This window comes from Delphinus delphis, chromosome 15 (genome assembly GCF_949987515.2).
Source record: "Delphinus delphis chromosome 15, mDelDel1.2, whole genome shotgun sequence".
In the NCBI taxonomy this organism is placed as follows: domain Eukaryota; kingdom Metazoa; phylum Chordata; class Mammalia; order Artiodactyla; family Delphinidae; genus Delphinus; species Delphinus delphis.
Genome location: NC_082697.1, coordinates 23820575 through 23942470, shown reverse-complemented (window position 1 = coordinate 23942470; position 121896 = coordinate 23820575). Strand labels below are relative to the sequence as shown.

General features: G+C 44.3%; 3 protein-coding genes across 11 annotated transcripts; 1 reads left to right on the top strand and 2 right to left on the bottom strand.

The window, feature by feature from the left end:
• Positions 1–4924: 4924 nt before the first annotated feature.
• On the bottom strand, positions 4925–27569 carry GGT7 (gamma-glutamyltransferase 7). Of its 4 annotated transcripts, none has more exons than XM_060032740.1 (15): positions 27401–27569; positions 21032–21267; positions 20503–20654; positions 19123–19252; positions 18066–18133; positions 17777–17850; positions 17245–17441; positions 15248–15335; positions 13187–13314; positions 12928–13016; positions 11133–11282; positions 10898–11015; positions 9988–10125; positions 8723–8822; positions 4925–5595 (listed from the first exon to the last, which is right to left on the bottom strand). In XM_060032740.1, the coding sequence occupies exons 1-15, from the start codon at positions 27567–27569 to the stop codon at positions 5432–5434; spliced, it is 2001 nt and encodes a 666-aa protein (XP_059888723.1). In that variant the 3' UTR covers positions 4925–5431. The 4 variants fall into 4 exon arrangements, with proteins under 4 accessions (XP_059888723.1, XP_059888725.1, XP_059888724.1 ...); XM_060032742.1 differs by having other exon boundaries at positions 8730–8822; XM_060032741.1 differs by having other exon boundaries at positions 19135–19252.
• Positions 27570–30716: 3147 nt separating this feature from the next.
• Positions 30717–78414, top strand: ACSS2 (acyl-CoA synthetase short chain family member 2). 2 transcript variants are annotated; one of them, XM_060030925.1, is made up of 19 exons: positions 30717–30957; positions 36956–37151; positions 64050–64141; positions 64360–64463; positions 64711–64783; positions 65065–65140; positions 65302–65416; positions 66209–66247; positions 70629–70766; positions 72100–72270; positions 72579–72712; positions 72910–73042; positions 73124–73180; positions 73376–73456; positions 74589–74697; positions 76147–76215; positions 76546–76722; positions 77306–77380; positions 77521–78414. In XM_060030925.1, the coding sequence occupies exons 1-19, from the start codon at positions 30780–30782 to the stop codon at positions 77646–77648; spliced, it is 2145 nt and encodes a 714-aa protein (XP_059886908.1). In that variant the 5' UTR covers positions 30717–30779; the 3' UTR covers positions 77649–78414. The 2 variants fall into 2 exon arrangements, with proteins under 2 accessions (XP_059886908.1, XP_059886909.1); XM_060030926.1 differs by lacking the exon at positions 66209–66247.
• Positions 75595–111904, bottom strand: GSS (glutathione synthetase). Of its 5 annotated transcripts, none has more exons than XM_060030927.1 (13): positions 111850–111904; positions 109008–109142; positions 94202–94347; positions 91820–91895; positions 91380–91519; positions 90563–90679; positions 87132–87212; positions 86957–87034; positions 85386–85452; positions 82538–82732; positions 81970–82051; positions 80303–80492; positions 78854–79413 (listed from the first exon to the last, which is right to left on the bottom strand). In XM_060030927.1, the coding sequence occupies exons 2-13, from the start codon at positions 109134–109136 to the stop codon at positions 79290–79292; spliced, it is 1425 nt and encodes a 474-aa protein (XP_059886910.1). In that variant the 5' UTR covers positions 109137–109142; positions 111850–111904; the 3' UTR covers positions 78854–79289. The 5 variants fall into 5 exon arrangements, with proteins under 5 accessions (XP_059886915.1, XP_059886910.1, XP_059886911.1 ...); XM_060030928.2 differs by lacking the exon at positions 111850–111904 and adding an exon at positions 111613–111713; XM_060030929.1 differs by lacking the exon at positions 111850–111904 and adding an exon at positions 110034–110052.
• Between the last annotated feature and the right edge of the window lie 9992 nt (positions 111905–121896).

Genomic DNA, 121896 nt, shown 5'->3' with positions numbered 1-121896 from the left:
GAAGACATTATGCTTAGTGAAATAAGCCAGTCACAAAAGGACAACTACAATATTATATGAGTCCTCTTACATGAGGTTCCTAGAGTAGTCAACTTCATAGGGACAGAGTGGAATACTGATTGCCAACAGCTGGAGAGAGGGGGTAATGGAGAGTTACTCTTTAATGGGTACAGAGTTTCAGTAGGGAAAGATAAAAAACGTTCTGGAAATGGATGGTGGTGATGATTGCACAGAGCTATACACTGAAAAAATAGTTAAATGGCAAAATTTGTGTTATATATTTTTTAATCACAATTTTAAAAAATATGCCAGGGCCTAAGCCAATATCCTCATTTTTTTTGCCTTATTATTCATGTCCTTAAACCAAAGGAGGTTTTCCTGATATTAGCAAGGATGTAGGGAGCTAGCAGCCAGGGGCCCAGTCGGGCACCTAAACATCCCATAGGTGAAAATAGGAGGAGCATAGGTAACATAGATATTTGTTGCCACATGAAGGCAGCAAAGGAACAGAAACAGGCCACTAGGTAGAAACAGAAATGGCACTAGGTAGAGCACAGTGATTACAAGATTGGGCTCTGAAGTCAAAATCCTCAAGTTCTGAGACCTTGAGCAAATCCAAAGTTCTCGTCATACAAATGAGGGAACTTGGACCAAAAGGAAGAAAAATGACTCATCCTATAGTGTCCAAAGTATTTTTTCCTTTATTTTGTTTGTTTGTAAATCCTTACATGGTTTTTATTTTGTTTTGTGTTCCCAACAGACTATAAGCTCCCCAAAGAAAGTATTTTAGTAATATCATCACCTGTAATATAACTTAACTTTTTTGTGCTGCAGTTGCCTCATCTGCAAGGTGTGGATAAGGGTACCTTACAGATGAGGATTAGAAGATTAAATGAATTAGTAGTGGATTAAATGAATTAGTAGTGGATTAAATGAATTAGTAGATATAAAATGTTTAGAAGAGTGCCTAGCACTTATGATAGCCTCAACAAGCAGCAGGCTAATAGAGGCCTCTGAAGAGGTTACCAGGCTATTTCACAAAATGTTTTGAGCAAGAGAAGCAGTCCTAAGACATCAAGGACTATTCTGGATTCAGATATAGATAAAGAAAAAGCAAATCAATTATTCTTTGATGTGAACAATTTGATTGGCATTTATTGAACTTCTATCTTTATATGTTTGTCCAATGGGCTTAAGCTTTGCAGTGATAAGATTGATAGTGAATACTTAAAACCATGTTTTTAAGAACAACATCAAACAGGAAAAAAATGAAGAAAGAATAAAATCACTTAGAGAGCATAACATTCTACTGTCTGTGGGATTCATCACAACAGTGCCAAATGACAAGGCTATCACATTTGGTTAGGCGAATGGTGTCTTGCAGGAGGACATCACTTGTAAATGGGTGCCACTCACTGGTAGACATTGTAATGTGTAACTTTATTATGGTAATTTACCAGTAGATGGCAGTAAAGTGCCTTGTTGTTACAAAATCAGCTCAACAATTTTCAGACAATAGGAAAAAGATTGCTCTTAGGAAGAAAAGATGGAAAAATAGAAATAGAGTGGTAACTACACAATTGAAAAAAATGGAATAGTATCAAGAAATGACCACAAAAAAAGGAGAAGTATTCTTAGGACTTAAAAACCTGATCTCAGGGCTTCCCTGGTGGTGCAGTGGTTAAGAATCCACCTGCCAATTCAGGGGACATGGGTTCAAGCCCTGGCCCAGGAAGATCCCTCATGCTGCGGAGCAACTAAGCCCGTGCACCACAACTACTGAGCCTGTGCTCTAGAGCCCGCGTGCCACAACTACTGAAGCCCACGTGCCTAGAGCCCGTTCTCCGCAATAAGAGAAGCCACTGCAATGAGAAGCCCGCACAATGCAACGAAGAGTAGCCCCCATTCGCCGCAACCAGAGAAAGCCCGTGCACAGCAACGAAGACCCAACGCAGCCAAAAATAAAAAACAAACAAACAAAAAAACCTGATTTCAAAAATATTCTGAAATTTTAAAACTTTTTATTAGAGTATAACATAACGACGTGAAAATACACAATTCATAAGTGTAAATCCTGAAGAATTTTCACAAAATGAACACACATGTCCAAACATCCAAATCAAGAAATAGAACATTACCAGCCCCACAAAACCCCTTTGTTCTCCCTTTCCAGTTATTACCCACACCCCTGAAAGTAAATAATATTCTGACGTCTAACTTCATAGATTAGGCTCATTGGGTGTTAAACTTTATATAAACGGAAGCATACAAAATGTGCTCTTTTGAGTCTGGCTTCTTTTGCTCAATTTTGTGTTTTTGAGATTCATCTATATTGTTGCATGTAGTTGTAGTTTGTTCCTTTTCATTGCTTCATATGGTTCATTATCTGAATTTGTCACAATTTATCCATTCTACTGATGATGAGCATTTCAGTTTCCACTTTAGGTCTTTTTAAAAAATTTTGGCTGTGCTGGGTCTTCATTGCCTGGGCTCTTTGTTTCAGGCTTCTCTCTAGTTGTGGCACGTGGGCTTCTCCAGTTGTGGTGCACAGGAACCAGAGCACATGGAGTTCAGTAGTTGCAGTGCATGGGCTTCTCTCTAGTTGCCACGTGTGGGTTTAGTTGCCCTATGGCACGCGGGATCTTAGTTCCCTGACCAGGGATTGAACCCACGTCCCCTGCATTGGAAGATGGATTCTTAACAATTGGACCACCAGGGAAGTCCCTAGTTCTATTTTTTTTTTTTTTTTTTTTTGTGGTACACGGGCCTCTCACTGTTGTGGCCTCTCCCGTTGTGGAGCACAGGCTCCAGATGCGCAGGCCCAGTGGCTGTGGCTCACGGGCCTAGCCGCTCTGCGGCATGTGGGATCTTCCCGGACTGGGGCACGAACCCGTGTCCCCTGCATCGGCAGGCGGACTCTCAACCACTGCGCCACCAGGGAAGCCCTATTTATATATTTAAAAAGTAAAATGACCCCCAAGATACCCATGTAACCCCCAAAAGCCTGCTGCGTGGAAGGTCCTATAACATCACTTGAAAGACAGCATAGGAGAGTTGGTATGACCACAGGTGTTACTCAAGCACCTAAAGATATCAGGCAAGGATATTCAAAGTTACATTGGAAACCACCCAAATATCCATCAATAGGAAACTGGTTAAACTGTTTAATGACCTATGGATGCATTGTTATAAATAATTAGGTAAATCCATGTATCTTGATATTGACATGGAAAAATGTCCATGTTATACTGGTAAGTAAAAAAAAAAAAGGATGTTGTAGACACTGTGACCAATATAATCCCATTTTTACTTTTAAATAGAATGATAATATATATCTACAGAAAAAAGTAGTTGGAGGAATACATACTAAATTATTGTCCATGAGATTTTTTGAAAAGTTGAGATTTTGAAGGCATGGATCATCTCTATTATATACTTATGAAATGTCTGATATTTGAATGATGGTTACATCTGTAATCAGGTAAAGTAATAGTTTTTTTTTCAAAGAAGAAAGGGACATGATCTTTGGAGTCAAACAGAGTGCTTTTATATCATGGATCTACCAACTATCAGCTGGGTGACCTTGGACAAGTTACTTCATGTCTCTGAACCACAATTTCCACATCCATAAAATGGAGAAATTAATATCAGCCTCATAAGAATGTTGTACCTACCTCATCAGTTTCATCACATACCATCATTCTCTTAGTATGCTCTAGAATAGGGGTTGGCAAACTAGTGCCCTTAAGCCAAATTGGACCCTGTTTTTGTAAAATAAAGTTTTATGGGAATACAGCCACAGCCATCTGGTTACATGTCTATGCCTGCTTTTGCACTACAACAGCAAAGTTGAGTAGTTACTACAAGGACCATATGGCTTGAAAGACTGAAATATTCATATCTGGCCCTTTGCAGAAAAAGTCTGTTGACTGACCCCTGCTCTAGGAAGAATACACTGGCATTCTTTCTCCTCTTCACCATGGGACCTTTACACACACTGTTCCCTTTGCCTAAAATGACACTCCCACACCCCACATCTAATCCTTTTCTGTCAGTATTACTCATCTCTTCATTACCTTGGGGAAACCTTTGCTGATCCCACCCCACAACTGAACTAGATTACCTTTCCTGTTATACATTCTCATAGCATTCCTCATAGAGTTTATCATGATGGCAATTACCCTAATTATCTGTGCCCTTATTTATTTAATGTTTGACTCCCTATAGACTGCAAATCCATAAAAAAAAAACTGTCTGTCTTTTTCAATCCTGAATCTCCAGTGCCTAACAAAGTACCTGTAATATAATGGATAGGTACATTCATGCATGAACGATATAATTTGTAAAAGGTAGTTATTGTCTGATATATACTGTATAAAGTATACTTTATAACAAATATTTTACCTAGTAGATGTGCAAATGGTTAAGAGCATAGATTAGGGGTTCAACATCCTGAGATTGAATCCCAATTCTTCCACTTAATACATGAGGAACATTAGACAAGCTCCTTAATCTTTTTTGCCAGTGTCCCATCTGTAAAATGGGAATAATATTAGTACCAACCTCATAAAGTGTGTAATGAAGATTTATAATGTAATTAATATTATCTACATAAAGCATTTAGCATAGAGCCTGGTACACATTAAGTGTTCAATAGATTCTATCTATAATTATAATTATTTTTATTAGTGCAAGTCTTTGATGGATAGCAGATATTGTTACAACCCCCACAAAGTTGACTCCAGCTTGCCCTGGAGTCAGGGCTACTGCGACAAGGTGAGCCAAGGTCTCCTCTCTCACTCCCACTCCCAACACAGCCAAACATAAATCAGGTCAGAGCCATGGTTAAGCAATATTCTTTCTTTAATTCCCCTTTGCAAATGGAAGCCCCTGAGCTGGTCCCCACCCCCACCCCTACCCCACACCTTGGGCCCACCCCAGATGAAAGGCCCCCAAATCAACCTGATGGGAGGAGGAGAGGAGCGCCCCCTCCGTAGGATGGTCCATTAAAAAAAATCCTAGTCATTTAAGAAATGAGGCTGGGGACAGGAGAAGGGAGCTGGAAAACAAGCCCAGGTCAGGCCCAACTGGAGATGCTGGGGTGGCGAGGACCCTTGAGAAGGGTTTGCAAGCACAGCCCTAAGCTCAGAGCCTGCATGGCTAAGGGAAAGGAGACAGACAGACAGATAGTCTGACTCCTCAAGGTCCTGCCTGCCTGGTCGTGGACACTGACACTCACCACCACTGCCACCACCACAGGCCTCCAGATGGAGAATTTTCCAGTTACTCTGAGATAGGGTTTGCTAAGCATCCCCTCTGGCCCCTGATCTGGGGCATCCCTGGGGTCCCTCTGAGACCAAACCTGGGAGAAGGAGGGACTCTAGGAACATGCAAAGGCGGGGAGAAGAGACCCCCGCCCCACCCTGCTGCTCTACAGGATGGTAGCTCCGGCTGCATCTGGGCTCCGAGGGTCCTTCACACCGATGATGAAGTTATTGGTTCTCCGGCTGCCATGGACCCAGGACAAGACATCTACCTTCTCCACGTGGTGACCCCTGGCTTCCAGGAACTCAATCTCTTCCTCTGTGAACTCACCTGAAAACCATTCCCCAACATATACACATTCAGAGAGTTTAGAACACTGGCTCAGGAGTCTGACGGTCAGACCTGAGTCCTGGTCCTGGATGCCCTCCTAAGGAGCTGTATGACCTTGGGCAAATTGCTTTACTACTCTGAGCCTCAGTCTCATCATGTATAATAAAATGGGTATTATCTGAGAACCTACCACATAAAGTTGTTGCAGGGATTAAAGAAGACAAGGCACACAATGCACAAAGCTCAGAGCCTTGCATATAGTAAGTGATTGATAAGGTATAGTCATTCTTAATATTGGAAAAAGGGCTTGGCTTTGGGGGTCTTCATTCCACCTGCCTAGACCAAGCTGCCATCATTACTTGCCAGGATTACCACATAGCCCACTAACGGGTCTTTCTGCTTCCAGTCCTGCTTCCTTACAGCCTATTCACACAGCAGCCATTAGTCAGCCCATGTCACTTGCCCTGCTCAAAACCTTCCAACAACTTTGATAACTCTTAGAATAAAATCCAAAGTCCTTACCAAGGCCTCTAATGCCCAAAATCATCTGGAAACTTGTAACTCTCTAAACTCCTCTCCTCATTTCCTTCTACTTTCTCCCTTGCTTAACTCTGCTCTAGCCTCCTTGCTGTCCCTCAAACAGGCCAAACATGCTCCTACCTCAGGGCCTTTGCACTTGCTGTTCTCTCTGCCTAGAATGCTCTCCTACTAGATAATCACAAAACTGCCTCCCTTACTTCATTCCAGTCTTCAAGAACTTCCTTGGCCACTATCTAAAATAGCAGCCCCTGTCATCTTTACCTTGCTTTATTTTCTTTCAAAGTACTTACTGCTACCTGCATCTTGTTTATTTATTTACTGTGTCTTTCTCCACTAGAATGTAAGTTTTTTGAAGGCAAAAATGCTGTCTTGTTCACTATTGAGTCCCAGTGCCTAGAACAGGGTGAGGACACAGTAAATGTTAAACAAGTATTTTCTAGATAAATGAACAAATCCCCACTCTCGCATAAGTTCAGGTCTTCATCATCTCTTGCCTGGACCATTATCCCAGTTTCTTCTTGTGTTTCTCTGACTTAAGTTCTCCTCCCTTCAATCCACCTCCCCTACATAAAACAAATCATGTCATATCCCTCCCATGCTCAACTAGATGAAGTCCATACTTCTTAACATGAACCTCCATGGTAAGCCCTGTAACCTCACCTCCCAATGCTCCTCAGCAAAAATCTGATCTTCTTACTTCCCCAAATGAGATGATTTGGGGTAGTTCTTGAGATAAAGACACACATTAAATAGCATTACATCACCAAGTTGGAAATATATTCCCTTTGTGGTTCACTTTCAATCCTTTTGATAATAGAAAGGACTACGTTCCAGTCTGGTCTCCAACATTTCTAATCTCCTTTAAAAGAGAGAGCAGACCTCAGAACATTCTATGGGCAAAAATGTCTAACTAAAACCTAGAAACATTTGATTTTTTTGTAGCTGTTTATCATCTATTTGAGGCAAATGATGCCATTTTTCCATTTGTGATTATGATATAAGGTTTAGTTTTAAAATACATTCAGGTTAAAAAGGAAATCCACTTGTAGACACACATTATGTAAATAATGCTTTAGATGGTGTGCAAATCCGTCAAAAGTCATGAAGGTACTGGATAAATTCTGAAGTTTGGGGAACAATGTCTCTAGTCCAGCTGGCCCCCTGGCTGTTCTCTGAGCCATTTTTTCTGGCTTTGCCCAAGCTGTTCCCCACAACAACCCGACCCCGTCCAGAGTGTTCTTTACCTCCACATGCCAAATTCCTGCTCATACATCAAGGTCCAGCCAGTTGTCACCTCTTCCATTAAGCCTCCCGGAGCCCTCAGGTGGGTGAACTTTCCCTTCACCAAGCCTCCGCTCGTCATAGCCTGTCTTAGACTGTGTGCCCTTCAAGGGAGGGCTGGGATAAGCACCCTCACCCCCACGGTAACTGAGCACAGAGCCTTACATTCTACAGAGACCTGAAGATGTTAGTTCAGCAATATTCATTTTCAAGGACTTGGCCTCATCACCCATCAGCCGGGATCCAAGCGTCACTAAGCAACCACAGGGTATGACTACTGAGGAATTAGGTCTGTGGCTTCTACCATGCTTCAGTCCAGGAGGTATCAAGAGTCATGCGGGAAAGAACTGAGTCTTTGGTATCAACCAGGTATGTATCTGATATCAATTCTGCCATTTATTGGTTTGTCTTTGACTAGTTTATAACCTCTGTGAACATCAGTTTCTTTATCTGTAAAATGGGGAGACTGAATAAGCAAGGACCATGTCTCATGCAATTTTGTATCCCCTTTGGACTAGCATAATACATTGTTCTAATAAAAACTCCTCAAAGGTGCACACACTTTCCCAGTTATGAAATTAAGCTGTGTCCAAAATTAAGCACCCGTCCTTTTTAGAAGAAAGTCTATCTCCTCACCATAATCTGTAAGGTCTATGACCTGACCCCTGCCTGCTTTCTGATCTGATCTTACCCTCACTCACCCTGGTTTCCTTTCTACTCCTAAACCACCAAGCCCATTCCTGCAGTGAGTTCTTTGCATTTGTTCCCTTGGCCTACAAAGCCTGCCACAGTTCTCTGCTTGGTGGGCTCTTTCTCACTCTCCAGATCTCAGCTTAAATGTCACTAAAGTGAACGCTTCCCCAGTCATCGAGTTAGTCATATACATCATCCTGCTTTAATGCTCTGCAGAGCATTTGTTTTGCTTTTTTATATTTCTTTATTTCTTTTCCTGTCTGCCTGTAAATGCAGTATCCCTAGCACCTAGGATAATGCCTGGCACACGGTAGGTATTCAATACACACTGTTGAATGAATGGTTTGCAAAATGAACAACTATATCTTATTTTACAAGTGAGAAAACCGAGGCTCAGAGTGGAGGCGTGAATTTCCCAAGGCCACAGCCAGGAAATGGCAGGACAGGTTCCAATCCGCAGATCTTCCACTGTTCCAGTAGGAGTTGGTTAAAAGAAACCAAACTTTCACTGGCACGGAGTTGGTGCTGGGAGAGGCAGGGGCACCCTTGGGAGGAGCCCCTTTCTCCACCCTGCCCTGTGCCCACCCCATGGGGACCTTTGCTCTTCACTCACTGTCCACCTGCAGGAGGTTGGTCTGCAGGTCGGGGTGCAGGCGGCCACGGGCCAGGCTGTCACTCAGGTTCCGGTTCAAAGTCAGGACATTCAGCAGGACCTGTAGGCAGCCAAGGGGCAGAAGTCAGGGCTGTCCCAGAGGTGTGGGTTCAGGAATCCACAGCCTTCGTCCCTGGTCCAGACTCCTTAGTCTTTTGAACACTTACACCAGGGATGTCATCTGAGTTTCTCAACAGCCCCAGAAAACAGGCAGGCCTGTGATGACTGTCTCCATTTTACAGAGGGGAAACCACGGGCCAGAGAAGAAAAGCCATTCATTCCAGAGTTTGGAGAGAGCTAGGGAAGAGGCATCACTAGCACCCAGTCTCCTTTAATACAACCCAAGGCTCTCCTCCCTTCTTCTTGGCCAGGAGAGGGCTAATAGCTGGGGCTGGTCTAGGGCACAATGTGGGTACTTTCAGCTTAGTGGCTGGAAGTATGGGTAGGCTCTGTAACCAAACTGTCTGCCCATTCTTACTAAACTGAACCTAACTTCTTAACTTCTCTGGGTCTCAGTTTCCTCATCTATGAAATAGAAGTAAGGATTCCTCCCAAAGTTGGGAAGCTTAAAAGGGTTACCACATGTAACACTGTGCCTGGCACTTAGTAAAATCTCCATAAATGTTATCTATTTGTTATTATCTTCATTTTACAGATGAGGACACTGAGGTTCAGAGAGGTTAAGTGAATTCCCCAACACCACACAGCTGGAAATTGGCAGCACTTAGGCTGGGACCCAGAGGTGTCTGATTCCAAAGCTCAGGTTTGTTAACTCACCACCTGCCAAAGTACGGGCCTGACACATATATCAGATGCTCAAGACATTCGTGGAACTGTTGTGAGGTGTTTTAGAAGGTAGCAGGCCCTTCCTTTCAAAAGCAGACCCTAAAGAAGGCTGCTTGTTATTCAGATGTTGACTAGAGGCATGATGGGACTAGAGATTGACAGAACCCAGGCAGCCCAGATGTCCTATCACCTCTCAATTCTACTGGTCCTGCAATTTCCCTGCAACCTGAGAAGACATGGCGATTCAGGGCTCCATTTTTGCTAAGAACAATGTAGTTCATGTCCCCAGTGCTCAGGATGGGCCTGGCACAAAGCAGCCTCAGCCCACGTTTGCTGCGTGAGTAGGAGATGAGGACAAGTCAGAGACATGAGGGGCATCTGCAGCCCAGGTCACAGCTTGCCTCCTGGCCACAAAAGGCCCATCATGGGGGAAAACTCACCTGGGTCAGGCCGCTGAGGCCCCGGGCAGCTCCATTGGCCCCCAGAGCAAGGTAGGTCCCACAGAGTCCTTCTGCTGGCCGGACCACAGTGGGCAGCAGGAAAGACAGTGGCCGCTTCCCTGGCTGCACTGAGTTCTCCTGTCGTCAGAGGACCAAGACCACAGGGGGATAAGAGGCGGGACAAGACAGGGAAGGGCTACTCCACCACTCTTCCAACATCTCTCTCTCCTGAATCTTCCACAGGCGCAGTCTTCATGGGGACTGGCCCATCCCCAGGCCACAGTCTGCTGTTTGTGAAATGGGCAGGGTCCCTGGATAACTGAGGTAGATAATGGGCCCACTGAACTAAGGGGCTGCTATGGGGCTACCATGGGTGGCAGGAGAGGGATCAAGCCAAGAAAGATGACTATGAGAAAGAACAGAATAATCCCCACCCTGGTCATCTCTACCTGTCTTTGTCTTGCTGGGGTCCCAGCCTGCAGGGAGTTAAGAATGCTGCTCTCACAATAGACAATAATTCACATCTCCTTTCTTTTTGGGTCCCTCTTCAGTGCCCCTATAGTGCTCAGCATCACACAGTCATAAACTACTAATGCTGAAAAGTACCCAAAGCATCAAAAGGGGGCCAGTATCCTCACTGTAAAGTAGGTGAAGAAACTGAGGACCAGAGAGGGGGGAAGACTTTCCCTGTGTCACACAGTGAGACGGTAGCAGAATGGGACGAGGTTTCTTTGCACCCAACAGGCTCCAAGCCCTGGACTTGGGCTGGGGATGAAGTGGACACCTTGTTTAGGCTGTTTTTCTTTATAATATAATTTCCTAGAAGAAGTGGGGAGGGAGGAGCAGTTATACTACTGCATCTTCTACCTAGCCTCAGGGTCCCCAGGGGAGGAGGAAAGCAAGGCCTTACCAGGCTGGGCGCAGGGTGGTTAGCAGTCCTGTTAGGCCAAGAGAAGTCCAGCATCTGGCTGTTGAGCAGGATCCCCGAGGGGGTGATGAGGCCGCTGCCAAAGGGCCGGTTCAGGGAGCTGGGGGCCGAGGTTAGGGCCAGGTGAGCCCTGCGCCCGCCCTCACTCACCCCCCGCACACCTCCTTCCTGGTCCAGATGATCTCTTGTGCCAGGTTCTGAGTCTGAGCTGGCATACCTGACCATGGCTACAATGAAGTCGTCAGGGCCCATGATCAGCACCTGGGCAGCCGTGGGAGCCCCATTTAGCTCATAGATGGGCAGGAGTGGGACAGGGGCTGTCTGGGAGTCATTGATCTGGCCCCGGAAGTAGGCAGCCTCCACTTTGCTGAAAAGACAAGAGGTAGGAGATGAACACACAATAGGCTCTCATTACACCCCACCTACCACACTTTGTGCTGTCTGTTTGTGCAATTATTTGATTAATATCTGCCTCCCCGCACTGAACTGTTAGGTCTATGAGAGCAGAGGCTCATTTATTCCTAGCATATAGGGAATAAACAGGAAATAGTTGTTGAACTGAATGAATTTACTTAGGTGTTTTTCAGGTTTTCTTCTAGAGGCAATGTAGAATTTATTTCATGTTTAAATCAAGTCTTTTAGTTACTTGACTATATTTATTTAATCCTTTCTATGAAAGTACCTGGAACACAGGGGATGCTCAGAAAATATTTGTTTTGAATGAACAAACTGAATTCATTTAACCTAGCGTTTGTAGTCCAGAACTAAAGTTTTATTAAGAGTTTAGCTAGAGGAGGGTTTTGTATACAGGGACCTTTACTTGCTATTAGAAGTTTTTCTTCAAGGCACAGGAGGACTTGGCACAGCAATAACTATTTATTGGATAAATTAGTTAAATGAATTTAACATAAGTGTTCATGTTTTAGAGCTAAATATGCATTGATATTGAAAACATGAAATTTTCTATTTTTAAAGTTCAGCTGAGGGTTTCTTACCTAATAATGGTTAGTTAGTTATTCTAACTGACTAGAGAATGACAAGTCACCAAGGATTACTGAGGACATCCATTCAGTTTTCAACCACGAGGGCTAGTGGCCACACAGAGAGGGCACAGAGGGTTTTGTTTCAAGTGGTTTGGGGGCAGGCAGCGGGGAGGCTTGGTTTTTAGGTTTTATCCTTGTGACCTTGAGCTGGTTTTCGTTTTTGGTTGCTGCTGTTTCTGCTTTTTAATTATTAGCTGTTCATTTAGTCTCATCATTTGCAACTTAATTCATAGAGGGTTGTTTGAGTATCAGTATAAATTTATATGAACTATATTTTTGGCTTCTGAGTTTTCCTTTAGCTAGCCTTTAAGTCAGTTATAGTAGCAGCTACATAGTAATCAATCTTACCTCTACTGCCAATTGAGAATAACAATGATATTTGTTGAATACTTATTATGTGCCAGACAACTTGCTAAGTGCTTTGCATGTATGATCTTGTTTAGTCCGCACCACAACCTCATGAGGCTGGCACTGTTAATGGCAGGCCCTTGTAGAAACTGAGACTTAGAGAGTTTAAATGACTTGCCCAAGGCTGCACAGCTAGTGGATGGTGAGGCTGGGATTTGAACTGAGACAGTCCGACTAGAGCCCACAATCTTACTATGTTATGCTGCTGATGTAAGTACATTTGAATCAAAATCCCCACCACCTCTAGTATTTGCTTGGGGGCTCTTTTCATTGTTATTAGGCTTTCTTTTTCTACTCAAAAGGGGGGACAGATGGGTCCATATAGGTGCCTGCTAGGGTCAAAAAAATTTGAGAGCTATATAAAGTAGACCACCTTGTTGTACAGATGCGGAAACTAAGGCGCGAGGTGAGGCAACTAGTGTCACACTGTGAGTTGGGGTTGAGCTGAAATTGACTTGGGCCTTCAGGCCTTATTGCTCCACCAGCTGCTTTTCACCTGATTCTTTCCCCACACCTGCCACCGCCTCTGCAGCACCCAGGGTCCTGCCCCTCGGGACCCACCTGAGCATGTCATCCATGCTCTCAGTGATGGTAGAATCGTAGACGGGATCTCCCAGTCTGCTGGCCAGAGCTAATGCGATCTTCAGGGTCTGAAAACAGAGCAGGAGTGTGGAAGAGGTTGCCAAGCCCCTCCCAGCACCCACACCAGGTGCTGTGTGAGAAAACTTGGAGGTGATTTAGTCAGGCCTTCTGGCACTACCCCATCCCCCCACTCTTAGTGTCCCCAGGCCCAGGATGGAGTGGAGGGGGTCAGCCTTACCTCTGCCACCCAGTGAAGAGCCTGTTCCCGGGATACCAGGCTGGTGAGGTTGAAGCCCTCGAGGATGTTGAGAGCACTGATGAGGGCAGGGCCTGTGTGTGGGGGTCGGGGACTGAGAACCAGGTGGCCTGAAAGGACAGGAAATTACCGACGGCAGGGGAGAGGTCAAGGCATCTCCACATCCCTCCATCACACAGACTGAAACCACTGCACTGAACCCCCTCATCAGGTAGGGAAACTACACTGGGAGGCAAAGGGACCCACCCAAGTTCACACGGCAAGTCAAGGGCAGGGCCAGGACTCCAACCCAGAACACTTGTCTTTAGTTTCCTCGTCCATATGAGGAAACTAAGGCTCAAGAAAACTGTGATTTGCCCAGAGTCACACTGCAGTCCATTGGCAGAGCAGGGACAGGTGTCCAGATGTCCAGTGTCCTGGTCCACCATGTGTCTCCTTTCAGCTCCTCCCTTAGGCCAGGATATTATTCAGGGCTCCTGCTGGTCCCACCCCTGAAACTTCCTGGAAACAGCAAACTTCTCTTTCTATTTGAGGCCCCTGTTATTGGATGTTTGGACATCAAAGGAACAATAATAATACTTGACACATGACAGTTACGTTAACTAATTAACTCATTTAATCCTCATAACGGGTACTGTTATCATTCCCATTTTATAGGTAAGGAAACTGAGGTACAAAGAGGCAAGCTGGTCCAAAGTTACAAGAGGTAAGGGGAGCCCAGAGTACTCAAGGTACTGACATTGCCAAGAGAACCCAGGCTGCGGAGGGCAAATGGAAATCAATACTACACATTCAGTACCCATTCTGATCAGGATAACTTCCAACATCATCTCATCACCTCCTCATGGGCACCTTGAGCAGTAGGCACTATTATTATCTCCATTTTAAGGAGGGAAACAAGGCTCTGAGTGGGAAGTGGCTTGTTCAAGGTGAATGGCACAGCTGGTACTCAAACCCAGGTCTTCCTGGCTCCAAAGCTATGCTCTTCCTCTGCTCAGTATAACACCACTTCTGGTAGAAGAATCAGGCTTAAGAGATTTAGGCCTGGAAACCTGAATGCAGAGGCAGCCTCTCCTGGAGCTTGAGGTTATCTGGGCCTCCTCGAGGGGAGAAAGCCTGAGAACCTTCTGAGGGACTCAGGAACCTACCACTTTGGGTTTGCAAACATGGAGTTTACCCATGTCATAATGCTTGGCTTTCTGGGTTCTTCACTGGTTTTGAGTTTGGCAGGTTAAGTTCCATTCCGCCCCTGGGCCTCAGTTTCCTTTTGGCACAATGAGGGGGCAGGTCTCTGACTGTCTTGAAGGGTTTGTTCTAACCTGAAGCTAAGATGGATTTTGGTCTTATGGACTCTTCTTAGGAAGCATAGGGCAGTGAGTGTGGGGCTGGGGAGCGGGCTGAGGCAACACAGACCCTGAATCAAGAACACCTATGGGGCTTCCCTGGTGGTACAGTGGTTGAGAGTCTGCCTGCCAATGCAGGGGACATGGGTTCGAGCCCTGGTCCGGGAGGATCCCACATGCCGCGGAGCAACTAGGCCCGTGCGCCACAGCTACTAAGCCTGCGCTCTGGAGCCCGCGAGCCACAACTGCTGAAGGGTGCATGCCTGGAGCCTGTGCTCCGCAACAAGAGAAGCCACCACAATGAGAGGCCCTTGCACCGCAACGAAGAGTAGCCTCCGCTCGCTGCAACTAGAGAAAGCCCATGCACAGCAATGGAAGACCGAATGCAGCCAATAAATAAATACATAAATAAATCTATTAAAAAAAAAAAAAGAAAACCTATGGCCAGAACCCCAAATTCCAGGCCTTAGCCTTTGACCAGACCTCCCTCCCCATATCCTAAATATTTGGGGTAACTGACTCCACAACTACTTTAGAAGTAGGCTGACTCTGGCTTGCTTCAACGGTTGGCTGTTTAGGCAGCTCATTGCTTCGGTTTCTCTCTTGTGAAATGGGAATGAGCCACCAGGCCAAAAGGATGTGGCCCTGGACTGGGAGGCCTCTCCTGAGTGGGGACCCTGGGAGCTGGGGGAGAGGTCACCTCTGTACACGCCACACACAGGCTTCTCCAAGAGGGCACTGTAGTTGCTGAAGTCCTCCTCAGTTATGACACCCCCTGCATGCTGAGCCTGGAGGGGAGAGAATGACCCCCACCGCTGTGAGTCACACAGCACACTGTGAGCATGCGGTTTAGCCTAAGGTATATGTTTGGATCATACACAGATCAAATGGTTACAAATATTGTGCCTTCTGCAGTTCCCATCATGGCCTTTAGGGACCCCATCAGCTGTGGGTACCCCAGGAAAAAGGAAGGGGAAAAGCACTAACAATAAGCACCCACTATGTGCCAGACATTGTACTGGATACAATCTATGAATGACCTCCTTAGCTTGGCATTCAAGGCCCTTTGTGATCTGGCCCCTGCCTACCTCTCCCACTTCACGTCCTGCTATTCCCCAATGAGCTCTGTACAGCGACCCAGAGTGACCTGCAGGTCCTGAACTCATGACTACATGTCTTTGCACATACTGCCCTCTGCCTATGTAGAAGGAAGATTTTCCACTTACAGCAGCACTTGCCTAGGAGATATCAAAACTGAATTCTGCATTTCACTATAACCAACTAAAACCACTCCAAAACCATGAGCTCTGGTTGACCCTCGTAGGACAACCCTTACGGGACATAACTGAGCACTTTACTGACCAATGATCTAATCTTGTACAAACTGAAGGGCTCATTCTATCCAGCATGCTAATTTTTAATTCTAAATTAGCATAACCACTAGGAATCCTCTCCTTTTTTTAGTACTTTTAAGTACCTGAAGCCTGTGATGTCTAATCTACCCTCAGTGACCTACACATTGAATTTCTTGGCTTTGTCTGGTAAGTTAAAGTTAAAGCTCTCTTAAAGCTCTGATGGTCTTTGTTAGAGTTTCCTTCATCCCCTTCTCCACCACCAGGAGAGGATATGCAACCCAGCCCTGGCTAATCAGATCATTCCTTTTCTGTGCTACCGTGACTGGTTTGGGAATAGTCATGAGACCTATGATGGGCTGATGAGACATAACCTTGAGGCTTTGCTGGAACTATTTGAATGAGAAAGTCTCTTTCTCTGGGATGGCTTGCCGGAAGGATGGCTGCTGGAGAGCAGGTGTGGAAAGGATCTGACAGAGTGATTTCAAACAGAGGAAAGTAGAGTTGTGAGACCGAAAGAAAGAGATACAGAACAAGTCCTTACAATGTGGAAGGAGTCCCTGACCCAGTAGATCTAAAACCAGTACGCTGCTGGACTTTCCAGGGATGTCTGTTTGAGACAGGCATCTATCACCACATCCATAACTCCAATGCCCAGCACAGAAGCTGGCACAGAGCAGGTTCTCCATGAAAGCAGAATGAATGATGGACCTGTTTAATTCCCACAACTGTATGGCAGAGATAGACATAACCACCCACATTGTACAGATGAGACAATCACTGAGTTGGTCTGTGTATCTTTATCTTGAACATAATTTTCCGTTAGTGGTTTCGAACTATCAACAATAGTTCTCAGAACCCATTACTGCCTCAGACTGAGACTCTTTGGGGTTGGGTGATAAAGCCCTTGTGTCGATCCTCCCCAGTTCTGAGTCACCAGTGAAGATGGTGTCTCCCTCGGTCCCTAGAAAATCCAGGGAGCAGGGTGGGATTGTGGGCTCAGGGAAGCTGAGGCTGATCCTGAGTCTCCACCAGGCCTGGGAGGGCCAGGACAGGCCACTATACAGGTTGGTACCAGCCCTGGGGAGCTCAAAGGTACCTCTCACAATCAAGACAAAATATTCTCATCACCCTAGGAGGTTCTTTGTGCCTCATCCCAGTCAACCCCTCCAATTCCCCAAACTACTGATCTGATTCTGAGGTTAGTTTTGTCTATTCTAGAATTTCAAGTAAATGGAATCCGCAGTAAATATATGCAGAAAGAAAGACAGGGAAGTGAGGGGGAAGAGGACTTCTCTGCAGTAGGGTCCTCCGCCGCAGGGCCGGGGGTGCCCCACACGCTCACCTCTGCCACCATCTCCAGTGTGAGGTTGCCACCGGCATAGAAGGCAGCGGGGCCATAGGTGCCAAGCACATCCAGCACCGCCGCCAGGTCAGGCCGTCGCAGCAGTGAGCCAGGTAGTGGCGGGTGACCCAAGGGCAGGAACGTCTCACGGAAGCGCTCAGACGCATTAGGTGGCGGCTGTTCAGCCAGGGCTTGGGCTGCGGGCAGGGACACGAGGCTGGGATGGGGGTGTCGGGACTGTACACGCAACAGGTGGGGTGGATGAGGGCTGAGAGGCCGGCCCTAAGTCCTCCGGCCCCCCAGGAGCCTGTTACAGAGGTGGGGGGGGTAGTGGTGGTGTATATGGGCCAATCCCAGATCCCCACCCCCCATTGGAGAATCCCTCCCAGTGAAGGTAGGGTGGTGTGGGGAGGGGGTCTGAGGAGCAAACTGGAAGAGAGGCACTTCCTGGCTTAGGACCTAAATTGCAGAGGTTCCCTCTCCCCTCTCCATCAAACTCATGCCTTTCCCTCCACCCCCAGGCCCCACTGACCTAGATCATGGGTCATGTTGAAGCCATCTTGGGCCACAGCTGCTGCGAAGGCGAGGACTTGGGACCATGGCAGCCTGGGGGAGCCGGAGAGCAGGGGGTGGAGGAGGTCCTGGGGGGAGGAAGAAGGGTCCTGGGGGGGGAGGGGGGTTCCTGGGAAGGATAGTCCTGGCAAGGGAAGGGGATATTAGGAGGGGGGAGTTGGGAAGGGAAGAATCCAGGAAGGTAGGAGAAGGCCACCCAAGGAGGAGTGCAGGCAGGGGCCCCTGGTCCCCAGGGGGAGAACCTTTACCTGCCATAGAGCTGGTGAGCTTCGTGTAGCCCCTTCACCATTCCGGGAACCCCCACCAAGAGCCCAGGCTGGGCAAGGCGGGCAGGTGAGGGAGAGAGGAGACCAGGTCACTGGAAGGGGGGGCGCTGGGCTGAATTCCTCAGAGCCCCAAGCCAGGGATGGGGGCTGGCACAGGGGAGAGACACAGGCCAAGTATCCCAGAGGAGGGACAAGCTGTCCCCAGCAGGCATCCCTCCCACCTCCCTGACTTCCTATCAGCAAATGCAGAAAGGCCTCCTTTATCTGTCATAGCTGAGGGATTTATAAATTAAGCAAACCCTTTTAAGAGCCAAGACATAACAATTTAGATGGAAACCTGTCTAGATTGGATTATACCTACTCTTGCCTTTTAAAACAGTGGACAAGTGACCTTCATTTAACCTTTTCATTAACACACCACCATTACTCTGAACTGTGATAATTCAGGGGTGTGTTTGGCTTTTGCCACTGCACTAAATATCTATTTTTCCAAGTAATTCTATTTCCTCCTTTGCTCTCAGTAGATAGTGGGTTTGCCTCCAGCAGTTCCTCTATAATCTTCCAATATGTCATGGGCTAGGAAAGTTACCAATAACAGCCTCAGAATGAGATGTGTGAGTGATAGTGCAGCTACTTTGTGACATTTCAGACTGCTCAGTGGCTCTTTTTCTTCCTTCTTATGTGCTAGATAGGCAAGGTCACCAGAGAAGTAATGTGGTGCTGCACTGCCTGTTATCAAACAATCAGATTTTCTGGTTCATTATTATTATTATTATTTTTGGCTGCACCTTGCAGCATGCGGGATCTTTCCCCTACCCGGGATCGAACCCGCATCCCCTGCAGTGGAAGCGTGGAGTCTTAACCACTGGACCGCCAGGGAAGTCCTGGTTCATTATTTTATTTTGGGGGCTGCCTATCTCCCTCAGAGCCTAAGAGCATCCTGCTTAACTCTTTCCCTCACCTCCATAGTAAATATTCAGCAAGGTAATGCTTGGGTTAGCAGAAGGGCAGTGAAGGGAGACACCCCCCACCTTCTCACCGGGGTCCCCACCTTGGTCTCCCAGGATCTCTGCAGGGCCTCTTCTCTGAGAGCCCCTGGGGCAGACTCTCGGAAATCAATTAGGTGGCTCTTATTCCGTCGGATGTCATGTACCAGCATCACACCCCCACTAGGAGAGACACGGAAGGGGGAGGGTGATGATAAGATGCCACTCCTCTGAACAATTAACCTGCTGTTCCTCAAGCCCCCCACGCTGATGGCTAAAGGCTCAGTCTGTCATCAGGAGTCAGGTGTCTGAGCTCCCTCCCCAGCAGAGATTCAGAGACTCAGCTACCCTATCAGGGTGGGGAGTGAAATCAAGGGGTTGGGGGACCCAGAGTCCATGGACCTCTTCCAGCCTGTTATTGGAGCCTTTAATCCCTGACAAGGGAAAACCCAGGGACTGGGAGAGCGGGATGTTCTGCTCCCCCTCCACCCCCACCTCCTACCACAGTTGGACCCCTGCCAGCTTCCTGCACCTGCCTCTGTGGTACGTCCCTCTCCCTCTCCCAGGACTGAATTATGTAAGGACAAACTGTACACAACCAAAAGTGGAATTTCTTTCATAGGGCCTGGAAGGCTGGTCTTTCAGGAGCCAAGATATGGACTTAGTCAGCTTGTCCCTTTTCTGTGGTTTGCTTCCATCTGAGATGGGGGTTACATCTGAGATAACTGGGCTGCCAGCTAACATAATAGGGAAAGCAGGACAGCTAAACAAAAGGGAGTGGTAGGAACTATGGCCAAGTGGACAGTACAAGCCCCATCATGGGAAACAGCTTCTATTCAGCTCCAGATAACTGCAGCCGGGTGAGAATGTAGGCCCAATGTTATTAGGTCTCCTGATTGTTCAAGAAATGTTAGAAATCTGGATTTTTATGAAAATTCTCAATTTTTTAACATCAGCAACCAAATTTTTAAAAATTTAAGTGTGCAAACTAAACCAGGCTGTGTGCCGGGTGTGGCCCGTGGGTGGCCGGTTTATAGTCTCTGTTTTAAGAGGTCTTACCCTGGGGTATATTTTTTGAGGATTGAGGATCCATTGCTTTCATCAGACTCACAGGGATGTGTTTTAAGGATCTGTAAACGCTAAAAGTTGAAGTATCACAGCCTTAATTAATGACAGTATACCCCCAACTGTGTACCTCACTTTATAGAGTTTATGAAATCCTTTTCCCAGTTAGAGAAAAATCTTCTGAAAACACCTCCTTGGACTCCATGTAAAGAGAAAGGGGTAAGATTGGGTGTAGAAAGAGAAAATGCAAGGAGATGGGGCCCAGTTGCCCTTCTGCTCAAACTTGGAGAAGCGCACATGAGGCCCACAGACCAAGAGAAAGAAGGAGGCCTGGGGCACCCCAACCTCCGCAGCTGGGAGCTTCTTACCCGCCCAGGCCAGAACTGTGAGGAGCCACGATCCCCAAACACAGGGCTGCTGCCACAGCTGCATCCACGGAAGATCCCTGTTTATTGAGCACCTCTATGCCCAGCGATGTGCAGTGGGCGGCATCAGTCACCACAGCGCCCTGGTGAAAGATCTGGAAGGGGGAGGGGACTAGGTGGGGGCAGAAGGGGCCCCCTGCCTCCCTAAGGCACCTCCACTAACCCCAGAACCTCCAACAGAGGGTGGGGATGGGAGCCCTGCCCTTTTATCCCCTTGACTCTCCCCTAAGAGTCTTCTTTCCTTACCTCAAGTGCCTCCTACCTGATCAGTTCCCTTCTTTGAGCTCTGTCCGCCTCACGCCCAGGAGGCCCTCCCTTGAGACCTTCCTCTCCCATGTCACCGCCCTCTCCCCTTTCCATTTGTTGGCCCCCTTTCACCACTCAGCCAGTCCTCAGTTCCCAAGGTCTCCTTAAGCGCTTCTTCACCCCTCCTCCCCAGGTTCTCTCCTCTCCCCCTCCGCTTCCTCCTCACCTGGGGGTCCCCGAAGTAGATCTGCATGATGAGCGCCACAGTGACACCGGTGGCAAAGGTGAGGCAGGCTGTGACGATGACCGTGAGCCCGTCCTGGCGGCAGGAGCACTCGGACGCTGCCGCGGAGAACGGGTCTTTGCGTGTCTCCCGCAACGGCGACCCGTCCTGGCTGCCCATCTCCGACGACGACGACGGCAGCCGCTGCAGCCGCGCTGACTTCAGGAAGGAGTCCGGGTCTGCGGGCGGCGGGGGTCGGTCTGGGCGCCTCTTACCCGGCCCTACCCGCCCTCTAGGCGGGGCTATTCCGCGTCCCCCCCTCTCTCGGCCCCCACCCCCCAAACTCCACTAGACAGCACTGCTCCCCTTTCAGCGTCTCCCCATGCACCCCAGGGAGGGCAGTGGGGGGTGGGGGGTGGTCCCCGCTTGGAAAAGACAGGGACCCCCAACTGGGCAGCAGGGCGGCTGGATTCCCATCCCTAGGCCACATCGCCCGGGACCCAGGACCCAGGGCTGAGAACACTTCCTGGAGAGGCAGGGGTTGGGTCCTCCCTGGAAACCAGATCTTGCCTCAGCTGGGGCCCAGCCTTCTGTGCAAGGAGGCAGCTCCATAAACTGAGCGGAGGGGCCCTGTCTTCCAACCTTGTTTTCGCGATCCATCCAACCATTCATTCATTCAACAAATATGGAGGGCCTGCTATTTGTCTGGTCCCATGCTAGATGCTAGGGGAAAGGAACAAACAGTTCCTGCCCTCATGGGTTTTGAAAACCAGTGGAGGAAGAAGATAATAAGTAAACAAAGGAGTATATCATTACAAGCTGTGGCAGGTACTATGAAGAAAGAGAAGGATGACAAGGTCCTACTGTATAGCACAGGGAACTATATTCAATATCCTGTGATAAGCCATAATGGAGGGACTTCCCTGGTGGTGCTGTGGTTAAGAATCTGCCTGCCAATGCAGGGGACACGGGTTCGAGCCTCATCCGGGAAGATCCCATGCCGGGATGCCACGGAGCAACTAAGCCCGTGCGCCACAACTACTGAGCCTGCGCTCTAGAGCCCGTGAGCCACAACTACTGAGCCTGTGGGCCACAACTACTGAAGCCCACGCGCCTAGAGCCCATGCTCCGCAACAAGAGAAGCCACCGCAGTGAGAAGCACGCGCACCACAACAAAGAGTAGCCCCCACTCACTGCAACTAGAGAAAGCTGGCGTGCAGCAACAAAGACCCAACGCAGCCAAAAATAAATAAATAAATAAATAAATATTTTTAAAAAGCCATAATGGAAAAGAATGTGAAGAAGAATGTATATATGTATAACTGAGTCACTTTGCTGTACAGCAGTAATTAACACAACATTGTAAATCAACTATACTTCAATTAAAAAAAGAATAGAATTATAACAACAACAAAAAAGGATGAAATGATAGAGAATAATGGTACATGTTGGAGGCAATTAGCTGGGGAAGTCAGGCAAGGACTCTCGCAGAGGTGACTTTTAAGCTGAGAACTAAGGGATGAGGAGCCAGCCATATGTAGAGCAAGGAGTGAGTATGTAGAGTGTTCCGCAAAGAAGGAACAGCAGGTGCAAAGGCCTTAATGTAGGAATAAGTTTGGTGCATTAGAAAACAAATAACCAAGGTTGGGGTGGCTCTGGTGTGGTGAGCAAGGGGAAAGGAAAGAGTAGTAGGTGGAGGCTAGGGCAGATGCGCTGGGCCTTGAGGGCTTAGTGAGAAGGTTGGATTTTACCCTGAGAGCCACAGGAGGCCACTGGAGAGTTTTAAGCAAGAATGTGAAGCCTTCTGTTTTGTGTTTTAAAAAGATCCCTCTGGCTGCTATCTGGAGAATGGATCTAAGGATAATAAAAGTAGAGGCAGGGGACATTTGAAAGCTACTTACTTGCTGGGTGACTATGGACAAGTCATTTCAAGTCATGAGCCTCACTTTCCTCATCCTAATAATGGAGCTGATCCCTAACTGGCTGGATGGGTACAAGGATTCAAAAAGGTGATGTATACCAGGCACTCTGTAGGTGCTCACTCAAAGTTATTTCCATTTCTTTTCCACCCTGGCCAGGGCTGAGACCCTCTTCCATCCCATAGTCTCCCTCCTCTGGGATATATTAGCCTTGAACCCAGGTCTCTAAATGGTCTAAAGGTCCTGGGTGTTTGTGAATAGTAAAGAAATAGCCTGATACCTTGACCTTAATATGTGATTGTACTCACAATGTGTTTTTAAAAGTTCATTCGTTCAAAATATTTTTGAACACTTGCTACTATGGCCTAGGAGTATAACCCCCTTTAAAAGTCTGTGGGATAATATTAAGAATTGACTGTTATATTTTCCTGTTTAAAATACTATCATGGTTCATCAATGCCAAAATGATAAAAATCCAAGCTCCTTAACCTGGTGTTCAAGGACCTCCATAATCCATACTCCCCTCTTTTGTATAAATAAGAAACCACATACATATATAGATAATTTTTAGAAATTCTTCATGGTGGTTACTTTTGGGGGAAGATACTGAAGATGGGAATGAGATGGAGTGGGAGAATTTTTTGTTTGAAATTTTTACCACTTACATATATTTCTTTTGTTTTTGAAAATCAATACATATATTTTTAAATAAATAGGAAAAACTGCAGGAGATAAGAATGGAGAAGAGGACTTTTACATTTTCTCACTGTTCTTTTTTTTCACCATGAACATATAATTTTTTTTTAATTTCTATTTAAAAAAAGAGACTTGTCTTCTGGAAGCCTCCCTCAGTTGATCATGCTTGCTTCTAACCCTCAGCACCAGCACCAGAGTCTGTAAATAAAACTGATTTACAGCTGATAAACTAATTCAAGTTGATATTTCCAGGCACTTGTCCTTAAATCTGTTTTCTCCAATCAGATATGAGGAGCCAGGAGGTGAAGATGCTATGGCTCCATCAGAGTTAGATATATTCAAGACTTCTTATTCTACCAATAATTTATTATGAATATATAATATAAATGAATATTGTTTTCCATTTATTCAATAAAAATATTTACTGAGTATCAACTGTGTAAGTGGTGGGGAAGCAATACCATTGATTTTGCTGATGTGTAAGGACAACAGCAGGACATTGGGAAAAGGCTAGTTTGGGACCAGAAGAAACAAGTCATTTGGGAGAAAAAGGATGAGTTTAATTTTGGCCGTTCTGAATTTGTGGGACAACAGCAGGAGTTGTCTGAAGGCAGTTGGCTTAGTAGGCATCTAATTTTTATCTGCTTAGTCACCATTCCCCACTCAATTTTCTTTTAGAGAACACCAAATCCCCTCTCTCCTTCCTCATTCCCTCATTCCTGGTCAGAGTGAGTATATGACCTAGGCCTAGCCAATCAGAACAGGCACCTCTGTACAGTGATTGGTTCACGTTCACGTGACCAGCACCAGCACCAATGATTTTCAAACTCTGTTTTGTTTTGTTTTTTGCTAAAATATTGGGAAAGAGAAAGACTTTCTTGTCTAGGTTGCTAAGGTGGTAAGATGTAAGCCTGTTGCTACTGGGGACATCTTGCTCCCACAAGATGGGAGGTTTTCTGAAGATGAAGCCCATAAAAATGAAGGCAAAGCAAAAGATGGAGAAAATCCAAATCTTTTTCAGGTACCTCAATGCAGCTATGCCTGAAGCCCTATATCCTGAACTTTTCAGTTATGCTACCCAATAAAATTCTCTTTTTAGATGTAGCTCAGTTTTAGTTGGGTTTATGACAAATGAACCCTGAACAGAGTTGACTTGGTCCCTGGCTTGCTTACTCCTCTGAGGGAAGAATCACTAAAGATTTTTGAAACAGGGAGTGACATGATCAGAAATGCAGGGTGCTGGATGGATTGGGTTGGGAGGGGGTGGGGGAGAGTCAGGAAGCAGGAAGAATAGCTAGAAGCCTATGGGTAATAGAGATAAGAGAGGATGGTGGCTTAGTCTACAGTGGTGATGACAGGGATGGTGAGATGGAATTTGGAAGATACTTAGGAGGAAGACAGACAGCATCTGACCACTATTTAGAAGTGAGCAGAAGGAAGAGAATCATGGGTGGCTCCTAGGCTTCTACCTTGGGGACTGGATGGATGGCAGTGTCATTAATTGAGAATGACATTGGGGGAAGAACAGGTGTCTGGGGAAGAGAGGATGAGTACAGCATGGAACATGTTGAAGGTGAGGGACTTTCAGGACATCTAGAGGCAGATGTCTGGGAGAGAGAAGGACACATGGGCTTGGAGCTCAGAAAAGAGCAAAGAAAGTTTTCGCCCGTCTTGGAGTGGTCACCATCTAGCTCTGTTTTCCACAAGGCCTGCTGTGGGGTGCCTGGCACTCGGTTCTGTGGAATGGCAGGCTAGAGGCCAGCTGGGCACAACCAAAGTCCTGCATAAGAGGATGGGGCAGTACCATCAGGTGGCACCAGCAGGTTGAGAACACAGGGGGTCATGTTAGCCAGCAGGCTGGTCCAGCTGGTCCAGAGGAGCCTTGGGGCTTGGAAGTAGTGCTGGGAGACATGGTATTGAAATGACTACACAGGTAGGATGGCAAGGTCCTTGGAACCTTAGTGCACAACTTGGCATAAGGTGCAGCTTCCTAGAAACTCAGGTGACCAGGGTCTCTCCTGGATTTTTATACAGTTGAGGGCAGAGCCTGTATTAACTCCTCAAGGAACTCCCTGAGGTTTGAGAACCCTTCCCTTGCCATTCTTTCATCCTGAGATCTTCTCTTTCATTCATTTATTTCTTCAACAGTTTTTATTGAAAGCTTAGCACTGTGCTCGATGGTGCAGAAAGGATGGTGAACAAGACAGTCATGATCCCATCCTCACAGGGCTTATAGACATGGAATAATCAAAGGTTGCACAAATAAATAATCACAGGTTTTGATAAATGCTAAGACATTCATAGGAAAGGAGGATAAAACATATCAGGGGTTTCCAATCTCTAGATTGGGAGAGATAGGCATTCCCAGTTGAGCTGGAAGAGGAAACTAAGACCTAGGTCAGGGTAGGTGTGCCCATGGTCACACAGTGAGTCAGGGCAGTGCTGGGACCATAAGTGGTATTCTTGGCTCCTGAACAAAGGACCTGGTTTCAGGCTGGTATCCACCAGGACACATCCTCCCACTTCTCTCCCGGCTACCTCCTGATTCCAGGGCTACTCCCTTCAGAAAAGAAGTTTTAATCTGCGGCTTTGACGTGTGATGACCATAAGCCTCCCCACCCTCCCCTCAAACCCCCTCCAAGAAGGGTACAAGATAGTCAGGTTGGCAGGGGCTGCTGGTCAGGGCCAGGTGACTGGAGAATTGTGGAGGGGGAAAGAATTTGGGGCTGTCAGGTTAGGAGTAGCCACAGAAGGGCCAGGCCAGAGAGGGCTGGGCAAGAGAAGCAGGATCTGCCAGGCTGGTGAGGGATAGGGCTCAAGTGCAGGCACTGAGAGGAAGAGAGAGTGAAGTAGAAGGAGGCTCTAATGCCAGGAAGTGACGTTGAGGGAATGGGGGATGGAGGATGGAGGATGAAGAATGGAGGGGAGGACAGAGAGCTGAGCCACATGGACAGGAGAAAGAGCATTAGGGAAGAAACGCTCAGAGAGCTCTCAGCCCCAGGTGTCCCCCAAGCCCCGTCTCCTCCCTCCCTACTCCCACCCTTGCAGTTCCTGCAGAGGGCTGAAGAGAATACAGTAAAATTCTGGAGCCTGCTTCCTAGGGGGCAGGGTACCTTACTAACATCCTGGCCTGGTCCACTGCTCTGGGAGGGGTGAGGTATCCACAGGGCAGTGAAGGTGCTCTGGTCCCCAAGGACTTTGAGAGGTCATGCAGTCCATCCCCCTGTCTCCCAGTACCCATCACTCGCAGATGGATGGGAATCATATTCTCTTTACCCCTCCCGGGACACGAAGAGATTCTCAGCTTCTTCTCATGGTCTCTCCTTCCCACAATCTCTGGCTGTGGGGAAGTTCTTCTCAAGACCTAGCTTCTATCCATCCTGCTGCAGTCTCTGACTTGGTTTCTCCTATCCTGTTCTCTGTGACTAGAGAAAATCCTCCTCTAGGTGATCACAGCTGTTCCTTAGGAACTCCTCGCCAACATTCATTCCTTCCTTATTAGTTGGTTCTTCCCAAGGGGGTAACCCCAACCCCTCCTACCGCAGTCCCTAGCATCGTTCTCCCTTGTCGCATCCTTAGCCTCCAAGGAAGAAATGCATCCCCAGCCCCACCAGATAATGAACAGAGACAAGGGAGAAGGGAGAGGTCCAGAAGGAAGGGAATGAATTAGGGAGATGGAGCTGGAGGTGATGCTTCGCGTAGATGAAGGAGGACCGGGGACGTCCCAGGGGGCAGGGACGGGGCCAGCGGGCCTCACCGGTATCTGGGTCTCCCAGGAAGGCGTCCTCGTCCTTGCGGCTCCTCAGAGGGGCCGCGGGCGCCGGCTCGTCCTCCGGTAGCCTCGGGAAGCTGGTGATGCTCATGTAGTCCACCGGCGAGTAGGCGCCCAGGGCGCTCTCCTGACTGGCCTCGTTCTCTGCCGCCATCCTCGCCCGCGCCCCCAGCAGCGCAGCGCCTGCCGGAAGTGGGGCGGCGGGGGCCGGGCTGGGGCTTGAGGCGGGGGAGACGGTGGGGAGGAGGGAGGAGGGCGGGGCCTGAGCTCCTGGACCGCCGGGAGGGGGCGCCTCAAACCCAGACCCTGGAGGGTGTCGGGGTTTGACTCGGCCCCGCCTGCTTAGCGCTGTCAGCCTGCATTGAGAGCGCAGGTTGGGGTGTGGGTGTGGATGCAGAGCCTGCAGGACGGGTCCGGGTCGCGCAGTCGGGGGTCAGGAGGGAAGAGCACGCGGTAAGCGCGACCTTAGTGGCTCGGGGCACCTTACGTAGGCCAGGGACCAAACCCCTTCCTCCTTCCAGTTTGAGCTAGGATCCTCCTCAGACTCCAGGCTCCTTCCTCGGCTCGCAGTCCCTTTCACTGACTGCAAACCTCCTGTCGACCCCAGATACTGTCTCTAATGCCAGACTCCTCGAACCTCAGACCCCTCCTTGGACTCCAAGATCCTTATCCTCCTATCTCAGACTCTTCCTCCGACCCCAGACCCCTCTTTCGACTTCAGACTCCGCCTTCACCCCCGACCCCCAGCCCCAGCCCCTACTTCATGTGCAACCTGCTTCATTTCGAGGCCCCTCCTTGGACATCTCTCCTCGGACGTCAGATCCTTCCCTGGACTCCCCACACTTCGTCGACTCCTCTTTCAATCACAACCGCTTCTAGAACCCCTGACCTATCAGCATAGGGCAGTGAGCCTAAACTTGAGCTTGTCTTAGGATCTTAAAAGCGGATCCCTAGATTCCACTCTAGCGATCATGATTTAATTGGCTGGAATAGGGTCTCTGGAACTTGCATATTTACCATTATTTAAAGAGCTTTTATTTTATGTGGTTCTGGAAAGGAAACTTTGAGGAAGAAATCATGGTGGTGGTGATATGGTAGGAGTGGGCTGGGTTGGGGGAGGATAAAAGGGTAGGGAATGGGTCTAAAGTCTAGGTATCTGGGTTCTATTCCCTCTGCTACAGCTTACAAACTGTGTGATCTTGGGCAAAACACTTAATGTCTTTGAGTATGGGTTTCTTCATTTGTAAAATGGAGAGAATGACTGTATCCATCTCTGGGTTGTGAGGACTAAATAACACACGGAAAGTTTTTAGTATATGGCTTGATACCTACTTAATACAGTAAATGCCATAATCATTATTAACATTTTTTTCTTAATCTCGTGGATTCTCATCTTGTCCAACCGGATCCATCCTCTTCTCACTGAGGAATTCCAACTACACCATAGTTTGCACTACTACCCCATTTCCAGGGATGGGGTGTTGGTTCCCTATATTATTAGGCCTCTTGTCCAGACTTCCATTTCACAGTCCACAGGCAGAGGGAGGGGACTGGTCAAGCCCCTGGCCACACATCCCCTCCTTCCCCAACCCCAGGCTCCAGGCTCAGAGATGACCTGAACTGCTTGTAAATCCATTATGGGCCCAGCATCTGCAGTGCCACCTGTAGACAGGAGAGGGCAGCAGTGTGTTGGGAACAGCTCTGGGGCCTGAAAGAAGGGCTGGGAAGAGAGGGGAGAAGGGAGAGGGCTGCCCAGAACTTTGTGTGTGGGATGGAAAGATGACCGTTTATACTAGGACTGTGTGCCGTTGCATGTGCCTTTCTCTTCACAGAGAGGTTCCTATCTCCTCAGTGAGGTCCATAGGGCTTATTATGCTTCAGTGAAGTCTGATCCCCTGAGTAGGGTCTGTCCCCACTAAATAAGGTCTGTGCCCCCTCAGTGGTGTGCATTCCCTCAGTGTAGTAAGAGGCCCTTCAGTGGGGTTGAGTCCTCTCAGTGGGGTTCATGTCTCTTTAGTAAAGTCTATATATTTTGTATCCCTTTGGAGGAAACCCATGTCCCCTCAGTAAGGTCAGTGATCTTCAATGCCATTCATGTCCTATTAGCAGGGTCCACAGCCCTTTCAGTGAGATCTGAGATGCCCCAGTAAGATCTGTGTTCCCTTAATGGAGTCCATGTACCTTCAGTGAAGTGTGTGTCCCTTTTGTGCAGTTAATGCCTCCTCGATGAAGTATCGTCTTCTCAGTGGGGTCCATGTCTATTCCATGAGGTCTGTATCCCTTCTGGGAGCCCTGAGACCCTTTCCTCAGGATTGAGTAGGCTCTGGATCAAGGTCTGACCATGGGGAGGTTTGTTTGTTTGTTTGTTTTTTCCAGTTTAGGGTGTGCTGGCCTTGCAGCTAGCTGGACAAAGAACAAGAGAGCAGGTGGGAAGGGAGGCTGGGCCAGGTGGGGTCCTGTGTAGGCTTCAGGAAGTGGGGGCTGCCTGCTTCCGGGCCTCAGAATCACTCTTGGAGTTGGATACTTAAGGATCTTTCCTGCCTTGACGGCCATTCTGTGAACCGATGGGCAGGAGTGGGCCCTTCTTGGTGGTAAGTGCAGGTGGGAGATGGAGGGTCCTGGCTGGTCTTTCCTTTCTGGAGTGGAAGAGACAGAGAGAAGCCAGAGGTATCTGAGCCCAGGTGTGGCAGGGGAGGGGTCTCTTGGTGAAGTAAGAGACCGGGAAGGAAAGAAGGGTATGATTCCTTCTACTTGCATAGACTTTGTCATTTCACAAGCCTTAGCGTCAGCCTGATGAGGCGGTAAAAACACCTGGAGTCAGGAGACCTAGGTTTGGCCCAAGTTACGGTCGTTGTTTTTTCTGTGATCTTGTACAAAGCCCTCCCTTTCCCTGAGTTTACCATTTATGCAATGAAATGGGTTTACTAGCAAAGACTGAAGGCGCCTCCCAGTCTTTACTTAATGAGTCTTTGCATTTTAGGTCTGGATGGAAATTCGTAGACCCTGTCACAGCCAGCCTCGCCACTCCCCGTCACTCCATGGGCCCACCCTCTCTCCCGTCATTCCTGGTCCCTCCCCTTCTGCTTTCACGCTGCGGTTCCACCCCTTCCGCAAGTCAGCTCCGCCCCATCCCCCAAGCATTGTTCGACTTTTCCCTATCGGTCTCTTTGCTAGCCCTGGTCCCACCTCCACCAGGCATGGCTCCGCCCCTCCGGGCCGCCTCCCCCGCCACATGCCTAAGCCACGCCTCTGCTGTCAGGCCCCGCCCTTCTCTGAAGGCCCCGCCCCTCGGTCGGCCTGTTTTCCCCCTCCTGGTCTTCCGCTGAGACCGCCAAGGCTGCTACGGTGTTCGGAACTTGAGGTGATGGGGCTTCCCGAGGAGCGGGGCCGGAGCGGCGGTGGGAGCGGGGTCCGGGAGGAGGCTGGAGCCCGGAGCCGGGGGCGAAGTTGGTCTCCGCCGCCCGAGGTCAGCCGTTCCGCGCACGTCCCCTCGCTGCAGCGCTACCGCGAGCTGCACAGGCGCTCCTTGGAGGAGCCGAGAGGTGAGGCCGGGCCCGGGCGGGCCTGAGAGACGTCAGGGAGGAGAGAAGTGGGGGGCTCACAGGAGAGTGAGGAGTTGGGGTTCCCTTGGGAAACTGAGGGGTCCGTGAGAAGATAGAGGTTTTGTGAGGGAAGAATTTCGGAAAAGGGGTTCCGGGAGGAGAGGGGGGTTCTCTGAGAAGGAGGGTTCTGTAGGAAATGAGGGTTCCCTAGGAATTGGGGGGGTTCCTTGGCGGCTTGGGGGTTTCGTGAGGAGATGCAGGTTTTGTGAGGAGAGTGAAAGTGTCCTAAGAAGAGAACAGTTCCTCAGGTGAAAAGGCGGGTTCTTAAGGGCGCAGAGCGCCTTGAGGAGAGGCGGGCCACAAAGAGAATTTTCTTAGCCGCTTTTCAGACCAGCCTACCCAGTGCCTCCTGACACCTTCAACCTGTGAGTTAGTCTCCACTGCTGAGGGGCAGTAGGGTCCCATCCCGGGGTCCCCAAATTAGTAATGGAGTCCCAGATCTATTTTTAGTATTTTAGAAATCCCAATGGAAACTACCATATAAGACTGAACAAGTCACTAAAATGTTGTCTTTTTAAAAAAAATTAGGGATGGGATTGTGATAACTCAGAAATTCCGATAGGTAGTTCCATGTCTTTAAGAACGTGTGGGGAAAATTCCCCATCTGTGCCCTCAAGCTGGGTTAGGGGTCACAACTGTAGCTGAGGTGGGAGGCAGCATGATGTTGGCAGTGGGACAAGCATGAGCCACCGAATCAAACTCAGAAAAATCTAGATTTAGATCCTGGCTCTACCACTCATATACTGTGTGGCCTTAGGCAGATTTTAAAACCTGTCTGGAATTCCTTTTCTTTATCTATAAGACAGAGGTAATAATACCTGCCTCACAGTTTCGTTTGAGGGCAAAAATGAGTAATAAGTGAAGTGTGCATTATAGACTGCCTGATGCACAGTAGCGTTCACTAAATAGCGGTTAGTCTGATAACAATAGGAACAAAGTGGATGAAGCAATTATTGAGTAATGCAAGATGAGACTGAATCAAGTGTAGAGTGGTTGATTGCTGCATGCAGTGTCCAAGTTTGAGTCCTCAGACCTCTTTTATTTTTTTAAGGTGTTCGTATAGATATTTATTGACTAAATTTGCCTACATAGAGAGTGTCTTACTGCTCATTAATGTATACCACACCTTAGACAAATATTACACTTAAAAGAGTCAACTGGTTGGTAATTCTCTCCTTGCCAAAAGTTTCTACGCTTTATAAAAGAATTCACAGTAGGCTTCCTTTAATAGGGAAATGAGCCAATATCTTTAAATAAAAACACAATCACATGGAACTTTCATAAAACACACTTATATCACACACCTGTATCCACCAGCCATTCCAGGATTCTGACTTCTTGGGATAACACCATGTTTTTGTTGGGATTCTCTAGGAATAAAATATAAAGACCAATTAATATACTGGTCCTATAATAATATCATATCTTCATTTTTCCAATGGAGACTGCCTGGTTGGCTCTCAGAGAGGTGATCTAATCTATAGTCTCACCCCCTAATCTAAGTTCACTTTCAGGTTAGATGTCCCCAGCTTGTTTCTTTTCTTTTCTTTCTTTCTTTTTTCTTTTTTATTGAAGTATAGTTGATTTACAATGTTGTGTTAGTTTTAAGTATACAGCAAAGTCATTCAGTTATTTATGTATATCCTTTTTCAGACTCTTTTCCCTTATAGGTTATTACAAAATATTGAGTATAGTTCCCTGTGCTACACAGTAGGTCCTTATTGGTTATCTATTTTACATATAGTAGTGTGTATACGTTAATTCTAAACTTCTAATTTATCCCTCCCCTCCTACCTCAGACCCCTTTTCACTTCTCTTCCCTCTCTATTTTCTCCTGTCATGAGTTCTGTTTCCCAGGGGTGAGCTATTTTTTTTTAATTGAGGTAACATTATTTAAGTTCCCTGTGTACAGTGTTATATTTCTACTTCTGTATACACTACAGTGTGATCACCACCAAAAATTTAGTTTCCATCCATTACCATATAGTTACCCTCTTTACTCATTTTCCCCTCCCCAACCTTCCTCTCTGGTAACCACTGATCTGTTCTCTGTATCTACGTGTTTGTTTTTGTTTAGTTTGGTTTGTTCATTTATTTTGTTTTGTTTGTTTTTTATATACCACATAGGAGGGAAAGCATATGGTATTTGTCTTTGTCTTACTGTCTGAAATGGTGAGATTTCATTCTTTTTATGGTTGAGTAATACTCATATATCCATATAATAAATATATATCTCTATATATCACATCTTCTTTATCATTCATCTATCAATAGACACTTAGGTTGCTTTCATATCTTGGCTATTTATTGTATATACTACCACAATGAACATAGGAGTACATATATCTTTTCAAAATAGTGTTTCTGTTTTCTTCAGAAAAATACTCAGAAGTGGAATAATGGATTGTATAATAGTTCTATTCTTAATTTTTTGAGGAATCGCCATATTCCAAAGTGGCTGCACCAATATACATTCCCACCAACAATGTATGAGGGTTTCGTCTCTCCATATCCTTTCCAAAACGTGTTATTTCTTGCCTTTTTGATAATAGCCATTCAAATGGGTGGAGGTGATATCTCATTGTGGTTTTGATTTGCATTTCCCTAATAATTAGTAATATTGAACATTTTTTCATGTGCCTGTTGCCCATCTGTATGTCTTCTTTGGAAAAATGTCTATTTAGCACCTATGCTCATTTTTTAATTGGGTTGTTTGTTTTTTTGTTGTTGAGTTGTATGAGTTCTTTATATATTTTGAATACTAACCCTTTATTGGATATATGATTTGCAAATATCTTCGCCCCAGGGGTGAGCTATTACTGTCACAAGAACTCCTTTTCTACATATTTAGCTCTGTATCCAGGATCTCACTTTTGCTCTAGTCTCAAATTTCATAGGTCTGTAGAGCATTTTATTCACACACCCTGTTGTTATACAATATTTAATATGACTGTGACTCAGATTTACCAATTTTCCCTTCCAAACCTGCTTTCCTCCCTAATTTTCTAATCCCTGTCAATGGCACCATCCCAGATCCTATCTATCTGTATATCTTATTTATTTATAGATTGCTTACTGCTTACTAAGCACAAATTCTGTTTGATTTGATGTAGAGACTATTATCCCCATTTTATGGAGAAGGAAACTGAAGCTTAGAGAGGTTAACTTAATTGCACAAGGTCACACAGGTACTTAGTGGTGGAGCTGTGATTTGAACCAAGGTAGTTTTGATTGCAGAACCTGTTCTCCCAATAGCTATGCTGTTCCTCTTCCCTGATCCACAGGCTGCCTTTCACCAAATTCTGTCAAATACTCTTTCAAAATCTCTCTCAGGTTACCTTTTCTTCCATTCCCATAGACCCTTTTAATTCAAGGGAGCAGACTCCTAATTGCTTCTCTCTCCACTAGTCTCACTCATTTCCAATATTTCTGGTAGATTTAGATTTAGATTTATCTAAACACTATTAGCCTGATATTATGGAAACACTGCTTTCATATGTCACTTCAAAAACTTGTAATAGTTCCCTATTTCCTACAGCTTCAAATTAAAATTCTGCCTTTCTTTCAGAGTCTCTGGATAACTAGCCCACCCCACCTTTCTATTCTTATCTTCCGCTACTCCCTATCATATACCCCTCATTCTACCACAGGTCATTCTTGTTGATATACTGGATACACAAAAGTCCCTTTCCCATCTCCTAGCCTTTGCCCATTCCCTTCTGTTCCTCTCTACCTAGTCGAACCCCAACAATTTCACAGAGCATTCCCTGATCATCCCAGACCATTTTCATCTTTTCCTCTTCTAAACTTCTTCAGTACTTAGAATGTGTGCCAAAGAAACATCCAGAGTTCAACAGCTCCACCAGAAATAAACAAAAACTAAAACTAAGTGATCATGGACTTCCCTGGCGGTCCAGTGTTTAAGACTCCGAGCTTCCACTGCAGGGCGCACGGGTTTGATCCCTGGTTGGGGAACTAAGATCCCATATGCAGCGTGGCGTGGCCAAAAAAACAAAACAAAGCAAAGCAAAGCAAAACAAAAAAAACTAAGTGATCATAAAACTCAGTTTTCTTCACTCCTTGTTGATGGACATAAATGTGGTTCATATATAGTTTTACATAGTTTATGCCTACTAATTATCACTTTAAAATATTTTTGAGTATACACACATACTCAGTGTAGTTGTAACAACATGGACTTTAGAGTTAGACCCATTTGTTCCCTCTTTAATGGCCATTTAGTATTCTATTGTTATCACTACCAGTATTGCTAGTTTTTATCAGTTTTTTCATTATTGGGCTTTAGGGTTGTTTCTAGTTTCACTATTATAAATAGTGTTAGTATAAACATCTCTTGAGTAATCTCTTTTTTTCTTTGGTATTATTTTCTTAGAGTGGGTTCCCCAAAGTTAAGGTAGCAGATGAAAGGGTATTAAAAATGTTATGATTCTTGTCAGGCATTGCCCTGCTGTTCAGTAAATTGTGCTAATTTCTTATAATGCTGTTATCATATAAGAGTATCTGTTTTCTAGGGCCGCTCAAGCATTGAGTTTAATCTTTCTTTTAGTCTTTGCTAGTTTTATTGGCATATAATGGCACCTTGGGGTTGATTTAATTTGGATTTCTTTAATTCATTGCAAATTGTACTCCATGTGATTTAGCTTTCAATTATATTCTGTCTTGTATATTCAAAAATATTTTATGTTAGTCTTATCTCTTTAATCAGATTATATAAGCTAAATCATCTAACCTTGAACAAGTCACTTTACCGCTATAAATTTGATTTCTTATCAGTAAAATGAGGGGGTGATAACCTCTAAAGTTCCTTCCATTATTACGGTTCTAAGTGTCTCTCTCCTCTAGCTCCTGATCCAGTACTGAGATTATCCTAGGTGTTCTGCAGTTGTATGTTTAACCTGTTGAGTACCTTTTCTCCAAAGTAGCCAGGCAAATATTTCAAGATTGTAAATCTGATCATGTCCTTCTCCTGATTAAACTCCTATGATGGCTCTCCATTGCTCTTAGGGTAAATAGCAAATTCTTCATGCTTCCTTAGAAGCATTCCTTAGAATCCTTAGAATCCTTAGCTTCCTTAGAATTCTTCCTTAGAAGGATTGCGTTATCTGCCCAGTTTATGCATCAATTCCTGCTGTTCTTTCTGTAATTCTCAGTGCTTCAGCCCAAGGGAGTTCCTCTTAACGCATACCCTTGGTTCTTTTCTGTCGCATAATAATGTCTTTCTTGGTGGGGGCGTGGAGAAAAACTCCTATTCATCTTTCAGATTTTAGCAACAATGTCTTCCTCAGGGCAGTTCAAATGGTGACTTAGTAAATGTATAACCTTGGGCAAATTATTTAACCTCTCTGAGCCTCGATTTTCAAATCAATAAAATAAGAATGAAAATAAGGCCTACCTCCTAGGGTTGTAGTAAGAACTAAATAAGATAATGCATTTAAGGAGCTTAAAGCAACATCTGGCACTTAGCAAGTAACACTTGGGCAAGTAGTAGTAGGAGAAAGAGATGCTCATTAAATAATTGCTGAGAGTGAATGAACAAATTAAGCCTCCTATGTCATGGAAGCCTCTGTGGGTAAAGGATTTCTTCCTTTCACTAATTAGTTCATTTAAAAAGTTACTGATTGACTACAACGTACTAGGCATTGTGGCTACAATTTAAATAGACGGTGAAAAATGGATTGGCAGTTTTGAGAAGGGAGGGAAGAAATTTGAGTCAAGATTCAGCCCATGGGAATAGAAGGTGGTTTAGGAGTGTGGTGGGTGTTAAGATTTGATAGATAGGTAGAGGAGGGACCCAGGTGGTAGGTCCTAGAGTACAGGGCGGAGTTGTGACTTGGTCCTGTGCATAGACTGGTAAGCCATCTGAGGATAAATATGTCTGAGAAGCTAAGTGATGTCTGGGCTTCCTTTTCTGTTGCAGAGTTTTGGGGAGACATTGCCAAGGAATTTTACTGGAAGACCCCATGTCCTGGTCCATTCCTCCAGTACAACTTTGATATGACTAAAGGGAAAATCTTTATTGAGTGGATGAAAGGAGCAACTACCAACGTCTGCTACAATGTACTGGATCGAATTGTCTACGAGAAAAAACTTGGCGATAAAGTTGCTTTTTACTGGTAAAAACATCTATTTTATAGCCTGTGGCAGATAAAAAGTCATCCTCACATTTATATAGTGTTTTATAGTTCACAAAGTACCTTAAAAATCCATGAATTCATTTGATGCTTACAACGACCCAGAAGAATAAGCAAAGTATCATTAACTTAATGTCTCAGGTGAGGAAAAATACCTCAAGTAAGTTAATGACTTCCCTAAAATCACATAACTAGAATGTGACAGAATTGACATTCAAAGCCAAGTGTCCTGACTTCTAGTCTAGTGTTCTCAACTTGGAGAGGAACAAGGTGAGAGGGTAAATGGAAGCAAACAGTACTGAGTAGCTTTCTTTCTCATTCTTGCTTTGGGAGAAAAATGGATATTGGATTTTTCACTACCACTACCACTGTTATTATCATTACCTTTGATTGAGATATATGCCAGACACTGTGCTCAAGTGCTTAGCAAATATTATCATATTTGATGCTCACAGCAACTAAGAATACATTATTTATTTTCCTCATTTTACATATGTGAAAACTGAAATTCTGAGATGTAGATAAATGACTTATCTGAAGTCATACAACTAGTAAGAAGCAGGGCTAAGATTCAAACCCCAGTAGCACAATTCCAGAGTTTATACTCTTAACCATGACACTATACTATCCTTTTAATTTCTTATACTAGCCTCCCAACTTAGCTTTGCAAAGTAGGTATTCTTTGCTCCATTTTGTAGCTGAAGAAATGAAGCACACATCTGTGCTTCATAGTGAATAAGGTCATAGCATGAGTAACTGGTAGAGCCAGGATTCAAACCCAAGTCTGTCTGATTCCTTGCTTTTAACACTAGGCCACACTGCCTCCCCAACTGAAACTGAGACCCCCCTCCTCCTAGCAACATAGCTTAGAGGAGATGTTACAAAAGTGAACCTGATATAGGATCTTGAAGTTCCAGTTATTGGAGTGTTGCTTCTGCCACCAACCATGAGCACTTTGGAATTGATCTATTTCTTTTTAAGTAAGCCAATTGGAGCACGTTGGTATTTCATGGAAGAATTAAATTGGTAGTCAGTAAAAATTTGCCCAGTTTGTGTGATATATTGAGAAAAGCCCTAACCTGAGAGATAGGAAACTCAGATTCTTATTCCAACTGTGCCATTCACTTGCTTTGTAACCCTAGGCAAGGCATTTAACTCTCTGAAAGTCAGTTTCCTCATTCATAAAATGGGGGTAATATTTCTACCCTTGTATTTATCTCTAGATTGTTATGAGTATCAAATATGATATTGTAAAAGCATTTATTTGTTCATTGGAAAACAACATATAGATGTGAGTGGTCTGTTATCACATTACCATTGTTCAGTTTGGGGTCACTTTGCCACTGAAAGTCATGGCCTATTATGCCTGTTGAGACTTTGTTTAGCTCCTGCCCTGGGATTTTATGCTTGAGCTCCAGCTGACACTTGGGCCCACCTCCTAGGTTCCTTAGGGATCAAAAAACCTTTAAAGATTTGCAGAGGAGATGCTTTTGTCTAAATTTGTTACCTGGTTTGAAATAATTCAGGTGCAAGATGAAAGACTGAAAAACACAGGCCAGAGTTGTCCAATCACTGGATATTGCTGCAGAATGCTGAGGCCCTTCTTTTAGTTCCCCTACCATCCATACCTGAACAGAGCCTGTCTCCACATTTGTAAAATGAAAGGAGTAGATTAGATCAGTGTTCTCCCAAGAATGCTCTAGGAACCACTCACTAACTACTAGACATATTAGCAGGGGCTTCTTGATTCATGAAACAAATGAGACTGAGAAGCACTACATAATAAATTACCTTTGTGGGATTCCCAATGTATATTAATATAGTAAAGACTCCAAGAAGTCCTACAGTAAAGACACCTGATTAATTTTAACATGGGATTTCTAAAGTTTATTTGAGCCCCAAACACATTTCATAGCATGCTATTAACATCAAAAGAAGCAGTATTCCATGGAACACCAATTTGGGAAGCACTTGATTATATAGTCTCTACATTTACTTCCAGTGCAAAATTCTGTAACTCTATAACAAGACATTTCACTCCATTTTTACATTGGTCACTCAACCAATAAGAATTTTTAAAGATATTGGGTACACAGCCCTATGTTAGGTGTTATGGTACAAGGGTAAGAAGAGTGGAGACAAGTACCACACTGGCCATTATTATTCAATTCTCAAGCTACAAATAAATCACATTTGTTAAAAGAAAGTAAAGTGCAAACATGCGAGATACTTGGTTACTTCCCTTTTCTACCTCCATATTTTAAAAATAATATGCTTACACTGCTATTTCTTCATCTTTTTTTTTAGAAAGTATTGACTTCCTTTTATGATAGATGAGAATTCAGTTCTTGTATACTCCTCCAGCTTCCTTCTCTTATCTCCTCAATATAATTATACCTCTGTTTTTTAGTTGATTTAAAAATCAATGTTTATGTTAGAATAATCTATCACAGTTGCAGTTCCTTTTATGTAAAGATTTTTTTTTCACAGAAGTTAAAAATCACCTGCCATTTTTCTTGCACTATTTGCCTTTCTCATATACTCAATATTTTTCAAACTCTGTATCATATAATTTATTCTTTGAAGTGCTGTTTTTCTCCTTTGTCCTTTGTCTTGGAGCCCACCTTCTTCCCGCTCTAATTTCTATTAATGCTTTTAAAGTGACATCTTTTCAGTGATTTGTTCCAGTTGATATACTTCTTATGGAGCCATAGTATGACTTTCTTTTCAACCTAGGCATTTAGATAGCTATAATGGCATTAGAAAACCACATTTGTAGGTCACTTCTTGTTTTAGGGCATATCTTATATACATACTGAAATAATCCACAAAGGAAATAGTGCTCTTAGGAAAGTACTCCAATAAGCCAAAATAGAACAATATTAAGGAAGAATTTAGCCTTTTACTTTTGGCTTGACACATTGTAAATACTCACGGAAGAACAGTATTTTTAGAATTTGAAGTGACTGTTTTAGAGTCCATCTAGGCCAGCTCTCTTTACAGATGGGTAGATTAAGGATCAGAGAAGCTAAGTGATTTGCTTAAGGGTGATAAACCTGCTTGGAGACAGAGCTGAGGCTAATCTCCAGATATCCTCACTCCTAGTCAACTTCTCTTTTTACCATATGATACTACAGTGGACCCTTGAACAACTCGAGGGTTAGAGGTGCCAACACTTGCACAATCCAATCTGCATGTAATTTATAGCTGGCCCTCCATAGCCTCTGTATCCGAGGTTCCACATTTGCGGATTCAGCCAACAGTGGATCATGTAGTACTGTAGTATTTACAATTGAAAAAAGTCTGCATATAAATGTATTCATGCATTTCAAACCCGTGTTGTTCAAGGGTCAACAGTACTTCGTTATTCTAGCTGTGCAGTACTTGGCTGTGACCAGTGAAAAGAGAAATTATAGTTAAATATTAGTTAAATTAACTTTAAATTAATTTGCTTAAAAATGTAAAATAAATGGTGTCACCAGGTTTAAATGGCCCAGACCCTTTAATGAATGTAAAATAGATTTACATTCTATTGGGGAAGACCAGACAGGCCTACATGAAACAGCCTGAAAGCAATTATGGGTCAAATTGCACAGAGCCACTTTTACTAATAGTTCACAGAAGGGAGAAAGCATTGCAGGGAGGCAGTATAACATAAAATTAGGAGAATGTGTTTTGGTGTCAAACTAACCTAATTTGAGTCCTGTTTCTGCCACTAACTAGCTTTACGATTTTGCACAAGTTACTTAACCTCTTTGAGCCTCAGTTTTCTCAACTGTGAAAGGTAGATAAAAATAGTTTTTATCTCATGCAGTTGTCAGCTGAACAGGATTGAAAAGGATAACAAACCCATGTGTCCAATTCCTGGCACATTGAAAGCACTCAAATATTAGCCGCCATTATTATTATTATCGGGACAGTGAGATGACCAAGTCTGTCTAGAGTAAAGGGTTTATGTAGGGAACAATTTATTCATTCAATACTTACTAAGAACTTACTATGTACCAGGAAGTATTTTGAACAAACAGACAAACTCTCTGCCCTCGTGGAGGTTATATTCCAGCTTAAGGAGACAGACAATAAACAAACCAACCAATAAATACGTGACAGGTAGTGATAAGTGCTATAGAAAAATACAGAGCAGTTTAAGGAAAAAGGAATGACGATAAAGAATGGGGATTGATAAGGGAAGCACTCTCTGATAAAGGTGACATTTGAGCAGAGATATGAAGGAAATGGAGAGTGTTATGCCCATAGCTGGGTTGGGAAAGGGAAATATTCCAGGTACATGGAGGAGCAAGTGCAAAGGCCCTGAGATGGGAGTGTTCTGCTACCTGGGGTATTTGAATACTAGCTAGGAAGTTAGTGTAGCTGAAGCAGTATTAGCTAGAAAAACAGAGTAGTAGGGAATGAGGTCAGCAGGACACTAGATTGTATAGAACCTTGAAAGACTTTCGGGTTTTATTCACAGTGAAATGGGGAACCACTGGACAATCTTGAGCATAGAAGTAAAAATGATTTGACTTATGTTTAGAATTATGTTTAGAATCTGTCTTTGTGTTGAGAATAGACTGTAGAAGGGCAAGAATAGAAGCACGGAGATCAATTATGAGGCTATTATAGAAATCCAGCTGAACAATGATGGTGATTTAGACTTTAGTAGTAGCTTGAAGGTGGTTAAAAGTGGTCAAAATCTGGATCTATTTTGAGTGAAGAGCCCATGGAATTTGCTGACTTGGATTGGATTTGAGGAGTGAGAGAGAGAGGAGTCAAGGTTATCTTCAGCAGTGGATGAGGTCCAGGAATGGGACATCTTGACTATTTTTGGAGACCTAGGAAAGATTTTATGCAGGGGAATGATGCAGTCACAGCTGGGTTTAAGAAGATTAATCTGGATTCATATGGAAGTGAGAGTGGAAAGTCAGAGAACTGAGAGTTTTGTTATTCAAGGTAGAGATGCCTGAACTGGGATATTGCTGGTGGGAATGGAATTGAACAATGAAATGTTAGAGTAATTTAGAGGAAAGAAACCAACATAGGTAACTGGGTGTGTAGATGGTGGGCGCACAGACAGAGAAAGTGAGAGAGAAGAGTCAAGGGTCCCCTTAGTCTATATAACACTTTACCTCTTTCAGAGGCACACAGTCATCTGATCCAGAGGCTAAATTTGCCCTTAAGACTTTGGTTTTAACCTCTCTTGCACTTTCTTCCCCCTAACATGGCAGGTTCGTGGGGATTTATGTGTGTACGTGTGAGAAGGAAATCAGTAACAAAGTTATTAGAAAAGTAATTCAGGGAGAGATAGTCGGTGAGGGATATTAGAGGTAGCTCAAGGAGTTAAAGGGATACTGGCAAACAGTGGGAGATTGGGGGATTAAGTAAGCAGTGGGAGATTATGGGGAGTGGGTGGAAAGAGTGGTTGATGGCTATTATTCTGGTGATTTATATGAGCTGCTCAGTCTCTAGGTTATTCCAGGAGAGGAACCCAATCTCCAAAGCCAAAATATTTGGTATAGTCCATTCCTTCTACTTTTTGCTTTGTGGTTGCCTATGGCTATCATTATCTCTATACCATCTCCCCCTTCAACCTCAGCTGAAATCACTGAAATATCTCTCCACAGGCTCTATTATTCAGTCCTTCCTTAGAAACTACTGAGAAGCAGGTGACTTTAGGACAGAAGCTCTGCTCTCAGGATCCCTGTATGTTCCTGAGTATGAGTTCCAAAATATGATATTTAGAACCGTCCAGATCCTGGTGGGGTATGTGTGAGTGTGTGTATTTGAGGAGGTGTGGGGATGGTTGGGAAGGTGAGATAAGCCCATGGTCTGACAAGGAGAAGATTGTCAAGGTGACATGGAAAACCAGAGCCCTAGAGTGTGTTATCTTAGCATTCATGTCCAACGACTCTGTTAATTATCTAGGTCCGTGTTCTGGAGTTCATTTCAGTGAACTAGATGATCACTAGTTGATCACTAGTTCAGTGAACTAGTTGATCACTATGGGAAGGGAGGGACTTTTTTGTCCTCCATCTATATCTCCACTGGTTTCACAATAGTGTATTTACTTATTCAAATATACCATTTGACCCTTGAACAATGTGGGTTTGAACTGCATGGGTCCACTTATACGCAGATATTTTTCAACAGTAAATACTACAGTACTGCATGATCTGTGGTTGGTTAAATCAGCAGATATGAAGGAATCAAGGATATGGAGAGGCAACTGTAAGTTATATGCAGATTAACCCCTATGTTGTTCTAGGGTCTACTGTACTTGCTAAGGAAAAACACTCATTTGAGAAAGAAGATGGCCTCAGACCATTCTCTTCCCCTCTCTGGGCCTTCCCTTTGTGGGAGTGGTGGGAGATGAACTACTGATACTCTGCAAGGTCCCTTCCAACACTGAGGTTTCAGGATTCTGTGATTGTTTCTGAAGAGGAGGTTGTTTTTAGAAGTTCTGTTGCAACCTATAATGACTCTATGGTGACTCAATAGGCAGGCTGGGCTTCTGTTGAGATGATGAAAGAAGAGGAGGATTTTAGAAGGGATGAAGAAGTTGAGGAAGAGAATCTGATCCCCTTGTCTGGTAATATGAACACTTTAGCATAAATGCTTTAATCTAACGGGAGATATGTGGGGAAATAACTATTGCTGGGAACAGTCTTTCTCCACTTGAATCAGGCGGGCAGATTGTGGAGGAGGACTGGAGGATTTCATGTTTAAGGTGGATCTCTAATTTTCTTCTCTCACTTCCCCTGAGTTTCAGACTCTTGATGCCTTAAAGAGCCACTCCCTAAAGTGATAAAAATGAAACAAGTAGACTGTGCTGTCCAAGTCACTAGTCACTTTTTGGAAGTAGGTGGGAAATGAATAATAAATGTAGTATAATAATAATAGTATATGTTATACATTAATATATTATATGTACTAACATATGTAATAATAAGTGTGTAATAAATGGAGACTGTCTTGAGGCCTGACTCAGTGTCCTGAGCCATGTCAGCTACCTGAGTTTGTGTCTGGGCTGACTTCTTATACCAGTAAAGTAGATATTTAATGAGGAGAATGGCTTTAGATAATGACCTTTTTCTGAGCCTTCTTTATCTCACTGGTAAACTGTCTGGGGTGAACAGGATACTTGCTAAAGTTACTTCTGTCACTGACCTTCAGAATTTCTATCACAAATGTAGGGAACTGCAGTGGCAAGGCAGCTAGGAGAGGTTGGGGGAAGGGGAGGAACCCAGTACTGGCCTCTTGTCCTTTGAAGAGAGCAGGTAGTCAGGTGGGAGCATGGGTTCTTGCCTTAGGGAAGCCTCACATTTACAACAGTAAATACAGAAGGCTTGGAGCTGAAGATGGGCCTTCTCCCTTTTCCTGGATTTGGTATGGGAGAGTTTGGTCACTGGTAATGATCCCTAGCGTCTGATACCTTGAACCTCTGTGAGAATTTGAGACTCTCACTCCCAGACCTTTGAGGTCCACTTCCTGTACAAAGCAGGAGTTGTAGCCCCAGTATCTCCATCCCCAACAATTCTCATAAGTGATCATTCTGATTCTGGAACACTACCAAGACCACAGAGTTCACACAATACCTATCCCATTGTTAGGCAGCTCTGTTACAAAGTTCTTAGATATATTACCTCCGTATAACTTTATTCCCATTCTCTCCTCTTCCCTTGGTCTTAGTTCTCTGCTCTGGGGCCACATAGAATAATCCCATTCTTTTCTCCACAAGACATCCCTTCAGGTATTTGAAGGCAGTATCCCTTTGCCAGGCTGAATGTAGAATTATAGATATCTAAATCTAGAAGATGCCTTGAAGATCATCTAGTTCAGTAATTTTCGATTTTCTAAAAACATTACAATCCTTTTATTCAAATATAATATTATATGTATAGTGATTGACAGGATCTGGTCTATGCTTGGGTTTCAGTAACTACTCCCACAAATTGAGCAAATTGCCTCACCTTTTTAAACCTAAGTTTTCCCATGTGTAAAATGGGAACAATAATAGTTCCTAGGGACTTCCCTGGTGGTGCAATGGTTAAGAATCTGCCTGCCAACGCAGGGGACACGAGTTTGATCCCTGGTCGGGGAAGATCCCACATGCTGCGGAGCAGCTAAGCCTGTGCACCACAACTACTGAGCCTGCGCTCTAGAGCCTGCGAGCCACAACTGCTGAAGCCTGTGCACTGCAAATACTGAGACCACCACCACAACTACTGAAGCCCGTGTGCTGCAACTACTGAAGCTTGCGTGCCTAGAGCCCATGCTCCTCAACAAGAGAAGCCACCGCATGAGAAGCCCGCGCACCCCAACAAAGAGTAGCCCCCTCTCGCCGCAACTAGAGAAAGCCTGCACACAGCAACAAAGACCCAACACAACCAAAAAAATAAAATAACGGTTCCTAGATTGGTGTGAGGAATAATTGGAATAATCTGTGTAAAGGGCTTAGTGCTTGGCAAAGAGTATGTTAGCTATTTTTACCATTATGCCAAAGCCTCATTCCTAAAACAGGAAAAAAGCAGAGCTGATCTGGTTGAAGCATAGATTGGAGGACCAGAGCTACATTCTGTTGGCTTCTTTACCTTGTCACTGTGGTCCCTGTGAGATATATGTGTGGAACCTCCATGGATTTGCAGAACTCAGTTTGAAAACCCCTGACCTAGTCAGTGCTCTTGTTTTATGGATGAGGTAGTCCTGAGTCCACATTCCCAGGTTCCTTGTATGATATAGTTTCTTGAACAACTCCTTCATCATGCATGTTGGTCTCCTGTATACATACTCTAGTTGGCCAATATCATTTATTAAGTACTCTACCTATGGTATGCCCTGGACAGGGAATTACTTACAATCTCCCATAATGCCTAAGAGTTTTCTATTTATTCTAATAATAAACTATGTCTCCTCTGTGTTGTACGTGTATAATTGTTCCCTTGTTTTTTTGAACCTAGGTATGGTTCACAAGAACACTTGGCAGATGAGGAGCTTGAGGCTCAGAGAGTAGAAGTGACTTTGCCAGGTCACATAGCAGTTGTAACTTGTTCTGGACAGAAGAACGCTTACATTCTTTGTTATAGACACTATGCTTCTACTTCACAGACTTAGCTTCTTTGACAATCTGTCACTTATCTAGCCAGTAGTTTACTTAGATGGTTTAGGGCTGGCTTTAGAAATGTTGACTACAATTTATAATGATAATTTATAAGGCTTAACACATTAAAGGGCAAACCTCAAAGAAATAACATCCTTTCCTTAGCTGAGATGTGTTCATTCATCCATTCATTAAACAGTTTTTTTAAACTGAATATCTACTATATATAGTCTGCATACTACCTTGAGAATAGTGGGTGGGAGGCACAGGGCAATAGCAAGGGGACCAGTAAGGGGGCACTGACAACAGTTCAGATAAGATATGATAATGGAGACAACAGTAGAAGCTGTGAAAAGTGGTCAGATTTTTTATTTCTATTTTTTTGGCCGCACTGTGTGACTCATGGGATCTTAGTTCCGTGAGACACCAGGGATTGAACCTGGGCCCTTGTAAGTGAGAGTGTGGAGTCCTAACCACTGGACCACCAGGGAATTCCCCAGATTTTGGAATATTTTGAAGGCAGAGCCAATAGGATTTGCTGATGAACTTGATATGGGCTATAAGAGAATGGAGTCAAGAAACAAAGGTTTTTTTGTCTGAGCACTGGAAAGATGGAATTTCCATTAGTTGAGTTGGAGAAGAAACTGGGAGGAGAAGTTTTGGGGGAGGATCAGAAATTTGTGTTTCATACACAGAGATGTAAAATTGCAATTGTGACAAGTGCTAGGTAGACAATGAAGAATTTCAAGTAGAGATGTGACATATCAGAGTTACATTTTGAAAAGATCACTCTCTTGATCACGTATATATTAGAAAAAACAAAAACCAAAACCCAGAAAGCCTACCTGAGGACCTGCAGGCAGAGGTCCCAACCATTGCTTTATGACCTTCAGCAAGTGATGACACCCTTCTGAGCCTCAGTTTTCTGACCTTTCAAATGGGGATAGCAAATCTTGTTTTGCCAATCTCAAAAAATTGCTACAAGGATTAGCTGAGATGAAAGACAAGAAAACACACTGAAAAGATCTATTACTATGAGGTGGTGCTAATACTCATACATATTACACATGTCTAAGGGCACTGTTAGGCAGAAGGATTCAAGACTGGCAGCCACATATGACTTTTCTATACTTTACAAAATGTCCTTCTTTCCTCTAATGAACTTAACTTCTTTTCTCAAACTTGGCTCCAAATCCACCATTTCTAGGAAGTGTTTCGTAATTGACCACACTTAAGTCATTTCTTTTGCATTCCTTTGGTGATTTCCTACTTCTGCATTTTCTTGTTCTTGATTGCTCTTTCCCAATATTGGCCTGATGTGGTGGGTGGTTTAGATCTCTCCAATTAAAGATTTTAAGTTTATGAGAGTAAGGACTAGCCTCTCATTCCCTTACTTTCCTAATTCGGCAAGCAGTAGGCACTGATCATTGGGTGGCCACTCTGGCAAAGATCGTCCATTTCCAGTCCTCTGTGGATTGGGAGTTTAATAGGTAAAATGTTTTGAGGTGGAGGAAGAGCCTTTAGTCTAGGAACCTCTCTGACTTTTCCTGACCTACAGAATAAAATTTAAACTAAGCATTTGCGGCCCTATATATATGAGCCCTCTCTAGTCTATATTTTGAATCTTTAAAGTTTTGAAACATTCTTAAATTTATAGAAAAGTTACAAGTATAGCTCTTCCTCAGGTACTGGGGTCTGTGCTTAGGTAGAGACAGGAGAGTGGAGCTGACATGCCAGTGGCCTGGTGCTGCGTCTGTAGCAAAGTGTGTGTGACCCCCCCTGAGACCTTTTAAATCCCACTTCAACCAAGAGCTGAAGCTAATCAGCGAATATGGGCTCTGAAGGAACATGAGGTCTGGAGGGTCAACTTTACTCTGGCCAAGAGCCGCTACTGAACGCCTCTATTTGAAAGCAACACCCTGCTGCAGTGACTCGCCTGCATCCAGGTGCTGTACGAGGGCAAGGTAAAGCTGGATTACCTGGGTCTGAAAATCAAGGATATTTTGGAGAGGTCTTCAAGTTTGCCTTGGCCAAGTGTATTCACCATGCCTGAGTGCTGATCTGCCAGCACCATATCAGGGTTTGTAAGCAGGTAGTGAACATGAGCCCTTCATTGTCTGCCAGGACTCCCAGAAGGACTTCTGTCTTTTCCCTCTTCTCGCCTTACCGTGAGGCCTCACAAAGAGGAAGAAATGCCAAGAAGGGCCAGGGTGGGGCTGGAGCTGGCAATAATGAGCAAGTTTAAGTTCCTCCATCCCCTCCGACTGGTGGATTGTCTAATTTTCTAGTCAGATAATAAAACAGGATCAACACTTAAAGAAAAAAAGGCAAGTTGCAAGTACAATACAAATAACTTTTTTCTTGAACCATTTGAGAGTAAGTTGCAGACCCTGAATAGTGTGTATTTCCAACAAGGACTTTCTCCTATATAACCATAATACAACTATCAAAATCAGGAAATCAACACTAATACACCACTATTATCTAATCCTCAGACTCCACTCCACTGAAGTTTTACCAGTTGTCCTAATAATGTCCTTAATGGCAGAAGGATCTAGTTCACAATTACACATGACATGTGGTTGTTATGTCTTTTTAGTCTTTTTTTTTTCTTTTTAGTCTTCTTCAATCTAGAATAGTCCCTTAGTCTTTTCTTGATTTTCATGGCCTTGACATTCTATCTTTTCAATCTTTTTTTAAAATAATTTTTTAATATAATTTTTTAAAAATTTATTTACTTTTATTTTTGTGTTGGGTCTTCGTTGCTGCGCGCGGGCTTTCTCTAGTTGCAGCGAGTGGGGGCTTCTCTTCGTTGCAGTTCGCGGGCTTCTCATTGCGATGGCTTCTCTTTGTTGTAGAGCAGGGGCTCTAGGCACACGGGCTTCAGTAGTTGTGGCACGTGGGCTCAGTAGTTGTGGCTTGCGGGCTCTAGAGCACAGGCTCAGCAGTTGTGGGGCACGGGCTTAGTTGCTCTGCGGCATGTGGGATCTTCCTGGGCCAGGGCTCAAACCCGTGTCCCCTGCATTGGCAGGTGGATACTTAACCACTGCGCCACTGGGGAAGTCTGAGATTTTTAAAAATTTAATGTATTTTTCAGCAGAGACCCCCAAAGAGTTGCCAATTTAAAATTTTATGAAGTAAGGATATTTTTCAAACCACAAATATCAACTTATGTCACTATCACTCAATTAAAAATAACTGCATGAGAATATACATAGCAAAAAGTATAGTCCTTTATATCAAATAAATTTAGCTTTATGAAAAAACACAACTGATAGATAAAAATTCTAGTATTTAGGATTGTTACTGGCCTGTAGACTGGCCTGTGTTTTCCCACTTCTGCATCTAAGCCACCCTTGTTCCTTTCTTCCTGAATTGGTCTGTTCCTTTTCTGGGCCAATCTAAACCTTGCTTATTCTTTAAGAACCATTTGAAATGCTATCTTCTTTGTGAAGCTTTTCCCCGATTCTCCCTTTCCGACTCTCTTTCTTGCTCTCAGGCAGAATGAATAATAAAATCCAGACTTGGAAAGCACATTTAATGAAATATTCCACTCATTTACAGTTGAGGCAACTGAGACCCAGAGAAGTGAAGTAATTTGCAAAAGCTCTCACACTGTGAAAGGTAGTGAAGCTTGACCTATAAATCTAGTTTTCCTGACTCCTAATCCAGAGCTCTTTCCCTGTCTATTTGTTTCCCTATTTGTTTCCCTGTCATTGTAGCATTCTTGCCCAGGAATGAGAGAGCTTTAGCTGGGATGTAAGGCTTTGAGAATAGCTCTCATCTAGGGTTCTAAGGTCTGATCTATTTATTAAAAGCCTTATGGTTTTACTGGAGAATCCTTATTTATTTATTTGCCCTGGAATACATAACATAGAGTTGTCCTTGCAGGAAACGTTTCTGTAGCATATCAACACATGCATTTCTGATTGATTTTTTAAATTGAATTGTATACTTTGTATTTTTAATTAATTAATTTTTACTTTTGGATGTTTTGGGTCTTTGTTGCTGCACGCGGGCTTTCTCTAGTTGCGGCGAGCAGGGGCTACTCTTCATTGTGGTGCGGGGACTTCTCATTGTGGTTGCTTCTCGTTGCGGAGCACGGGCTCTAGGCACACGGGCTTCAGTAGTTGTGGCACACAGGCTCAGTAGTTGTGGCTCATGGGCTTAGTTGCTCTGCGGCATGTGGGATCTTCCTGGACCAGGGCTTGAACCCATTTCCCCTGCATTGGCAGGCGGATTCTTAACCACTGCGCCACCAGGGAAGTCCTCTTACTGATTTTTGATGAAAGGCTTATTTTTGAAACCAGTGTTTGTTTCTTTTTTGACCATGTTTTTTTTTTTTTGTGGTACTCGGGCCTCTCACTGTTGTGGCCTCTCCCGTTGCGGAGCACAGGCTCCGGACGTGCAGGCTCAGCTGCCATGGCTCACGGGCCCAGCCGCTCTGCCGCACGTGGGATCTTCCTGGACCGGGGCACGAACCCATGTCCCCTGCATCGGCAGGCGGACTCTCAACCACTGCGCCACCAGGGAAGCCCGCCCTGACCATATTTTAATACATGGAAATCTATCCAAATGAGCAGTCAGACAGGCCTTTTGTTGAACTTTAGTTTCAGCTACTCTTGAGGATTACTATCTTATCTTTTTTATTCTTCTTATTATTATTGAGGCGTAGTTGACTTATATTAGTTTCAAGTGTTCAAACTACAATATTGTAGTTTGATATTTTTATGGATTATACTCCAAATAAAGTTATTAAAATATTGACTGTATTCCCTGTGCTGAACATTACATCCTTGTACCTTATTTATTTTATATCTAGTAGTTTGTACCTCTTAATCCCCTTCACATATTTTGCTCCTCTCCTCACCCCTTTCCCCCCAAGGTAACACTAGTTTGTTCTCTGCATGTGTGAGTCTGTTTCTGTTTTGTCTTATATGACATCCAAACTGACAGAAACCTAATTTTTTTGTATGGACAGCTGTGCTCCACAGACAATCCATTAGCTTCTAGCAGCAGAGTTGTTGTTGTTGTTGTTGTTAGATTCTTTTTTCCTTTGACTTTTATTATTTTAGGTCTTACATTTAGGTCCTTGATCCATTTTGAGTTAATTTTCATATATGCCAGGTAAATGCAACTTATGGTCAGGTAAGGGTTCAACTTATGGATAGTCATGCTCCATGGACAATCCATTAGCTTCTAACAGCAGGTTTAAAAAAAACTAATTTTGTAGATATTTATAGAAATTTGTCAGGCACTGTACAAAGTACAAAGAATGTAGCAATAAGCATGAGAAATCTGGTCCTTGTCCTCACGGAGCTCACAACCTGATGGGGGCAAGATTTTTACTTGTGAGCCAGAATTTTATTTAGGAAGGAAATGTTGGGGATAATGTGTTTTTCCTTATTTCCAGGGGGAGTGGGGACATGTCTCTAGGAGCAAATGGGTGTACAAGTGCTCCTGTGACACTTGAGCATTGATTGCCAAGGATTGTGAATATAGACATATGTGGGTTCCCTTGCCTGAGGTTTTGGATCTTTCAAAATCTTCAGAATACTGAAGAGGTTTTGGTGGGTATGGTCTTGACCACAGGCTAAAGCTCAAAGTGGATGGGAGTCTTCTCAGCTTCTTTACAGTACTCCTGGAGATTCTTAGGAGAGAGGCTTCTCCATGTTCAGTTAGGTATAATCCAAATTGGTATAGTGGAACAAACACTAGCCTGGAAGTCAGAAACCTGGAACCTAGTTACAGATTTCTCCTGAATTCTCCTTGTGTGGCCTTGGCAATCCGTGTCCTCTGGATTTCTTGTATCTTTAAAACAGGGATAATAATACATGTTCTACCTACTGCAAAAGTAGCTGTGAAGATCAGGTGAGGGAACTGTACTCGTGTAATGAATTAGCTGGATTCTTATTTGATGTACACAAAAACCAGCGAGGCAGGCATACAGGTTTCATTATTTTAATTTATTTGTTATCTACCTCAGCTAAGTTTGTTCTTTTTTTTTTTCCCAAGTATAATCTCATTTCTCTGAAACTGATTTTTAAGACCCATTCTCCTGCCTCTGAAAGGAAGAAATGATAATCAAGGAGTCTAAGATACATTAGTGATTATCCCCCTCTTCTTGACTCCTTCCTCCCATCTCATACTTTACAGAGAAGAAAACAGAGGCTCAGAAAAGAGGGGAAATTTTGTGCAAATTCATACATTGAATTAGGGGTAAACAATAATCTAGGTCTGGTGACTCCAAATAATTACCTGAGGATCTTGTTAATAATCGAGATCCCTGGACCCCACCCAGCCTATTGAATCAGAATTTTCAGAGGGTAAGACTTCTGACTTGTATTTTTAAAACCTCCTCAGATGTTTCTGATGTGGTGGGCAGTGGCAGGGTGTCTTTGAAAAATAATTAGTTAGATTAGTAATCTAATGCCTAAAAGAATTTTGAAAAATTATGTAGCTCTTCACACATTTTAAAGTTCACATTTAAACATTTTATTGTAATATTAAATAATTGCAAAGAATTTAATTTCCAATGTGTTTTTTATTGTATACATGTATATATTTTATATATCTTTTTCAAAATCTTGAAACTGCAAATTTAGCTCATATAATTTACAGAAAATGTTTATCATATTACCTAATTTGAACAGCCAGTTCTCACTGTCAACATAGCCAAATCAGATTTACTTTGTTAGAAAATGCCTAACTTCTTTTTCAGTTAAAGCAGTTATGCTAATATATGACCTGTGATAACTATTTAACTTCTGAATTATAATTCTAGGAGAAATAAGGCAAGTAGACTTGCCATGAGTTTGTCAATTAAGATGTTACTCCTTTCAATATTGATTTCTTATGGAAGCTCTCTGATTTGCTTTCTTGGGGCTCTCCCTCTGAAGTTATGCATTTTCAAACTGCCCCTTTGTTTGGCACTCTGGAGGGTTTTTTTTAACCTCAGCATTGTATTGGCATAATAAGGTTTGGGATAAGAGAGAGAGATGGCATTGTTTTATAAAGTGGGAGAAAGAAAGTGGGAAAGGAGAGCCAACTTAGATCAATGTTAGGAAAGAGTACATATGAAAATTGAGTCTCTGGACACTTATTCTCTTAAAACTTTTCCTGCTCAGGTACATACAGGAATAGAGTACTCTAGCTTGAAAACTACTGATTTAAACTATGATATCTACCTAAATAACAAAGAACCATTGAAGTGAATATTTTTGCATGTGTCTGTTATACTTGAGAGACTTGATGTACATGTAGTATGTTGTTCCTGGCTGTTCTTCCCACTTTCTTTTTCTAACCCAGGCATATTCCTGTTTAAGGCAGCATTCCAAATGCTGTGATAATAAAGGAACTAAGAGAGCTGCCCTCATTCACTTGTTTTGAGGAAGGCTAGCATAGTTGTTCCATCCAGGAACAACTGGATGGTAGGAATGAATGTGTATGATTTCCCTCCTGTAAGCAGGCATGTAGGCAGTGGGAAAAGGGTTAACTTCTATACTGGCCCAGGTCTGCCTTCTCAACAGAGAAGACATGTGGAATCCAACTGTCACCAAAGCCACTTTGGGCAGGGGGAACAGGCACAAGGTCTCTGGAGCAAAGCCTGAAAATAGCTGGCAGGAGAACAGGGTGTAATTATAGCTCAAACTGCGAAGCATGTGTCTCACAACCTGAACTGCACATCCAAGGGCTTCTTCCAGTCTCTTCCATGGCATAGAGTCCAGAACTGAGCCCACTGTAGGGGCTCAAGAAACTCTTCTTGATATGTTTCCAAATCCCATTCCATAAGTTTTAAATATTTTTCCTCTGTGTCTGTTTCCCGCTGCCTGTTTAGCATCTGTCTTCTTCATTTGTATCCTCTATTATCCCCTCTTTCCTTCCATGTTTTCTCACTCTGATCAGCCTAGATCTGGCTGATCATGTGAGCAGAGTTTATTTGTTCATATTTTTATCCATTCATTTCACAATTATGTATTAAGTGCCCACTGCGTGTCAAACTTTGTTTGCTAGGCACTGAGGAGGAAACAGATAAAACGATGTCCTGCCTGCCTTTAAGGAACTCACAATCCAGTGAGGGAAACAGGTGTATACATATGACTATAATGTTAAAAATAAAACAAATAAGTAGCAAGTCTTTAGGCAAATAGAAAGAGACAGTATGAATGAATGAACAGTGTGAATGAATAGTGCTAAGTGCTAATAATGCTAGTAGTGCTAAGGTTCAATCTTTCAGGAAAGGAAGATTTGTATAGATGTCTGCTTTTTTTCCCAAATCTGTGTGCTTTTTGCAGTTCTAATCAAAACCACAGTAAGTTCAAAAATTTCTCAGATATAATTCATAGCATATAGTTTACCCATTTAAAGTACAATTCAGTGACTTTTGGCATATTCAAAGAGTTGTGTAACCATCATCGCAATCAATTTTAGAACATTTTCACCACTGCAAAAAGAAACCCCATACTCATTAACAATCACTCTTCATTTTCTTCCAACTTTCCTTGCCTCAGCCCTAGGCAACCACTAATCTACTTTTTGTCTCTATGGCTTTCGCTCTTCTGCACATTTCACATGAATAGAATCATACAGTATGTGGTCTTTTGTGTCTAGCTTCTTTCACTTAGCATAATCTTGTCAAGGTTCATCCATGTTGTAGCATGTATCAGTACTTCATTACTTTTTATGCAGAATAATACTCCATTGTATGGACATACCATATTTTATTTATCCATTCTTTAGTTGATGTATATTTGGATTGTTTGCACTTTTTGATATCTTGAATAATGCTGCTACGAACTTTGTGAACAAGGTTTTGTATGGATGTATGTTTTCAATTCTCTTGGGTGATCATAGCTGTACTAAAATCCACATTTGGTGGACTTTAACCCCACAGTTCTCAGGACTCCTACACTTTGATTTTCTTCTTTATGCTAATTCTGGTTTTGGAAACAACATTGCCCTTTTGGAGGCCATGTCATTTAGCAGGAGAATGCCCTGAACTAGAGACATAGACTCTAGAGCTAGCCACGGGTGACTGTTAATATTTAAAATAGATTAAATTAAATTAAAATTCAGTTCCTCCACCACATTTCAAGTGTTCAATAGCTATATGTGGCTTGTGGCTACCATATTGGATAGCTCTGCTTTAGAATAATGCTGCTACTAATGTGCTAAGTAACCTCGAGGCCATAGCTTCCCATCTGTGCAATAGGTTTCTCATCTGTAAATAAGGGTGGTGAACATCAAAAGCCCTATCCTCCTCTGGCATTCTAAGTGATTTAGGATTCAGTCTTTGGTATTTGCCTCCTCCCACCTCCTCCTCCAGCCTTTTTCCCTGTTCATCCAGGAGTACCCAGAGGGAACATTAAGCTGCTAATTGGTCAAGTTATGTTGCTCCCACTCCCTGCTCCCTTGGTGAAAGGGAAAGTGACTTGAGGGTATACTTATATCTAAGTGCTTCACATTTGTGCAGTGCTTTATGGATCATAGAACACATTATTTCTTAATTTTACAGAATCAAAGAATCTCAAAGTTCAAAGGGCCTTAAAGGTCATCTCAAACTTCACTGAACATGAATCACATGGTTGCTTATAAAATGAAAATTCCAAGGACCCCACTCCCTCAAGAATGATCAAGTAGATGTCAGGGTCTCCCTGGTCCAACCTGCACACTCCTATGCTTCTGGACAGCTCTGACATTTAGAAAGGCTTTCCTTATATTGAACTCTCCCAATTGACATAGCTCTTCCATTTATAATTACAAAATGCTAGTCTGCTTCTTTCCCATAATTATCCTTCAGGTTCATTCATTCATTCAGCAAGTATTTATTGAGCATCTGCTATATACAGGGTTCCTTGCAAGGTACGGGGGATTCAGCAGTGAACAAGACTAACATGGTCTCTGCCTTCAGGAAGCTTACAGTCTAGTAGGGGAGACAGACAATTAGCAAAAAAAAAAGAGTAAATAAGTAAATAAAATAATTACAGCTTGAGAAAAATGCTACGAAAAAAATACACAGTTTTGTGATGAAGAATAACAGGAAGGACTAATGCTACTTGGGGTGGTCATGGAAAAGCCTCACTAGGAAGTGACAGTTAAACTGAGATCTGAAACATGAGGTAGAGAAAACCATTCAAAGAGTTCAAGGAAGATAGGAAAAGAACATGGCATGTTCTGTCGGTCAGAAGGCTAATGTGTTTGGAGTCTATTAAGCAGAATGGGACAATGACATAAGATGAGTTGGAGAAGATACAAGGCATAGTAAAGTTTGGATTTTCTTCTACATGCAATGGAAGCCACTAAAGGGTTTTAAGCAGGAGGTGCTGTAGTCTGGTTTGTGTTTATAATAGGTCATTTTGGTTTATGTATGGATTGGAAGGGGGCAAGAGTGAAGTGGAAGACCAGTTTGGGGCCATTGTGGTCATCCAGGCAAGAGATGAAGGTGGCTTCTGCTAGGGTGGAGGCAACAGAGATACAGATATTTGAGACTTACTATCATGCCTCTCAGTATCTTCTCACCTCCAGGCTAAACAGATCAGTCCAGTCTTCCTCTTATAACAGGTTTGACTACTCTCATCAGGATGTTTCTCCTCTGGAAGACCTAACCCACTAGGTTAGATCCTGCCATCTGATGCTTCTGTGAAGAACCCAGTTTTCCCCACCTATTTTTTTCCTCAGCTCTTTCCTCCTATCTTGTGCCTTACTTTTCTGCTAGTCTAGGGAACTAAAATCTCCAATCTAATGACTATCCTTCTCATATTAAGAGGAGAGCTCTAGTCTTCCCTGTCATTAATCAATTATAGGTTTTTCAATGATTTGACCACGAATCTTAAGTACTTACTGTGCCTACTGCGCACAGAGGAGACAGAAACGAAGACATGATCCCTGCCCTCCAAGAACCCAGGGTATAAGGGGAAAGATAAGGCCCCAATAAATGCAATACAAGGTAAACCAATAGATCACAAGGAAAGTGAGATAAAGGAACTTGGAAGGAAGAAAGAACTTTCAGCTTTGAGGTAGGTGGGGGAAAAGAGAAACTAGGGAAGACTTCGTGGAAGATGTTACCTTGGAGCACCTGGGGCTGTGGGGTGGACAAGAAGTGCCCTTTTATATGGAGTGGTCAAGGATGGCCTCACTGAGAAGCCAACATTTGAGCAATAACTCAAAAATAGGGAATAAGTCATGTGGCTATCTGGGGGAAGAATGCTTAAGTAGAGGGCAAAAGTTCTGAGGCAAAGTGTGCTTGGTGTTCTTGCCAAACAGTGTGGAGGCTGTGTGGCTGGAACAGAGAGAGAGGGAGAGGAAGAGAGAATGGGAGTACTTGAGGACAAAGAGATAATGAGGGAATAGACCATGTAGGAACTAGCAGGCCAGTGTGAGGACTTGCATTTTGAGCAGAGGAATGACATGATCTGACTAATGGTGATTTTTGGACTATGATAGTAGAAGTAGATGTGAAGGGAAGTAGTCTAATTCTACATATATTTTGAATCAGTAGTGGACTACAGTAAAATTTGGAGAGTATAAGGGTAAGGTAGTTGCAGAAGTTTTCCTGGAAGAAAAATATGAGAAGATTATATACTTTGAGTTGTTCCATACCATATGGCCTCCAGGTGAGAGGGAAGTAGTTGGGTCTACAGCAAGTGTTCCCAATCTGTAGCCCATCAGCTAAATCTCTCATTAATAGTTTTGTTTGACTACAGTGTTTAAAACTTTTAAAAATTAATTGTCATAAAATAGATAACTAATGAGGACCTGCTGTATAGCACAGGGAACTCTACTCAGTGCTCTATGGTGACCTAAATGGGAAGGAAATCGAAAAAAGAGGGGATATATGTATATGTATAACTGATTCACTTTGCTGTACTGAAGAAACTAACACAACATTGTAAAGCAACTATACTCCAATAAAAATTAATTAAAAAAAATTAATTGTCAACACTTAAAAATTTAGAAACAGGTTTCAGGCCTCTTTGAAAAACTGAAAAAATTGGCAACATTGAGACCTTATTCCCAGAGGGCAAAGTTAATAGACACTAAGTTTAAGTACTAGATGCCTCTTCTTGCCAGAGCATGTATTCTCCAGTTTTCCAGTCCCTGCCTCTCCCTATTGGCCCCCCAAAACTAAGTGTCATTGCACATATGCTGCTATTTTCTTTTTTGGATATATTAAAAGGTTTTATTTACTTATGATTCAAATTTTAAAATTATGAAACATTCCAAACATATAATTTTCTACACTTGACACATATTGATATTTCACCTAGGCTTTTTTTAATTGAAGTATAATTTACTTACAATATTATATTGGTTTCAGGTGTATAACATAGTGATTCGATAGTTTTATACATTACAAAAATGATCACCACAATAAGTCTAGCTACCATCTGTCACCATACAAAGTTATAGTATTATTGACTATATTCCCTATGCTGTACATTACATCCCCAAGACTTTTTTATTTTATAACTGGAAGTTTGTACCTCTTAAGCTCCTTTGCCTGTTTCACCCATCCTTCCCCCCTGCCCAGCACCCCCCAGCAGCCTTTAGTTTTTTCTCTGTATCTATGAATCTGTTTCTGTTTCATTATGTTTGTTTATTTTGTTTTTAGAGTCCACATATAAGTGAAATCATATGGTATTTGTCTTTCTCTGTTTGACTTACTTCATTTAGCATAATACCCTCTAGGTCTATCCATGTTATCACAAATGGCGAAATTTCGTTCTTTTTTTTTTCCAAATATTTCTCCCATTCTGTGGGTTGTCTTTTCACTTTCTTTTTTTTTAATTAATTAAATTAATTTATCTATTTATTTTTGGCTGCATTGGGTCTTCGTTGCTGCACGCAGGCTTTCTCTAGCTGCGGCGAGCGGGGGCTACTCTTCGATGCGGTGCGCAGGCTTCTCATCGCAGTGGCTTCTCGTTGTGGAGCACGGGCTCTAGGTGTGCGGGCTTCAGTAGTTGTGGCACATGGGCTCAGTAGTTGTGGCTCACGGGCTCTAGAACGCAGGCTCAGTAGTTGTGGCGCACAGGCTTAGTTGCTCCGTGGCATGTGGGATCTTCCTGGACCAGGGCTCAAACCCATGTTCCCTGCATTGGCAGGCGGATTCTTAACCACTGCCCCACCAGGGAAGCCCCTGAACCCTATTGATTTTTTTTTTTCAAGAAATTTTAGATATTAATTCTATCTTTTTTTTAAATTAATTTATTTATTTAGACTAGGGTCTTCGTTTGGGGTCTTCGTTTCTGTGCGAGGGCTTTCTCTAGTTGCGGCAAGTGGGGGCCACTCTTCATCACGGTGCACGGGCCTTTCACTATCGCAGCCTCTCTTGTTGCGGAGCACAGGCTCCAGACGCGCAGGCTCAGTAGTTGTGGCTCACGGGACTAGTTGCTCTGCGGCATGTGGGATCTTCCCAGACCAGGACTCGAACCCATGTCCCTTGCATTGGCCGGCAGACTCTCAACCACTGCACCACCAGGGAAGCCCCCCCTATTGATTTTTGAGTTTGCAGCTCCTAGTGTAGAAAAAAGAGGCCTGGACCCTGAGTCCTGGTCCCTGATCTGCCACAAACTATTGTACAATGTGACCTTGAGCACAGCAAATGGACTCTTTGGATTTCTTTGGAGTTAGGAGACTAAATTGGATGTTCTTTTATTTTTTTAACATCTTTATTGGAGTATCATTGCTTTACAATGTTGTGTTAGTTTCTGCTGTATAACAAAGTGAATCAGCTATATGTATACATATATCCCCATATCCCCTCCCTCTTGCGTCTCCCTCCCACCCTTCCTATTCCACGCCTCTAGGTGGTCACAAAGCAAAAATCTGTTAACATCCTAGAGGGCTGAGACTAGTACTTTGTCCCCTCCCCTCTCCCAACCAGCCAGGGGCCCTAGCTGGGTGTGTATGTCAGAGAAAGAAGACACTGGAAGGAGTAAGGTGCCTATATCAATAATGTATAACTTAAGCCCAGGGCCAGGGAGAGGGATGTACACTCTGTGTGTGTAACTGGAAGTGGGCTCAAGTAAGCTGTTCTTGTATAGGTTTGTGCTTATATATTCCTGGGCACCTTCTATGTACCAGGCTCTATTCTAAGTGCTAGGGATGTAGCAATGAACAAAACAGACAAGGTTTTTGTTTTCATGGAGTTTATATTCCAGTGAAAGATGCAGATAATATACAAGTGAATAAAATACATGAGATAATTTCAAGTAATAGAAAGTTCCATGAAGAAAATGAAACAGAATAATGTGATAGAGAGTTTCTGGTGGGGCAAGCTGTACACATACGTGGGTATATAAATGTGTGGTACATACATACACTTGCCAAGGTCCATATGCTTATGCTATTTGTGCCTATGTGTGCAAATGAGCAGCTTGTATTTCTACAGTGTTTTTTTTCTTTTTTTCTTTTTTCTTTTTTTTTTTTGCGGTATGCGCGCCTTTCACTGTTGTGGCCTCTCCCGTTGCGGAGCACAGGCTCTGGACGTGCAGGCTCAGCGGCCATGGCTCACGGGCCCAGCCGCTCCGCGGCATGTGGGATCTTCCCGGACCAGGGCACGAACCTGTGTCCCCTGCATCAGCAGGCAGACTCTCAACCACTGCGCCACCAGGGAAGCCCTACAGTGTTTTTATATTAGTATATATGATTTTATGTATGTGAATGCATACAGGTCAGCTGGTTTGCATGGGTGTGTTGTATATGTTGGCATTTAGCTGTAACTAGAGATGTTCTGGTGTGCCACTCGTCAGTGAGCCAGTTTTGGAAATGGCTTTTTCGCATCTGGCCTTCAGGGCCATTTGCCAGCTTCCTCTCTCCCCGTTCCTTCCCACTTTAGATAGCTCTCTGTGCTTCTCTCCTCTCAGCCCTAGGAGGGCTAAGCCAAGGAGAGGATAGTAACTAACTCATCTAGCCAGGAACTGGAAAGAAGCTGATAATCTTCTGTGAAATCTCCAAAGGCCTAGCTTCCCTGCTAGTCGCTGTCCTTCACAGCATGAGGAGAAAGAGTCCTGACTTGAAATCAGAAGACCTGAGGATCTATTCTTGGCTCTGCCACCTATTATTGTGTGACCTGGACCAAGTTACTACATCTCTCTGAGTTTCAGTTACCTCCTTCATAAGTACCCTGGGTAGTAAGGAAGAGGGAAAAAAATGACCTTTATGGGGGGGCTACGTGGTGCTGGAGCCTGAAGGAGGTGGGAAGGCATTCTGAGCAGGGGCAATGGCACGATTAAGAGTGTGGACGTGGGACTTTGTGTATAAGGGAAGCCAGGCGGAACCTACTTAGAATAAAATTCAGACTTCTTACCATGCCTACAAGGCTCTGTGTGATCGGGCTGCTGCCTACCTCTGATTCTTACCCCGCTTCTTGCTCACTATGCTCCAGCCATACTGGCTTCCTTTCTGTTCTTTGAATAGGCCAAGCTCTTTACCACCTCAGTGCCTTTCCAAATTTTGATGTTCTCTTTGCCCAGGATCCTCTTCCCAAGACCTTACATAGTTGCCTACTTTTCATTACTTGGGTCTTAGCTCAAATATCATCTCTCCAGAGAGAGGCCTTTGGGGGCTTCCCTGGTGGCGCAGTGGTTGAGAGTCCGCCTGCCGATGCAGGGGACACGGGTTTGTGCCCCTGTCTGGGAAGATCCCACATGCCGCGGAGCGGCTGGGCCCGTGAGCCATGGCCGCTGAGCCTGCGCATCCGGAGCCTGTGCTCCGCAACAGGAGAGGCCACGACAGTGAGAGGCCCGCGTAAGGCCAAAAAAAAAAAAAAAAAAAAGAGAGAGGCCTTCCCTCACCATCTTACTTAAAGTAGCTATCCTCTAATATTTATGAATATTTGAAATGTACATATCCTTTGACTCAACGATTTCAGTTCTACTAATTCATCCTACAGGTATATTTTCAAGTGAGTAAATGACATATTAAAAAAGATATTCACTGAAATATTTATTTGTTAAATATAAATTATGGCATACATAAACAGTGGAACATTATGCAGATGACAAAGAAAATGAAATAGCACTGTAAGTCTTAATGGAAAATAATGTCAAGATATATTGTTAAATTTCAAAATAAAGCGAGATGATCAAGCTCTATACTTAAGATTTGTGCAGTTTATTGGATGTGTATTATATTTAATAAAAAACAAGATACAGAGTAGTGTGTATTGTATGCCATCATTTGTATAGAAAAAAGAGAATACATAAACATAAATGCATGTATATATGCTTGTCTAATAGGCCTGTCCTATCGTTGAAGCAGCTTTTTCCCACATCCCCATTCCATGCTTGGTTGGGGACTGTGAAGTACTTATTTCTCTTCTGAACAGGATTAAAATTCAGTTTTTTAAATTCATTTTTAAAATTTCCATCTTCAACGATATCCCAAGGACCTTATGAAAGATGCTAACGGTGTAGCCTTCTTCCAAAGAGATTTCTTGGTTACTCCTCACTAGTTCAGTTGCCCTATACCCTTCATCCTACTAGGAGTGGCCCTGTCTGCATACTGACTATTTCTGGAAAGTTACACAACATAGTAGTTACAATGGTTGCCAGGAGGCAGGGTGATTGGAGGTTAGGGGTGGGAGGGACACTTCTCATTACATATCTTTTTATGCAGTATGATTTGTATGTATTACTTATTTGAAAATCATAAAATTGAAAAATAATACTGAGGGGAATATTCTTATAGTTAAATCTTTGCATACAGTCTGAAAGTTCCTTAAGATGTCTTTTTGAAAATTATTTCTCAGTCATTATTATGTCATTCTTTATATTCTTCATAATGCTTATCATAATCTGAAATTATCTTGGTTATATTTTTTACTTGTGTATTTCCTGCACTATCATTGGAATATAAGCTCCATGTTGTCAGGGATCTTGCTTATCTTGTTCATCAGTGCCTTATTTCTATACATATATATAGCACATAGGAGTTGAATAAGCAAATGAATAAATGAAAGAATGACTGAAAGAAACCAGGCTGAAGCCTAGACAGGAGTAGGAGGCAAGGCTGAGGAGGTAGAAATCAGCTGATAGAGGGTAGTGAGTCTTAACTTTAAATGTGCATCAGAATTACCTACTGATTCTTTTTTTTTAAAATTCTTTTTCGAGTATAGTTGATTTACAATGTTGTGTTAGTTTCAGGTGTACAGCAAAGTGAATCTGTTATACATATACACATATCCACTCTTTTTTAGATTCTTTTCCCATGTAGGCCATTACAGAGTACTGAGTAGAGTTCCCTGTGCTATACAGTAGGTCCTTATTAGTTATCTATTTTATATATAACCTACTGATTATTTATACCAGCTTGTAGTAAAGAAGCAGATTCTTGGACGTTGTGATTGTGATGCTAAGTTTGGGCTCAGGAATCTACATTTTAACAAGTTCCCTAGGTGACTTGGGTACAAGTGATCTGGAGACCCCACTTGAGTAACACCAGTGCAGTGTTGACATCACTTTCAGGAAGAATCACATCCATGATATAAGTTCTCCTTAATACATGCCTAGGATGGAAGAGAGAAAACCATCATCCCATTTTATCAAATTAAATGAGGTTCAGAGATGGCAGTGCATTTTCCTGTGACACACAGCTTGTGAATAAAGTACACCTTGTAAAGTCAATGTATCTGACCAGTCAGCTCAAGGTGTGGTGGCAGATGGCTCACCCTCATGGGACATTCCCAGGCCTTGGTGTTACTGAATGGATTTTATGACTGTTCCTATTTTTTTGTTTGGGGAAGAGGTCATACTCCCTAATGACTGGCTCTTTCTGATGTATCTCAGGGAGGGCAATGAGCCAGAGGAGACCACCCAGATCACATACCGTGAGCTTCTGGTCCAAGTGTGTCATTTCAGCAATGTTCTCCGAAAACAGGGTGAGTGTGGGGATATGGGGAAAGGACTGGAAAGCCCAGCCTTGGGGTATCTGAGGACTTGGGGGAAGTAGACAAGGAATAGAAGGAATCTGGTAACGGAGGAACCGAAAAGGTCAGCTGCGGGGGCGGGGGTGTGACAGTGGGTAACTGGATGAGAGGGAGTACGTAGCAGCAGGTGGGGTCCACCATGGTCCATGGTCTGTGTCCTTTACCTGCAGGCATTTGCAAGGGCGACCGAGTGGCCATCTACATGCCCATGATACCGGAGCTCGTGGTGGCCATGCTGGCATGTGCCCGCCTTGGGGCTCTGCACTCCATTGTGGTAGGAATTTGGGCTGGAAAAAGGGGCCTGGTGGGGGATAGGGCTCAGGAGAAGTAGGTTGGGCCTGGATGATGGAGGGTCTTAAGAACCAGACTAAGGAGTTTAGAATGTCATAGCTTCCTTATCAGTTATCCAGTTTCTTCTATGACGTTGGCTTAGAGACCCTGAAGGTTTTATAAGTGACTCCTTTCCTTGTTCACTCGATCCCTGGGTCGCCCTCTCCTTCAGTCTTTCTTCCCTTCCCTAGTTTGCGGGCTTCTCTTCAGAGTCTCTTTGTGAACGGATCCTGGATTCCAGCTGCAGCCTTCTCATCACTACAGGTGACTACTTCTCTCACCCCTTCTCCAAAACCCCCCACACCCAAAGTCTTGGTCTTCAGTCAGCTAGTTGGTATTTGGGACTGCTCGGCATAAAGGGTAGGGGCAGCCTACCCTTCGTCTCCTGGTTCCACCTCAGCCTACCCTCTGTCAGCTCAAATCAGCTGGAAGAGCCAGAGACAAGAGGCCTACCCAGGAGGACTGTGGACATTGTGCTCACTAGGGATAAAGGGCTAGGAGTGTGGTGCCTTCCTAAGGCTTGGAATGTCTGTTGCTCCCCAAAGATGCCTTCTACAGGGGGGAAAAGCTTGTGAACCTGAAGGAGCTGGCTGACGAGGCCCTGGAGAAGTGTCGGGAGAAGTAAGTGTGTTTGGTCTGCTGGCTACTGCTTTGAGTTGACTAGGCATTTCCCCAGTGCCAGGTCCCTTTTGTCCCTCCTACCCTAGATGGACATGGGTGGGTCTTGCCAAATTCTCTTTGGAGCCAACCAGCCCACCACTTCAGGCTTTTCTTTCCTCCAGGGGTTTCCCAGTGAGATGCTGCATTGTGGTCAAGCACCTGGGGCGGGCAGAACTGGGCACAGGTGACTCTCCCAGCCAGTCCCCCCCGATTAAGAGGCCATGCCCGGATGTGCAGGTGAGTCTGGTACTTCTATGCCCTCCTCTGGGCTCAAAGTGGCTCCCTCTTCCTGCCCAGGAAGTTCCCGATGTCCTTCTTTGTTTCCTCATCATAATGCTGAGGATCTGGGAGCAATCCTAGGAATGGCTCCTCTGGCAGGGCTGACTGGGAGCTGGGGGACTTTGATCTTGGATGTAGGTAGGGAGCCCCTTGTACCTTGGGAACTTAGCATGAGAGATTGTGAGGAAGACTCCTGTGCTCGTTGGGGTATTCTAATAGGCACAAGGGATGTTCAGGGCTTGGGCTTGGGTTAGAAATGGGCTGACTTGGGTGACTATCTGTAGTCATCTTGATTGCTGGGCTGTGGTTTGGGGTGGGCTACCTGTGTGGTCCCACCATGGAAGGACCAGGATCTGCCCCTCAAGATGTGGCCCTCATTAGCTTTGGATACACGCTTCTGATGGAAAAGCCCAATGGTGGCCTCCAGGTCTAAGGGGCATGAAGGATGAAAGCTCCAGGGTCCAGAAGGACAGAGGGTTCCTGAGACTCTGTGACTTGAGGGGCTCCGAGTGGTCTTAGGGCTAGAGAGACTTCAGTCTAGTCTAGGAAGATTGGAGACCCCTGTCCGCATTAGGGGTTCTGAGTGTATAGGGGCTGTGTAGAGGATCAGGAAAATGGAGGCTGGGAGGACCAGTGAGAGAGGGGCCTGAGGGAAAAGAGGCAGCCAGAGGTTTGGGGCACAGTGACCCTTCCCTCCCACTCCCCTATCCTCAGACTCTGCTCACCACCCTTTCCATGGGCTCTTAACAGGGTAAGCTGAAAGAGAAACCCAAGCGCATCTGGCCCCAGGTATCCACCTCTGCACTGCCTTGGGCACTGCTTCCCTACATGCTTGTTTGTGTGTCCATCTGCTCTTTGCCTGTTTGCCCCATTGAGGTGGCTGCCAGACCTAACCCCCTTCTCTCTGCTTCTAGGTCCTTTGCTATCTAAGTCACTCTGAAGGGTCATGAAACCAAATGCTTGTTGCTACCTCTCTGAGTTGGCGTAGAGCATGGGTCTCAGAGAGGTAGCAACAGACATTCCATTTCACTCCTCCTGCTTAGGACCACTGTGGGAGAGAGGACCAAGTAAACTTGTCAGAAAGTTTTTACTGTGCACTTAGTTGAGGCAGAACCAGGAGAGACAGGAGGAGGAACAGGTAGAGGAGGTACAGACCTTGACCTTGGGAATTCACCATCAAGTTGGGCAGTTAGATGTGTATTACAAATGAAAACCTAAGTTTTACATAGGGCAGCAGAGAAGCTTCCTAAATATATTTATAAACTACTTTGGGATTTATAAACTCTGATATAATTAAATGCTAAATTGAACAAAAGTTACATTGTAGGTGGTTCTAAGAAGGGAGATCTCTAAGTGGGAACTCAAAGCCAATTAGTATAGGGGAGAGACTGGGCTTGGAGTCCAGAGACCAAGTTTTAGCTGTATGACCTTGAATAAGTCACCTCTTCTCTCTGGGCTTCAATTCCCTTATCAGTAATGGAGAGATGAGAGTATATGCTTTAAAGGAACCCACCTCCCTTACTAAAACAAAACATAAGAGCCACTATTCCTCTGAGTTTTACCATCCTCCTAGGGTGTCTTACTCTAAATCTGCTATGATCTACCTCTTAGGCTAATGGTAAATATAATCCCCCTTTTCTCTATTCTCATTAGCATGGTGGAGACAGATCTGATTCCCAGGAGACAATGCTTTCATCTTAAAATTCAGGCAGGGACCTAAGACTTTTCTCTTGAAAAAGGAAACAAACTTAGTGGTTAGAGTATAGGCTCTGGAGCCAGACTACTTGGGTTCAAATCTTGGCTCTGTCACCTGCTATTGTGGGAACTTGGGCAAGTTACTTAGGCTCCCTTGCTTCAGTGTCCCCGCCTCTAAAATAAGGATAAAACTGTAGCTACCTGATAGGGTTTTGTCAATGTAGGTAAGGTGTTTGGCACATAGTAACTACTCCATAAATGTTAGCTTTTATCATTTCTAATATAGCAGACAGGCTGGCATTTCTTTTTTTTTTTTTTTTTTTTGCGGTACGCGGGCCTCTCACTGTTGTGGCCTCTCCCATTGCGGAGCCCAGGCTCCGGACGCGCAGGCTCAGCGGCCATGGCTCACGGGCCCAGCCGCTCCGCGGCATGTGGGATCTTCCCGGACCGGGGCACGAACCCGTGTCCCCTGCATTGGCAGGCGGACTCTCAACCACTGCGCCACCAGGGAAGCCCAGGCTGGCATTTCTAAAAGGGAATCTAGAAAAGAAATAGACTCTTATAATTCTTAATACCAGAGACCCTCAGGTCACAGGCTCCTGGATTTTTGTTTCTTGAAGGTGAAAATAGCCAGTTACCAAAAAACCAAAGACCATAAAAATTGGCTTACAAAGTCCAGGTCTGAGGACTGCAGTCAAAGCTGCAGAAATCTTGGCAGAGCTCCAAACCCCTTCATCCTTAAGCAATCTTCAAGGGAGAGCCTGGTACAGTTGGCAGGTACCTTCCTCAACCATGTTACCTATGAGCTTCCTCATATTTTTCTCTCACACCTGGCGGCTGCCCTCTCTAAGGTTATTCTGGTCCAATAACAAAGGCCAACTCCTCGATTCTTATTTCAGAAAATTCAAACCTTTTCCTGATTCAAAGCACTGGGCCCTCATAAGTATACACCTAATTCACAACCAACATATGTGCCACTAATTGAGCTCACCCTGCTTCCTGGTGCTGGTTATCAGCTCCACACCTGGAGTACCCACCCCACCCCTTCTTACCCACACCCACAAAAGAAACAGTTTTACAAGATTACAAGAGTCCCCTCACTGCCACAGTGTAACTGCGCTTTGCCCTTACTTGTACCTAGTGCCTTTTCTATGACAACTCACACCAGCACTGTAGACCAGCGCCATTTGCCCAAGCATTCTTTTTTTTTTTCTTTTTTTTTTTTTTTTGCGGTACGCGGGCTTCTCACTGTTGTGGCTCTCCCATTGCGGAGCACAGGCTCCGGACACGCAGACTCAGCAGCCATGGCTCACGGGCCCAGCCGCTCCGCGGCATGTGGGATCCTTCCGGACCGGGGCACGAACCCACGTCCCCTGCATCGGCAGGCGGACTCTCAACCATTGCGCCACCAGGGAAGCCCCTGCCCAAGCATTCTTGACGCACTTCTGCTTAAATACATTAATGTCCTCATCTCAAGCAGATCATCTGGTGGGAACAAAATTATCCATGTGACAATGTATGTGTAGACCCATATGGCTATTCCAGTAAAAAAAAAATAGGGTGTATTTTTGTGTTTCCTAGCTGTGGGCAGCTTCTCTCTCTTCTTTCTTTTTCTTCTTAATGGTGCCTCTCTTGGCCTGGACTTGTGATTGTTGTGATCCTTATGTGCCAGAAGCTTCAAATTCTCCAGAGTAAGGGGCAGGTAGTACAGAGAGAGGGGAGTTGTAATTTTATAATTTATCAAGGTATGTGTTGCCTAAAACTTTGGGGTTTTTAAATATGGACACAGTAAATTACCATAGAGCCATATAATGGGAGTAGGGTGTTTCTCTTACACTATCATGTCTACCTGCCAGCCAGGGCCATAGAACAAGAAGCTAATGAATATGAAAGAGTTTCGTGACAGCTGAAGCAAACCCCCAGTAGTTCCCATCATCACATTCTTATTTCACCTCCCAGAGGAGTTCAGCGGAACTGAAATAACTTCTCACCTTCATTACATTCATCAGTCTTCCCTACACCCCAGGACAATCCAAGGCTTCATGTTTACTAGGTAATATGGTTGTCTTCTGAGGTTCCCCAAATCCTGTGACTATTAGGGCAAGAATGACTATCCTCATTTTAAAAATGAGTGACTTGAGGTAGAGTGGCTTACCCAAGGTCATATACAGCTAGGAAGTGGCAGAACTGGGAATCTAAATCCAGTGCAACTTTTGGACAAATTCAGGGAACACACTTCACTCAGGAAAGAGTAGAAGACCATTTTTTTCAAACAGGTGATATAACTGGGAAAGTAAAGCAGTTTCAAAGAGAGTTTAGAAAAATGTCAGGATGACAGATCCAGAAGTAGTTATCAAACACATGCCAGTATAGAGGGACATCCCTCTACTGGGAGAAATTCACCTTGGTCCTTTTCCACCAACTTAAGACAAGGTTTCCTGCTGAATGGAACCTCAAGCAAGTGTCTTTATGAGAAACCCATTGGTACCAGTGGTGTAAAGGCAGGAGCAGAGTTGGGGTAGGAACCTCCAGATGTGGATGATGTCTAGACATGCAGAAAAAGATGCTTGGACTAAGATCTGTTGACTTCTTTTGCTACTAACTAATGGGGCCAGGTACCCGCCTTACCTGTGGCTCTGACTAATTCTGCATTTCTGAATTGTGTGGTGTCCACATTCCTGCTGATGAGCCAGTAGTCCCATAAGTACATACGTGTGTATGTAGGCTTGTGTTTGCGTATTCACTCATCCAACAAAATTTACTGAGTGCCTTTTGAGTTCTAGGCATTTTACTAGGTGTTGGGGATTTGGTGGGAGTGGTGGGAAAGACAGACATGCCACTGCACTCATAGAGGTTACTATCTACTTGGGGAGACAGTAATCAAGCAAAATAAAGTAACAGCTAAATAAAATAACTGGAAATATGTGCTGTGTGGGAAAGAAATAAGGTGCTGTGATCAAGAATAATAGCAGGGGTGGGAATTCCCTGGTGGTCTAGTGGTTAAGACTCCCCACTTTCACTGCTAAGGACCGGGGTTCGATCCCTGGTCAGGGAACTAAGATCCCATAAGCTGCACTGCGTGGCCAAAAAAAAAAAAAAAAAAAGAATAATAGCAGGGGTGAGGGTGGGGATGGGAACCTATCAGATACTGTTCAGGGAAAGCCTTTCCAAGAAGGTGACATTTAAGCTAGGAATTGAAGAATGAGAAAGGACCAGCTGAGGGGCCCTCCTTAGCCTGAGGCCGGGTGAGAGTAGCTCTGGAGCAGGGTGCTGGAAGTACCAAAGAAGCCTCCTGTTCCACTTCTATTCTCTCTGCCCAATTCCACCCTTGCAGGGCCCTTCCTCCCTCCCAGGACCCCCGTCTGCCAGTCCCACCCTGCCCCTCCAGGTGCTAAGTAGGGGTGTCTTTTACACCCAGCTTGAGCTGTTCACAGTTCCTCCCTGCCCATTCCTGTCTGTCTTCTTCCCCCTGCAGATCTCCTGGAATGAGGGGGTTGACATGTGGTGGCATGAACTCATGCAAGAGGCAGGGGATGAGTGTGAGCCTGAGTGGTGTGATGCTGAAGACCCACTCTTCATCCTATATACTAGTGGCTCCACAGGCAAACCCAAGGCAAGTGTGTGTGTGTGTGTGTGTGTGTGTGTGTGTGTGTGTGTGTACACATACACTGTGTAGGGGTGAGAAGTGAGTTTCTGAGGAAGCATGTAATGACATGAATTTTACTGTACAACCCTGAGTTTCAGAAATGTCATGTTAGGGACTTCCCTGGTGGTCCAGTGGTAAAGAATTCGCCTTTCAATGCAGGGTACGTGGGTTCGAACTAAGATCCCACATGCCACGGGGCAACTAAGATGGCATGCCACAACTACTGAGCTTGCATGCCTCAACTAGAACCCTTGTGCTGCAACCAGAGCCCTCGTGCTGCAGCCTACAGAGCCCACGTGCTCTGGAACTCATGCACCACAGCTAGACAGAAGCCCACGTGCCACAATGAAAGATCCTGCATGCCTCAATGAAGATCCCACATGTCGCAACTAAGACCCGATGCAGACAGAAAGTAAAATAAATAAATAATAAATCTTAAAAAAAAAAGAAATGGCATGTTACCTTTTCTAAATCAAATTGACATAAATCCTCAATCACTGATGGTAAGGCCCAGGGTGAGACATTCAGGTGGAAGCTTTCATGGTGCCCAGAAAAGGAGGAAAGGATCAATCCATGTGGCTGACATCTATGTTCCCTGCCCATACCCACATGGTTTGGTTGAAGAAAAGCTGCCTGTAAAGTTGAGGCCCAGAGTAGGCACAGGGATCACTCTTGGCCTTCTAGACTACAGCTCTTAGAGTTCAGTCCCTTCCACTTGCCACACTATTAACATCTAGTACCTCCCAGGGCACAGTGTGGGAGCTGGAAACAAAACTCTGACTCGTCTGTTGACTTGAAAGATATGTCACTCTACCATCCACTCACCCATCCATAAATTATTCTCTCCACATGCTTTGCATATTCCTCAATGGACCTTTAGAGACACAATTTGGGCCTCTCTTTCCTAGGGATGGTGTATTGATGGAGTAAGCAAAGAAGATTATCTTTTTTTTTTCCACTCACACTGTGTCAACATATAATTGAGTGTGTGTGCACAAACACACAATAGAGACACTATTAGATGTGAGTGTACTAGAACTGTTCATGTATGTGAGAGTAATGTGGGTGGTTCAGAAATACCATCTTAGGGTGTGGGTGTGAATGATGGACTGACTATAAATACATGTGGGGTGTGAGATGGGAACATGCAAAGAGGGTGGAAGAGAGATGGATGCTGTGAGAGGGATGCTGTCAGGACCAGAATCCCTGAGAAGGCTTTTCCTCTAGTTCTGTCCAGCCTATTTGGTAGTCAGTGGGGGTGAGCCCAAGTCCCCAACCTGAGGCCCTGTTTTCTCCCCAGGGTGTGGTACACACAGTTGGGGGCTACATGCTCTATGTGGCCACAACCTTCAAGTATGTGTTTGACTTCCATGCGGAGGATGTGTTCTGGTGCACAGCAGACATTGGCTGGATCACTGGCCATTCCTATGTCACCTATGGGCCACTGGCCAATGGTGCCACCAGTGTTTTGGTAAGCAGGGTGCTGGGACTCAGGGCTACTTGGTTTATTTAGGGGATGGACAAGATGATCCTGGGTGACAACCTCCCAAAGCCACTTGGTCTAGAGGCAGAGGAACTTATACAATGACCTGTTTCCTGGAGAAAGAGGAGTTCTTAGGGGGTTGTATATCCTGACTGGGAAGGTCTCTTGGCTTGTCTGGTAAGGGAGTGAAGCCATGGATTTGTCAGAAAGGGCAAAATGCTGAGCCTGAGGGGATGGCAGGGGAATGGAGGGACTATTGAGAAGGACCCAAAATGACCAGCCATTACTGGGGTCAGTTTGAGGGGATTCCCACATACCCGGACATGAGCCGCCTATGGAGTATTGTGGACAAGTACAAGGTGACCAAGTTCTACACAGCACCTACAGCTATCCGCCTGCTCATGAAGTTTGGAGATGAGCCTGTTACCAGGTGAGACCCCTTCCCAACGGCTGCCCCATAGGTGTCCCTCAGAGCTGGTGCTGGCCTTTCGTGCACAGTCTTTTCCATTCCATTGTTCTAACACCCTGGCTTGGAATAGGGGAGGGGGCAGGAGAAGAGCCTGTGCATGTCTTCCTGGCTCCCAGTGGTGCTCAGAGCCTTCCTTTCTCCCCATTCCCCTGCCCAAGGCATAGCCGGGCATCCTTACAGGTGCTAGGCACAGTGGGCGAACCCATCAACCCTGAGGCCTGGCTGTGGTACCACCGGGTGGTAGGTGCCCAGCGCTGCCCCATTGTGGACACCTTCTGGCAGACAGAGACAGTGAGTAAGGGGTTCAGAAGGCTGGGGTTCAGGGACAGTGTGGGAAGACTGACTCAAACCCCTGATCTCTGACTTCTACAGGGTGGCCATATGCTGACCCCTCTCCCTGGTGCCACACCCATGAAGCCTGGTTCTGCTGTGAGTGAGGCTCCCTTGGCTGGTCCTGGGCTGGGCAGAAGTAGAGTCTTGGGGCATTTGGCCTAGGTAGAGAGTGGGGGACTGGACTGATATGTGTGAGGAATTTGGGGCTCTGGGGCTCCTTAGGAGAGGTAGAGAGTTGAGTCAGAGTTGCCTCATTCCTCTCTGTGGGTCCTGTCTCCTGTTTGCTTCTAGACCTTCCCATTCTTTGGTGTAGCTCCTGCAGTCCTGAATGAGTCTGGGGAAGAGTTGGAAGGTGAAGCTGAAGGTTATCTGGTGAGATCCTGGCCCTTGCTCAGTGAGGAGGAGGCGCGGGGGAGGGTCCACAAAGGGGTACTGGACTCTCCTTTAGAGCTTAGAACCTAATCTTTCCCGGTAGCTGCTTTTGGCTAAAGCTCCATGGTTGAGGGTTTATCATCTGCAGAGAGACCCTAGGGGGGAATCCTTCTGGATACTTTGCCTGCCTCTCTGCCTTTTGGCCCACAAAGTTCTTAAGGGCTCTGCTCAAAGATACCTGATGGTGCCTTTTCGGGTCTGGAAGACATCGTGGAAAATCATATAGGCTCCAGAGTCAACCTGCCTGGGTTCAAATCCTGGCTCTGCCTCTTCTGTGACCTTAGTTAAGTTACCCAACCCCTCTGAACCTAAATGTTCTCACTTGTAAAACAGGGTTATAATAGTACCTGTGTCTCCTGTGGTTGCTGGATTGATTAGATAATCCATGTGAAGGTTTTACTTAGCACAGAACCTAACAGTTAGTGCTTGATAAATGTTAGCTGTTGTTGTGATTGTTTTATTAACAGTTGTGGGGAGATCATCAGCCCCCACCCTCCACCTCACTTCATTTTTATTAAGAGCAAGTTAGTAACAAGGGCAAGACTTGAATCCAGGTCTTCTGACTCTTAGCCTAGAATTTCATCCATCCTGTCAATCTGCTGCCACAGGATATTATTGATTGGGGCAATGATTACTTACTTATGTGTGGGTCCCACATTTTTATATAACTGTTTCATTTGCATCAACCTGGACTGGCATCCCTGAGGGATTACCTAAAAGGAGACTCAAATTTACTAAATGCTTATTACTAACAGAACATTGTGCCAGGCAGCTTCCACATACTATTAATTTAATCCTCACAATAACTTTGGGAGGTAGAGATTATTTTCTCTAATTTACAGATAAGGATCCTGAAGTTCAGAGAGATAACATTACCTACCTGGGGTCACACAGCTAGTAAGTGGCAGAGCTGGGATTCCAAGCCTGGATTGTCTATCTCCAAAGCCTGTACTTTGTCCTACTTCTCAGGAATGGCATTCAGGCTGTTTCTCCTAGGGTTTGACAAAGCTGTAATTGTCTTCCTGTAAGACAGTGTAGCAGATGTTACCACTGTGTCTTCCTCACTTTCCAGGTGTTCAAGCAGCCCTGGCCAGGGATCATGCGCACAGTCTATGGGAACCATGAACGCTTTGAGACCACCTACTTTAAGAAGTTTCCCGGGTACTATGTGACAGGAGATGGTGAGCCTTGGCTATCCCCTTCCCAAACCTCCCACCGAGATACGTACTGTCCCCTTTCATTTCCAAGAAGACTTGGTTAGGGATGTGTCTTACGTATCAGTGTCTAATATTCAGTCAGAACTACAGAGAAGATTATAAGAACGAGTGTTGCAGGAAGGCACTCAGCATGGTGCCATCTGAGATTTGATGTATGAGGGAAGAAGTTCTTATTTCCCTTGCTGCTAGGCTGAAAGAGATGGGGCATATGGCAGTATGTATTACTATGTCATGTGTATCCTCATGTCTGGAGCCTATGTTTGCCCATGTGTCCACCCACCAATCCATTCTTCCATAAATATTTATTGACCACCTACTATGTCCATGTACTTATCTAAGCACAGTACAGCTCTCATGGGGCTTACATTCAAGTAAGGGGAGACAGGCAAATAATTCAGCAAATAAATACTGCAGGGATGGCCACCATAGATGGGATGGTGAGAGGTTTCTCTGAAGTGACCAGAGACCTGAAGGGTGAGAAGGAGGCAGGCATGGGAAAATCTGGAGTAAGAATGAATGTTCTGTACCAGTGAGACACAAGCTTAGAATGTCTGAGGAACAGACTGAAGCTTGTGTAGCTGGAATGTAATGAGCAAGGGGAAGAATTTCATATCAAGTTGGAGAGGGAGATAAGATAGGGCCTCGTGAGCCATGGTGAGGAGTTTGGATTTTATCCAGTGTACAGTGGGAGACCATCAGGGGTTTTAAGCAGAGAAGTGATAAGAATTTATTTATTATTTAATAACTTTGCTTGTTTTATGGAGAATAGACTTCAGGTCAGTATGTTAGTTATCTATTGCCATGGAACAAATTACCCTCAAACCTGGCAGCTTAAAACAACAAATATTGTATTATCTCATACAGTTTCTGAGGACCAGGAATCTGTGAGTGGCTTAGCTGGTGGTTGTCATTCAGAGTTTCTCGTGGGTTGCAGTCAACCTGTGGTCGGGGCTGTAGTCGTCTGAAGGTTTGACTGAGCCTGGAAGACACACGTCCAAGCTCACTCAAGTGGCTTTTGGCAGGAACCTTCAGTTCTTTGCCACATGGACCTTTCCATAGGGCTACTCATGACAGCTGGCTTCCCCCAGAGCAAGTAATATGAGAGAATGCAACCAACACAGAAGCCACAGTCTTCTATAATCTAATCTCAGAAATGACATCCTATCATTTCTGCCAAACTCGACTGATCACAAGACAAACCCTAGTACACTGAGAAAGAGGACTACACAGGGGTATGAATACCAGGAAGTAGAGATCAGTGTGGCCATCTTGGAGCCTGCTACCACAGCAGGCAAGAGCAGAAGCAGGAAGACTTGTTAGGAGGCTATTGCTGTGGGTGTAGCAGTTTGGTAACGTGGATCTTGTATCCTACTGTGGGGTACTTATTATGTTGCACATTTCTTCTCTTCCCAGGCTGCCGGCGGGATCAGGATGGCTATTACTGGATCACTGGCAGGATTGATGACATGCTGAATGTATCTGGTGAGGGCCAGGGACCATTTTCCCTTCTTATTTACCCTGCTTTCCCAGCAACTCCCAGCCAAAGCCTTCTGAGAGAGCCAGGATATCCTTTGGCCAGACCATGCCTGGAGTACAGCAAGCATTCAGTTCTGGACCCAGGTTTTGGAAGAAGAGTGATAAACATTGAAATGTACCTGGAGGAGTGGAACCAGGATGGTGGGACAACTGAAGTATGTCCTATGAGGAATGAATGAAAGGCCTTCCCCATTTGACCAGACCAGGACTGCCTTACTGGGACAGATGGAACAGGGGCTGGGATCTCTCTCATGGCACTTCCTTTCCCTTGACAAGGACACCTGCTGAGCACGGCAGAGGTAGAGTCAGCACTTGTGGAACATGAGGCTGTCGCAGAGGCAGCCGTGGTTGGCCACCCTCATCCTGTGAAGGGCGAATGCCTCTACTGTTTTGTCACCCTGTGCGATGGCCACACCTTCAGCTCCACCCTCACTGAGGAGCTCAAGAAACAGAGTAAGGAGCTTCCCTGGGCAGGGATTTCCAGGTCTGTCCTGATGGCCCAGGTTGCTGGGGAAGGGCTATAGTGAGCTGCTTCTCAAACCACAAACAGACCCCAGGGGGCCTTAGGGGCTAACTACCCTCTTCCCACCCAGTCTCTACTAGGTTAATAATGATTGACATTTATAGAATTCTTTCTCTGTGCCACCACTGAGCTAAGTGCTTTAAATGCATTAATCTATTTAATCTCTATAATCACCTCCATGAAATAGATCCTATTGTTGCTCTCACTTTAAAGATGAAGAAATTGAGGCTCAGAGAAGTTAAATCTCTTGTCCAAGGCCATACTGCTGGTAAAGCGGAATTTCAACTCTAGCAGGCTGATTCTAGAGCTTGAGTTCCATGAAGGTGAATTAATATAAAATGAGAGTGTAAAGAGACAATGTGTTAAAAGAGAGAAAGACAGAAATGAGCCTGAGAATGATTGTGGGCAAAACCTTGAAGAGGAAATAGGTTGGAAACAAAGCCATCTCTGCCTTGGTTTTGGGCAGCCTGGCTAAGGGTACTGAAAAAATGCATAATGATTTGTTGGTTACAGTTAGAGAAAAGATTGGCCCCATTGCCACACCGGATTACATCCAGAATGCACCCAGCTTGCCTAAAACCCGCTCAGGTATGTCCAGAGGCCTTGAGGGATTGGGACTGGATTTGCCAAGGCCCAGCGGTGGTGGAGTGTGTGTGGATGGAAGTGTTCGGCAGGGCTGGAATGGGTCAGTGTTGTCACCAGGTAACCAGAAGCCTGTGGTCCCCCAGGGAAAATCATGAGGCGGGTGCTTCGGAAGATCGCTCAGAATGACCACGACCTGGGGGATGTGTCCACCGTGGCTGACCCATCCGTCATCACCCAGCTCTTCAACCACCGTTGCCTGACCATCCAGTGAACAGGACCCTGCCCATTACCCAGGATTCCCCCTGCTTGGCTTTCCAAAGTTTTGCCCACCCTCCCTGCCCCCATCCAGGAGTACTCAGGGCCTGTGCTGACCCACACCACCTCCCCAACGAGCTGTCTGGAACTGAGGACTAGCTTTGCCTCTGGGTGCAGGCAACTTCCTGCGACCGCCAGGCAGATGGGACAGGGCCCAGGTCAACCTCAGGCTGCTGTGCCCCTAGACTGCAAAGAGCCATTAGCGCCCAGAACAGCGACCTGAAGGTCATATCTCAAACCCAAGTTAAGTGTTCAGTGGGCAAGTGAGGGCACAGACTGAAGCAGGGAAGCAACTCTGTAATGCTATGTCAGCTCTCTCAGGAAGCATCAGTACTTATTTTGGGCATGCACTTGCCCTTAGAAATGCCTGTTTGTGAGTCCTGGAACAATTGATTATTATTTTTTAAACACTTTGCTGCTTCTGTTATGGGTCTGAATTCCCTTTTGTGCTAGATGGCTTGTCTGCCATTTGTTCCAGAGGCTGTGCAGGCAGGCTCAGTTTCCAGAGGGTTTTCAGATCATTTGTGTCTTAGCAGGAGTAAATGTGTTATGTTCCTAGGACCAGAGGAGCTTGATTTTCTTGTCCTCTTTTCCCACCCTCCCCTGAACAGAGTCTTGCCCATGGGAGACTCTCAGATGAAGCTCTCTTTTCTTGCCTGTTGTACTCAAGCGCTGTGGTTGTAGGAATAAAGTCTGTGACCTCAAGAAGGTGGTGACTTGCTTTCTTGGTTATCTTACAGGCTGTGTACTTGCTAGCTGTTATGACTTGTGTGGGGAAGGGGAGTGGTTTTCCTCAGGAATACCCCAATATTCACCTTCTAGAACTTTTGGTTTAGGCAGAGCTAGGCAGGGCTTCCAGGCCCTTTGACAAGCTCCTGAGCTAATCAGGAAAGCAAATGAAGCAGGATTACAACTGTGATGTCCCATCATGGTTGCCTTCCCTCCTGGGCTCCTGCTAGAGACCTTCTCTCTTCCCTATGATCCTGTGGGAGCATTAGTGAGTGACTAAGGATTGAAATTTCAGGGTCCTATCCATAGGGTCAGGAGCTAGGGAGACTCTGATTACAGCCAAGTTACTTCCCCTGCTCCAGTCTACCTGAAGTGGCCCGACTCGGATTATAGCTTCTCCCTCCCCTAAATGTACAAACCAAGGAATCACAGAATCAACAAAGTAGTTTTATTTAAGGCAGAGGTGGGAAAAGGCTGTGCCCCTCTACCCTTTTCCTCCTACCCCTCAGTCCTATCCCAAGTCAGACACTGGAACTTGCTGGAAAGGCTGACAATGGGCTAACAGGAGGGTGGCAGTGTTATGGTCCCTTACCTCAGATCAGCTTCTTTTCAGCTGTACCCACACCCTGAGGATTTAGGGGCCTCTAGATTGCACCTAAGGGAAACACAGCTTTTCTGGTTCTCAGATGGGAAAGCTGTGGGGAAGGTACTCAGCTGACCCTTCCATGAAGACCCTGGAAATCTCTAGAAGAGATCAACCTTCCCAAGGTAAGGGGAGGGCAGCCCCTCAGGAGGGCTAGGAGAGGAATGATAAGTACAAAGGATAGAAGGTCTTTCGAGTAAAGTCTGGGCAGGCCTCGCTGTGTCCTCACACAGGGTATGGGTTGTCTAGGACTGCCACTCCTGCTGCCACACCACCATCAGCATGCTCGATGGCTTTGGTTCGAAGCAGATGTCCCACGTGCTTGTTCATCACAAGTGTCTTTCCCTGCCTATAGAAATGGGAGCAGGAGACACACAACTCCATGACCTGGACTCAGCCCTCAAACCCAAGACCTTCACTCGTCCCAGCTGAGCTGTACGTGGGTGACTGACTACACCTGAGAAAGTGCTAGGATTTTTGAATCAGATTTGGGTTTGCATCCTAGGTTGGATATTATTAGCTCTGTGTCTTTGAGCAAGTTACTCAGCCTTTCTAAATATCAATTTCCTCAGTTTAAAACAGGGATAATACCTCTCACTTTGCAAGATGGTCACGAGGAATGAATAAAGCAGGAACAGCACTTAGCATGATGCCAGGCTCACATTTCATGTTCTGTAGCTGTAAATTTCCTTCCTACCTCTCAAAATGGCTGTGGTGGGGGTGGGGTGGGGGGCTGGGGAGGAAATTGCCAGCAGAGATGCTATAAGGAGAGTGCTTGGAGGGGAAGATAATAGAGAGGGCAGGCTCTGGTGGGGAGCATGGTAGGATCTGGAATTCCTTCCTTGCGCTGATCGTGGTGTGAGTATTTTGCAGGAAGTGGTATGAGGCACCAGGAACTGTTCCTTACAAATTCCCCAGTCTTCCTCTTCCTGGTTCTTTAGTGCTCAAATCCAAACCCAGGGGCCACTCAGCTTTTCAAAGCCACTGAGTATCCTCTAGCTGGCCCATCCCACCTTTTCCCAGAATCCCCAGTGGCCTGGGACTGGACCCAAATTCTTTCCTTCCCTGGGGTTTCCCAGTCCAGGGTTATTTTCTCACCCATCTTGATACTACTTGGAATTTCCTTTATAGTTTCAAAGCACTTCTCATCTGGGCTTCATTTGATAGCCTTGTGAGGTGGGCAGATCTTGGATCCTTGGCCTCATTAACTAGATAAGGAAACACACTGCTTGGCTCACCTGACATAGACCCCGAAGATGCCCAGCTCTGAAATGCATTGGGCCACTCGGGCAGGGCTGCCAGGTCGTAGTAGACAATTCCCAAAAGGTTCAGGTTCTATCTTCTCCATGAGGATGTAGGAGGCTCTCTCCTCACTGTCCTTCAGCCGCTCCAGGGCCTGTACCATCTCCTCCCCGTATAGGTTGTTACCTGCAATTCCACTAAGCAGTCACCCTGGACCCTCTCCCCACCTTCTCCACCCTATGCTCCCACTTCTAGGGCCACGTGGGCAAGTCAGGAACCTCAGTTCCTGACACCAGCTCAGTGAACCCGGGGCAGGCCTGGCTTCCAAGGAAGAAATGTCACCTTAACAGGAGAGCTCTTACACAAGCGAACACACCTTCCACCACACCATCCTGCCCTGGTTCTCTTCGTATCTGTTTATGGCTGTTCCTTCTCAGCCTTCCTGACTGGCTCCTGCCCCTCTTAAATATTGGGGTTTCCAAGGAATCAGTCCTTCACCCTGTTCTCTCCTCCACGTATATACTTTTTTTTTCAGGCAGATCTCTTCCAAGGCTTCATCTATATCCTATAACTTGTTTACTCCCAAATCTCTAACTAAAGCTCCCTGCTCTAGACATCACAGATATCCCATGGGCTCCCAAAATAAACTCAACATGTCCGAACAGAACTCATTACTTCTGCCTGACTCTGCTTCTCCTGGAACTTCCTACCCTCAATCAAGTGAAAGGCATTCTTGAGTCATTTAACTCCTCTCTCTCCATTACCTGTCATGAACTTGGACATGTCTCTTCAGTTTGTACTCCACACTGTCATAAGCCCTAGCTCAGCCTTCTACATTGCTCTCTGGACAACTATACCCGTCTCCTCTATGGTCTCTCTGCCACCAGTGTCTCCCTACATTCCAGGACACACTCTACCATGGCTGAAACATGGATCCTAGATCAATCATGTGTCCCTTCCCTCCTTAAAACTTTCTATTGGCTTCCCGCTACCCTTAGGATAAAATCCAATTTCCTACATATATTCAACGTCCTTTATAATCAGGTCCCAAACCATCTTTTCCAACCCAAATCCCTGCCTTCTCTCACCTCCCACACTGCACTCCAGCCTGACCAGTTACTCATTAATCTCCAAACATATCACACTTTCACGGACCAGTGCCTATGCCCGAGGTTGCTTCTTCTGTATGGAATACTCTTCCCCCTTTTCCACCTGGGAAACTGGTACCTAACTCTTAAGGCCAAGATCAAAAACCATCTCCTCTGGGTCAGGAGACAGACATGATCCCTGCCCTCAAGGAGTTCAAATTAAGCAGGAAGATATCCAACCTCCTGATATGCCCCCATCCTGGTTCCCCACAATTCACCCTCAGGCACCTCAGACTACACTTGCCCAAACCCTCCAGTGCTGGTTAATCACATTCCCTTGTGCACGGGCATTTCTGCAGTGTAGTGGTTATCACGTTCGCCTCACACATTCCCTTGTGCTCCACTGCACTTGACCAAAGGTTCTCCTGGGACAATGTCCAAGGTGGGGACATGTGTCAGTTCCTCTTGTATCCCCCACAGCCTGGGACCATGCCCATAGCAAGTGCAGATCAGCACTGGTAACAGCCTGCTGGCCCCCTTTCACTGAGCAGCCCTGCAAAGAGGGAACCACCTACCTCCACCCTCTCTCTGGGGCTTTAGCACGAAGCAGCTAGGGGCAGCAATGGCCTCAGTGATAGCCTGGTCCCCTTCTTCACCCTGGCAGGAGGAAAGAAAGCAGTCACTAGCAGTCTTGGGCCAAAGAGGCAGGAGCCAAGGTCCTGCCGGTTGTGTAGAGAAGCATCAGAGGAAGAGCAGGAGGAGGAAGAGCCATAAGCCCCTTTAGGCTGGATGCTACTATCTGGATATGACCCCAGCAAGCCCCCTGTAGCAGTGAGTACAGTGACAACAAGCTTTCTTGGGCAACAGTTCAGGAGCAGCAAGAGGTCTGGAAAACAGGTACAGATATTCCTCAATTCTTGCTGTCTACCTCAGCCCCTTCCCCTGGTTACCATCCCCATCTCCACCTTTGCTGTGGGAGCTTACAATGGATTCCAGCCCTCCTTCCCAGGGCTCTAGGGGTTTTCTCAGAGCATCACTGACCCAAGTCCAGCCCAGTGCCAGTTCCAGCCTCTGCAACACGTTGGGCTCTGGGTCCCTGATACCTAGGGGGCCTGTGGTGGGAGAAGCGGGCTGTCCACGCACCATGTCCAGAGAGTAGAGGCCAGCAAAGGTGGCACGGAGGCGGGCCACGGCCTCAGGCTGGCCGGGGAGCAACACCTCCAGCATGCCTGATCTGCTCAGCTCCTGTTGCACCTTCTTAGTCCCAGCCAGCTGCGTGGCAATGTCCGGGCACTTCACAGCACATGACCTCTCCAGCAGCAGCCGTGCTCCCCAGTTCTGCAGAGAGAAGAAACCAAAAGGAATTCTACTTTATTTTACTTTGGCTGGCCTTTAATGAGCATCCTTCAGGTGCCAGGTATCCTCACATTCATTATCTCCCAGGGTCATTGCAACATCCTTGTGAGGCAGGTACGGCCCCTCCTATTATGCAGGATTCTTGCCCTTATGGAGCTTATGGTCTAGCACAATGACACATGACTATAATTAAAAGGGAAAATGACAAAAGGTGAAAAGGTGTAGAACAGTTGATGAAGAGGTTTGAAAGGGGTGGGACACTTGTTTATGAGCTCAGCTTCCTACTGTACTACAGATAAAATACAAACTCCTTACCACGGCCTATAAGATCCTGTAAGGATCTGCTTCTTGTCTCCTTTTCAACCTCATTCCATGCCATCCCTCCACCTCACTCCCACCTTGCAGCCACACAGGTTTGTCAATCCTCAAACACAAATGTCATTTCCACCTCAGGGCCTTTGCATTTGCTGCATTTCCCTCTGCCTGGAATTCTTGTCATTTTGGCTTTTCTGATGGATGGCTGGATCCCTCTCATCCTTAAATCTTGGCTCAAAGTCATCTTCTCAAACCACCCTATTTAATGTGGGTTTCCCCATAATTCTCTGTGTTTTCACCCTGTTGTTTCAAAGAGTTTCCCCCAGCTAGAAAAAACCATTTTTTCTACTTTTGTTTACTTTCTGATGACCATCTCCCTGACCAAACTGTGAGCTCCATAAGGACCCTTATCTGTCTTATTTCCTGTTGTATCCCTAGTGTCTAACACAGTGCCTGAAGCTTTGTAGGTGCTCAATAAATATTTGTTATTGTTGTTTAATGAGGTGAAATTGAGTGGACAGGTAGAGTCTGACAGGTGAGACTCAACAGGGAAGAGGTATTAAGGTTAACAAAATAATATGAGCGAAGGTCTGCTGGTGAGTAATCGCAGGATGAGTAGTCTGGTGGGCCAGGAGTTTAGGGTGTGAGAGGCAGGAAAACAGCAGAGGATCATGCCTCCCAGCTCTAGTCCCCATTCTCAGGCACTAGAGGGACAGTCTGTCCTTGACTCCAGACCACATCAAACTGCCCACAGCAGGATCAGGGCTATGGCCTGAAGAACACCACCCCCCCCATCCCACTCTCACCCCCCACGCATGCTGTCCTTTCTTTGATGTAGTCAGTCCACCTGCAGCATCTCTGCCTGGTCTTCACCAATAACCCCAGCCACCTAACAACTAGGCTAGTGTTCTGGGTAGAGTTAAAGGTACCCTGAATATCAGAGAAAAACCCAGAAAAGTACCCCATTGTGGAAAGTAGGGAAAGCAAAACTCAGAGATGAGCAGGGCCTTGCTCATGGTCACCTGGCAATTCACTAAGCCTAGCAGATTCACCTCCATGTCTAAAACTGGTCTGAGTTTCTCAGTTCCCTAAAAATGTTCTCCCCCTTATGCACTAATTTCCCTCCTTGTTAACTGAATAAAGTTTTCTTTGGCCCTTTTCCCAAACCCCTTGTCCTGGAACCAGGACATTTTCCCAATAGACAGTGGGATTGACAAACCTGTGGGGCTGCAAGGTGGGAGTGAGGTGGAGGGATGGCATGCAATGAGGTTGAAAAGGAGACAGAGGCAGATCCCTATACAGCTGGGCCTTAGGGAGGATCTTACATTCAAAGAATTATCAATCTGGAAGGAGCTCCCTCAATTTTCTAGTGTAGTTCCTCACCTTACAGAAACTGAGCCCAGAAAGGGTCAGGAACCTGCCCCTGGTCACACAGAGGCAGAGCCAAATGCTCATGACCCCTAGACTACTGCTTATGGTATTTTCTAACTTATTTTCTCCTTTACCTTCTCCCAACTGAAAGCAGGGCTTCTTAGCTTCTCCATGCTGTGGATTAGGGGCAGGGGGAGGAGAATGATATACTAGGAAAGCCACTGGACTGAGAGTCAGAAAGTTTGGGAGCTCTCTGTGGGACCTTAGATAAGCACCTGCATCTCTCAAACCTTAGTTTCTCCATCTATATAATGGGGATAATTACACACCTCACAGAGTGGTTATAAGGATTAAATGAAATAGTGGATGTGGAATGTAATTTTGAAACTACCTGGTAGGATAGCAAGCTAAGGTGATATTATCATTACTGTCATTAACATGAATGGACAGCAGATCAAAACTTTCTGATGCAGATAAAAGAGAAGTAAGAGTTGGCAAGAAGGAAATGGTCAGTGGTGTAGTGGCACTGGTTTGCATTGGCTAGTGAGAGCTGACTGAATCCATCTCTTCCCAGCTCTGTTCAGAGATGTTAAGATGGGTAGCTTTGAAACTGACCAGGATGGGAGTATTTACAACCTAGAAATCAGAAAATGCTACAAATAGGGGCTTGTCTCCACAGAAAGATTGTTACACATTTACCAGCAAAACAGTGTGAATGGCTGGTGCATTGTGGTTTCCTGAGGATTCGGATTCTAGAAGATTGTGTGTAGAGAGTGAGAGGTAGCAAAAAGCTTGTGGGAGGACAGGAAGTTCCAGCAGCAAGTTCCCTCAGGAAGAACTGAAGCCAGAGCTCAGGAAATAACCTAGGTTGTTGTGACACCTGAGTTGAATCTCTGAAGAACGATGGTAGGTCCCAGAGGCAAAGAATGGTCTAACAGAAAGTACCAACCTGTAGACTGTAATGACTTGGCATGTAGCCATCCCGGAAGTAAACCACAGCAACTTCCTGGTCGTCCCTAGAACACAGGATGGAGAAAGCTGTTGTGTTAAATTAAAACTGATGTGTTCAGGGACTTCCCTAGTGGCACAGTGGTTGAGAATCTGCCTGCCAATGCAGGGGACATGGGTTCGAGCGCTGGTCCAGGAAGATCTCACATGCCGTGGAGCAACTAAGCCTGTGCGCCACAACTACTGAGCCTGCACTCTAGAGCCCACGAGCCACAACTACTGAAGCCCGTGTGCCTAGAGCCCGTGTTCCGCAACAAGAGAAGCCACCACAATGAGAAGCCCCCACACCGCAACGAAGAGTAGCCCCCGCTCGTCCCAACTAGAGAAAGCCTGCATGCAGCAACGAAGACCCAACACAACCAAAAATAAATAAAATAAAATAAATAAATTTATAAGAGATAAAAAATAAAATAAAACTGATGTATTCAGTGGTTCAATCTATTTCAGGGTGCATCAAAATGCATTTGGCTTCTTTCTTTGAAAGTCAGTGCACAGGGGTAGCCTGAACAGGGATTCATTGGAAGTATGAAAGTAGACACCCACACACCATCAATGCTTCCACTAAAAAATGGAGGTATGCAGTGGGGAATGCCTTCTAATATTCCAGATCTAGAGTCATTCTAGTAAGGCCGAAGGCAACCAGAATCAAATTAGGTAAATTTTTAAAAAGTGGGCTCAAAATTACTGAGCAGCAGAATCATATTGCTATATATAATCATACTGCTAGCAAAACACACTTGTATTTACACTGCTTAAAGTAGCTGATTTTTTTAAATGGTGGGGGTGAGGGTGGGGAGATGCAAAATATGAATCTAGTTAAGCCACATACTGTCTTTTTGAACTTCTTCCCCTTTTCTTTGATTTATTTGATATTGTTTGATTTATCTGGAAAGTAAATTAATGACTTTGTTTTGTTAAGATAGAAGCACACTTTGAAAATAGTAAGTGGTATTGTGAAACGCCAGGAGGTTCTTAATTTTAAGAATCACACATTTCCAGGTCTAAATATGTGTGCTGTAAGCAATGCTACCCAAATATGTGATACTGAAGCCACTTGGTGGTGGCCCCTGAAGGGAAGCACAGGGCCTGGCTTGGAACACAAATCCAGGCCCTTTGAGGTCTTGCATGAGACCTCAGAGAGCAACTCCCAGACCAATCAAAGAATGAGCTGGCTACTCCTCTTCCTCCTTGACTGCCCAACCCAACTGCCCAGGTCTGACTTGACTAGCCAAGAAGGGCAAGAAAACTTTTGGGAGCCCAGAGGCATATGAAAACCAAGGTTATCCAGAATGTCAATAGTTCTGATACAACCCGTTAGAAGCAGAACTTGGCATGTCCAAAATTTCCTGGGATGGTGGGATACTTTCAGAGTTCACCGTAAAGTTCAGAGAGAAGGAAGCAAGCCATCACATCTCCCAGAAGAAAGGATTATTTAGGGGAAGTAGGCAGCAGGATGAGTTTCCTAAATCAGCCCTCTATTGGATCCTTGGGGAATGCTCCCTGGACACTTACATAAACAGTCTTCGGTCCTGGTCTAGAGACCCCTTTTCAGAGACATCTTCAAACTTTCGCCGGATTACATGGATATTCCTGGGAAAGATGGGCAAGGCTCAGAGTGGATGCTCTGTTCTGAGTGGCTCTCCCCAGTCCTGGGGCTACACCTGGAGGTCTCCCCTCCTTTACTTACCTGGCCAGTAGCTCATTCTCTATGGCACGCTGGTCAAATATATTCCTTTCCTTCTCTTGGGCAATCAGTAGCACCCGAGCGCTGGGGAAAGAGCACAGGTGGCCCAAGGTGGCTACAAATCTTGTCTTCCCTTCATCCCACCCCCTCAGAAGTGAGAATGAGAACACGGCTTCCCTGAAAGAGTAGATATTCTCTCTACTCAGGACTGCCTCAGGCATAGACACCTGAGGCTACAACACATTATTTCCTGAATATAGAAAACTTGAAAAAATGGACATGTCTCTGCCCCTTCTCCAGTAGGTAGATGAAATATTGTAATGATGTCAATCTTCTGTGCAAATTAAAATTTAGATTTAAAACCATCTCAAAAACCCAAGAGGACTTTTTCTTAGAATTTAACATAATGATTCCAAGTTCTTCTGGAAGAATAAAGAAGTGAGAGTACTGAAGAATATTTTGTAAAAGAACAATGCTGGGAGTTAGGGGATAATGACCCTATTGCTAGATTGTGAATCATATAATAAAAGAGTGTGTGATTCTTTCAAAAAGAAAAAAAAAAAAAGAATAGCTCAATGGAATCCTCAATGGAATCCAACAGAAACACTATAGAGAAAACTATGAATAAGGCATTATCTCCTGGGGCCTCCCAACATTTCTGTGAGGTACACAGGGCCACGTTTGGTCCCACCGTATTAATGGGATCACTGGGGCTTACCTGGCCTCTTCCTTTCTGCTTATCCACATGTTTCTTAAAGGAGCAAGAGCTCGAGGACTCAGGGAAATGCTAATGTCAAAGAATTGTCTGTTTGGCTACCGACCAAGCTGTTTTCAGTTGTCAAGAACAGGTCCAGGTGTCTCCCATCAGACTCTCTTAGTGTCACTGCTCAGCAGTACCAAACTCCATTTTTGCTGTAGCTGTATTGCTCTGTGCCCAAGGCTTCTTGCTGAGCTCTTGGGTGGGCAGACTTGGCTTAGGATTTTAAGTGTGGATTCCTGACCTCCCATACTTGGCCTCTTGTCTATCTTTGCTTCTCCCTCCCTCAGCTGAACCTCTTGGACTACACTCTGCCTGACTCCTTTCCACTTAGCTAAAACACAGGTCCTAGTATGCCCCTTCTCCTGGCCTGCCTGAAATCTCACAAGCCATCTTGCCCTGAGAGAGTCCCGAGGGCCAATGACCTTGCTCTTTACTTTGTAGCCTGATCTGCTCTGCTCATGAGTGGGAGGTGGCACTTGGCCCAGGCTGGCCCACCTCCAAGGAAAGGTGGAGGAGAGGCTGTAGGTTAAAGTGGAACTGCATGCTCTGGTTAATGAAGCCTCCTGCCAAATAATCGGACTCAGACTCGGAAAACATATTCTACCTCCTCCTGCCTTTAATTCTGAGCAGTCTCTTGACAGCAGGTCTAGGAAAGTTATCAGCTAAGGAAGGTGAAGTAGCAGTAGCATGCTGACTGGGAATGAGGACTCCAGAGTCCCAGTGCTGGCTTTGCCAGTGATCTATGGTATACCCTTGGGTAAGTCAGTTCCTTTCCTTGGGCCCTGATTTCCTCATGTATAAGATAAGGGTGTTAAATAAATCATAGTTCCCAACCTTTTATATCAAGAATCCCCTTTTCTTATCCCTACTCATTCTAACCACAGACACTATACTTTGAAAGAGTTTGAAAAAATGTCTAAATTGAAATCATAATTCATTTTCCTGGCTTAATTTTTAAAAATTCTTTTAAAATGTATGAGATAATTGATGAAAATTCATCTGCTCTACAAATGCTCGCACCTCAGTTTTTCAGTCTATACTATGGGACCATTCCTTTCAGAAGAACAGTGTAGTAGAGAGAACACAGGCTTTAGGGGCAGATAAACGTGAATTCTAAACTTACTAGCTGTGTGACTTTGGGCAAGTTATTCAACCTCTCTGAGCCCTCCATTTGCTCTTCTGTAAAACAAAACTCTTTAAATGGTAGTAATTATTACTATCATTATCGTTATTATTGAAAGTATCATATAATGACCCTCACTGAATTTTTTAAAGCATTTTTCAAATCTATGATTTCATTTAATTCTTACTACCACCCTTTTAGGTATTATTATTACCCCCGTTTTACAAGTTCGGAAACTGACGTTCAGGGAAAAGAACAGACTTTAGCAAAGGTCATATTTGGGTCAGCAGAAGTGCCTATTTGACTCTCAAAATGAGGGAATCCACTCCTGGCTCAGGGACCCCATAGCTCCTACCTACCAGTGCCTAATTCTGAGCACACAAGTCTTTTCTCTCCATGTTATTCACAGCCTGGCTAGAGAAACCCTCTGCAGCATTCGTCTATCAGCAGGTTCCCTAGGTGACCCATCTCCTGGCTTCACTCTTAAAATACAACCTAGCCAAGAGTTCTACTTGAAAAAATATTTGTCTGATGACTTCCAAATGCTCAGAGTCTGACGTTTCTTGAGTCTTAGTGAGGCTTAATAAGCCCAGAGAGGCTCTCTTGGAGGCAAAAGTGATTAAGAATGCAGGTTCTAGAGGGAGATGGACTCTGGGCTCTACCACCAACTCACCACTTGACCTTGAACAATGCACTTCTCTTCTCTGAATCTCAGTTTCCTCATCTTTAAAATGGGGGAGATGAATAATATCTACCTCAGAGTGTTTGAATTTAGGATTCAATGAGATCCTGTATATGAAGAGCTTAGCACAAAGTGTGGCACTAGTAGATGCTCATTAAGGGTAAACTATTAATGCTATATTAACATGGCAATAACTGTTAGTACAGTGGCCGCTCACTTATCCAGAAGTCATATCTGGAACATCTAGCATCTTTACACATCTGGAACATGGTTGAGAAATAGGAAGGAAGCAAAAAAATGCCTCTGAACAGATACGATAAAATCCCTAAATCAAAGTTTATGCATTTACTCATCAAAAAGGCCCTCACACTCATTAGACACAAATATAACAGATCATTTGCTTTCCCAAACTACAAATCAAAAAGGAGGTATAAGGATGGCAGTGGAGATTCTAAATTCAAGCAAAGTGACAGCAGTAAGAAGAGCTGTTAGTAGGAAAACAGACAGAAAAACTATGAAAAAAAGAATAAGAGCATAAAGCCTAATAACTGGGGCCATTAGTGCAGGCAAACAACCTCACATGCCTCTCTCACTCCAGGTAGCACCCCTGCATTACATCAAGATGCAATCACTGACTGTCATAACCATCACCTGTAGCCAATGAGAAAAGATTAAATTATTATCAGCATCTCTTATTTAAGAAGGAAGCCCAAAACTCCATTAAAATAATTTTGGTACTTCAAAGTGTAAGCTTCTATTTCAAGAAAAATTCCCTCACGATTTCCTAATGATGTCAGGCAAAGAAGTTGCTGCATCCATGAATGCTGAATCTAAAGCAGGATTCTGCTGACACTTTCTCTTCCCCTTACTTGGCTGAGCCGTAGAGTTCCCAGGCTTTGGCAATCCCCATGGCCAATCCCTTGCTGGGATTATTGGAGAGGATCTTGGCAGCTTCTTTGGTCTTACCCAGGACATTGAGAACATGTCTGTTGAAAGAGAGATGCCTACTTAGTAACTGGATGGACCTGGAAGACCCTTCTGCCTGTGACTCATAGACAATTATAGGAACATCACTTTGAGAGTCAGCTGAGCACTAAAAAGCATCCTACCATCATGCTCTTGTAGGATCCACCTCAGGCTGGAATGTGTTGGGCTGCCCTAAGCCTGGCCCCTGGTGTACATGCCCAGAGGAGCCCTGAGACCCTGTGTTTCCACTCCACACAAGCCTCCCAATGAACTGAAACCCCTTTACCTGAGCCCCAGGTACTGTCTGGAATCCAGCTACAGACCATCTGGAATCACAGCAACCTGGAGCATCACTACTGACTAGAAGTGGTTGTTGCTAGGGTCCAGCGCTCAGAAGGGAAGCCCCTGTTCCCTCTCTGCCTTGGATTCTGACCTCCTTTCAGGCTTCTTTCTTACCTCAGGACCCTCACAGATACTGTTCCTTCTGCCTGGAATACTAACTTGTACAATGAAGGGGCAGGACCAGATGAACCCTGAGGTTCCTTCTTTTTCTGACACACCAAGACTTAATTACAAGTGGAAACTGCTACGAGGTGGAAACACATGACCCAAGGCCCAGGAAGGCACAGTCAGCATTGGAGATCCCTGCCCCCACCTATGATTGTAGGCTCATCAGGCTGACACCTCACTAGTGTGCCCAGGATTGCCCAAGGGACCCACCGATGCACAGCAGGCGTCCGGGAGGCTAGGCCCCCAAAGCTGGCAGAGATGGTGTTGATTTCAATCTGTTTCAGGGCTGCAGAGCCATCTGCGTTGCGCTGGAACATGTAGTCTGAGCGATTCAGGCCCAGGAACACCGTCTGTGGGGAAAACTGAAGGCTGAGGACATTTGCCCAGGGGCTGACTCTGAGGGCCTAGCCACAGAGCAGACAGGTACCATGAACTCTACGCAAAGGTGCCAGCTAACACTCCCAAACCCAGTGGAATCATTCTTTGGGACATTCCAGGATTGGACACTAATGTATAAACCCAGTGGGGACCAATGAGAGGCAGATTCCCATGAGCTCAGGGACTAGGCCAAATTCTTCTGGTTAAAAAAAAAAAAGAGAACGACATGGGAGGGGCAGGTCCCAGACTGGGGTGAAGTGGGGAATGGTTACCTGGGCAATGCCCTCTTTCAGGACTTGCTTGTGGATGTCAAAGAGATGAGCAGTAAAGTTGTCCCTTTTGATGGTGCTGAAAGAGGAAAGAGAGTATTTTCTAGGCTACATCAAACATTAAAGGTCAAGGATTTCCATTGTCTCCTGAATCCTCTCTGGGTCTACTGGCTCAAAATTGAACATCCACACCAACCCTGTAGAGAACAGTGGTTTAGAACCCAGCTTTAGAGCCAGATGGCTTGGGTTCAAATCCCAGCTCTACCACTCACTATTGGGCAACCTCAATCATATCTCCTCTATGCTTCAGTTTGCTCATCTGTAAAATGAAGAGGAATATAATTATATTTATAACAGAGAGTTGTAGTGAAGAGTAAATGAGATATTACATGTACAGAATTGAACATAGTGTGTGCTCCCAAGAAGAATTCAAAACTGGCATACGATATGACCATTGTGTAGTTGGTAAGCTTTCTAGTTGACCTAACATTAACTCTCCGTAGCTTCCCCTATGTTCTGGGACCTCCCAGGACAAGTCTTTTCCACCTCTTCCATGGCAGCACTCAGAGATTAGAAGACAGCAGTTATGCCCTGTGCCCCAAAAGGTTTTTCTGACTCAAGCTAAATATCCTAATTTTTTTCTTCAACCAGTCCTTATATGATGTGATTTCCTCAAGGAAGCCTTCCCTACCTGGGTCAGATCCCCCTGGTGTGCACTCTCATAGCACTGTGGACCTCTCCTCTATAGCACTGATTGCAGTTGTAATTTTCCATTTTATTTGTGTGATGACTAGTATTGTCTCTCCTATTTGACTATAAACCACATGAGGATGGGGACCATGTCTCTGCTAGCTCATCATCATGGCCCAGTGTGCTACTGTGACATGTGGCATGAGGTAGGACCCAGCCAGTATGGTTTTCTGGAGCCTTAGGAAGAAACACCCACAGGTAACTAACTTGTTGCCTCTCAAGATTCAGGGTGGTCTCTGCATGCCTGCTCAAGCCTAACTCTCAGGCTAACCTTGTTACAGGGACCCCACTGAGCCCATGTAGCTCAGGCCTGCCCTGAAGTTCCTCTCTCCCCAGTCAGCTCTCATGGGGTTCCGCAGCCCTTGGTGAAGAGGAGAGTCCCTAAGCTGGGACTCTCCTAGGCTGCTATTCTAGCTCATGTGACCCTGGGCCTTTTCACCCTTACAAGCTAGGGTTTGTGTGTATTTCAGAGGAGAAGGTAATAGGGAAGACAGGGGTTGCAGAGATGGGCTGCAGGGAAGGTCTTACACATAACTGCAGCTTTAGGATAAAGGTCGTAAATCAGGCTGCTCATCTTTCCCACAATCTAGAATCACAGGTACAAAAGCTGGGCCCATCCCGAGAAAGATCTGAAGAAAAGGTGGTGGAAAGGTTTGTACATTCAGGACTCAGTGGGTTTTTAGCTCCAAGTCAAGGTTTCCAAACTTCTTACCATTATGAACCCTTCTTGTTTTCACCCTCACACCAATGTGCACATTTTTAAAAGATTTTGTGGGGACTTCACTGGTGGGCCAGCGGTTGAGATTCCGAGCTCCCAATGCAGGGGGCCCGGGTTTGATCTCTGGTTGGGGAACTGGATCCCGCATGCCGCAACGAAGACCCAGTGCAGCGAAATAAATAAATTTTTTTTTAAAAAAAGATTTTGAAAAATTAATGAGACATGCAATCACACACACACACACACACACACACACACACACACACACACACATATATATTTAATTCTAACTTAATTCTAAAATAAAGAAATTTCCCTTGCCCCAGGGCCTCAAGGGGAAAAAAGATCAAGGGAGAAGAGACAGAGAGGGGGGATAGAGTGAGTCATTTCAGGGGTTCTGTATCCTCGTGAACTGGGTGTGGCCCAGTCTGCACCCCGTCCCACCCAGAGATAAGAGGCCTGAAGTGACAAGAAAGGGTCACTGCTTAAGAGAAGTAGGAAATCTGACTTTAAACCCATAACCCCTCCTGCCCTCTGTTTTCTCTCAAACTAGGTTGACTCTCCCTAATTACAAATGTAAATTTCAGTCTTCAAAGCAGTGGGGTCAAGGGTCAGAGAATCACAGAATGTCAGTGTTGGAAGGGACCTTAGATTTAGGCCAACCTCCCATTTTACAGATGAAGAAATTGAGGCCCAGAGAAAGAAAGGAACTTGCTTGAGGCCATATAAATAAGTGGTAGAGCCAGGGTTAGAAGCCAGGTCTCCTAACTTCTATTCTACAAATGTTTATTTCTCCTGGGGAGTACCTGTCCCCCACCCCACCAAGTCACCTGCCTGAGTAATAGCTCATGACTCCCCAGTCTTCCAATCTCTTGGTTCTAGCACCTCACAGCCCCCGAAGCCCCACTGCCCTGTACCTGGAGAGAGTTTGCTCCAGAAAGGCAGCGTTCTGGCTGACAGCATCCACCAGCAGGTTGAAGTCCATTTGTACAGCATAGGCCTGCTCCAGCAAGGCACTCGGGACCAGTGAGGGGAAGAGTGTGAATGGGGCGTAGCTCACCACCTGATTGAGGAAAGAGTGCGCACGGGTAGAACACCTGTGAATGGGTTGTCTTCCTGCAAACATAACCCCATGGAAAGGGTGCCCTACATTTATTGAGGACACACAAACTACAGAATAGTGGTTACCTCTGGGAAGGGAGGGAGGAGAACAGGACGAGGAATGGGTATAAAGAGAACTTGCAGACTTTGTTTTTGGCCATTTTGCTTCTGATCATTTTTTTTCTTTTTAATGTAAAGAGATAAAATATTACAAAGTCTAGAAGACAAATAAACCAAAAAATTATTGAGCACTGACTGTGTGCTCAGCACTGTTTTAAATACTTTACGTGGATTCATCATTTAACCCTATGAGAAAGATACTATTATTATCTGTACCTAATAAATAAATAAGGGAACTAAGTCTCAGAGAGGTTAAGTAACGTCTCCAAAATTATATAAAGCTAATAGGTGACACTGGGATTTGAACCATGAATGTTACTAAACAACAACCACCATACACACACACGCACATGCACACACACACACATACTCTAAGCCAGTTCATATCCAAGCCCAGTCCCCTTGCCTTCTGGTTGGGGGAGAGGGAGAGTCCTGCAGGTAGGGCTGCAGCAGAAGTGGACTCTGGTCTCCAGAGAAGGAGCCAGGAGTGGTTTCCCCCCAGCATTGGAGATGGTGACCCAGGTTGCCAGGCCTGGAGTTCAGCTGCATTCTGAGTTCTCTGAATGAGTTCTCTGAGTTCTCTGAGTTCTCTTTGGCAGAGCCAGGAAACCCAAATACCATCTAGAATACTATTTTTAGAAGGGGATAATGCATTCTGAGATTTCTAACAACAAATGAACTAGAACTTGGGTAACAGAAGGTAAGATGACTTTGTGACTTATATTATGACTTTGTGCTTATATTATGAAGCATTCCTGAGTCTAACCTCTGAGTTAATATGCTTGTCATTATAATAGTATGAGTTAAGGGTGTTAGAACTTGGCATTTATATATTTATTTTTTTAAAAATTATTAATTTGAATGGATAATACAAACACATGATATAAAGTCAAAAAAGACACAAGGATGCATAGTGAAAAGTACATCTCACTCCCACCCTAGCCCCAATGACCCAGTTCTCCTCCCCAGAGGCAAATGGTATACTAGTGTCTCACATATCCTTCTAGACTAATGTATACGTATACATACGTATTTTCTCTTTTTACACACACACAAGCATATAATACATACATTGTTCTGTCCTTAGCTTTATAAATATTTCAGAGACATTTCCGAATACATTCAAATAGAGCACTCACATTCTTTTTATTTTATTTTTTTAACATCTTTATTGGAGTATAATTGCTTTACAATGGTGTGTTAGTTTCTGCTTTATAACAACGTGAATCAGCTATACATATACATATATCCCCACATCTCCTCCTTCTTGCGTCTCCCTCCCACCCTCCCTGTCCCACCCCTCTACGTGGACACAAAGCACCAAGCTGATCTCCCTGTGATATGCGGCTGCTTCCCACTAGCTATCTATTTTACATTTGGTAGTGTATATATGTCCATGCCACTCTCTCACTTCGTCCCAGCTTACCCTTCCCACTCCCTGTGTCCTCAAATCCATTCTCTACGTCTGTGTCTTTATTCCCGTCCTGCCCCTAGGTTCTTCAGAACCTTTTTTTTTTTTTTAGATTACATATATATGTGTTAGCATATGGTATTTGTTTTTCTCTTTTTGACTTACTTCACTCTGTATGACAGACTCTAGGTCCATCCACCTCACTACAAATAACTCAATTTCGTTTCTTTTTATGGCTCAGTAATATTCCATTGTATATATGTGCCACATCTTCTTTATCCATTCATCTGTTGATGGACACTTAGGTTGCTTTTTGAATTATCGTTTTCTCAGGGTATATGCCCAGTAGTGGGATTTCTGGGTCATATGGTAGCTCTATTTTTAGTTTTTTAAGGAACCTCCATACTGTTCTCCATAGTGGCTGTATCGATTTACATTCCCACCAACAGTGCAAGAGGGTTCCCTTTTCTCCACACCCTGTCCAGCATTTATTGTCTGTAGATTTTTTGATGATGAACATTCTGACAGGTACAAGGTGATACCTCATTGTAGTTTTGATTTGCATTTCTCTAACGGTTAGTGATGTTGAGCATCCTTTCATGTGTTTGTTGGCAATCTGTATATCTTCATTGGAGAAATGTCTATTTAGGTCTTCTGCCCATTTTTGGATTGGGTTGTTTGTTTTTTTGATATTGAGCTGCATGAGCTGCTTGTAAATCTTGGAGATTTATCCTTTGTCAGTTGCTTCATTTGCAAATATTTTCTCCCATTCTGAGGTTTGTCTTTTCATCTTATTTATGTTCTCCTTTGCAGTGCAAAAGCTTTTAATTTTCATTAGGTCCCATATGTTTATTTTTGTCTTTATTTCCATTTCTCTAGGAGGTGGGTCAAAAAGGATCTTGCTGTGATTTATGTCATAGAGTGTTCTGCCTATGTTTTCCTCTGAGAGTTTTATACTGTCTTGCCTTATATTTAGGTCTTCAATCCATTTTGAGTTTATTTTTATGTGTGGTGTTAGGAAGTGTTCTAATTTCATTCTTTTACATGTAGCTGTCCAGTTTTCCCAGCACCACTTATTGAAGAGGCTGTCTTTTCTCCACTGTATATTCATTTTGTATATTTTATCAAAAATACGGCGACCATATGTGTGTGGGTTTATCTCCGGCCTTTCTATCCTCTTCCATTGATCTATATTTCTGTTTTTGTGCCAGTACCATATTGTCTTGATTACTGTAGCTTTGTAGTAGTCTGAAGTCCGGGAGCCTGATTCCTCCAGCTCCATTTTTCTTTCTCAAAATTGCTTTGGTTATTCAGGGTCTTTTGTGTTTCCATACAAATTGTGAAATTTTTTGTTCTAGTTCTGTGAAAAATGCCATTGGTAGTTTGACAGGGATTGCACTGAATCAGTAGATTGCTTTAGGTAGTATAGTCATTTCCACAATGTTGACTCTTCCAATCCAAGAACATGGTATATCTCTCCATCTGTTTGTATCATCTTTAATTTCTTTCATCAGTGTCTTATAGTTTTCTGCATACAGGTCTTTTGTCTTCTTAGGTAGGTTTATTCCTAGGTATTTTATTCTTTGTGTTGCAATGGTAAATGGGAGTGTTTCCTTAATTTCTCTTTCAGATTTTTCATCATTAGTGTATAGGAATGCAAGAGATTTCTGTGCATTAATTTTGTATCCTCCTACTTTACCAAATTCATTGATTAGCTCTAGCAGTTTTCTGGTGGAGTCTTTAGGATTCTCTATGCATAGTAGCATGTCATCTGCAAACAGTGACATCTTTACATCCTCTTTTCTGATTTGGATTTCTTTTATTTCTTTTTCTTCTCTGACTGCTGTGGCTAGGACTTCCAAAACCATGTTGAATAATAGTGCTGAGAGTGGGCATCCTTCTGTTGTTCCCGATCTTAGAGGAAATGTTTTCAGTTTTCCACCATTGAGAATGATGTTTGCTGTGGGTTTGCCGTATATGGCCTCCATTATATTGAGGTAGGTTCCCTCTATGCCCACTTTCTGGAGAGTTTTTTTTACAATAAGTGGTGTTGAATTTTGCCAAAAGCTTTTTCTGTATCTGTTGAGATGATCATATGGTTTTTATTCTTCAATTCGTTAATATGGTGTATCACATTGATTGATTTGCATATATTGAAGAATCCTTGCATCCCTGGGATAAATCTCACTTGATCATGGTGTATGATCCTTTTAATGTATTTTTGGATTCTGTTTGCTAGTATTTTGTTGAGGATTTTTGCATCTATATTCATCAGAAATATTGGTCTGTAATTTTCTTTTTTTGTAGTATCTTTGTCTGGTTTTGGTATCAGGGTGATGGTGACATCGTAGAATGAGTTTGGGAGTGTTCCTCCCTCTGCTATATTTTGGAAGAGTTTGAGAAGGATAGGTGTTAGATCTTCTCTAAATGTTTGATAGAATTCGCCTGTGAAGCCATCCGGTCCTGGGCTTTTGTTGTTTGGAAGATTTTTAATCACTGTCTCAATTTCAGTGCTTGCAATTGGTCTGTTTATATTTTTCTATTTCTTCCTGGTTCAGTCTCAGAAGGTTGTGTTTTTCTAAGAATTTGTCCATTTCTTCGTGGTTGTCCATTTTATTGGCATATAGTTGCTTGTAGTAATCTCTCATGATCCTTTGTATTTCTGCAGTGTCAGTTGTTACTTCTCCTTTTTCATTTCTAATTCTATTGATTTGAGTCTTCTCCCTTTTTTTCTTGATGAGTCTGGCTAATGGCTTATCAATTTTGTTTATCTTCTCAAAGAACCAGCTTTTAGTTTTATTGACCTTTGCTATTGTTTTCTTTGTTTCTATTTCATTTATTTCTGATCTGATCTTTATGATTTCTTTCCTTCTGCTAACTTTGGGGGCTTTTTGTTCTTCTTTCTCTAATTGCTTTAGGTGTAAGGTTAGGTTGTTTACTTGAGATGTTTCTTATTCCTTGAGGTAGGATTGTATTGCTATAAACTTCCCTCTTAGAACTGCTTTTGCTTCATTCCATAGGTTTTTGGGTCGTCATGCTTTCATTGTCATTCGTTTCTAGGTATTTTTTGATTTCTTCTTTGATTTCTTCAGTGATCTCTTGGTTATTTAGTAGTGTGTTGTTTAGCCTCCATGTTTTTGTATTTTTTACAGATTTTTTTCCTGTAATTGATATCTAGTCTCATAGTGCTGTGGTCGGAAAAGATACTTGATATGATTTCAATTTTCTTAAATTTACCAAGGCTTGATTTGTGACCCAAGATATGATCTATCCTGGAGGATTTCCCATGAGCACTTGAGAAGAAAGTGTATTCTGTTGTTTTTGGATGGAATGTCCTATAAATATCAATTAAGTCCATCTTGTTTAATGTATCACTTAAAGCTTGTGTTTCCTTATTTATTTTCATTTTGGATGATCTGTCCATTGGTGAAAGTGGGGTGTTAAAGTCCCCTACTATGATTGTGGTACTGTTGATTTCCCCTTTTATGGCTGTTAGCATTTGCCTTATGTATTGAGGTGCTCCTATGTTGGGTGCATAAATATTTATAATTGTTATGTCTTCTTCTTGGATTGACCCCTTGATCATTATGTAGTGTCCTTCTTTGTCTCTTGTAATCATCTTTATTTTAAAGTCTATTTTGTCTGATATGAGAATCACTACTGCAGCTTTCTTTTGATTTCCATTTGCATGGAATATCTCTTTCTATCCCCTCACTTTCAGTCTGTATGTGTCCCTAGGTCTGAAGTGGGTCTCTTGTAGACAGTATATATATGGGTCTTGTTTTTGTATCCATTCAGCCAGTCTGTGTCTTTTGGTTGGAGCATTTAATCCATTTACATGTAAGGTAATTATTGATATGTATGTTCCCATTACCATTTTCTTAATTGTTTTGGGTTTGTTATTGTAGGTCTTTTCCTTCTCTTGTGTTTCCTAGAGAAGTTCCTTTAGCATTTGTTGTAAAGCTGGTTTGGTGGTGCTGAATTTTCTTAGCTTTTGCTTGTCTGTAAAGTTTTAATTTCTTCACTGAATCTGAATGAGATCCTTGCTGGGTAGAGTAATCTTAGTTGTAGGTTTTTCTCTTTCATCACTTTAAATATGTCCTGCCACTCCCTCTGGTTTGCAGAGTTTCTGCTGAAAGATCAGCTGTTAACCTTATGGAGATTCCCTTGTATGTTATTTGTTGTTTTTCCCTTGCTGCTTTTAATATTTTTTCTTTGTATTTAATTTTTGATAGTTTCATTAATATGTTTCTTGGCATGTTTCTCCTTGGATTTATCCTGTATGGGACTCTCTGGGCTTCCCAGACTTGATTGACTATTTCCTTTCCCATATTAGGGAAGTTTTCAACTATAATCTGTTCAAATATTTTATCAGTCCCTTTCTTTTTCTCTTCCTCTTCTGTGACCCCTATAATTTGAATGTTAGTGTGTTTAATGTTGTCCCAGAGGTCTCTGAGACTGTCCTCAATTCTTTCCATTCTTTTTTCTTTATTCTGCTCTGTCGTACTTATTTCCACTATTTTTTTAAAAAATAAATTTATTTATTTATTTATTTTTGGCTGCGTTGGGGCTTCATTGCTTCGCGCAGGCTCTCTCCAGTTGTGGCGAGCAGGGGCTACTCTCTTTTGTGGTGCACGGGCTCAGTAGTAGTGGCGCATGGGCCCAGCTGCTCCACAGCATGTGGGATCCTCCCAGACCAGGGCTTGAACCCGTGTCCCCCACATTGGCAGGTGGATTCCCAACCACTGCACCACCAGGGAAGTCCCTTTCCACTATTTTATCTTCCAGGTCACTTATCCATTCTTCTGCCTCAGTTATTCTGGTATTGACTCCTTCTAGAGAATTTTTAATTTCATTTATTGTGTTGTTCATCATTGTTTGTTTGCTCTTTAGTTCTTCTAGGTCCTTGTTAAACGTTTCTTGTATTTTCTCCATTCTATTTCCAAGATTTTGGATCATCTTTACTATCATTACTCTGGATTCTTTTTCAGGTAGACTGCCTATTTCCTCTTCATTTGTTTGGTCTGGTGGGTTTTTATATTGCTCCTTCATCTTCTGTGTGTTTCTCTGTCTTCTCATTTTGCTTAATTTACTGTGTTTGGGGTCTCCTTTTCGCAGGCTGCAGGTTCATACTTCCCGTTGTTTTTGGTGTCTGCTCCCAGTGGCTAAGGTTGGTTCAATGGGTTGTGTAGGCTTCCTGGTGGAGGGGACTGGTGCCTGTGTTCTGGTGGACGAGGCTTGATCTTGTCTTTCTGATGGTCAGGACCACGTCCGGTGGTGTGTTTTGGGGTGTCTGTGACCTTACTATGATTTTAGGCAGCCTCTCTGTTAATGGGTGGGGTTGTGTTCCTGTCTTGCTAGTTGTTTGGCATAGGGTGTCCAGCACTGTAGCTTGTTGTTCATTGAGTGGAGCTGGGTCTTAGCATTGAGATGGAGAACTCTGGGAGAGCCTTCGCCGTTTGATATTACATGGAGCCAGGAGGTCTCTGGTGGACCAATGTCCTGAACTCGGCTCTCCCATCTCAGAGGCACAGGCCTGACACCTGGTCGGCGCACCAAGACCCTGTCAGCCACATGGCTCAGAAGAAAATGGAGAAAAAAGATAGAGAAAATAAAATAAAATAAAATGAAATAAAGTTATTAAAATAAAAAAATATATTAAAAATTTAAAAAATTTCAAAAAAAGAAAAAAAAGGAAGAAGAGAGCAACTAAATCAAAAAACAAATCCACCAATGATAACAAGCGCTAAAAACTACACTAAGAAAAAAAAATGAAAAACAAAAACGGACAGACAGAACCCTAGGACAAATGGTAAAAGCAAAGCTATACAGACAAAATCACACAAAGAAGCATACACACTCACAAAAAGAGAAAAAGGAAAAAAATATGTATATCTTTTGGGAAGTCTGAGGTCTTCTGCCACTGTTCAGTAGGTGTTTTGTGGGAGTTGTTCCACATGTAGATGTATTTCTGATGTATTTGTGGGGAGGGAGGTGATCTGCATGTTTTACTCCTCCACCATATTGAAGGTCTCTCTCATTCTTTTTAATGGTGGTATAGTATTCCATTCTTTGTATATAACATAATTTATTGAATCTAGCTTTCTATTATGAACATCAAGGTGGTTTCCTTTGTTTCCTCCATTACAACTTGATGTTTCCATGAACATCCTAGAATATACATTCTAGGTATTTTGTGTGTGAGAAGGTTCATAAATTTCTAAAAGTAGAAATGTCAGGTAATTAATGTAAGTCCAATTAAAATTTTCAAAATAATTCCTAAATTGCCATCCTCAGCATCAATTTAAGACAAAATTAAGGAAGGGTGTTTGTGAGAGTAAGGTTTTTTTTAGCTTGAAGCCTTTAGGAGTTAGAGTAGGAAATACTGCACATACGTAAGGGGTGACTTAATACACTGAATGCATGTGTGAAAACTGCAGGGGTATTTCCTTGGTTTTAAAGCTCAGAACTCTGACTCCTCCAACAAATCTCATGTGGCATGAAAAACTCCCAGAGAGTTTTTCTGTTAAGACTTCTTCTGCCTCTGTCCACGTGACTCATTATGCCCACTTGGATTTGGGATCAATAGTATAGCGCTGTTTTCTGCTGTCCATAGGCTAAAGGCTGAAACACAGTCTTTTCACTTTCAATAGACACACAGACATAGAGTCATATTCTTCTATTATAAGAAAAACTATAGCACATGCATGGCAATAAACACTCATCTTCACAGCCAGGAAAACAATACAACAGAGAGTGACAGAAGTAAGAACCCCACCTTATCTAAAGGGGGCAGTCATAACTCCACTCTAGCCAATTGCTGCCATGAAGGAAAGTGAGCCAGGATTGCCAAATGACCTGATTTTTCAAGGTAAGCTGGGTAGTTAGAGTTTTTTTTTTAATTTCATGATTTTAAAAAATGTTGAATAAACAAAATAAGAAATGAAAGAGGAGAAATAACAACTGATACCACAGAGATATAAAAAATCATAAGAGAATACTATGAACAGTCATATGCCAACAAATTGGACAACATAGAAGAAACAGACAAATTTCTTGAAATATACAGCCTGCCAAGACTGAAACAAGAAGAAACAACTTGAACAGAGCAACCACTAGAAGTGAAATTGAATTTGTAATAAAAATACTCCAAGCAAACAGAAGTCCAGGACTGGATGGCTTCACAGGGAACTTCCACCAAACATACAAAGAAGAACAAATACCTATCTTTCTCAAACTATTCCAAAAAATTGAAGAGACTGGAGGACTCCCAAATTCATTCTACAAGGTCACCATTACACTGATACCAAAACCAGACAAAGACACTACAAATAAAGAAAATTACAGGCCAATATCTTTGATGAATATAGATGCAAAAATTCTCAACAAAATATTATCAAACTGGATCCAACAATACATAAAAAGGATCATACCCCATGATCAAGCTGGATTTATTCCAGGGTCACAAGGATGGTTCTACATTCACAGATCAATCAATGTGATACACTACATTAACAAAAGGAAGGATAAAAATCACATGACCATCTCAATAGACACAAAAAACACATTTCACAAAATTTAACATCCATCCATGATAAAAACTCATCAAAGTGGGTATACAGGGAACACACCTCAACATAATAAAGGCCATTTATGACAGACCTACAGCCAACGTAATACTCAACAATGAAAAGCTGAAACCCTTCTTGCTAAATTCAGGAACAAGTATGCCCACTCTCACTGTTTCTATTTAACCTAGTATTGGAAGTCCTACCCACAGCAATCAGACAAGAAAAAGAAATAAAAGGTATCCAAATTGGAAGTGAAGAGGTAAAACTATCACTATTTGCAGATGACATGATACGTTATATGGAGAACCCTAAAGTCTCCACCCCAAAACTATTAGAACTAATAAATGAATTCAGCAAGATAGCAGGATACAAGATTAATATACAGAAATCTGTTGCATTTCTACATAATAATAATGAAATATCAGAAAGAGAAAGTAAAAAATAATCCTGTTTAAAATCTCAAAAAAATAAAATCCCTAGCAATAAATTTAACCAAAAAGGTAAAAGACTTATACTCTAAAAACTATAAAAACATTGATGGAGGGAACTGAAGATGATTCAAAGAAATGGAAAGATAGCCCATCCTCTTAGATTGGAAGAATTAATATTGTTAAAATGGCCATACTACCCAAAGCAACCTACACACTTAATGCAATCCCTATCCAAACACCCATGACATTTTTCACAGAACTAGAACAAATAATCCTAAAATTTATATGGAACCATAAAAGACCCTGAATTGCAAAGCAATCCTGAGAAAAAAGAACAAAGCTGGAGGTATAACCCTCTCAGACTTCAGACTATACTACAAAGCTAGAGTAATCAGAACAGCGTGGTATTGTTACAAAAACAGACACATAGATCAATGGAACAGAATACAGAGCCAGAAATAAACCCATGCACCTATGGTCAATTAATCTACCACAAAGGAAGCAGGAATATGCAATGAAGAAAAAACGGTCTCTTCAATAAGTGGTGCTGGGAAAACTGGACAGCCAAATGTAAAACAATGAGATTAGAACATTCCCTCATACCATATTCAAAAATAAACTCAAAATGGTTTAAAAACCTAAATGTAAGACCTGAAACCATAAAATTCCTAGAAGAGAACACAGATGGAACACTCTTTGATGTAACACAAAATGAAAAGACAACCTACGGAATGGTAGAAGATATTTGCAAACGATGCGACTAACATGGGGTTAATATCCAAAATATACAAACAGCTCATATAACTCAATATCAAAAAAACAAACAACCCAATCAAAAAATGGGCAGAAAACCTGAATAGACATTTCTTCAAAGAAGACATACAGATGGCTAACAGGCACATGAAACGATGCTCAAGATCACTAATTAGAGAAGTGCAAATCAAAACTACAATGAGATATCACTTCACACCTGTCAGAATGGCTATCATCAAAAAGACTACAAATAACAAATGTTGGAGAGGATATGGAGAAAAGGGAACCCTCATACAGTGTTGGTGGGAATGTAAATTGTTTCAGCCAGTATAGAAAACAGTATGGAGGTTATTCAAATAACTGAAAACAGAACTACCATATGATCCAGCAATTCCATTCCTGGCTATATATCCGAAGAAAATGAAAACACTAATTCAGAAACATACACCTTAATGTTCACAGCAACACTATTTATACTAGCCAAGATATGGAAGTAACCTAAGTATCTATCAACAGATGAATGGATAAAGAAGACATGGTATATATATTCAATGGAATACTACTCAGCAATAAAACGGATGAAATTCTGCCATTTGCAACAAAGTGGAGATATTATGCTTAGTGAAATAAGTCAGTATGATATCAGCATACTGTATAATGTCACTTATTTATAGACTCTAAAAAATAATACAAATGAATGTATATGCAAAACAGATTCACAGATGTAGAAAACAAAGGGGTTTCTATATGTGGTTACCAAAGTGGGGAGGGACAAATTAGGGGTATGGGATTAACAGAAACAAACTACTATATATAAAATAGATAAGCAACAAGAATATACTGCATAGCAGAGGTAATTATACCCATTCCATTGTAATAACCTATAATGGAGTATAATCTGCAAAAATACTGAAACACTATGCTGTACACCTGAAACTAACACAATATTGTAAGTCAACTGTACTTCAATAAAAAAAAATGTTGGCTCTGACTTTTTAAAGACAATCTGGTGAAAAACCTGTTAATAATGCTTGCCTCTGGGGAGGGAAAACCATTACTGGAGGAAGGACTTATTCTACACTGAATATCCTTTTGAATTTTGTACCCTGGTCATGTATTTTAAAAAATAAATTAACTCTCTAAACACTGCAGAAGCCAACTATTTAATCTGCACGTGGCTGGTCTGTAGGCCTGATCTACAGGATAAAGTTCACACTCTTCTTTTGCCCAGTACCCAAAGCCTCTTGGCTGTCTGACTTTGGCCTGACTCTTTCCCACTATATCCACTTATGTCCCCTGCATTCAGCTGCATTCTCTTGAACATGTTTTGCCTTTTCCTTCTTTGGGGCCTCTGCTATGCTGTTCCTTTCTGTGATTTGTCTTTTAAGATATAGTTCAAATACTACTAATGAATTGATCCTTCTTCCAGGTGTCCTATACAGTATCCTAGGAGAGGCAGTAAAAAATGTAATTTCAGAGCATGGACTCAGGAGGCAAGCTCCTTGGATTTGAATTCTGGCTCTGCCAATTATACCACCATTTAAATGACCTCTGGGAAGTTACTTAACTTCTCTGGGCCTTGGTTTCCTCATCTCTGCTGTGGTGAGGATTAAATGAGTTAGAGATTCCAAAATGTTTAGAATAGTGCCTGGCGGGTAGTAAATACTCAGTCATAGAACTGACATTATTATTTTTTTAAAGACTTTTTTTGATGTGGACCTTTTTTTTTTTTTCGGTACGTGGGCCTCTCACTGCTGTGGCCCCTCCCGCCGTGGAGCACAGGCTCCGGATGCGCAGGCTCAGCGGCCATGGCTCACGGGCCCAGCCGCTCCGCGGCATGTGGGATCCTCCTGGACCGGAACACGAACCCGTGTCCCCTGCATCGGCAGGCGGACTCTCAACCGCTGAGCCACCAGGGAAGCCCCTGATGTGGACCATTTTTAAAGTCTTTATTGAATTTGTTACAATATTGCTTCTGTTTTATGTTTTGTTTTTTTGGCCATGAGGCATATGGTATCTTAGCTCCCCGACCAGGGATCGAACCCGTACCCCCTACATTGGAAGGTGAAGTCTTAACCAGTGGACCACCATGGAAGTCTCCAGAACTGATATTATTTAATTTTGTCTTGTGGTACATTCTCCAACTAGACCATGAGCTCCAGAGGTCAGAGCCTCTGGCTGACTCACCTGTGTCTTCAGTGCCTAGAATGGCCGGGCATAGAACAGGCACCTGGTAAAGATTTGGAATGAAATCCCCCACACATACATACACATACACACATTTCCTGTCTTTTTTCTCTGGACTGGAAATCTCACTGAGGACTGTGCCTTTTCTAGGCTCCATTGACTTCCAGAAGGACCAGCTGTTGGACCTGCACACAATACCTACTGATTAACAGAAGAAATAAAATCTCGGAGTGGAAGGTACTTCATCATGGGTTCACACAAGAAGTTCACAAAATCTGAAGTTCACAAACCATGCAATTATATTCCCAAAGCCAGAGGCAGACTTTTTATAGTATCAGCCTACCTTAGGTGACAGCCATTCTCATTCACTTGGGCCTCAGTAAAGTTAATTGAATTTGGACTCTCTATCAGGCCCTTAACTAGGTTCTGGGCACACAGAGACAAAAGAGTATGTGGCTTGGTAAAAAAAGTATGTGGCTTGGGACTTCCCTGGTGGCGCAGTGGTTAAGAATCCACCTGCCAATGCAGGGGACACGGGTTCGACCCCTGGTCCGGGAGGATCCCACATCCCACATGCCGCAGAGCAACTAAGCCCGTGCACTACAACTACCGGGCCTGTGCTCTAGAGCCCGCAAGCCACAACTACCGAGCCTGTGTATCACAACTACTGAAGCCCACGCGCCTAGAGCCCATGCTCCGCAACAAGAGAAGCCACCATAATGAGAAGCCCGCGTGCCACAACGAAGAGTAGCCCCCAGTCACAGCAACTAGAGAAAGCCTGCGTGCAGCAACGAAGACCCAAAGCAGCCATAAATAAATAAATCTAGAAATTGGTTTTAAAAAAAGTATGTGGCTTAGTTACTAATGTGGATAATCATAAGGTATATGTTAAGGCTAGAAGAGCTTGTCTAATATGCTTCTTTGTGTAAAAAATGGGGAAAAGGAATATATACGTATTTTCTTGTTATGAGTAAACTAACTAAAGAATAAACAAGAATACTAAAACACGGTTGCCTTCAGGGAGGGAGAACTGAGTGGCTAGGGAATGTGGAAGGGAGGGTTAAACTGTAAACTCTTATACCCTTTGAATTTTGAAGCTTGAAAATGTCTTACTTAGTCACCAAATTAAAAGTTTTTCTTTTTTAAAGGATGAGATTTTTTAAAGATGTGGTTTAGACTAAGCAGTTCTACTTTTATGTATCAACCCTAGAGAAACATACAGGTGCCCAAACAGGCATGTACGTGGACGTTCCCTGTAGGGCTATTTGTAGTCATAAAACGTTAGAAATTACCAGAATAGCCATCAGTAGAGGAAAGCTAAACTGTGATCCATTCACACTTGGAATCCTATGCATCAGAATGAAGCTGACCTTTATGGAGGGAGTTGGAAAGAGTTCAAGACAGATTGTTAAATGAAAAGAAAACAAAAATATATCACAGCATAATATATATCATCCAATTTGTCTTTTAAAAACTATATACAGTTGACCCTTGAACAACATGGGTTTGAACTGCACGAGTCCACTTATACGCAGATGTTTTTCAATCGTGGATACTACAGTACTACGCAATCTGAGGTTGGTTGAATCCGTGGAAGCTGAACCTCTGATACAGAGGAACTGCACATATGGAGGGCCGACTATAAGTTATATGCAGATTTTCAACTGCGCAGAAGGCTGGCACTCCTAACCACAGCACTGTTCAAGGGTCAACTACATTTCTTTATATACATATATATGTATGTAAATGCACAGAGAAAGACCTGGAAGGATATACCACAAACTAATTACAGGGAAGGCAGGGTGACTAGGGGCCCTTAAAAAATAACAGTTTACTGGGCAAGGTGCTTCACATGAATTACCTTCTAATTCTCTTACCAACTCCATGAGGTAGTCCCCATTATTATTCCTTTTTATATTTGAAGAAACTGTAGCTGAGAGAGGCTATGTAACTTGCCTAAGTCACACGTCAAGCCCCAGACTTAAATTTGATTACTCTAGCATGGTGCTGTTTAACTTTACATACTTCTAGAGATCAATTTTAGTTATTGAAAAAAAAGATAATCCAAAGGAGCTGCCTCCAGCCTGGCAGGGGCCTAGTAGGACCCAAGCAGCGTGGTCAGTGCTGTGAGGAGGGGTCAGGGGCTTACATCCGAGGAGCTGGGCTCTTGTGAGGTCCTCAGCAACACTCCCTCCGCCAGGGCCCGGTCCACAGCCTGCCTTGCTAGCTCCTCCAGCTGCTGTTCATCCTGCAAGAGGCTCCCCCAGCCGGTGGCCATCCCGACCTGCAACAGAAGGAGAGAGAAGGGCTGACAGATGGCCTGGGGCCCCACAACTGGCAGTGTGGTACGGGGGAGCGAACACTGGCTGGCAGTTCTTAACAATTTCCATGAGCACAAAATGGAAAGCTTGACAAAGCATTTCCACTGACACTCCTTCTTTTGAGTCCTAATCCAATGATGACCTTATTCTCACAGTAAGGAAGCGGAGGCTCAGAGAGATGAAATGACTTGCCCAAGGTAATGACTAGTAAAACCTGGACTTGAACTCGGGTCTCTGGACTCCCAGCCCAATGCTTTCCATTGGAGAAAGAGGCACTAATAACATATGTGATTGTGGCAAGTTCTTTCTCCTCCCAGAGCTGCAGGTTCTCTACCTGTGAAACAAGGGGTCTGGGGTAGACCATGGTTTCCAAACCGGCTGAATATTCTGGAGAGCTTGGAAAAGAATACAGATTCCTGGGCCCTACTAGAGATTCTGATTCAAGAGGTCTGAGGGGAGGGAAGGGCTGAAGCTCTGTATTTTTAATAAATTTTCCTGGGACGGGAACTGCTGCAATATATTATTAATTTCCCTTCTAGCTCCAACAACCCATGTCGGCAGGTTTCAAATAAATTATGTGGGAGTGGGGGAAAGGAGCTCTTTGTGGAATACTATTAAATGCAAATAAGGTGAACTCCTCCCTCATACTAACCAGAGGCAAACTCACTAGCAGGAAATGATTACATTCCTTGTATGGACATCTATCATCATAGAACCAAAAGACAGAAAATATTCTTGAGAAATCATATTAGCAGGATAGAAATAATTGAAACCCAAGTGCCCAATGTAATAGGAGGAGTCCAACTGGCTGCCAGAGACACACAGGGTGAACCAACTCACACTTTGACACTCACTGATTTTGCAGTAGGCCCCAGGGGTGTAAGAAAATCTGGATAAAAATCTGGAAACACCAGTCATTAGAACATGGCTGCCCAGCTCAGTGGTCCCAGGAAGAGAGCTGGAGAATGACAAGTAACCTCCATCACATTCAGCTCCATCCCCCACTCCCCATGACAGAACTGGTGCTAGACCAATAATGATAGTCTGTCGGCCTCAGCACAATGTTTTGAAAGAATGAGCATGTGATTTCAAGAGGGTCCTGACAACAACCCTGTCAGGTGAGACATAGATAAGGGCAGTCATAGTAGAGAACAAAGCTCTGAGGTCAGTCAGACCTGGGTTTGAATCCATAATAATTACTTCCTTTATAAATAAGGTCACCATGTGGATTAAATGAAAAAAAAAAAAACCTGTGTGTAGTTCCTTAGCAGTGTTTGAAGCTCTATACATGGGAGCTTCTTTTTTGGCTGTACCTACTTTACAGGTAGAAGACTTGTCAGAGGTCAACCAGCAGCCTGGTGGCAGAGCCAAGACTAGAAGCTGTGACTCTGACATTAGAGCAATGGAACCCTCCATTGGCCCCCATCTCTTCACAACTCTGGGATTCTATTATCTCCACCTGCTGTTGGGTTTTTACTGATTGGCATCTAATGCCAGGACCCTGACTGAGGACGCAGAGAAAGATAAGACAAAAATAATTGCTATGAGAAGTGCTAATTGGGCCCTTTGTTTTTCTCATTCTACAGTCTCAATCCTTCTTGTGGCTTTATTTCTGTTTTGCTGATGACACTCGAATCTATAACTTCACTGCAGTGCTTTTCCTGACCTTCAACGGAGAATATCCAACTGCTTACTGAGCGTCTCCATAGAACCAGAATAGAATGTATTGCTGTCTCCCCATAAATCTGCTCCTACTCTTGATGAACCCGACCCAGGCACCCAAGCCTTGTACATACGTCTTTCCTACACCCCATTCTCCCCAAATCCTGTGGATTCTATCTCAGTATACAATACTCTAAATTCCTTAATTTCTCTCCACCTTCACCGTTAGGAGGCGTGGTTCCGACTACCACCATCTCTTCCCTAGGCACGAAACAGATTCGGAGTGATGTATCTTCAGGACACACCGGCTAGTCTCCCGCTTCCAGGCCTTGGCATTTGCTGTCGTCTCTCTTTGGGACAATCCCCACCGCTCACGACTTAGTTTCAGAAGCCGTCCCTGTTCCCCGCCCAGGGCTTTTTTCTACGACCCATTAATTTCCCCTGTATCATTGGGAATAGTGTGTCTTGATCACTTCTCTAGCTCCAGCGCCTACTACAGTATTCAATGAATGTTAAATGAAAGAATGATGAATTAATGACATACTGGAGCCAGATCACCAAAAGCCTTAACACGCCCACAAGAAAACCCCGGTCGGACTTAAAAGCCAAGCGCGAGGCCAATGCCTGCGTGAGGCCCGGGGCAACAACACGGTCTCCTGCCCAGGCCTGCCCCACCTCACGGCCCGCTCGCTCCCACCAGAGGCAAAGTTTGGTTCTAATCGCTTCCACTTTTGTTGTTTAAAAAAAAACAAACTCCGGCTCTAGTCTCACCGGCACCGAGCGCCCGACACCAGCACAATCTGGAGTCAGGAGATCTAGGAAATCTGCAATCGAGAAGCACCAACCCCACCCCCTCACTGGACACCAGCTTCTAGGTCCCTGCCATGGGTATGAGCTGCGACATCTCCTGGTCTCCGGGGCTCCAATCGCTGACAGACCCCTCCCTCATGGCCTTCCTCCCGAAGAAACGTGACCCTTGCCGGCCGCCGTTGCCGTGCCCCAACCTACTCGTTCGTCGTCCTGCCGCTCTCTGTACTCAGGCCCCCTCGCGCCTTCACCGGAGCTTCAGGGGGCGGGGCCTCGATGTGATCCAACGCGCTTGCGCGTCCCCTCCCACCACCACCCCCCACACACACAATCCGCCCCCCCACCCCACCCCAGGCAGGGCTTAAAGAGCAGCGGAGCTGGACGGTGGCTGGGAAGGGGCGGTCCGTGTGAGGACAGCTTTGGAACAGCACTTTGGGAAGAAAGGGAGGAGTCGTGTTGGGGCCGCCGGGAGCTACGGGTTTGAAAAGCTAAAGCTCGTAGGGCGTCGCAACTGCTGACTTCCGACGCAAGATGGGGAAACTGATACTCAGAATGGGACAGTCACTACCTTGGGGACACACAGTTGGTGGTAGTGGGTGTGGTAATAGAGGCCCAGAGACAGAGACAGAGCCCAGCGCAGGGTCCCATAACACGTTAAAGGCTGAACCAGTGTTGGAACCCAGCTGGGTCCCAGAAAAGAACACCTGATTTCTCCAACCCTGGGACAGCTGCAGGAAAAGCCTTAATGGCAAAAGGAAAGTAATTTCATTTTTCCAGCAGTTTTAAAGTTAGGAACGTTTGAGGGTGATCCAGTGTTTCACAAAATGTCCAATATCACTCGCATCAGGATCTGGTGCAGTTTTTTTTTTTTTTAATGCAGGTTTTTTTATCCCTACCTCCATCTCACCCCTTGGCAGCTCCCCAGTTCTTTAACTGTGCCTTCTTTCTGGATTGTGATAGGATTCTTCTCAGTCTGAAGCACCTGATATGAATTTTAATTAAACTGAATTTATCAGTCTGGGCTCTGGGGAATTAACCATGAATAAGACAGAGCCCCGGCTTTCACCTCTGATTAAAAAGGTAGACAGGTAAACAGTGTTTTTCTGGGGAAGTACGGAAGGCTTTTGGGGTCTTGAAGGACAGGTAAGCGTGTGTAAACAGTGAAGGAAGTAGGGGTGGAGGTTAGAGGCAGGAAAGGGGCTAGTGTACCAAGTAGCAGGAGCAGAAACAGCAAAGGCAAATAATTCTGAATGTGGCTAGTCTTGTTTTAGAGACAATGAGGAGTTTGGTGTAGATACTGAGGAGGGTCTGGGGGTTGGAGCAGGCTTTTAGGAGCTCAGTCTTGGGGAGGGAGCCTTGGATGCTAGGTTAAGAAGTTTAGCATTTGTCCAATGAGTTGTCTAAGGATATTAAGGAAGAGGGAAACATGGTGTGTTAGGTTCTGGTTACAGCATGGCAAATAGTTTGTAAGTGGGGAGACCAAGGCCAGAGGGAGATCTCAGAGGTAGTTAAGGTGTGAGATGATGAGGCGGGGCCGAGAAGATGGAGAGAAGGGGACAGATTAAAGAGATATTTAGGAGAGAGAACTCCGACTGATTATAAATCAGCGGCCCAATCCAGGGTACAGGATGTTTCCAACTCCTTAAATAAAGTATGTGGGACTTCCCTGGTGGTCCAGTGGGTAAGACTGCTTGCTCCCAATGCAGGCGAACCAGGCTGGATCCCTGGTTGGGGAACTAGATCCTCCTGCATGCATGCCTCAACTAAGAAGCCCACATGCCACAACGAAGATCCCATGTGCTGCAACTAAGATCCAGTGCAGCCAAAATAAATAAATACATAAATATTTAAAAAATAATAAAGTATGTACATTACCTACAGGACAGACTGAGCTTTCCAATCTTGTTGGTGGGAAGGAAGGGATAGGTGGTCTGTTTATTGCCACAACTGTGATTTCATGATGTCCCTCTTTTGTCTGCTTTTGTACCTAAGGGAGAGTCTGAAGCAGCAGTTACTATAATAGGCCCCAGGTGCCAGAAAAAGTCCACCGGGCTAACAAGGAACAAAGGAAGCTATTTCTAGGGCAGCATGAAATTAAAAAATCATGACCCAGGGTTCTCTGTGCAGGTTCTCCTCTTCCAAGATGGGTGCCAAATGACGTGTATCATGTGCCTATTTGTGAGATTTGGGGAGGATCCCAGACCTTAACACCCCTTTGGTTGTGTCCTCTCACATTGTGGCAGGTAAGGTATTTTCATTCCCATTTTGTAGATGTGGCAGTTGAGCCTCAGAAGTTATGTGACTTGTTCAAGGGGATCCAGTTTGTGGTGGGACTGGAAGTGAGGGGCTCTTGGCCAAAGATGTTTCCAGCAAGTCTTTGCCTTTCTTGCTCCCTCTGCTCAGATGCTTTTCTTCTAAATCTTGGCGTAAGTGGCTCCTTCTTGTCATTCAGATGTTTCCTTCTCAGATGACATCCCCACCTGATCAGCCTGTGTCACATTTTCCTGTGTATTTTCTACATAGCACTTACTAGTATCTGAAATTATTAATTTTATGTGTTTCCCTCCACTAGAATGTGAGCTCCATGAAAACAGGGGCAATATCTGTCTTGGTCACCACTTTACCCCTAGCACCTGGAATAGTAGATACTCAATAATATTTGCCGACTGATGGAAATAAGCTGGGGAGGGAGGAAGGGAAGGAAACCAACATTAAGTGAAAGCTTGGGATGTTTCAGGTGCTTCTCATAAACTATCTCATTTGATCCCCTCAGAGCCTTTCCAGGTGGGTACTGTATCTCCATTGGGTGATAAGAAAACATGGGAAGTGAGGTCAAGTCAGTCGTTTGTTACTTTTGAGGCCATAGGCTCCTTTGAGAATCTCCATTAGACACAAACTTTTAGCAGACCATGTGGAGGAATTCAGAGACCTCTTCAGGCCTACTCAGGGATCCCAGATCAAGGAACCCAGGATTAGGGAACTTGCCCGAGGTCCTTCTGGCCTCAAGCCTTTGCTGGTTCCTCCCTCCATGGCAAGGATAGGTTCCCTTTAGTGGACATCAGGGAACCTGCTGAAGATTTTGGAGCAGAGCGAGTTTATGATGTCTTGAGCCTTTCATGTCTCTGACCTGAGTTCAAATCCTGGCTCCACAAACTATCAGTGTGACTATGGGCAAGACTTCTCACCTCTCTGAATCCCACTTCCCTCACTTTCAAAATGGAATCTGTTTTTTGTTTTTTTTCTAACAATGACTAATCTTTATTTGATCTGCTCGTTAAGTGCCGGGTACTTGGCTGCTGGCTTTACAGTTGTTATCTCACTTTCACCACAAACCTATGAGGTGAGTACTGTTATCATGTCCATTTTACAGCTGGGGACTTGGAGGCTTGAAGAAATGCCCTGACTTGCCGAAGGTCATGCAGCTTTACACTCTTAGCCATTGTGCACCTACACACGTACCTTGGGATGTGCCACGAGCTCAGGCTTCCCAAAGCTGACTTCTGAATCCACTGCAAACTCTGTTGGGTTTGTGGGAACATTTGAGTCTAAATTAGTTTAAGGAAAAGGCAAGGAGGGCTGCACTGCAGTGTGAATGGAGGTCAATCTCTTTGTATGTTGCCTTTCCCCCTGTAAGGGCCTCTGGCCAAGCCTAGAGTGGGCCTCTTGACTGGGACATCTGTGTCATCCCAGGGTCTGCACTGCACGGAGGTCTGCATTTGTGCACGTGGCTGCTGTCTCTTTTTAGCAATGACATCACTCTGCCTGGAATTATGAGGCTGTCTCTACGCCTGACTGGGGGCCACTGCTTGGCCATTCAGAGTGGAATTCCTGTGTCTTCCAGCCCCTACCTACCACAGGCCTGGCCCAGCCATGCTGCTCAGGAAATGCCTTTGGAATCAAAGGGAGGGCTCTTCCATGTGTTGAGGATTTACTGTGTGCCAGGCCTGTCCCGGACACTTTACATGTGTTATCTCATTTACATGCCCCAGTAATCCTGGGAGGGAGAAGTTACCGTCTCTATTTTACTGAGAAGAAACAGACTCAGTTGGGCTTTACCTTAGGCCCACTTGGGGTGATTGATGGCACCAGGACTGACTCTAGGGCTTGTGTGCTCATTGTGCATGATGAATTCTTGAAGCTGTGAGCTGATAAAGGGGATACACTCCTCAGCACCCAGGATCCTCAGAGACTTTCTATCAACAAGCTTCTAGTCCAGCTCTCATTTCATCCATGAGGAAACAGGAGCCCAGAAAGGAGTGATGACTTACTTATAGCCCCTCTTTTCCGCTTACTACTTATCCATTGTTTTTTAAAAAAAATATTTATTTATTTATTTATTGGCTGCATTGGGTCTTAGTTGCGGCACACGGGATCTTTCATTGCAGTGCTCGGGCTGTTCGTTGTGGTGCACGGGCTTCTTTCTAGTTGTGGCTCGGGAGCTCCAGAGCGTGTGGGCTCACTAGTTGTGGTGCACGGGCTCTCTAGTTGTGGCTTGCGGGCTCCAGAGGGAATGGGCTCTGTAGTTGTGGCACGTGGGCTCAGTATTTGCAGCACGAGGGCTTAGTTGCTCTGTGGCATGTGGGATCTTAGTTCCCTGACCAGGGATCGAACTGGCATCCCCTGCATTGCAAGACAGATTTTTTTTAAATTAATTTATTTATTTTTGGCTGTGTTGGGTCTTCGTTGCGGTGCGCGGGCTTCTCATTGTGGTGTCTTCTCTTGTTGTGGAGCATGGGCTCTAGGCACGTGGGCTTCAGTAGTTGTGGCACATGGGCTCAGTAGTTGTGGCTTGCGGGCTCTAGAGCACAGGCTCAGTAGTTGTGGCGCACAGGCTTAGTTGCTCCGCGGCATGTGGGATCCTCCTGGACCAGGGCTCGAACCCGTGTCCCCTGCATTGGCAGGCGGATTCTTAACCACTGCGCCACCAGGGACACCCTCAAGACAGCTTCTTAACCACTGGACCACCAGGGAAGTCCCACTACTTATCTTTATCTACCTTTTGGGAAGGGTGAGATCCACTTTTACTAACCATTATACCACCCAAGTAGCCCAGTGCCTGGTCCTACTTGACACTCAGTAAATGCTTTTAAATTTTATTTATTATAAAAACATTGAGAAAAGTATAAATGTTAGTATAACAGACAACCATATACCCCCCACCCCACTTGAGAAATAAAAACTGCTAATATAGCTGAAGGCCCCCTGTGTGCCCCTCTACAACTGCACCTCCCCAACCCCTGGCGAAGTTAAGAGTCTCCTGAATTTGGTGTTTATTATTCTATGCCATTTTTTTTTCTTTTTTTTGTGGTATGCGGGCCTCTCACTGTTGTGGCCTCTCCCATTGCGGAGCACAGGCTCCGGACGCGCAGGCTCAGCGGCTATGGCTCACGGGCCCAGCCGCTCCGCAGCATGTGGGATCTTCCCGCACCAGGGCACGAACCCTTGTCCCCTGCATCGGCAGGCGGACTCTCAACCACTGCGCCACCAGGGAAGCCCCTATGCCATTTTTTTATTCATATACCATAAAATTCAACCTGCTTAAGTGTACAGTTTAGTGGCTTTTAGTGTGTTCACAAGATTGTGCAACCATCACCACTATCTAATTCTAGAACATTTTCACCCCCAAAAGGAACCCCATACTCATTATCAGTCACTCCCCCATTCCTCCCTGTTTCCAGCCCCGGCAATCACTAATCTGCTTTCTGTCTCTATGGATTTGCCCATTCTGGACATTTACTATAAATGGAATCCTGTATGTGGTCTTTTGTGTCTGGCTTCTTTCACTTACCATAATGTTTTCAAGGTTCATCCATGTTGTAGTATGAATCAATATTTCATTCCTTTTTATGGTATGGTATTCCATTGTGTGAATACAGCACGTTTTGTTTATCCATCACTTGGTGGACATTTGGGTTGTTTCTGCTTTTTGCTATAAATAATGCTGCCATGAACAAGTTTTTGTGTGGATATATGTTTTCAATTCTCTTGGTTATATAAGTGGACTTGCTGGGTCATATGGTAACTCTATGTTTAACTTTTTGAGGAACTGCCAGACTGTTTTCTAAAGTGGCTGCACTGTTTTCCATTCCCACCAGCAATGTATGAGAGTTTCAATTTTTACATCTTCACCAACACTTATCTCTTTGATTATGACCATCCTAATGGGTGTGAAGTGGTATCTCATTATGGTTTCAATTTGCATTTCCCTAATGACTAATGATATTGAACGTGTTTTCGTGTGCTTATTGGCCATTTGTATATATCCTTTGGGGAAATTCTATTAAAACCTTTTACCCATTTTAAGGGCAAAAATATTATTGAGTTTTAAGAATTCTTTATATATTCTGGATACCAGATCCTTATCAGATATATGATTTGCAAATATTTTCTCCCATTCTGTGGGTTTTCTTTTCAGTTTCTTGATGTTGTCTTTTTTTTTTTTTTGGTAAATATCTATATATTTTATGCAGCCTCTTTATGTTGAAGAAATTGGGGTGTTTTAAAATATCTTTATTGGAGTATAATTGCTTTACATTGTTGTGTTAGTTGCCGCTGTATAACAAAGTGAATCAGCTATATGTATACATACATGCCCATGTCCCCTCTCTCTTGCGTCTCCCTCCCACCCTCCCTATCCCACCCCTTGATAGTGTCCTTTGAAGCACAAACATTTTTAATTTTGATGTAATCTAATTCATCTATTTTTTTTCTTAGGTTGCTTATGTTTAGAGTGTCATACCTAGGAAACCATTGCCTAATCCAAAATCATGAAGACTCACACCTGTCTTCTGTGAGATTTATGGGTTTTGCTGTTACATTTAGGTCTTTGATTCATGGTGCGAGGTAGGTCGTATGCATTTTTAGTCCTTTTACTAGGTGTGTGTTTCTAAAAAAATATATGATACTGTTTTTCCTGTTTGGGGGACTTTACATGGTAACGTGTGTTCTTGTGCAGTTTGATTTTCTCATTCAGCCTTATGCTAGGAGATTCATCCATGTTGATAAGAGTAACTAGTTCATTTGTTTTCACTGCTCTATAGGTTTCATTGCATAAAAATACCACATTTCATTTACCTTTTCTCCTATGAATGATCCTTTGGGGTTGTCTCTACTATTTTGCTGTTACAAAGGGTAAACAGTCTAATATGTGCCTCCTTGTGCAGTATGTTGAAGGTCATGGGCATACTCAGATTTACTAGATAATACAAAATTACTCTCATAAGTGGTTTTACAAATTTGCGCTCCTGCCAGCAATGTATTAGAATTGCCCTTATTCGGCATCCTCACCAAGACTCAGTATTGTTGGGCTTTTTTGATTGTGCCAGGCTAGTGGGTGTGAAATGATATCTCATTAGGATTTCCCAGATTAATAGCAAAGTTTACTTTTCAGTAAATATTTGCATGGGTGGGTGGATGGCATGAAAGTAGAATGGATTCAGCTCTTTGATGAGGAGATGACCCTCTATTCTTCCTGTGGCTAGAGGATGGCAGGGCTCTGGGCCTAGACTGCCAGCTGTTTGTAGGGAGACCCTGGAGCTAGGAAGCACTGGGTGAGACCAACAACTCTATATATATGGGGAAAGGCAGTTGTCACCTTGAAACCAGCAATGGGAGCCTTACCCCAGGGAGAGGCTATAGTCTTGTCCTTCCATCTCCCCACACTTTCACCAAGAAGGGAGGGAGCTAGAGAGAAGCCAGAAGGGAATTGTGTAATGATGAGAATGGGGTCCCACGGTCTTAGGAATGACCCTTTCTTGAGGACCTTCTCATGGTCTCTGTATTGGTGGTATGTATTTCCCTTGGTTTTTTGTTTTGTTTGTTTTTAATTTTTATTATTTTTTGGCTGCACCTCACGGCCTGCGGGATCTTTGTTCCCTGACCAGGGATCGGACATGTGCCCCCTTCAGTGGAAGCTCAGAATCTTAACCACTGGACCGCCAGGGAAGTCCCTGTATTTCCCTTATTTATTCACTGAGTTTGGGGAGGCATTGTACCTCTTTCTTTTTATAGGTATTATTTAATTCCCTGTGGAGTAGGTGCTGTTATTATTCCTGCTTTATAGATGAGGAACAGAGGATCAAAGGGGCAGAGTAACTGAAGGTTTGTACCCAGGCAGTCTGACTCCAGAACTCTTAAGCACTGTGCTGTATTGTTAGCCTGGCTCAGCTAAACCCAGGACAGCAAAGAAAGGAGAAGCTTGCCCAGGCTTGGGTAGGTGAGAAACGCAAGTCGCAATATCCACTGGGCCTGGCATGGAGAAGGCAACAGGGAGCAGAGTGAGAGGCCCCTGGGGAAGATGGTTCTTTTTTTTTTTTTTTTTTAATATAGGGTGATTCTAGTTTACATTTTCTTTTGTTGTTATAAATTTATTTTATTTAGTTATTTTTGGCTGCATTGGGTCTTCATTGCGGTGCGCAGGCTTTCTCTAGCTGCGGCGAGCGGGGGCTACTCTTCTGTTGTGGTGCGTGGGCTTCTCATTGTGGTGGCCTCTCTTGTTGCGGAGCACAGGCTCTAAGCGCATGGGCTTCAGTAGTTGTGGCGCGTGGGCTCAGTAGCTGTGGCTCTCAGGCTCTAGAGCACAGGCTCAGTAGTTGTGGTGCATGGCCTTTGTGGCTCCGCAGCATGTGGGATCTTCCCGGACCAGGGCTTGAACCCGTGTCCCCTGCATTGGCAGGTGGATTCTTAACCACTGTGCCACCAGGGAAGTCCTGTATTATTTCTTATAAATTATTGTAACTATACAATTATCTGAAAAATTTCAATTGGAAAATGATTGGGAAATGAAATTTAAGGCCCAAAGAATTAGGTAGGAAAATAGAGATATTTGTAATAACAACATTTTCAACCTATTAAAAAAAAAACACTGAGGGCTGTGCTCAGGGAGACCTCTCACCCTTAAGTTAGCAAAGTGCAGATTCGCAGAGAGGCTTGCAGTATAACCTGAGATGTGGGAGAGTGCAGGGTCACCCTGCACACCTCAAGATACCCAGGGTAGACTGTTTGGGTTGGTTTCCAATCCCAACTCATTGAGCCTCTCTCTGCCCTTCACCTACCAAGCTGACTGACCATGATCGCAATGGCAGAGACACAACCTCACCCCACCGTCCCACTCTACCTCTAATTGGTCTTCTGAGAGTTCTTCCCCCAGTCTCCACTCTACCAGACAGACTCCTCCTTAGGAGCAAGCCTACAACCAGTCCCAATCTGGGTGGCATCAGAGAGTGTTTGTTGAACTCAACAAAACGGGACGCTGACAGAGGCTGGGACAAGCCTGTCTTGATCCTGAGACCCCAGGCAGGGCCAAGGTTTTGGCACAGGATTTTGGCAGTGGGGTGGCTGTGGTCTTTTAAGACCCTGGGACTTTCCTCCCACGTATGCCCACAAGGATGTCTCTTCCAGAATGTTGGCTGCCCTGGGCACTACCTCAAATTCCATCCCCAGAATGGCAGACCCAAGGCCTCCTCTCCAGACTGCCCCAACATACACATCACCACAGGGCTGGCGTGTTCACACTGTTGATCTCTTACCATGGGCTAAGCACTCTGGTTCATTTATATCTCTCAGCAACATCATGAGGCAGGTACTCTTCGTATATCCATTTTGCAACGAAGGACCCAAGGCTCAGAGAGGTTAAGTAACTAACTCACGGTAGCTTAGCTTGTAAATGGCAGAGCAAGGACTCCAAGAGGCAGTCCTAACATGTGCCCAGCCTAGTGCCTGCAGGTGCAAAGCTAAAAAAGAACCATTGCCTGTTCAAACAGTCAACGGTAATGTCGTCAGACATTTACATAGGGCTTGTAGGTGTCAGGCACAGGCTAAGCTCTTTACATACATTATTTCCTTGACTCTGCTTAACAACCCAATGGAATAAGGTTATGCTCATTTTATGATGGAAATTGAAGCTCCAACAGGAAAAGGTCAAGGTCACATAGCAAGTAAGGGGCAGAGCTGGACAGTCTGACTCTGGAGCCAGAGCTATCAGACCCTCTTCTGCCATCTCTTCCTCCTCTTTTTTAGCGTCCTCCCTCCCCTATACACTGACCCTCCCAGGCTTTCCTCCTGCTGCTGTTTCCACTCTCCCCCACCCCAGCTCCCCAGGCTAACCCGTGTCCGGAGCCCCCAGCCCTTTCATTCATATTCTGAGCATAGTTTGGAGGCTGAGGCCGGGTCAGACTATCTGGATGGTGACCTCCAGGGGTCAGCCCATGCCCTAGGGTGTCCTTTAGCCTTTCCTATTTCCACTCGGCT

Excerpts from the sequence above, each read along its gene's own strand:
- GGT7 (XM_060032740.1), bottom strand. The coding sequence starts at position 27,569 with ATGGCGGCAGAGAACGAGGCCAGTCAGGAGAGCGCCCTGGGCGCCTAC. Across the intron at positions 21,268-27,400 it reads CCTGGGAGACCCAGATACCG|ACCCGGACTCCTTCCTGAAG; the intron begins GTGAGGCCCGCT and ends CGCCGCCCGCAG. Across the intron at positions 20,655-21,031 it reads TCTACTTCGGGGACCCCCAG|ATCTTTCACCAGGGCGCTGT; the intron begins GTGAGGAGGAAG and ends TCCCCCTTCCAG.
- GSS (XM_060030927.1), bottom strand. The coding sequence starts at position 109,136 with ATGGCCACCGGCTGGGGGAGCCTCTTGCAGGATGAACAGCAGCTGGAG. Across the intron at positions 82,733-85,385 it reads CAAGTCATTACAGTCTACAG|AACTGGGGAGCACGGCTGCT; the intron begins GTTGGTACTTTC and ends TTCTCTCTGCAG. Across the intron at positions 79,414-80,302 it reads ATCTTCGGGGTCTATGTCAG|GCAGGGAAAGACACTTGTGA; the intron begins GTGAGCCAAGCA and ends CCATTTCTATAG.
- ACSS2 (XM_060030925.1), top strand. The coding sequence starts at position 30,780 with ATGGGGCTTCCCGAGGAGCGGGGCCGGAGCGGCGGTGGGAGCGGGGTC. Across the intron at positions 37,152-64,049 it reads GATAAAGTTGCTTTTTACTG|GGAGGGCAATGAGCCAGAGG; the intron begins GTAAAAACATCT and ends GATGTATCTCAG. Across the intron at positions 73,457-74,588 it reads GTGAAGCTGAAGGTTATCTG|GTGTTCAAGCAGCCCTGGCC; the intron begins GTGAGATCCTGG and ends CTCACTTTCCAG.